The sequence below is a fragment of the Stegodyphus dumicola genome, chromosome X1 (genome assembly GCF_044657685.1).
Source record: "Stegodyphus dumicola isolate Sdum_Otavi_A_Nest chromosome X1, ASM4465768v1".
Taxonomy (NCBI): Eukaryota; Metazoa; Arthropoda; class Arachnida; order Araneae; family Eresidae; genus Stegodyphus; species Stegodyphus dumicola.
This window is the reverse complement of record NC_140780.1, coordinates 60,742,581-60,865,048: the sequence shown is the minus strand read 5'-3', so window position 1 is coordinate 60,865,048 and position 122,468 is coordinate 60,742,581. Positions and strand designations below refer to the sequence as shown.

General features: G+C 33.6%; 1 protein-coding gene across 4 annotated transcripts; it reads left to right on the top strand.

Annotated features, from left to right (window-relative positions):
* The first annotated feature begins 33,009 nt into the window (after positions 1 to 33,009).
* On the top strand, positions 33,010 to 111,614 carry mRpS18C (mitochondrial ribosomal protein S18C). Of its 4 annotated transcripts, XM_085807321.1 has the most exons (5): positions 33,010 to 33,167; positions 63,167 to 63,252; positions 86,971 to 87,181; positions 108,168 to 108,263; positions 111,428 to 111,614. In XM_085807321.1, the coding sequence occupies exons 1-4, from the start codon at positions 33,095 to 33,097 to the stop codon at positions 108,233 to 108,235; spliced, it is 438 nt and encodes a 145-aa protein (XP_085663447.1). In that variant the 5' UTR covers positions 33,010 to 33,094; the 3' UTR covers positions 108,236 to 108,263; positions 111,428 to 111,614. The 4 variants fall into 4 exon arrangements, with proteins under 4 accessions (XP_085663447.1, XP_085663449.1, XP_085663446.1 ...); XM_085807323.1 differs by lacking the exon at positions 108,168 to 108,263 and having other exon boundaries at positions 86,971 to 87,176; XM_085807320.1 differs by lacking the exon at positions 108,168 to 108,263.
* The last annotated feature ends 10,854 nt before the right edge of the window (positions 111,615 to 122,468 follow it).

Sequence of the window (122,468 nt, the reverse complement as noted above, 5' to 3'; positions counted from 1 at the left end):
ACGATGGGCTAGAAAATAGCATAAAATTTCAATTTGTGCTGTCCTGTTGGCATTGTGGTGGAAAAGCAGGCTGCGTTAGCCTGGAAATTGGATTCGAATTCCAGATAAGGTATAGGGGATTGTAAGTGTATTGTGTCTTTGTGGCATGAGTATTGCAGAGCCAAAAGTCCTTTCGAGAAGTTTCTCAAAGGGAACAAGAGGTAAGAAACCTTCATATTCGTCTCCCGGGGCGCTCTCCATCAAACATGGGAAGTATCTAGGCAAAAAGCAACAGTCACCTATAACTCGCCTAAGGCCTAGACCAGTGGTGGCCAAATTCTAGACTCATAACAGCCAAAGATTAGCAATACAAAGGTTAAGATTTCTTTTGAGAGCCAAATTCCTTTTCAAAAACCTTATTTTCAAGAGTCAGTTTAAACTAGCTACTAATATTAAATAAAAACAGATATAATAATAATAATAATAATCGTATTTGTTGATAAAAATACTTTTACATTAAAATAAAAATATGGTAAAACCCGTATTTAACGGGAACAATGGTCTTACATTTCTTTATAAAGTTTGCATGAGTCCGATTTTTATGTCGTTGTTTTTGATTTTCAAGCGGGTTTCAAGGTTCTTCGATTTCTCAGTTTACTTTTGATAAGGGTTATGCTTAGAAAAGATTTCTCGCATTAATACGGAGAACCAAAGAGTGAGAGAACAGCAAATGCTAGTTTTTTTTAACTGATCATTGTGAGTCAGAAATAGTATTCCAGGGTTTGCATAATATCATATCTTCCTCTCCAGATCTTTTAAAACCGACAACTTTTGCTGTGAACTACGACCACATTAACTTTTCTCCAATTTTCCCATATCAGCGTTATAGCATTCGGGGCGCTATGCTTCTTTGTTTTCTAACTCCAGTAATTGCATTTCGAAAATGCCAGTGTCACTATAAAAGAAAAAAATTCAGTTCTATTACGCCAGAACTGAGAGGTTTTTTTTTTAATAAACGGTAATGTGGCTATGCTACTTCTGGATTCCTGAAGCCTCCGCAGAAAAGCTTTCCTCATATTTAAAACTGTTCCTTTGAAATAGTAAATGTCATTTGTAGAATTTTTTTCTTGGCGATATTTCAGCAGGCTTGGAAAATGAATTAATGATTCTCCTTCAAAATCTTGAGCAAAAATAGATAATTTGTTTTCGAATGAAATTATTTCTTTAAACATCGAACAAATTGTTTTTTCTTTACCCTGTAGTTTACGGTTAAAATTATCTTTCGAAAATAATATTATCGAATATTTCGAAATAAAATTTTTCAAAACGTTTCCTTTTGAAAGTCAACGTACCTTATAATGCAGCAGAAGTTCTGAGTATTCACTCTGTGTTTCAACATAAAATTCTTTAAACTGGCAAAAATAAACAGCTTTATCTACAGTTGTGTTGACAATCTTGATCACCAAATTCCATAACACTGCAAATGTCTTCTGGAAATGTCTCCGCACAAAGCGCTTTTGATGAATGATGCAGTGATAAACAAATATCTCGTGATTAATTTTTTCCTTCATAACAGAAAAAGCCTTTTCTCATTCCGGTCATACTTTTTGTCTCATCTGGTTTTGAAACTGAAGCAGTTTATCGAGTGGAATATGATGTTTCTCCATGCATTCAGTGACAGCATTTGCAATATCCTCGCCACTTGTTTGACCTTTCAGTAGCAATATTCCTAAAAGTTCTTCTTTAGGAACCGTGAAGAAATAAACTGCACAAAATGTGAAACTTGCATTGTGTCATTTATATCAAAAAAAATTCTCCATCAAGTATTGATAAAGCTGAAACCAACTGAAGATCTTCAACTTGCTTATTGGTTACATTCGAAGATATTTTGACTGTTCTGTCTGTTACTGTTTTAGAAAACAGGGGAAACCCTTTTAATTATTTTTAAAAATTCTGCTTCGTTCTTACAGTCCCGGAATAGCTCTTCGGATGCATTTCTAAAACAACTTTTAATGTGTTCACCGTCTGTGTATGATTTGCCTCTTAGCAGTCTCTTGAATAACAATAAAACTTGCAATATTAACATTGTTAGAAAACTGAACAACTGAATACAGAACATATATTTAGTCTAATTTATAACTAGCAATTATTTTGTACTATATTTAATAATTATTGGGTCATAGCTTCCTTGTGCATATTGTGTCTATGTAATCAGTAACATATTTGTTGTATTTTAAGGAATATATAGTAATATATTTTCCTTTTTTTTTTTTTTTTTTTTCTTCGTTTGTTTTGCTTTAAAGAAAGTAGAAAGTAGATGTTATCCTCTACAAGTCTTGCAGGTAAATTTATTATTCTCTGTTCAACAATTATATAACTTCTAATGTTATGTAGCTATAGTTTTATAATAAGTGCATTTACTTTGGTTATTTGAATATGCTGATTTTAACCCATTCTGTTGTAACTATTAGTTTATATAAAAGTGTGAATCTGATATTTAATTCATAACAGGATCTATTAACCTTTTGCAACTGTAAATTTTGTATTTAATTAATAATGTGCTCTGTTAACCCTTCTGCGGGATAACGGGATTTATTAACCCTGTGCAACTGTAAATTTTGTATTTAATTAATAATGTGCTCTGTTAACCCTTTTGCAAAGTAACCTCTAGAAACTGTTTAGTAAAATGAATCTTTAGCAATTTCCAACAAACAGGAAATTTAACTGCTAAGTAAGTCATAACAAATAGCTGTAACATCCTAGCATCGAAAATGTATAGTATAATGTGTAAAAGTGACTGTGTAAAACTCTAAGTATATGTGGCACTGTAACCGTTTGGAGAATTGTTAAAAATACCATCCTGCCTGCTAGCTATAACCACGGATAGCAGATATTAGATGGCATCTGCCAATATGATAATTACACCGAGAAACTCGTTAAGTCCTAGAGTCGGTGGTTATATTGGTAGTGTTTCTGGGGTTCTCCTCATCAAAATTGAAGGCGGAACTGAGGAAAAGCGTACCGTCACGTGTATGGTGCTCAAGGCTCTTGCCAACGACAGGTGCTACCTTGTACTCCTTGCCACGATGAATTTCGTGAGCTTGCTCTGGATGCGACTTTCAGACAAGTGAGATAAGTCACAACAACATAAAAACAGGAACACAAAGTTATAACTTATTTAGCTGATGCCAAAAATAGCTTTCTTTCTTTCCACCGACAGCGAGGCAGCCGGTCCACTGGGTAGTTAGCATATCGGCCAGGTAGCCCCGCTAACGGAAATAACTTGATCAAAACAATACACTTATATATCAAGACGACTGCTGGGGGCAGTGCAAACAAATGCTGGACGAAAACGATAGTGCAGTGATGGAAGAAGGGTGTATTGCGGGTGAGAAGAACAATTTTTGTTACATATTTTCAGAGTTATAGATAGGTGGTTACAAAAGACATCCACAACATGAACAATAAATGAGTATAGTGCAATATATGAGCCATTACAAAGTGACTGATAAAACAGTAAAAATAATATCTAAAAAAGAGCTAAATACTAAATAGCAGTACTAAAAGTAGTAAGAAGTAAAATACTAAAAAGTGAAATAATACATAAAATAAAAAAAGGCAAAACAGTGAACACAATACATAAAATAAGGCAAAATACATAATTCAAGGTTTACAGTTCAAGGAGATAAATATATACAGATAAATATAAATTTTGTATTTATCTGCATACAGGGAATAAGAAAAGCCGAATAAGCTAACTTCAGATAAAATTAGTTCATTACAGGTACAGAGCATACAGGAGCTGTGCTGGTGACGAGGATGGTAGCTGAGAATTACTCCAGCCTGTCTGAGATTTTGCGTGCAATATTTATGCAATCGCATATGCGTTTCAATGCATTGAGATTTTTCGAAGTAGCTTCGGCCCATGCATGGATGTGGTTTGCTACTGGTTGCCTAAGATGATATTTGGCGGTCTCTTTGCAAGAGAACAGATAGTGGTCCGGATCTCCTACCATCCCGCATGAGCAATGCTCGTTTTCGCGTCGTCTGAAGCGATGCAGGTAAGTCATGAAGGGACCATGTCTTGTTAGATACTGAGTGAAGTGAGACGAGCCACTTTTTAGAAGCCGGCAGACTTTTGGAAAAAATCTGTAAACTCTTCTGCCGGTGGTCTCTGTCTCCCATTGTCCACTATAAACACTGAAGTATAAGCTGTGACTAGCTTGAACTTGTTCAACTCGCGCATTAAACCCAGTTCACACCAATGGGGTCCCGCGTTCGGGCAGAAAGCAATGACCAATAAGAAGCGAGCTTAGAAGCGGCATTTTCCTGACTATAAGAGAACGCGTGAGTTGACTTAACTTCAACTTTTCGACGCTTGACGCGTGAGTTTCAGACATCTCGTTTCAAACGTCCAGTTTTTACCACGGTTTTTAAATGACTACACTTTCAAAAATTCTTCTTGATGGTTGGAAAAAAGTCAAATGGACTAATCTTAATAAAAATTTCATATAGTAATAAAAAATGTATATTTTAATAGAATAAATATCCTTATAAATTAAAGGGAAATTCTTAAGTTTAATAACAGTAATAAAACTTAATAATCAACCATAAATTATATATGGTTGATAATTTTTACAGAATAATCTAAAGCAATAGATTATTGCGAGAAAATAGTGATGAATTTCGAAATCCCAGCTTTTGAATTTTTCTTAAAATCCATCTACATCAATTTAAGGTTGCTCTTATTGCCTTAGTGGATAAAATGTTGGCTTCTTGAGTTAAAGATTTTGGATTCAAGCGTCACCGTAATGGAGTTGGTATTTAAAAAAAAAAAAAAATATTTACAGAAAATATTATCGCTAGTTTCAGAGTAGCTCAGACGCTTCTTCAGTTTCCTGAAGGTGAAGTGTGAAAATCATACTTACCGCAAGATGCCTTAGGGCGGTGGTAACACGCTCAAATAGAAAAGTCAGCTGGTACTAGGGCTTGCTTTTTCCTACCTTTGATTGATGGTACCGAATACACCAATTTTTTTTTTTTTTTTTTTTTTTTTTTTTTTTTTTTTTTTTTAATCTACCGTGACTTTTTGGGGGGATGGGCACAAGAAGCTTGCATTTATTTTTCATTTCATATCATTCATATAAACCTAATTTCCGCTCGGCATTGTGTGCATTATCCTTCTTTTGACAAAGAGGCTTTATTATAATTCATAAGATGGTCTGACTACTATTATCTGATTCTATTTCGGCTGACACGAGACTAGCAAAAGTGAGACTGGTATTAGTATAAAGTTGCTGTTTCATCTAATTAAAAAATTTAGTGAGTTCTGAATTTTAAACTAGTGGCGACGAGTAAACCATTTGTTTAAAAATATTAAGGAAACTGTTATTTACACAGAAAAGAAGCTCATTTAGTATGTAGCTGATTTTATGGAATACTTCTATGCATTTTAATGGTTTCATGTTTGTTTTTCTTAACATGCATGACCACTTTTCGAACAATTTATATAGGAACGTAACCAGAGGTTTAATTTTGATGATAATTTTTCATTAATTTAAAGAACCTTTGCATGAGCATGAGCAAATTTACTAATTGTGGAATTCAATTTTTAACGTAGAAAAAAAAAAGTATTATATAAAATGAAGTTACTTCAATGAGTTTTAGATGACTATAACCTTATAAAATAAACCTTTAGAGAGTGGCTGTTCATTAATATATGAATGACTGATTGAAGTCTTTATACCTCCTTGAGTCTGCATTTTTTTAAATGTTTAATTTAATTTTAATTTATTAAATTAGTAAATTTATTTTCATGGATTGATTTTGCACTTGATTTGCTTATGCTTCTGAATTTAAATGATATTGTAGATTAGTTCGAGTATTAAATCTTTTATATGTTTGCACATTTTTTAAAAATTATTTTGGCTTTTTTCCTTTTTTTAGGATTTAAATTTGCTTTTTTACTTTTATACGTATTTGTTAAAAATTAGGTTTAAATTTGTTTAAATATATATATTTTTTATTAATACTACACATTCAGCTTTTGTGATAACAGTTATGCATACATTATTCCAGGAAGTGAAGAAATCAAGAAAAGTATCTTATTTACATTTCATACATTCAGTTTTTTTCATTTAATTAAATTTATAATATTGTAATTAGATTTATATTATTTGTTTAAGTTTCTGAAAGTACTATGAACTCAGAAAAGAATTACATTTATATTTTATTAGTATATTTATTGAAGTGCATATATGAAACTAAGCAGTGCAAAGGTTAACTTTTGGAATAATTTATTAATATTTCGTAAATGATTAAAATGTCTTTACAGATGATAATATATACAAAGCGGCAACGCGTTCTGAAGAAAAACGGTGTACAGACTTATTCTTTATTAACCACGGGTCGAAGCAGCATCAATAAAAAGTAATTGAAAAGAAATCCCTAAATTTATCAATAAGCAGCAGTTAACACTTTTAAAATCATAAATGCAATGAGGAAGTTCATTTATCCAGACTTTATTTATAAATAATGAGGAAGTTTATTTATGGTTCACACGTGAACGCACTATCATTTTGAATGAAACGTTTTCAGATAATCTTGAAATACTACTGGAAGATTTCCCAGACAGTCTGTTTTCAAATTCCATATTCATTTCATTTAGATGAATAACAGCCGATTTATAATTTCTAGCTTTGCAAACGCAAAATACGGTTTACTTGCACGTAATTTGTCATATCAATCACGCTTCGCATCACAACGTAATACGAAACTGGCGGGAAAATGAGACTCTTTTGGGAAAAGTTGTAATACCAGTTTGGCGAAATTTCGTACAAGGGGAAAGCAAGGATCAAGTCTGTATTTTATGTGACCGTACCTTTGGCGCGGGGAGAAATATTGGCGACTAAGCAACCCCAAAGAATCTCTAAGGAGAAGAAGCACGGAGTTTAAACAAGGAGGGGAAACTGGTATTACAACTTTTCCCAAAAATGGTCCACTTTTGTCGCATTATTTATAGAGGGCGCTGCAATCGTTAGCTTTCCTACTTTTCGTAGGATTTGACATAGGCAGCAATACAGAAAATATTGATTTGATATCAATTTCCATTATGAGTAATTCTTGTAATGCAACCTGCTTCGTCCCTGGATGCAACAGTGGATGCGTCCCTGGATACATCTGTTAGGCAGAAGAATAAAAGCTTGGGAATCAAGAATCCAAGTATATTTAGAGCTCCAAAGGTGAGCAACATTTATATCATGCCTGATCACAGTCAGACGAATTTATAGAACTTTACAGAACGTCTTGATTTATAATAAATGGAAATGAACACTGTGCTGCTTAAAATTAATTTCACTTGCATGGTTGAGTGAAAACATAACAGCAGATAAGTGTAATGAAAAATTGATTTTCCATGAGATAAATTCTGCATATTAAATAAGTTATGAATATCATAAAATCATGCCACCTAATCACATAATTGAATGGCTGTTAAAAATTAAGATTTAAATCTTGATACACTGCACAGTGAGAACCATTATGCACAAGGATTTTAAATTTGAATGTGTAAAACTATTCAAGCGTTAGTGCTGCAATTAAATTTTAATTTGCCATTACTATTTTCAAATTAAATTTTAATAATTAAATATTAAATTTGTATCAAAGTCACGTTAAAAAAAATTGCATACAACAAGAGTATTTTAATTTTGTATGTAACTGAATTCTGATATTTATACATACTTGTTGAAATATAATTTACAGTATCCTGTGCTGCTAGACAAATGGAGACATGCAATTCCTCGGGCCGACCGAATACTTTTAGAGAAGGATGTTGTATGCGAGCATCATTTTTCAGAAAGTGATATAAAACGATTTTACGAGATGAAGTTGTCCGATGGGACAATATTCAAGTTGGAAATGGGCCTCCCTAGACTCCAAAGAAGGAGCAATACCCTCAATCTTTCCAAATCTGCCTTCATATTTATCCAAACCGTCACGTAAAAGAAAAGCACCTGCTGCGAGAAATGTGCCTGTGAATAAAAAGAATGCTCCATTGGTTGCAGATAATGTTGCCGCTACTAAAAAGGATTTTACATTTCCACTGTTGACTGAAAGTCTGCAGAAGATTGTTTGTGGACTGTAAATTCTGTAGTTGAATTCATTGTATGTCCTCGATGGGCAACTAATTAAATGTGTGAAAAAAGGGTTATAATTGATAAAGATATGACTGTAAAGGTTAGTTTTGTTTTGACATTTTTATAATTTCAGTATTGCGCGTCAAACTGCACTTGGTACTATTGTGCTACACATTCATTGCTTTTTCTTCATGTGTAATTTATTCTTCACTTATTTATTGTTATTTTTTCAGATTTCTACGTTATCTTTTCTGAATTTTTGAGCTATGAATAGATGGATTTTTTTTTTTAATTAAAGAAATTGTCAGAGATGATACTTGTCTGTAGTGTCTTAGAAGGATTATTTTTCAATCAAAAACATGTTCTGAGAGACAAAACATGAAATTATGTCTCAATAGAAATGGATTACGCATATTTCATTGTCATTGGTTTCATGCCTTAGGAAAGAAACCAACAAGTGTCTGTTTAAGAAGCCCATGGCAGAGGAACCAACTATTATGACTGACGAATGGCAGGCATGGGTATTATGTGCATAAGATTGTTAATTATCTTGCAAATTTTGTTAAGTTGCAACTGATGCACTTAGTCTATAAAATCCTGCTGCCTCTGAAATTATGAGTACAAATTGTGGTCTTGAAAAGTAGAATTAGCTAATCACCTACTGAATACCTTTTTCGACATGAAGTTAAGTGTAATGGCCAAGATCCATTGATTAAATCGCTATTAAAAATTTTAAAAATTTTCTCCTCGTAGGGTAATATGCATCTGGCAATTTCCTCATAGGGTAATATGCAGTGTGATCCAATAAAATATTGATCTTGCATTTCTAATTCATTGGTCAGTGTGTGTAATACCTTATAAGCAATGATATTAATTGTATATTATTTTATAGATAATATTTCTTGCTTTCTCATTGTTTTGATTTAATAATGGTATTTTGTTCCCATGTCTAAATAATTGGGTGCTAACTGGTCCAATTTTAATTTTTCAGCCAGTGTATATTGTTTGTCTTGCTGTTGTGTTTGTTTTTATCCAAACATGATGTGTTAATATGTACTAAAGATGCAATAGCTGAATTTAATAATTTTTATGTACCTTTAATTAATGTAGCTAATGTTATGCAAGTGCTAATTGTTACACTATATCATTAGATTGCAATGCTTGTTTGAAACACAAATTCACTTTAGATCCAGGTGAATCAGCAATCTTGCTCAGCAAATTTCTGATCCATGTACTTCAGAAATTACCAACATTTTGAAAAATCCTGCCTTGCTTAATTCAGCAAAAGTACATAATTTCTTCATAAATGATTCAATAAGCTTCTTATGTTTGTTTTGAATAAATGAAATAATGCTGAATTAGTTGTTGTCCCACTAGCTCTGAAATCCTGTGAAAATGAGAAATTTCTCATATATCCCATCTTGGAGTTCAGAAAACGTACAAAATCTTATTAAAAGATTCTTTTGGAAGGGTATGTATAATGACACAAAGAATTTTGTTCTCCCGTATCATTTACGTAACAAATTCAAATCTTTCACTCCTGAACAGGCTCCATTTAAAGCTATCAGAATACCTAAATATTCAAATGACTTTTTTCCGTGTATATTGGTTGTCCTGTACGAAATTGTGGACATGATATCATTATTCTAGCTCATTTTTTTAAACATCTTGTTTTATGACTTCTCAAAAATCTCACTGCTGAAACTATTACAGCACATTTATTACAATATATGTACCTGGAAGACCAGAAATGATCTTGATTTAGGCACACAATACCCTTCACTGGTGTTTGAATCGATTACCAAATGCTTGGATATTAAATTATCTGACTGTATTGCTCAGAGACCTTAGTATATTGAACAAAATGAACATGTTAATACCTGCATCAAGAGCTCTTTGCTTATACTTCATGAAAAAGGTATTCCATTTGAAAATGCATTGCTTATCCATCAAAATATTTACAATGGTACTGTTCAGCCTTCAACTTGTTATTCTCCTAATATTCTGCATCTTGGAAGAAAATTATCATTACCTTTTAATATGTTTAATCCTGATCCAAGGCCATTCAGGTGCAAAAATCACATTATTTGTGTGATCTTTTAACACAACTAAAACTAAGTTATGAGCATGCCTATGAGATATTGAATAAAGCAAATAGAACTGAATACTCGAAAAATGCCATATTAAGATCATTCAATGTTAATGATATAGTGTATGTCAAATCTAAGGTTACATTCCAGCATAGGTTTTCGAAAACTTTTTCTTCTAAAGTAAATGATGTAAATTACGTTATTTGTGCACTTGACAATGATTTTTTCTCAGCCATTTATAGAATTCACATCAGTTGCCTTCGTTTGGCTCCTAAAAGATTCTCCCACACTTCAGTACACTTAATTCTTTTTTTTTTTCACTCATTTCTTGTACTATCATAGAACATTATTACAAGTTATGCAATATATTAAATTGTTCGAAATTTATTGTTATGTGTCTTTTGTTGATTTCTTGATTGTGTGAGCATAATTATTCGAGTTTAAGGCTTGATCACCCTTAAATATCATTTCGAGATTCAACGACATTGTGCCTAATATATAAGTGCATAAGTTTTTGATTTCAAAATTTCCTGGTATGATGTGATTATAATGGTTTGTATTATTTCTTCATCCTGCATGTGATTTATCTAGTTAAGTGTAACTGGGGATGTACAAAAATTGCATTTTGCTTTATCATAGAAATACTTCATTTACAATTCTATACTGTGTACTTGCAATACGGTATATTCGAAAATTTTATGTACCATATTTATATCATGCACTTATATGTATTTTGCATAAAAAGTTGCTTGTATTGAATTATGGAATATTTAAATAAGTGGTTCTATGTTTTAATGTTAAAAATTTCGTTTTTGTGTAGATGGCATGGTTTTGGTGATACCTAAATGAAAAAATCTTCCCATTTAAAATGTAATCTATGTAATATGTATTTCAGACTGTTAGCTCCATAGCGATTGTCATGATTTTATATGAGGCTGGCACCATGATACCGGAATTTTTATTATGCACATAATTAATTTTTCCTCCTTCCCTCAAAAAGGGGTGAATATCTGGTGAGGTCACATTAAATTTATGTCCTTGGAATTATTACAGCCATCTAGAACCAGATAAGGGATTTCATCTGGCGACAATATTTTTGCCAACAGGTTTGTTATAACATGACCAAGCTATGTCATCAGACAACTTATTTCAGTTCAGTTTGTCTGCAAAGTGAAAGAAATATTACGATTGGTTGTTCTCGCTGTGGAATATTTTCATTTTGTTTCTTATCTTCTGCATTGTCTGTACTTTTAATTTTATCAAGAATCGAGGAATTCCTCTTTTTTTATTTCGCTATTCTAAATTATGATATGAGTGCCCTTTCTAAATTCATTCTGGTCCTTAATGTATTGATGCAAAATTTAATTAAAAAGTCCTTCTTAAGTGTTTTCATCTTTTTTCTCATGTGAAGACTTTATTCGTTTAAAGCTTTTTGTTTTGGCTTTCCAAGTTTTTATCCTATTAGCTGAACCCCTCTTTTGATGATGATAAATTTTTAATCTTTGATGATGTGGAGGTAAAGGCTTCGTGCTAAGTGCTCCATAAATTAAAATTTCTTGATCCTTGATATTTTCATTGGTTGAAATGTGTAACTTTGTCAGCTTATAAATAGTGGGAATTAGTGAATATCTTAGTCTATTCATTATACTCCGTGAGAAGAAGTAAATGTTTCCCGAGGCAAATGTGGCTCCGTCAGACTGAAGAGACACTGTGTATGTCCCTGAAGCTTATTTTAAAGGGGCAATCCATCCACCCTCCGTACCTTTCTGCGCATGTGCGAAATAGCAGGCAAGAAACCGGCATCAAAGAATAATGCTTAACAGACGGAAAACGAATAGGGGGAAGAAATGTTTTTGGAGGCCAAACCATTTTGAGACACCCTGAGTCTTGGGGTCGCCGCTTTTTCAGATGGCCCAAACTTTCCTTTTCCCATCGATGACGAATAGCTGATAGCTTTGCACTTTGTAATCGATTACGAAGTCTCGATACTTTGTTTACGTTTTATGCGGAATTGTGATAAGGTTGTATGTGGAAAATCTTGCGGAATTTATAAGGGCCGCTCTTCATATTTATTTTTTTTCCCTTCCTGTATACGAATAAATCTCTATGCTACAGTCAATTATTTCCATTATTCGAATTAATTCATTGAGAACTTTAAAAGTCTTAATAAACAGAAACTTACTCATATTGCTGATACAAACGTATTGATATGCTTTGTTCAGTTCTCTTGTTAATAAAAAACAGCAATTGTGCATGTAATGACAGTAAAAAATAGTGAAAATTTATATATGTCTGTATTGTTGTCTAAGTAGTAATAATGCATGATTATAAAATAAATATTAGAATCTACTGAAGTAATAACCATAACTACATATGTTAGAACACAAGAAAAGAATCCAAATTTTTATTTATTTTAGTGATCTGTATTTTTTTAAATTATGTTCACAGAGTTCTATTTTAAGTTTCCTCCAAACAGCAGAGATGCGTGTCCTAAATTTTGTACTGAAAAACACAAAATTATATTCAAAGAAAAGAAATTCATAAATTCTGCATTGCCTACGATTGCTAGTTATCATGTTTTCCATTTCTCGACATCGAAAAATTACACTGGGGGGGGGGAGACACCACTTCATTTGGCATTTGATGTTTTATATCAATAAAAATCCCATGGTTTTAACCATTGAGTCTAATTTTAATCCCTCTTCATTGTTAGCTTTTAAGGAAATTTGCTTCTTATTTGCATTTTGGTCTCTCTCTGTCAATAGTGGTATTAAGGATTTGATTTTTATCATTTAACCAAACTCTGTTAACTGGGTATGACGAAATTTTTCGTCATGCCCATTGAAATAGTCTTCCCAGCATGACGAAAAATTTCGTCAAAATTTCGTTTCGAAATTTTTCGTCATGCTGGGAAGACTATTTCAATGGGCATGACGAAATTTTTCTTACATTTTTTTGCAATCTATCACCTGACCGTTGTTCAAGAAAAATCGATCAATGGAAACACTTGTCTTCTCATAAATTGTGATAACACTCCTAATTTGCACAACTTAATTTCATTTTAGTCTGCATTTCAGTATTTTACATATTAGTAATAACTTGCTGATTTGAGTAATTGTTAGTTTTTTATAAATATGGCTAAAAATTATTGTGAAGCAGAAAATATTTTTGAATTGTCTGAAAGTGACGATGAAATATTGCCCGGGAGGTTTGGTAAACGACGTCGAATTCTAAGAATAAGTACCAGTTCGGAAGAAAGCGATAACGACTTCTTTGCTGATGGTCCGCACATTGAATCAAAGGATGATGATGTTATAGGCCAAAATACTCAACCGACATCAACTGAATGGAAATGTGAAAGAATATTTCGATCGCCTTTCCCGTTTTTATCTCAATCTAGACTTACATTTGAAGGACCTGAAGAAAAGGATTGCCTTTTTTATTTCGAGAAATTTATCGATGAGAATTTTGTAGAACTTATTGTGGAACAATCAACAAATATGCCGGACAGTTTGTAGAGTTGCGCGCCTCCAACTTGCACGCAACCAAGAGATGACTGTTGAAACTGGAAAAATGACAGAGTCTTGCTAAGGGTTTAAGTCCCTTTTTATTCAACTTAAGAAGTTACAATTGCGTGCTCTTGACGCTCACAAACTACGCCGACTCGGCGGTAAAATAAAAATAAGAACCTGAAAAGAAAATAATAACAATACTCTAACTACGAGGCTCTCTAAAAGTAACTAACCTCACCGCGTTTTACAATACCGCTGCTAATTCAGCAAACTTTGAATATCACGTTGAACGATTAACAATTCTCCAAGGCAAGCACACAGGCCGAAACGCGGGGTTCTTCAATTTCTGGCTACCTCCGCGCTCGTGAAGTAAGACCAGCACACCTCGAACTCGTTTCCTTTCTATTTAACTCAGAATACTTCCGCTGATAATTTGAATAATTGCGCGTTCTACTAAAATTTACATACTCTGGCATTGGCAGTTCCAGGGGAAAGTAAGGCTTGACAGGAAAGATAGTTTAAACTTAAAATAAATGTTAGTTAAAATAAATATAAACCCTACATTTGCCGCTGCCAGAATTTGGAAAACTTGGAAGCAGGTCCTACAAACGACCTGTTGTAAGTTTCTATAATTCTGAACTAACTCCCAGGAGCCTCGTTCACACAAAAAAAATCTTCTGTAACAACTTGTATACTAAATTTCTGTTGATACTTATAAATCTCTCTTCTTACAGCAACTTTTCCTGGGCTTCATCAATCAATCTTGTTCTTTTCCTTCCAGCATCTGGAAGGAATAAGTATCAGTATCTTTCTAAATACATTATAATTTACACTTTCTTGACACTGAATAAATTTTTGTTTTTAAACGATTCGTTTTCCTTGGTTATTGCTTAATTCACATTCATTCAATTTTTCAAGCATTAATTTAACTTTACCCTGGCTCTCCACCATGTGTGGTGTCAAACGGGAATGTTCGTGTTTTAGTCTTACAACACTTCCCCTAACCACCATGATTTGTTAGAATTCAACGACCAAATAGACACACCTTACTCGACATTCTACAACTCGATGAGCTACTTTAACATTCTTAAAAATTCAAGTGTAGGTGGAGAACCCTACAAAACACATTCATTCTAACTTCCCCCTCATTCATCTTTAAACATGCAGGCTTTCGCTCTAAAGCATGACTTTATCTACAGTTTAATACTTAAATTTGAATTCATTGCTTTTGAGCATTTACTTTTAGCATCTAAAATTTTATGCTTCTAGACTAAATTCTACTTTTACATAACTTTGAAGTATTTACGTATATTTACAAAATTCTAATACATATGATTTTTACAATTTACCATAAAATGAATAAGAGAAAAATAAATTTTTACTTTACTCATTCTTCGCCAAGCTGGCGGCCCTGAAACTAAAATTCTTATTAATACAAGAATACGAAGTTATTTTTATCTTCGGCCAAATTTTGGCTTTAACATAACAGAATTAGTCTTTCGACCAACAGAAAATGCTTGTTCTTAGCTTTTATACTTAAAGAATATAATACTTTTGCCTTAGCTAAATAAAACAAAACTAAGTCTCAACCGAGACATATTGACTTTCGTCAAAACATAGAACTTCGTACTTATGCATAACATTTCGGAACAAATGAGAAAAAAATTTTTATAGAAGATTTTAACTTATCTTTGAGTTTTCGATGATTGAAACTCCGTCATTCTTTTGTGGCAAAATTGTTCCCATGTTATAGGTTTCATGGACGTCAATCTTCTCCTTACTGACCTCCGAGTGTCGTCCACATTAGTTTTTCTTTTGCGTCCTCTGCATGCTGGCCTCTTGGCGGAGTAATCGTCGGGTTGTTGTCGTTTCCGTTTTTCCATTGGACGGCTGGTCTTGACGTCCTCCGGTCTGGAGTCCTTCTTGAATTTCTTCTGTTGTTCCTGGTATTTTCGTTCCTCCTGCTGCCGTTTCAGTTTCCGGAACGGCGGCCTTGCTTGCACCTGACTCTCTGGCCCTGGGAGCGTTCTCCTTGATGTATAATTTCTCCTGCGATACGTTGTAGGTGGTGTTTTCCTCTTTACCACGGTTTCTTTACGCGGTGCATCTGCATTCTTGTTTTTCTTAAATGCTGGAGTTTGAAAGTTTTTCTTTTTTCTTTTTGGTACCGTCGTTCGGGTTGTAAAAGGGCTAGGTCTCTCTTCAGTTCTCTGCTTCTTGGGTGGTGGAACAGTTGTTGTTATTTCTGGACCTTCTACTTCGTTTAGACTTGAGTCCTGCAAGAAACTTTTAAGGATTTCAAAATCATTTGGATTATAGTATTTTTTCACCTGGTCGGGACTTGCTTTACAGATCTCCCCTCTCTCGTTCTTAAGGTATAATACGACTCCTTTGATTTCCTGAATTACATAGGGGCCTTCAAATTTTGGAGATAGCTTTGTCGTAAAATTGTCTGGGGCACTTGATAAAGAAAATTTCCGCTTCAATACTTTATCCCCAACTTTAAAATCTGCTTCACGGCGTTTTCTATCATAATACGCTTTTTGCTTATTTCTTGCCGTATGCGAGCTTTTAAGCGCCTGATCAATCAGTTTTTGCACATCTTTCTGTTTAAACTCTTGCTCTCTTTGTTGCACAAAGAATAATTTATCTAAAGGCGTAATTAACTTTCGGCCTAAAAATAATTCTGCTGAGGTTTTTCCCGTAGTATCGTGATTTGCCGTTCTTAAAGCATAAGCTAATTCATTTATGTAGCCATCCCAGCGCTTGTGATGTGTGCTAACGTAACTGCGAATTATTTTTACTATATTTTTATTCACTCTTTCTGCTATGTTTGCCTGTGGTCTATACGGAACCATTTTGATATGGCGTATGCCAAGTCCAGTGCATATGTTTTCAAATATTTGACTAATGAATTGTTTTCCGTTATCGCTAATGACTTTTATCGGTGCACCGTATTTTAAAATGTATCTGTGTAAGAATGCATCTGCGACTGTTTTGGCTGACGCGCGTTTAAGTGGAACAATTTCTGTCCATTTTGAAAAATGATCTACTATTACTAAAAGAAAACGATTTTTATTTAACTCGCTCTGGGGGAAGGGACCAAGAAGATCTTTGCCTAAAATTTCATTCGGAAATGTAGCTATTGATCTACTATTAATGATCTACTAAAAATGATCTACTATTACAACTAAAAATGATCTACTAAAAATGATCTACTGTTACTAAAAGAAAACTATTTTTATTTAACTCGCTCTGGGAAAAGGGACCAAGAAGATCTATGCCTAAAATTTCATTCGGAAATGTAGCGCGAATGCTATTTAAGTACCCGGCCGGGCTGTAATTAATATCATTTATTAACTGACATTGATTGCAGGACCTGACATACGCAGTTACTATTTTGTATAATTGCGGGAAATTTACCGCCTCGCGTACCCTTTTTAAAGTCTTTCTGACCCCTAAATGACCCGCTGTTTTCGCGTCGTGTAATTCCTTCAAAATGCTTAATCGAAGCGAGGCTGGGATGACTGGTTTGTACTCAAGATTTCCGTTTGTTGTTTTCGTATAAAATAATAAATTATCTATTATTTCATTGTTTTCTGGTCTATTTCTTATCGCATCGATATCTGTGTGCTCAAAGCTTTCGGGGTCTTTCAAATATGCATAGATATTTCCAAATTCAAGATCAGCTTTCAGTTCAGTGATAATCGTATCTCTAGAATCTAAAATTTTTGAAGTCAACACAGCGCATTTAAGTTCATTTCCTTCATCGTCCAGTTTTATACGAGAAAGTGCGTCAGCTACATTGTTTTCCTTAACCGGTTTATATTTTATTCTGAGATTATATTCTTGGAGTTTTAAAGCCCATCTTATTAACCTGGGCGTTAGGTTTTTCCCCGAGTAAAGTCTACCAACAGCCGCATGATCCGAAAAGACTGTTACTGGCGCTTTGCCGAAATAAACTCGAAATTTGTGTACAGCCATTAATACGGCTAATGTTTCTCTCTCTGTAGCTGTATAATTCCTTTGTGTCTGATTCAACGTTTTACTAAAAAATGCCAGAGGATGGCCATTTTGCATAAGAACCGCACCCACCGCATAGTCTGACGCATCTGCTGCAATTTCCAGGTTTTCGTCCCCCTCCGGGAATTTTAAAACAGGGGCATTGATGAGCGCTTCTTTTAATCTTTCAAATGCTGTATTTTCTTCCGCTGTCCACGTAAATTTACCTCTCTTTCTTTTGATTACAAAGAGTGGTTCAACAATATTAGCGAAATCTTTTATGAAAGATAGTAAGAACATAACCCAAGGAAAGAAGAAAGTTTCTTGGCGGTGTTGGGCGGTGGGAAATTCTTGATGGCTTTTATTTTTGAATCTTGCGTTTCTATACCCTTTTGCGAAATTTTATAACCGAGATATTTAAGTTCTTTAGTTGCGAACTTGCATTTTGAGGCGTTAATTGTAAGACCGGCCTCTTTTAATAATTTAAAAACTTCTTCTAGATCATTAATGTGTTGTTCCAACGTACTACTCGTTATAATTATATCATCTAGATAGATTAAAGTTGATTTTCCTAGGACAGGCTTTAGAACAATGTCCATAGCTCTCTGGAATGTTGATGGGGCCCCCCACAACCCAAAGGGCATGCGTTAAAATGTATAAGTGCCCGATTTTGTTATAAACGCGGTTTTATGTATGTCTTCGGGTCTCATAGCTATTTGATAGTAGCCAGACGTTAAGTCCAAAGTAGACATGTATCTTGTCGATTTGATCTGTCTAATAATTTGCTCTATAACCGGCAAAGGGTAAACTGGGAATTTAGTAATACTATTTAGTTTTCTGTAATCGATAGCAAACCTCCAAGCCCTTTTATCCGAAGGAGGAAACTCGTTCTTTTTCCTACATAGTACGACTGGACTCGCGTACTCACTATTTATGGGCGTTATTATTTTATTCTTTAACATCTCCTGAATATGTTCTTCGATGATTACGTCTTTTTGTTTGTCATAGCGGTAAGGTTTAGTCCTACAAGGTTTTTCGGCATTCAATTGTATCTGATGCGTAACTATTTGGCAACTACCAGGCTTTTCTGAAAACAAGTTATAAAATTTACACACCACTTGCGGGATGGCTTGACTTTCATGGTCATTCAGATGGCTAAGGTCCACTTGCGGTTTCTCCACAGGTTCCACCACCCTCTGGTCCATCTCCAGCACCACGGAACTGTCTTGAAAATTCAGCTTGGCCCTCGCGGCCCTTAAAAAGTCCATACCTAAAATAAGAGGATTTTGCAATTCTTCACTACAAAAATTAATACTTTGAGGCTTTCCTCTTTTACCTGTATGTTTAATGATAATTTCCCGATGCAGTGACATGTTTTTCCTTGCGCCGCTATAATTTCCGTATTTTTGGTTTTAAATAATCGTACCTTATAAAAATTCTTTTTGAAGAATGTTTCGCTCATAAAATTTCCTTCTGCTCCTGTATCGATGAGGGCTTCTACTGGTACATCGCCAACCAGGACTTGTATAATTGGTAGATGTGAGTTTTTTACGATGACCGTATTTAAATGTCTTTTTGAGGTTTTTTTTAAAACTTCCGGGGTCTGTACCCTCCCTTTCACAGGCCCCTCTACTCGTTTAAAGCTTTCCTTTCAATTTGTGCCTTCTGGGTACGCGGATGTTTATTTTCGAATTTTCTTTTTGGGCCTTGACCTTCGAGGTTCGATGAGTTAGCTTGATAGCTCTTTCCCCCATAAGAGCGATTTGCATTTCTGGTTTCCTCATTTGAAGATTTCCTTCGGGTACTTTGAGAATACGTTGACCCTCTAGCTTTTTCCGCTATTCTGCGATTTTGAAACTTCACCGCCAATTCGAAGAGCTCCTGCAATGTGCTTGGGTTTCTAATTTCGAAGTAGTCTTGAACAGCGGGTAACAATCTTGGTAAGATTATTTCAATAATCTCCGCGTCGGGTTTCTTCCCATACAGCATATCCGTCAGCTTAATTTTTCGTAGAATAAAGTCCGTCAACTCTTCTATATCCCGTTGATAGAAACTATATAGTTCGGCTTCCAGCCTTGCTCGATCTTTCACTATGGGGAAGGCCTTTACTAACGATTTTTTGAAATTTTCAAATGTATATATCTGGCTTCCAAATTCCCCTAATAAAAATTTGCCTATATTCTTCCACCATAGCGCGGCCTGTCCTTTTAGTGCAGATGTGGCGATGGCAACTTTTTGTCTTTCAGGCACACGGTAGAGCTGAAAGTGATTTTCTAGGCCTTCTAGAAATATCGCCACCGAATTTTTTCCGTCGAAATTGACGTTTGGCTTGATTGACGCTCTCAAAGTCTGAACCAGGTATCCAAATCCTTCCAATTGGCTTGCCATTTCTTGGTGTTGTCCAGCGACTTCCATCCGATTTTCGGCCATTTCAGTTCGATAAGTGTTTGGGCGCCAATGTAGAGTTGCGCGCCTCCAACTTGCACGCAACCTAGAGGTGACTGTTGAAACTGGAAAAATGACAGAGTCTTGCTAAGGGTTTAAGTCCCTTTTTATTCAACTTAAGAAGTTACAATTGCGTGCTCTTGACGCTCACAAACTACGCCGACTCGGCGGTAAAATAAAAATAAGAACCTGAAAAGAAAATAATAACAATACTCTAACTACGAGGCTCTCTAAAAGTAACCAACCTCACCGCGTTTTACAATACCGCTGCTAATTCAGCAAACTTTGAATATCACGTTGAACGATTAACAATTCTCCAAGGCAAGCACACAGGCCGAAACGCGGGGTTCTTCAATTTCTGGCTACCTCCGCGCTCGTGAAGTAAGACCAGCACACCTCGAACTCGTTTCCTTTCTATTTAACTCAGAATACTTCCGCTGATAATTTGAATAATTGCGCGTTCTACTAAAATGTACATACTCTGGCATTGGCAGTTCCAGGGGAAAGTAAGGCTTGAGAGGAAAGATAGTTTAAACTTAAAATAAATGTTAGTTAAAATAAATATAAACCCTACAAGTTTTTTGAAAAAAATACTTCCATGAAACCCCGTTCAAGATGTCTCTCGTGGGTTGACGCAGATGACCGAGAGATGAGAGTATTTATTTTTTTACTAATTTTGCGAGGAATAATAGGAAAACCTTCTTATCAGCTTTATTTCACAAAGCGAGAAAGTCTGGAGAGTCCATTTTTTTATAAAACTATGTAAGAAAAAAGATTCCAACTGTTAGTAAAATTTTTACATTTTAGTGATAACAATGTTTTCGATCTAAAAGTGTGCAACAAAAAAAAAAAAAAACAAAAAAAAACCTACAAAATCGATTCCATTTTGAACTATTTGAGAAACAAATTCAAGGTGTTATACGTACCAGATAAGGAAATATCTGTAGATGAGTCTGTTTTGCTATGGAAAGGAAGACTGTCTTGGAAACAGTACATTCCATCGAAAAGAAGTCGATTTGGTGTTAAATTGTATAAGATATGTGAAAGTAAATCCGGATACATAAGTGATTTCATTATATATACAGGTAAAGACACGCAGTATGGTTCGAACTATCCAGAAGAACAGGGACCAAATCGTATTGTTCTTGAATTGTGCCACGATTTGTTGGATAAGGGATATACGCTATTATCTCGATAATTGGTATACTAGTACTGATCTAGCTGAGAAGATGTGCAGAAGAAAATCCGATGTTGTAGGAACAATACGATAAAATAGAAAGAGAATACCATCTGATATCAAAAATTGTGTTTTGAAAAAGATGAACATATTGCTAGTACAGAGACAAAATAATGATTATGAAGTGGAAAGACAAAAAGGATGTAATTATATTGAGTACTGTCCACGACAATAAATTTGTAAAAATAGAAAAACGAAGGAAAACGATATCGAAACCGGAAGTTATCGCTGACTACAACAAAAATATGGGAGGAGTTGATCTTGCTGACGGACAAATGAACACTTATGAAATCGCTAGAAACCAAGTAAAAAAGTATTACTATAAGATATTTTTACATGCACTAGACATGGTGTGTTTGAATGCATATCTTTTATACAAGAAAGATGGCGGTCACCTAGATAGGCTTCATTTCCTTATCGAAACTGTAGGAAAAGGTGTTGAAAAATATAGAGACGGATCGCAGTTGCCATCTACTAGTACAGGACGATCATCTTTGACACCAAAACCCTCTCGACTCTTTGAAAGACATTTTGCAGACTATATACCATCCGACTCTTCAAGAGTAAATGTAACGAGGAGATGCAATTATGCTATTCCAAAGGTCTTAGGAAAGAATCGAGATTTTGGTGTCTCGACTGCAGTGCTGCTTTGTGTATGCCGCATTGCTTTAGGGAATATCATACGAAATAATTGTTTAAATTCGTTCAATTAATTTGTTCTTCCGGATTAAAAATGTTTAATTTAATATTTAATATCATTAAATATTTTAAAACGATTTTCTTTTATTTATTCCTTGCGATGTGCTGAAATTACAGCAAAAGAAAAAGTCCCCATTGTGAAACGATTTTACTGAAAGATTTTTCCCCAGTTAACAGGTTAAGGATTTGATTTTTATCATTTAACCAAACTCTCCAGTTTCTTTTGTTGCTTATTTTTCCTTACACCCAGTGTGCATGCCGTGCTGAATGCCTTATTTCAAATTCAAAATGTATAGACAGAGAACAGTACCAGGACGACAAAAGCGGTAATTTAACAACATAAATAACATTGGCATCAATTATCCTCTCTCTAAGACAACCACTTCCGTAGAAAACATTTTATAGTAGCTGTGCCTGCCTGTCACTGTATTTTATGATTTAAAATTAATTAGCTCCTTTTAATACTGATGCAATTTAAAGTTTTTTTCTTAGTTCAAACAACCCATTTTACTGATCAAAAAGTAGTATCTTATGATTATTAGTCATATTATTAAAAATTTCAAAATGGCTTTTGGAAATTTACTTCCTTACACAATGATTTTCAGTTTGGCAAAAAAATCTTGCACAAGTTGGTCTTACTATGGGCAAGTATTGAATTTTGTTTCCGAAATGATAACCAGTAATTTTGTTCAGAATTAAAAATCATTTCTATGGCATATGTACATCTTTTTCGTTCTTAATGTACTTCAGAAGTTCCTTTTCTTATGCCATAAGGCATGTGTAAAATAAGCTTATTTCCTTGTATTATTATTAAGCCATCTAGAAAAAGCCTTTCTGACAATTGATCACTGAAACTTAAGACGTACCTTTCTGTTAATTCGAAAATAATTTTGGATAATAAAATAAATCTATTAGAAAAGTATTATATTATTAAAATATTTTTTAAATATATTAAATTAATATATTAGAAATCTCTGTAATTTAAAGCAAGCTTTCATTCTTCAACTACATGTCTATTTCCGATACCCAAAGGCTAATTCCATCATAATAACTTATCTTTTACCCGGTCATTATTCAGTGAAACCTTTCTATTTGAAAATTATGTGATCATCCTTTGTAATAAAGGCCCAAGATACAACCTCCACCACCTGCGAAATGCATAGCTCTCTTTGTACAGGATCTCTGTGGCTGTTACTAGAAGACACTAAATAGGCTTCCTTATTATCTGTTTGTTATTAAGTGTGTGATATATTTTTGTGTATGTGTACTTGATAATGTTTACACACACACACATATATATATATATATATATATATATTTGTTTACCATTGGAAATAAAAATATGTGCATTACAAATCTAAGTTATTAGGCACATAAGGCTGTTTACACCTTTCGTTCCAAAACAGATATTCAAATTAAATACATTAGGCAATATGTGTTTATTTACATTTGTTTCAATAATAATGTTTTTGTTGGCATTAATTTCTCTATTGGTTGTTTAAGGCCATTTTTTATCCATTATTGAAATATTTACATTTATTACTTTTTTTTCCATTAGATAATCCAAGAATTTTATATATGGTACAATTTATGGTATAGGCTTGTATATATGCAATATGAATATTTTTTTTTAATTTTCCAGAAGAAAAAAATTCTTATCTTCTATTTGTGATCTTATTATCGGATTGTGTTATAAGGTATTTCTCTTGCCTTCGTAGAATGTCTACGTGAGGTCCATGGTTCGAGTCGTGGGGAGGGCATTGCTCGTTTTTCACGTCTTTCAACTTCAAAAAAAAAAAAAAAAATCCTAATGTTTCTACAGTGTCTTTTTCAAAATAAAAAATCTGATGGAATGAAAATATTTTGGTTATTAAAACTTTTTAATCACTGCTGTTTACATCTACATTTCTTTTTTTCACATAATTTGAAGTTTGCAAGTAGTTTGAAGGTTTTCAAACTATGTTTCAGAGAAATTTTAGATCTCATGCAGCTCCTCTGGGGCATCTGCAAGTCAAAATCAAAATTTAAAACTATTTTTAATATCACTGGACATACTTAAAGAAATATTTATTATTCTATTGTTATTGTCACAAAAAATAATTTTATGCAGATCTGTTTTTATGATTAAAATTATAATGAAATAATGATTTTCTTTTCACTTTCTGCATAAAATCCACAAATTTTGTATTTAATTTTTTTTTTTAACATTTATTTTTCTGAGGATAGAAATGCTTCTCTGGAAAAAATAACAATTTTAGATTTTTTTCTGATTTCACATATTTGAAGACAGTTGGATAGAAAAGCCACAATTTTTGAAATGGATGAATAAATACAGCGCTGGCTTTTGTTGTGTTTTATGCATTTAATAAATTTCCGCCCGACAGTTTATTCTTTAATTCTACCTAACACAATCAATCGATACTTGTTTCTAATATAGAATTTTAGCATCAATTCTACATAATAACATTGAGAATTTTTTCCTTGACTTTTATCTTTCAATACTTTAGGAACTGGTCATTGATTTACATCTATAATAAAAGAAATAAATGCTTGTATGAGTTTTAACATATTGTTAAAAGTGCAATAAAGCTGAGCTCCTTTGTTCCATGAATAATGTTAAACTCCCTATTAAGTATTTTTTTAGCGTCTTCTATGTAACAGTATAGACTCCATGATTATTCCTTAAAATTGGAAGTATCAGAAATAGATGTAAATATGTATTGTCTTCTGCATTAACTTACAAAAATAAAAGTGTGAATATCTGATTGGAATTATAGAAAGAGCTACAGGACGCTACGTTTTCATGATGGTCATTCCACTATACTGGAAATATTAAATCAAACAATAAGTGCAGGAAAAGATTCAGTAAGAGGATATACTCTCTTCTGAAACAATACACTTGACTGTAGTTGTTCCATATGATATTTCTATACAACATCCCAAAATCTTGGTAAATAACTTTGTAAATTAAGTTTACAGTGTAAAAAAAGTACTGGAAAAATGTTGTAGTCATGTAACTGGGCTACCATACATAAAAATTAAGCAGTGTTAAAAGTGTTTTTATCTTAATTGCCTGTTACAACCAAATAACTAGATATGAGAAAGAACATGCAGTGTCAGTACAGCTAGATGATCCCTTTTACAGAGTTGCTAATTTGAAAACAAGTTAACCTGTCGAACTACCCTTCATACTGGTTTGCTTTAGATTCATTTGGTAAGAAATATGCCATTAAAGTTTGTACCAATCAATCAATAAATCTTGTTACAAGCAAGTTTTTGTTGTCAGGATGCTGTTCATAATTGGTTTTCTTTTGGTGGTATAGCAACAGCGAAGGGAGAAAGATTCTGGGTAATTTAAATTCAACTAACATAGCAAATTCCATTCTTCTGTAACTTTATAATTTGATATAGCTTTATTTTTTCAGAATTTTATTCATACTACTATTTCATCCATTGCAGACAAATTCCAAAAGTGCATATTTTAAAATTAATTTCACATTTAAAAAAGTATGATTTGTTTATAAATGATTTGTTATTAAAATAAAAATGAGTTATAAAAAATCATTGTAATTTGGACAAATACTCACAAAAAAAGGGGAAAAAACATACAAAAATGGTGATGCTGCTTATTAAAAACGGAAGAATTGTTATATGCACATACACATGGTTGACACAGTTTGGTGCATACTGCGAAATTTGTTGTGGTAATATGGTAGCAAAAAAAATTTTTTTTTTGTCATTTTGTATTAAAATTATTAAGGTGTTGATGGCTATGCTAAGTTACACAAAGCAAGGTAACGTACAGTAAGAGCTATGTACCTTAGGTAAAGGGATGCCTTTGAGAAGGTATTTCTATGAGAAATTGACTTGTGTTCACATAATACATGAGGAGAAACAGGAAAATTCCCATGCAGCTATCCCATTCGCCAGTATTTGTACCTGGATCAAACATCCAGTGTTCAGCTATCTTATCTGCTAGTCTACTGGTGCCAGTCAAAATAGACAGTAATGTAATATTATACAAGCTAAGTAGCATTGACTTATACATCACTAAAGAAATAAATACACTTCAGAAAACTTTCCTGTTTTCCGAAACTGTCAATATCGTCATTATTATAACTTCCTGATATTTCAACTCATGTAATTTTATGGTAAACTATTAACTTAAAATAGAATACTTTTTTGAATTGGTTGTGTTTAATTATAAGATTATTTTGAAAAAAATTGTTCGTGATAAATCTAAAGAATGAATTTTCTTTACACACTGACTGTTAAATTATTATATTTCAAATCAACAGATTGCAATTATACAATAAGACAGGATGAAAAATACAGTAGTCATTGAGGCAATTGTTGAGTTTCTGAAGAAACAATAAAAATTTTCAAATCTAACGCAGTATACCCTGTTTAATATAGTATGGAAGGTTTTGTAAAGCATCAGCTATTTAAAAAAAAAAAAAAAAGCATCCAATAGCTGACAATGAAACCAAATAAAAATCAAACAGATCTCTATTACAGGTTATGCAACAAAATTAATGAATATGAACGTCTATAAACATTTTTTTTTCTTACTTGGACCGGATCTCGAAACATCAACTAGATCTTAGGCAATAAAATTAATAAAAATTTATGTTGATAAGTACTTAAAAACAAATAGAACAAAATGGCCAAACTTTCAACTAGATAACCAAATAAGGCATTTGCATTCTAGAGGATTTTATTTACTTCACATACATACATACATTATCTTTACATTTACTTTCATAACTCGCATCATACATAACATACTTCATAACATACTCTTATCATAGAATGATTATGATTTTCTATAGTAGTAAGCAAATTTTTTTAACAGTTTTTACTTCGTGTCTGCAAAGTATTCCTTTAAATTGCAAGGTTTCGCAATATTCATTTTCCTTCTTACCAAGGCCTTGTTCTGACGTTCATATACGAATCCAAAACATCAAAACCTTTGCAATCCATAAACAACGGCCATTTCATTATCGATGAGAAAGGTCTGCCTATCGCTAGTAAAAGGAATGTCTGGACCATCTGAAAAGCGGCGACCGAGTCTTGGAGGCAAGCCCGTTTTGAGTTGTGAGACATTTTGGTCTGCTTTCGCCATCAAAGTGAAAACCGGCAATGGGAGAATATTTTACGTCAGTGCAAACGTTAAAGTTTTGACAATTGTAGTTTGTCTTGCAAATGAAAATATGCGCAAAAATCATGTCAACATTAAATTTAAAAAAAATTTTATGGAATTTTATAAAATTTGTTTTACCATATTGTATTATCATCCGCAGCAATATGTTTACAAAATTTGAACTCAATAGCTTATCAGTAAGTAGTATAAAATCTTCTGTTCATAGCCCCAAATCGGCCTTCTGTTCATAAAGACGACCTTATGTTCATAAAAGCGCCTTATGTTCATAAAGACGACATCTGTTCATAGCCCCAAATACCATGAGTGAACTAAATATGTGCTACTTCTTTGCAGAAATATTATGCTGTTTGAAAGAGGTCATCAGAAGAAATTTCGCATATTTTTAATTGTTTATATAACTACTTATACTTCGTGCATTTTGCAGCAATTATTTCATTTAAAACATTTTTTTGCCTCTCCCACACTTAATGATCTTATCACCATTCTGATGAATCTCGAAGGCTCTGAAAAACCAAACTTTGAGTAGGTTCTCATAAATTTAACTTGATAAATACTATAAAAATACAACTGTTCTTATATGAGTAGAATTTATCGCCCGATGGAAAGGTTTTGCTAGATTGCTTTAGTAATCGGTACTGATTTTAGGTTCTTTTTTCTTAATTTTTAGTTGTTGTTGCCCTACCACAACCTCTCGAGAGGACTTTCGGCTCGCTGCATATTTAGAGTGCCCCCATGCAGCACAGACACTATACTTTACAAACATTCATCCTTCTCCGGGATTCGAGCCGGGCCCTTCGATACGGCAGTCAGCGACGCTAACCACTCTACCAGCTGGGCTGCAATTTTCAGTTGTTCATGAGTCCACTAAAAAGCTCTGCTGCTTAAAATGTCAATTGCTTAAAAATGTTTGCAGTCTAAAACAAATTTGATATTTACATGTTTTTACCTTAATATTTCTTTACAAAGATAGAATGATAGCTGTCAATACAGACGGGTTTAATGTATTTGAATTATGGCTAAGCACGCAATTGTTTATCTTCCCAAGAGGAAGGAAACTTTCTAAGAGGATCTGACTTACATTCTCGTTCCACTTGTAAAAAAAGCCCAGAAAACTTCCATGCAACCAGCTCGTTGGCCAGGATTTGAACCCGTGTCGAGCTAGCTGTGCTCAGCGATTTTAGATGCTCTGCCAGTGGAGATCCGGAATCTTATTTAAAATCTTGTTTCGAAATCTTCTACCCTAATTTAGTGTGATAGTTGTCGTAGTATGAGGGTTAGGGTTATTTAAATATAAAAAAGCTTACGAGAGCTATGGACCTTCGTGGAGCCCTTTCAGTGGGAAACTGAGTTACACATGTAAAAAACCACGAAAAACAAACAGGTAGAAATCCCGTCTCTGAGAAACAGAACTGATTATTTTCCTTTAATCTGAAATTTAAAACAAATAAGATAGAAAACAGCGCTTTTCGGAGGAGCTGTATTCAGTATACGAAATTTATTTAAAATAAGCTGTAAGCTTTAAGTACAGTTTTTGTACAAGCAAATAGTAGTTTGCTTATGCTAACTGCCCCAATGGATTGGCTGCCTGACTGTCGGTGGGAAAAAAGAAAGTAGTTTAGCTTTCGTATGTAACTAACATGCTGACCAGCAGCTCACCCTGTATCATTCTCTATTAATTCATTAAATGAAGATTGGATCATCAGATCAATTTTGCTTCTTCCAGTGCCAGTTGCAAATCGTACAGCTGTTCAATAACATTTAAACTATATCATTAACGTGGCATATTACTAAAATGTACTTGTTCTTTAAAGTCCTTGATCTGTTCTAAAAATAGTACCGCAGAAGTTTCAGAAATGAAGTACAATTTAAAGCTACTTAACATTTCTATGCATATAAAAAAAGTAAAACTGTTTAAAATGCATATCGTTTAACGCTTCCTGTTTTATTTGGAATAATATTTCAAAAATAAAACTCGTGTTGGTTGCGACCCAAGCAATACTTAACGGGATAAAGAGCCGTAGTTTGATAATACTAGGATCATGCATTCAATTTTCGTTGTTTTAATAAAATCCATTATGATACTTATGCTGGTAATTATAAACTGCATTTACGTATACAGAAGTATCATTAATACACTAATATCACAGAATATACGCTTTTTATTCTCTGACAAGTTTTGTCAAGATACCAATTTTTAGTTCATATGCAAGTCGTAAATTCCCTAGCCAGATTCCATTTTTATATAAAGAGATGCATAAAGGACAAAATGGAACAGTTAATTATATTTTTTATTCTTTTACAAAATTTAATTCTTTTAGATATAATTTTTAACGGTGAACGATATTCTGCTAAGTTATAATATAAAAATTATTACTAATAATAATTTATATCCTAATTTAATAATATTTATATCCTAATTTAATAATATTTATATCCTAATTTATATCACTCAAAACAGAATTGGAAAACGCATTCAAATCATATTTAATCAAACTATTTTACGCAGTTTTGGGAAGAAGGAATTTCGGGGTTTGTTTGATTTTTAACGGTGAATTCAATCATTAAAACATTTTTACCGTGTTTCCTCATTCATATAAAATTAGCAAAATAACTTACTAAATAATTCTTAGATGTAATAGTATTCTTGTTTATCTGTTATTATATGACTAAAAATAAATGGAAAAGCGGCTGGTATTCAATATTTATTTTTATTTAATTACAAATATTTCGCTATTGGTACTTAGGACATAGTCTTTCCCTATTATCACTTTTCTATTAGGCCTTGAAATTATGTTAAAGACCTAATAGAATTCGGAAAATCCTATGATTGCATAAAACTGCGGGAGGTGCTAATAATGACAAATTTTAAATGAAAATAGAAATTTATTTAAATAGACTATTCAATAGATTTCTATTCAATAGAATAGAAATTTATTTAAATTGCCTATAATTATTCTTATATTCTATGTCATTTCAGTACTATAATTTCAGTCATTAGCTTAAACACTGCAATTTAGTCATATAATTTGTAAGTGGAAGTCCCACGATTTTAAATTTATGCATAAACGAGCAAATACATTTTGAAAGTTAAAATATATATATACTTTACAATTCATTTAACTGAAACCGTAAAAATCAAAAGGGATTTTTGTGCGTGTCTGCTTTATGCAATTAATGTATAAAATGCGGAAAAGTGAGAAAATCCATCCAACACAGAAAAATAATTCTTTCTAGTCTGTGGTAAGATTGTATCAAATTCATTTAAACTTCCCTTTAAATTCGAAATGGGATCTCTCAAATCAACGAAGGAATACATTTTTGGTTTTAAATTCCACATTAGTAGCAACTGTATAATAGCTAAACTTACCAAAATATTTGTAGAAAACCACCAAACTTCTAGAAATTGCTATAAAATCCCGAAAAACATTAGGAAGATTATTGCTTGCCAATTCCATGCTGAAACGATCAAGCGTTTACGAGGATGAGCTCGACTGTTAACGAACAGCTTGTGGAAAAATTCAACGCTAAAATATAAATACGTATGCCAAATTTTCCAAAAATTCCTGATAAATACTGTACTCTCATCGTAAATATATATGGACTTATAATATGATGAAAACTTAGTCGGTAAAAGAATGGATTTAAATTTAATTTCCCAAAATAAATTGACCTGCTAAAACTAAATAAAATAGATAAGAAAATAGTAAAAAATTTGTGTAACAAAATAAATAATGATCTTTCTTAAAATACTGCGCAATAAAACATGTCGAATAATTGAAATTTTGCAAGCTTGAAAGCTAAAATTCTAAAAAGATTTCCGAAAATTCGGACGTCGCATATTAAAAGAAACAAGTCTACAAGCAACGAGTACAAAGAAAGAGGAAAAAGGAAACTAAACGCAACAAGTACTTCTTGCCATTCAATAGAGGGGAGGCAATTTTATGGCTTATCCATCACACTAAGGGGAAACAAACATATTGCCCTAGGCTGGGCCATCTTAGAGAGATTTCAGAAAACGAAAGCGATCTTTTTTGGAGGTGTTTATTGACTGACAACATGGCCATTTTCAAAGCATTTCGTTCCGAGGGGCGAGCTCGTTAATGGGTTAATTTAACCTCATTTACAAATTTGTTTTTTATTTCATATTTACAGTTATCATAAAAGTTCATCTTTTAACAGGCATTCAGCAAAATAACAAACTTTGGTCCTTTCTTTTCTTATTCTTGATTACATTATCTTACTTTAGTGGTAATCCAAAATACAAACATACAAAATTACCTTTCATACTAATCACCCTAAATATAAGAAATCAGTAACAGCTTAAATACTTCAACGCTTCAAGCTTTTTATTCAGGCTTAACTTCTGCAACGTGACAAAATTTAGTGGAACAACAGCATGTCTTTAATTGCAAATCTCGTGATACATCGCCAATTCTCTATAACGGACGCCAGCCAATTACGCCAAGGAAGCTTGTCATTCCGCATGCATGAAGCATAAACCATGCTAGGGCTAGACGCTACTTCACTGCTAAGACTACTAACAACATATAGTGAATTTGAGTTTCAGAAAGCAGCGCCTCCTTATACTCTGTATCAGGTGAAGGACATCGGTAAAACAAAGATACGAAAATAAAAGTGGCTGCCATCAGTCGACGAATAAAGTGAGTATCTGGTCTAAGGTCCAAATCAGTGAACTGAAGAACCTGAGTAAAAAATGTTAAGGGTGGAGAATGCCAGATGGATATTTTTGCTTTTCTCTGGGAAATGGAGAACATCTAAGAGAGTTGATGCAGTTGTTAGGATGAGTGAAAACTGAATAGAAGAAATTACTGGCAAGTTTTTGAATACAATCCAGAATTGTATCTACTTTGAGATCACAGTGGATATAGGAATTTGGAATAAACCATGGCGTGTTGATAATCTCTCTGAGTGCTTTGTTTTGAAGAACTTGGATGTGTTGAAGGTGAGTTTTGGCAGTGTGGCTTCAGACAGGACTAGCAAAGAGTAATGCTAGTCGAAGTATAGATTTATATAAGAGGAGTTTGTTAGTACTTCACTATATCTTATCTCGTTCATTTGCGCTTTGGCAGTTGAGTTTGATGGTTCAGTAAAACCATCGAAACTAGTCCTGTGAAAATTTGCAAATACAACGCTGATTTTTGTTGTTTGACTTCTAAATTAATACTTACTCGGCGAGTTATTTTATCTTAAAGTGAGGAATTGTTTTTTTACTACTTTTATGAAATGTAAAAGTGTTAAATATTATAGTAATTTTTCTCTTATGAATTATTTATTATGCATTTTTATGTATTGTGAACTGTTATGAATGCAATTTGCTCATTTTTGAAGATAAACTGTTCTGTTGTTATAAATTGTTTACATAAAATGTTCTTATGCTTAAAACTTATAAATTTCCGCTCAATATAACGCCAAAAGTAAGTAAATATTTACCATGATTGAAGATTTGGCAAAATATATAAAAGAATTTATATACTTAATTTCTTTAATTGAATGTAAATTTAATTTTTAATCGAAATTCATAAATATGAAACAAGTATAAAATAAAATCATTAAATGTGCGTATATCTATTTTATTTTGTTTTAATATTTATAACTTACTGATGCTATGTTACTTATATGAATTAAAAAATATGTGAATTTCGGCTTTAGCACGCAATCAGAACATCATGTAATACCTAAACTTGATTTTTCTCCCTGTGGGCAGAAAGTGTTAATGATTGCAAAACAAGACATATGTTTATTTTGTCTGTTTGTCCACCATTTTTACGGTGTTAACTGTGAATTGTGTTTGTGAGTGTTTGGTGGTAAGAATGACAGTTTTCCTTTCTTTGTTACGTACTTCGCTGTTTAGTGCGGCTCGAGGAGAACCGAGGCACCTTAGAGGTAATACTTTCATGTTTAAAAATTAGCAAAAGTATTAAATCAGTTGCTTTTTATGGTTGTATTTGCAAAAAGGCTGATGACATCTCAGAAATTTAAGCGTCCAGAGTTACGATTATTGTGTAATCTCTCTCTCTCGCCCGCCAGCCGCCGACCGGTAAAATCTCTGAACAGTGGTAGTTCGATGTGGGGTTTTGAATCCCGGTGAACGGGCAAGTTTCCTTTAGAAAGTCCGCCCACCAGCGGCCGAGCGGTAAAGTCGTTGAACTCTGGTAGTTCGATCCGAGGTTCGAATCCCGCGAACAGGTTGGCTGCATGGGTGTTTTCGCGGTTTTCCCCATGTGTAACGTGTATACGAGCCAGTTTCCCTTAGAAAGTCCTCCACGAAGGCATAACTCCCCTTAGGCATATACAATCCAGAATTGTACCTACTTTGAGACTCGAGGCTTTGCCGTAATTAAATAACCTAACCTTTAGAAAGTCCAACTGCTTGGCTAAAGTGCAGAATCGCCCACCTATTTGTTTGGTGCTTTTTACAAGAGTAAGAAGAGTTGGATTTTTGTCAATTATCAATGACTTTTTAAGTGAAAATAGGTTGATGTGTACATGGATAAAGTTAAGGGAGTGCACAATGCCATTATTCAATTCTGGGATGTTTTTTGAAGTGCAGAATCCCCCCTGCTTGGCGCATTTTTAAGAATTGCACATACTCGGCATCCATGTACACGTCGACCTATTTTCACATGAAAAAAATCCCAGAATTGCACAAAAATGGCATTGCACACTCCCTTGATTTTATCCATGTATACATCGACCTATTTTTACTTTAAAAGTCAAAGAAAATTGACAAAAATCCAATTCTTCCTCTTGTAAAAAGCGGCAAACAAATAGGTGGGCGATTCTGCACTTTAGCGTTTTTTTTGTAAGAGAAAATAGGTCGATGTGTACATGGATACCGAGTATGTGCAATTCTTAAAAATGTGCCAAGCAGTGGGCGATTCTGCAATTTCCCCCAAGTGCTTTGCCATAATCAAAAACCGAACCAAACCACACTCATTCTTTTTAACTTATTTGCTATAGGAAATGGGTTAAGACACAAATAAAAATAAAGGCTGATCTTTGGAATATGGTAACTGGTAGTTTGGCGACATTTTGGAGGCGATAAAGGTTACTACCCAGGACTTTGGTAATAATGTGAGAAGTACTTAGTTCCGATTACGCATTACTTTGTGTGAGGGAAATGAGAGATCATGAGATATGTCATGTGACATTAATGGATGAATTACAGTTCTTTAATGGGAAAAGGGGGGGGGAATTTGGAAAACTGTAGTACTATATTATTTTGTATTAAGCTTCATTGTGTGTTGTGTGAAATAGTGGAAGTGTGCGTGCCACGTAATGAAGATTCTGAAGATTAGGTAAGTTAGTATTTTTAATCATTTGAGGATATTATTTTTACGCATTGTTCTAAATGTAAGGAGTAAATAAATTAATATGATATTATTGGAAAATTGTTATTAGCACTGATTTAGTTTAAAGTAATCAGGATTGTAATCTAATTTTTATTAATTTAATGTATGTGCTTATTTATATTTTAAGTAGTGTTTTTTAATTTAATTATATTTTAATTTAATGATCGTGATTTTGTGAGTTATATGTTTGTAGTATTTTGGAATACGTTTGAGTAGAATACGTTGAGTGTTTTCATGCATTTTCGTGAAATTTTTCTAATTTATGAGAAAAAAGCAGTGTACATAGATATAGTGAAGAGTGTGTGCAATGCCATTTTTGTGCAATTCTGGGATGTTTTTTTAAGTAAAAATAAGTCGACGTGTACATGGTTTAGTGATATTTTAATTAAATGATAGCTATTTTGTGAATTTTATGTTTGTAGGAATTTGGTATACGTTTCAGTTGAAGTAAACATGTATGGAAATAATTTAAATATTTGACACTAAGTATTTGTAACCATTTGTAATGTTTGCAGTATGAATTCGTTGGTGACGTTTACAATATAATAGATAATTTAGAGGTAAAAGTTTGTGGATATTTTATTTATTTTATACGTGCAAATGTTCATCCTTGGAAAGGGTAACTTTTTCGCGATCAGGTAATTTCATATATGTGCTTTTTACCGAGTTTAAAGATTCACAAAATTTTTTCGCATTTTCGTGCAAATTTTTGTAATTTATGAGAAAATAGCAGTGTAGATGGATAAAGTTAAGAGTGTGTGCAATGCCGTTTTTGTGCAATTCTGGGATGATTTTTTTAAAGTAAAATAAGTCGATGTGTAAATGGTTTATGTGTATGTGCTATTTTGAAAAATGCGCAAGGAGTTTGCGATTGTGCACTTTTTCCCAATTTTGCAGTTAATATTTGTCATGATTAAGCAGTTTTGTTACATAAAATTTCTAGCATAAGTGTAATTCGACTAGTAGATTCTTGGAAAATGTGTTCAGTAAATAAAAAGAAAAGAAACATTACTTTACTTCATGAAGATAAAATGGTGGGGGAAAAAAAATAGAGGGTTGCTGTAGCAGAATTGGTCGCCAAATTTTCGCCAAAAAATCGCCAAGTTACCATAATCCAAAGATTAACCAAAATAAGGCATAGTAACAAAATGTTTAAAACTTTGCAATCATGTAAATCTTATTCTTCATGGCATTTCCTTCATTTATGAGTAAAATAAAAATTGGGTAAAAGTTTAGAATTGGGTGCCCTTTGTTTTTTGGCGATTCGTTTTTAACATCAAGATCCGCGCCAGGAAGGCACAATTTCAAGATGGCCGCTACACAAAACCAAAATAAGAAGTCAAAGAATTGCAAACTCTGTGTCCATGTACACATCGATCTGTTTTCACTTAAAAAAAATCCTAGAATTGTACAAACTAGACATTGCGCACTGCCTTAAATTTTCCATGTACACATCAATCTATTTTCATTTAAAGAAAATCAAGAAGCTAAAACAAAGTTAAAACTGTCATGGTAACCAGAAGTGAGGTTTCATCGCCAAAACTAAAAAAAAAAAAAATTTCACTAATCGAAGGGGCACCCAATTCTACACTAGAGCCAAAATTCGCATTATTAGTTGCTTTTTCTTTACACCCAACAAAAATTTGTCATAAACTGGAAAGTAGATAATTATAAAGACATCACTGGATTAAGACAGTCTGGAGCCCTAAGCACATTAGGCAGTGGTTCAGGATACTGAATCTCTACTTTTTGAGGGTTTGTTTGTTTATAGCAAAGCATGTGAGAGCCATATGCATACCGGGAGAGAGGATTTTAGAGAAACTATCTGCTATTCACATTATCCTTAGGGGAAGCCAAGAAAATCCTTATGCAGTTTGTCTTCTCATCAGGATTTTAATCCAACTACCAATGCTCAGCAGTCTGATCTTGTCAGTCTTTAGTCAGTGCTTTTAAGAGGAATTTGGGATCCAGGCTATAATCATATCACATGTAAATAAAGGCATAAATAGTTTTTAATGCAGAAAAGCCTTTCTTTACATATTGTCAGAATGATATAAAGTAGTGATTGTTAACCTGTTTAGTATCCCACATCCCTAAGAAGTGTTTTATTTGTGCTCGTATCCTCTTCCATAGAAGAAGTATTACTTATAATCACTGTATCCATCATATAGGTTCACGCATTTTCTCTATCCCATTTTAGAAATCTTTGATCTAAAATGTTCACTTTCTTCAAAAGAAACAGTTCTTTCTGGGTAATGGAAGAAAATGGGAACAATTTGAAAGAATTAACATTGATACAGCTCTTGAGCTGCTAAAAGGAATAAGTTTATTAATAACAATTTAATTTATTTGAAAATAAATGTTTTATTATTTTGGCTACAAAATGCAAAATAATTAAATCATGTAATACAACTTTTTAAATTGAATAGAGATCTATAGTCATGTTGTATATGAATAAAATGGGTAAAAGTACAGTACAAAGTCTTTAATCCGGACGTCCATAATCTGGAATGATCTATAATCCAGACCTCAAAGCTACAAACTTTCTGCGCATGCGTAAACGCATAATGTCTTTACACATGCGCATAATACGTTTACGCATGCGCATTTAATGTATAACAGACGGTATAAGCTAGGCTTGGGTAGAGTAGACTTTAAGGTACCCCTTGTATTATGGTGAAGTTGTTGTTTGATTTATCGCCAAGTTGTTGTTTCATTTATGGTAGCCTGAGTAGTTGAATTTTATGGAAACCCTATTGTGGCGTAATTGGGTGCATGATTCTGGGAAATTTTGAATCATGGGATGTTTTGTAAGCATTTTTGTGGTGTGTTGGTTTGATTCTTTAGACGGTAGAATGGCCGAATGTAGTAAGATTAATTTGAAGTTTCTGTACTATCTGGAGCGAAAGGGGAAAAGAGCTTTAATTGACTGGTGTATAAATGAAGGTTTACTTAGTAGCCATTATAAGTGTCCTGTATTAGGAAGGATATGCGTCTAGTCGAACGTAAAAACTGTTTAGATGGAGTTGAATGGGTTTTTAGGAAGAAAGGTTCAGATGGTCACTGTGTGAAGCGTTCGATCAGAAAGAGTACCTGGTTTGAAAAAGTCATTTGAGTATGATTGATATTTTGATTTTTACGTGGCTCTGGGTGTACGAAGCGAACTCGAAAATCATGGTAAGTGAATATTTACTTTTGGTAGTGCTTAAATGTATAACATGTTTTTGTTTGGTTTAAAATGTATTTTATTTAGATTATGTATTTTTTGTTTGCCTTTATTGTAGAATTTGGTGCTCCTTTAACTTTTTAAGTGAAAATATATCGATGTGTACATGGACAAAGTAAAGGGAGTGTGCAATGCAAGTTTGTGCAATTCGGGGATTTTTTTTTAAGTGAAAATAGGTCAACGTGTACATGGATACCAAGTTTGTGCAATTGTTCGTCTGGTTAATCTTTGGATTATGGTAACTTGGTGATTTTTGGCGAAAATTTGGCAACCAACCCTGCTACAGCAACCTTCCACTTTTTTTTCTGCGCCATTTTGTCTTCACGAAGTAAAGACAGGTTTCTTTTTTTGTTATTTACTCAACATTTTTTCCAACAATCTGCTAGCCGAATTACGCTTATGCTAGAAATTTTATGGAACAAAAGTGCTTAATCATGACGAATATTAACTGCAAAATTGGGAGAAAGTGCAGAATCGCAAACTCCTTGCCGCGTTTTTTCGAATGGCACATACATGGTAACCATGTACACGTTGACCTACTTTTACTTAAAAAAAATCTGAGAATTGCACAAAAATGGCATTGCGCACACTCTTGACTTTATCCATGTACACTGCTTTTTTTCTCATAAATTAGAAAAATTTGCACGAAAATGCAGGAAAATTTTGTGAATCTTTAAAGTCGGTAAAAAGGACATATATGAAATTACCTGATCGCGAAAAAGTATGTACGCTTTCCAAGGATGAACATTTTGTAAGTATAAAATAAATAAAATATCCAAAAACTTTTCCCTCTAAATTATCTATTATAAACGTCACCTGTGAAATTATAATGCAAACATTAAAAATGGTTGCAAATACTTAGTGTCAAATATTTAAATTATTTCCTTGCATGTTTACTTGTACTGAAACGTATTCCAAAATGCTACAAACATATAGTTCACAAAATAACTATCATTTAATTAAAATATAACTAAATTAAAAAACACTGCTTAAAATACAAATAAACACATACATTAAATTAATAAAAATTAACTTAAAATCTTAATTACTTTAAACTAATTCATTGCTAATAAAAATTTTCGGTACTTTTCCGTTTTGAGGGCCGTAAAAAAATTACAGTGAAAATGTATGCACAAACACGCACATTTAACAGCGCGAAATCTAGCGTTCGCGTTGATTTCAGATTGCGTAAGTTTATATAGTTCTATATTTCTTAAGATGCCATTGAAATACTAATTTTATTTTTAAATCCTTTTTTGATATCCTATGGATTTAACAATTTGGGAATTGCCCATGATGAAACGTCGACAATAGAATTTTGGGTAAAGTGCTGAATCACCCACTACTTGACATGTTGCACATACTCGGTATCCATGTGCACATCGACCTATTTTCACTTAAAAAAAAATCCTAGAATTGCACAAAAATGGCACTGCGCACACCCTTGACCTTATCTATGTACACTTTGACCTATTTTCACTTAAAAAGTAAAAGAAAATTGATAATAATCCAGTTGTTTTTACCCTTGTCAAAAAGCGGCAAACAAATAAGTGAGCGATTCTGCACTTTACCGAGAATATTTTCAAAGAAAGGGCATCATTCATTATAGAAAATTACGTTTGAACAACCAACGAGATGAAAATATGCTTTAGCAATAAGTCGGTAGCGAAATAGCGATGCAGGCATCCATTCAGTTATGTTTAGCAATTTTTATATAAATTATAATAATGATCTGAAATAGTTATTTACTCTTATGCTTCCATTCAGTCATGTTTAGCCTTTTTCATATAAATTATAATAATGAAAAAATATTATATGAAATTAACCTTTCATCTAAATTAAAACATCAATCTTAGATAGTTATTTACTATTATACTTCCTTTCTTGCCGCATTTATTAGGGTTGCCGCAATTATTTTTAGCAGCATTGGCATCAACAATAGTTTGGCGATTTTTTACGGCCCTCGAAACCAAATAGTACCAAATTTTCCAATAATAACATATTAATTTATTTATTCCTTATATTTAGAAGAATGCATAAAATAACATCCTCAAATGATTAAAAATACTAACTTACCTAATCTTCTACAGAATTTTGAGTGCATGGCGGATCACAAAATGTCCATTTTCACCAGATTTCTTGCACCGCCATTCAAACTTATCTGTAATATCCTTCCTTTCACACAATCTCATTTCATTCCCACATGTTGGACATTCATACTTATCCACAATTAATCCTACACTCGTACACCATTCAAGCGATTCTTTTGGATTATCAGATAAACGCAATAAAAATTTCGAATTAACTTTAGATAGGGCCATGGGATCCAAAAATTAAGCAACACTGTTTCACACAACACACAATGAAGCTAAATACAAAATGCTATAAAGTACTGCAGATATTTTTCCAAATTTCCCCCCTTTTCTGATTAAAGAACTGTGATTCGTCCATAAATGTCACATGACATATCTCATGATCTCTCATTTCTCTCACACAAAATAATGCGTAATTGGAACTGGGTACTTCTCACATTATTGCCAAAGTCCTAGGTAGTAACCTTTATCGCCTACCAAAATGTCGCCAAACTGCCTGTTACCATATTCCAGAGATTAGCCGTTCGTCTTGTTATTTTGGCTTTGTGTAGCGGTGATTTTTGGGGCAAAAATCGCTGCTTCGCAAGCCAAAATAACGCGTCAAAGAATTGCACAAAATTGGTATCCATGTACTGCCAAAAATCGCCAAGTTTCGCCAAGGGGTACCCTAAAATATTCTAATAATCTATTTCAGTTAATGTTGCAGATTACCTTGTTCCTTAATCTTCTAATTGGATCCGGCTTATTATTTTTTGCAGACTGTTAGAGCAATTTTATAAAAAGTAAGCTTGAACTTTCGATTATGTCAAAAAGAGTTTCCGATTCTGGAGTTGTGTAAGGATGTACAAAGCAAAAGCATGTTTTGATGTACCGCTTCCGTTAGTGAAGAAAGTGACAGAGAGGTTATTGAAAACGAAAACATTTCGATTAACGAGTTAGTCGGTATTCTCGACAGCAATTACAGGACAGTGGAACTGAACAAGAAATTGTCTGTTTATAGAATTAAAGAGAAAGTATTAGCACAAAAAACGAAGCAACTTAAACAACTTACATTAAAAGAAATGTTTAATAAAGTAAAAAAAGAAATATTAAGCTTTTTTTTTGGAAATTTTGATACCCTTTAGATCATAATTGCTCTTTATTTCATAAATTATGGTTTCATATTTGTTATTTTATAATTTCTGCATGCAATCTTACCAGATTTAAATTGATGATCTATAATCAGGAAAAACCCCTAATCCGGAATAGCCGAAGTCTGGATTAAAGACTTTGTACTGTATGTTTTAGAGTACCCTTTGGCGATTTTTGGCGGCACGTGGATACCGACTTTGTGCAGTTCTTAATATTTAGCTATTTTGGCTTGCATAACGGCGATTTTTTTCGCCGCTACACGAAGCCAAAATAAAAAGACAAAGAATTGCACAAACTCTGTATCCATGTACACATCGACCTATTTTCACTTTAAAAAAAAAATCCCCGAATTGTGCAAAAAGGGCATTGCGCACTTCCTTGACTTTATCCATGTACCCGTCGACCTATTTTCACTTAAAGTCCAAGAATTGCACAAACTTGCATTGCACACTCCCTTCACTTTGTCCATGTACACATGGATATATTTTGACTTAAAAAGTCGAAGGCCAATTCTAGAGGCAAACAAAAAAAAAAAAAAAAAAAAAAAAAAAAACATAATCTCAATAAACTACATTTTAAACCAAACAATAAAATAACATAAAAAAGGAAAAAGAAACCTGTTATGCATTTAAGCATTACACAAAGCATATGATATGATATGAGGGATGCAGCCCAACCCTCCTGGCAGACTTTACGTTACCCTATGGCTTTTTTGCTTGCTGCGCCAGAACAAGCTAGAAACAACACTTTTAAAAAACAGATATAAAGAACATAACTAAAAAAACAAAATTAAAATTAAAATCCCTACTGCAAGCTTATCATGATTAATCTTCTCCATCGTTTTCCTGGCAAATGTTTTCAGTTTTACAATCATTTAAAATATCATATATAAATAAACATCAGTTATAATAACATAAAAACATCAGTTTTCTTAAAAGTGTTCCTGATATCAGTAAAATATTTACATGTTTCCACATAGTGCTCCACAGTGCCCGGTTCTTTACAGATATCACAGAGGTCAGACTCTTATAATTTGAACCTCTTAAAATAGAAAGGAAAACAGCCATGACCTGTAATGATTTGGTTAACGTCATTGTCTGAATAACGTAAACCTTTTTTAAGTTTAACAAATTTCACATAACCTTTATTTCGATCAGACCTTTCCCACTCCTCCCTCCATTTATCATAAATATAATTTTTTTAATACAGTCAAAAGTCTTTAATCCGGACCTCAAAGCTACAAACTTTCTGCGCATGCGTAAATGCATAATGCGTTTACGCATGCACATAATACCTTTACGCATGCGCATATACATTTATGCATGCGCATAATACTTATTTCGATCAGACCTTTCCCACTACTCCCCCCATTTATCATAAATATAATTTTTCATAATACAGTCAAAAATCTTTAATCTGAACGTCTATAATCCAGAATGATCTATAATCCGGACCTCAAAGCTACAAACTTTCTGCGCATGCGTAAACGCATAATGCATTTACGCATGTGCATAATACCTTTACGCGTGTGCATATGCATTTACGCATGCGCATAATACGTTTACGCATGCACATTTAATGTATAACGGATGGTATAAGCTAAGCTAAAATTATCTTCTTATTTATTTCAGCTAATGTTGCAGATTGCGTTGTTCCTTAATCTTCTAACTGGATGCGGCGTATTATTTTTTGCAGACTGTTAGAGCGATTTTATAAAAGTAAGCTTGAACTTTCGATTATGTCAAAAAGAATTTCCGATTCTGGAGCTGCCAAAGGATCTAGAAAGCGAAAGCATGTTTTGATGTTCATCAAACAAAAAGTGGAATTGCTACAAAATATGGATAAATGCACATCCTTTGTTTCTCTAACCATTCCGAAATCTGTTTATCAATTTAACGCTGCTTTGCACTGGGGGGGGGGGATGTCGCGGCACGCAATGAACTGAAAGATGATCTGTCAGCACTATCCTTATCTTCAGGGCTGATGATTTTATTTTATTCAGCTTATAATTCTTTACTAAATGTAGTATTTCATCTCGATGTACTCCATCTTTGATATGATTTAAATCAAATTCCTCGTCATTATAAATATCACAAATACACATCAAATAGTTTTCTGGTTGCAATTTTCTAATTTCGACTATGCATAATGTATGCTTTACGCATGCACGCGTTGAAAGAAATGTTTAATAAAGTAAACAAATAAATATTAAGCTTTTTTTTGTAAATTTTGATACCCTTTAGATTATAATTGCTCTTTATTTCATAAATTATGGCTTCATATTTTTAATTTTATAATTTCTGCATGCCATCTTACCAGATTTAAACTGATGATCTATAATCCGGAAAAACCGATAATCTTGAATCGGCGAAGTCCCGACGAGTCCGGATTAAAGACTTTTGACTGTAGTTGCAGCTTTCTTTGTTGATCCCTGTACATCAATATTACGAGCATTAAGATCGGTAATTGCTTCCTTGGCCAGTGCGTCCGCCCTCTCATTTCCAAAATGTCCAACGTGTGCTTTCACCCAATTAAACACGATAATTTGATCTTCTCCTAAGTCTATATAATTCTCTAATATCTACCATTAAAGGTTTGTCTTGATCAGGTCGTGAGAGAGCTCAAGAACTGTCAGAATAAATATGTATATCATATTTCCCTTTAAGAGTCTTCTTAATCCATTTCAGTGAATAAAAAATAGCCATAGCTTCTGCTTGATAAACTGAGTTATAAATATTGAGTTTAAATTTATTATTCTCAATCTCTGTTCCATAATAATATATAACATGTGAAAGGAATGGCGTCTCTCAGACCTGACCCGTCTGTGTATATGTCAATTTCTCCTATTTTTGGAGCATCCAAATAATACGGAATAAAAATTTTTTTCAGCAATAAATCAGGGTGGCAGGGTGAATCAAATTTAAATCAAATTTTTCAAAAGCACACTGCGTTGCAATAGAATCTCCATATAATTTAAAATCAATATTTCTTGTTCTTAAACGAAATTTATCGTAATAAAAAGCAAGTAGTTTGGCAAGTAGTAGGCACACTGGCTAGCATACAAACAACCTTAATCCACTTACCTTTGTGGCACACAAAACTACTTAGCAGCATCCAAAAATTTCCTAAAATTATCTGAACTAGACTCCGTATATTGGCGTCACCACATAAATTCACAAAAATAAGAGTAAAAAATATCTTACATATTCCGGACTGTCCGGAAAATGGCTATTAAGTAAACCTTCATTTATGCACCACTCATTGGGTAGAGTTGACTTTAAGGTACCCCTTGTATTATTGTGATGTTGTTGTTTCATTTATCGCCAAGTTGTTGTATCATTTATGGTAACCTGAGTAGTTGAACGTTATGGAAACCCTATTATGACGTAATTGTTTGCATTATTCTGGGAAATTTTGAATCATGGGATGTTTTGCAAAGGCTTTTGTGGTGTGTGTTACTTAGGAAGTACATTGCTTGTTTCATTGTTTAGATGGTACAATGGCTGAATGTAGTATAATTAATTTGAAGTTTCTGTACGATTTGGAACGAAAGGGGAAAAGTGCATTAATTGAGTGAATTAATTGTGTAAATGAAGGTTTACTTAGTAGCCATAGTCCGGAACTACGTAGTATATTTTTGACTCTTATTTTTGTGAATTTCTGTGGCGATGCGGATATACAGATTGTAGTTCAGATAATTTTAAGAAGTTTTTGGATGCTGTTAAGGAATTTTGTGTGCCACAGACTGAAGACGAACGAATTTCTAAATAAGGTAAGGGGAATTTTGCTTTGTGTAGTGCTAAAATACATAACAGGTTTTTCCTTGTGTTATTTTATTGTTTGATTTAAAATGTAGCTTACTGAGATTATGTATTTTTTGTTTACCTCTACTGTAGAACTGGGTGCTCCTTTGACTTTTTAAGTGAGAATATATCGATGTGTACATGGACAAACTCATACTAAACCTAGAAAAATAAAAATAAATCAAATTATTACAAAGTATTCAAACAAGTACAAAACATTTCACAGACGTATCACTGGTTTCAGTTCTACCACTGCTGGTAGTCATAGGAATATTTTCAGTCATATCCTTTTGGACTGGGTTATCCAGCTCAAGTCTGTACAGTCTTTGCACTGGTCTCAGAAACTCAGAAGTCTCTGTTTTTATGACAGCAAGTCTTATTTGTCCATCACGACCAGGTAGCAGCTTTATGACACGCGCCAGGTTCCAAAAAGCACGTTTTTTGTTGTTATCTTCAAGTAGAACAATTTCACCCACCTGGAGAGGTTTATCTATAGAGTTTTTAATGGACTGCTGACGTAACTGTCCTAGATATTCCACACGGGATCTTGCTCTAAGTTGTTCTCTCACCTTTTGTAGATACTTAGCTCGTTTACTCAGTTTTTCCTTATCCACTGTATCGATATCAGGTACTCCTGATTTGGAAATCTCCCGTGGGAACATTTCTGGAGTTAATTTGGATGAATCTTCAACGTCTTCCGACACGTAGGTAAGTGGCCTAGTATTGATAACTCTCTCACAGTCGCATAGTACTGTAAGCAACTCCTCGTAATCCAGGGCAGCGCGATCTAGAACTTTTCTCAGAATCTGTTTCACCATTTGAACTAAACGTTCCCACCAACCGCCCCACCAAGGTGCAGAAGGAGGAATAAATTTCCACTGAATTCTTTGCTCAGCGGCCTTTGATCGCAGACTCTCCCAATCAATTGTATGCAGAAGGCTCTCCGCTCCTTTAAAATTACTGCCATTGTCTGAGTATATTATAGATGGTCTTCCGCGACGAGAAATGAAACGTTTCAATGACTGGAAAAAAGCTTCAGTTGTCAAGGATGTTACTGACTCCAGATGAATGGCTCTATAGACCGCACATGTGTAAAGAACAATATAAGCTTTTCGACCATCTTTAAGGTAGAGGGGTCCTGCCAGATCGACACCCACTATCTCAAAAACATTTGCATCACGTACTCTATCTTTCGGCAAAATTCCTGGCGTTACATCATAACTTTTGGATTTAAATCTTTGACATTTAACACATTTTCTAATGCAGTTTCGTACTGTCTTACGAGTTTTGAGGATCCAATACTTTTCCCGCAAATGAGACATCACCATAGAAGTACCAGCATGCAGCAGCTCATTATGTGCATTCATTATTAGTAATTTTACTACTGCATGATCAGATGGCAAAATGACAGGAAACTTAAAGTCATCAAGATCGTCGCGATAAGAAATATTGGTTTTAGCTCTGATCAAACCATCACGATCAACTATAGGTCTGAGGTCTTTAATTTTATCATCGTTCACTCTCTTAAATGATTCTCTTTGAACCAATAACATAAGAGTTATCTCAGCTCTTTCAATTTCCGAAACTGACAAAATTTTGGAGGTTTCGTTTGTAATTCTTCGTAATTTAAAGTAAAACCTAAGAATCCAACCTAACGCGTACAATTTTCTTTATGGATGAAAAGTACCTGTAATACCAATTGTCAGGTTTAGAATCTTTGTTAAGAGTTATCGATACTGATTTACGCCTTTCTGAATTTATGATCTCTTCGTCCGGCAAATCGGTGCCTCTTGACCATGACGATTCTGGTTCTAACAGCCATGATGGGTCCTCCCACCATTTCGACAGCAAAAACTGTTTAACTGAACAGCCTCTAGAAGGGAGATCGGCGGCATTCAGCTCCGAAGGGATGTAATGCCAATCTTCTATTTTTGTAAGTGTTCTGATTTCTTGGACACGATTCCAAACGAAAGTTCCCCACCATACGTCTCGCTGGATCCAGCACAAAGCGGTTGTTGAGTCAGTCCAGAAGAATGTTCTTAAATTTGGCATGTTCAAATCTGAAAAGACCATACGTCCCAAGCATGCTCCGATTAAGCAGGATAATAATTCCAAACAAGGAATGGATATACTCTTTAAAGGCGCAACTCTAGTGCGTGCTTGCACAAAATTTAAATAAACCTTATTTTCGGTCTTCACTCTTAAGAAAATACAGGTAGCATAGGCATGCTTGCTGGCATCGCTGAAAACATGAAGACTTACATCTTCGTTAACCGATCTGTCAATATTAAGCCATCTAGGAATTTTGACATCAGACAGCAGTTTCAGTTCTTTTACCCATTGCATGGACTTCTTTTCTAAATGTTCTGGCAATTTTTTATCCCAATTTAATCGTAATTTCCAACACTCTTGCAATATCAACTTTGGGAACAGGGTAACGGGAGAAAGGAAGCCTACTGGGTCAAATAACTTATGCGCGCAAGAAAGGAGTGTTCGTTTACTCGCGACAATCTCCTCTTTCTTTAGTGACTCAATTTTACAGGAAAGAGTATCATCCTTCAAATCCCAGTTTAACCCTAAAACGCAAACGAATGTATCTAATTTAGAGTTGGGAATTATTTCGGTTTCACAATTCGACTGCCATCCTCTAAGATTAAACTTTCCCAGTGACAATAACATTCTCGATTCTAGTACAAATCTATTCAATTCTTCAACATTCTTAAAACTAGTCAGGCAATTATCAACATAGAAGGACTCCTTCAAAATGTTGGCTGTAACTGCAAACTGATCTGGGGCACGATTTAAATGATAGTTCAACGTAGCGGCTAACAAAAATGGACTACAGTTAAGCCCCAAAACCCCGCGACAGTGTCTGTAAATTTTAGTATTCTCTTCTTTTGCACCTTTCCAAAAGAAACGCAAATAATCTCTATCCTTCTCTCTTATACCAATCTGCAAGAAGGCTTTCTCAATGTCTGAAATTACTGCAACAGGATATTTCCGAAAACGATTCAACAATGTTGGAATTATTTCTATTAGGTTGGGACCTTTCTCAAGACAATCATTTAAGGAAAGTTCTCCTTTGGCGTGTGCCGAAGCATCAAAAACTGGCCTTACTCGCGTAGTTTGGCTAGATTCTTTAAAAACCGGCCTATGAGGCAAATAGCGCTCTCTATCTACTTCGCCTTCATTTACCTCTTCAATAATTCGTTCCTTCAACCAAGTATCAAATACTTCCTGATAAACTTTAATTTGATTCGAATCTAATAATTTCCTTCGCGTATTAGTCAGGCGTTTTTCTGCCAACGTTTTATTATTAGACAAGCGAGAGGGGTCCAGTACCCAAGGTAATGCAGTTTCATATCTCCCGTCTGAATCCAAATTTAAATTTTCCTCAAAATACTGCATGGTCTCCTCATGAATTTCAGCTTTCTTTTTAGACTAAAGTGGGTCATTTATACCAATAACGTCTAACTTCCACAAGTTTTCTGCTGATCTTTCGTTTAGCAATAAAGAAACACATGCAAGAGAATCATTTATACCCGAAGATTCCTTCGCTGGAATTTTACCCATTAAAATCCATCCCAAACTTGTTTCCATCGCGACCGGACCACTTTGTAAACATTTAATATTTCCGGTGAATAATTTTCCAGCAATATCAGAACCTATCAACAATTTAATGTCACTTTCGTTTTCGGGAGCATTACCCTCTACATCTGACACTCGAATATTTAATTTACGAAGTTCTTTCAACCAAGGACCTTTAGGTATTTTCTTAACATCAGAACAGATAACAGATTCACTTAAACAATGCACACTACATACATATTTATTATCAAGGCTACTCAAATGAACTATATATTTAGAATGCAATTTTTCTTTTGTTTCTACACCTCCGAATAATTTATGAACTAATTTCACTTCACCAACACTGTTACATTTCAAAGAATCTGTAATATCTTTTGTTAAATAACTTCTCTCGCAACCCGTATCTATAATCCCTCTGACTATCCTTTCCCTGTTGCCATTTTTTACCCTTAAGATTAATGTTTGTAGTAATACATCGGAGCTCGCGGATCTGCTAGCCAAAACATTGACCTCATTTTTCGCCACAGGCTCTACTTGTTTAGTCTCTTTCAATTGAGAAGGAACTTGTTGACACATTACTGCCAAATGCCTTTTCTGGCAAATTAAACACTTAACCTTGGACTTACAGTTACGAGAAATATGGTTTTTCTTCAAGCATAATAGACATAAACCCTTCTTAAATATTAAATCTTTTTTATCCTGATATGTAAGCGTACTAGCTTTAAAACATTTTTCTGTTAAATGTGGCTTATCACAAAATAAACACGATTCCTCAACTTTCTTAATAGGAGCATTTTCTTTAAATTTGTCTCCTGTATACAAATCATTACAAGTAGGAATATTAGACTCATCATTAATGTAACTTTTAGATTTTCTACTTTTATCAAAAGAAAAACGCGCTAATTTAATTCTCTCTTCAGATATCACTTCATTTTTCAAAAACAGAAGAATAGATTCAAGATCGCTCTTACCTTGTTGTGACGAGCTCTCCCGTTCCCTCTCCCACACGCGTAAGATGTCAGGGGGCAGGCAAGATTCAACTAAAGGAAAAATAACACTAGCGTATTTATCTTCAGTCACACCGAGAGATTCCAGAGCACGCAGTTTTGTTTCTAAACTGTCGTACAACGATGATAGCGCAAAGTCCTTTTTGGTTGCATTATTATTTATCAACACAAGATTCAATAAATCCCGAACGTACACTTGTATAAGAATATCTTCACGTCCAAAACGATTCTTTAAATGTTCGATGACTTTCGGATAATTTTCTTTAGTTGTCGGGGAAACTCTGCACTATTTCCGTGCTTTCGATTTGGCAGCAGTAGCCTGGATCAGATATACGAATTTCAAATGATCATCTAGCACTGGATCTTCGTGTATCTTACTAAAGGTATTCCAGAAGTTCAACCATTGTCGTGGATCACCTGTAAATTCAATCAAATTTATTTTCGGAAGCTTCAAATTCGTTGCCGTTGTTCTTGAATCAACAGTTCTAGTTTCATTTACCGATGCATGAGTCAGCAAATTTTTCTCTAGTTTCACAATGATTTGCTTCACTTTCATCCTGGCTGCTATTAATTTCTCCTTGTAAGTCTCACATGACTCAAATTCTTTAGTATATTCTTCTTGCGAGACTTCTTTCGATTTTGATAGGAGATCCAATATTTCTTCATCCAACTGTTGTAGTCGAATTCCTTTATCTTCCAGAATTTCCAGGGACGATAATAGAACATCACTGTTCAATTCTGACTCATTCAAATGTCCATGTAGGCTATTATATGCTTTCGTGAAGGCTGCACGCAGTGGTATTCTTCTTACTTTCAAGGCTTCCATTTCTGCTGTTAAACTATCAAAAGTGTCCTTTACCCAACTAATGCATCCTGTCGCGGACGCCACTTTTTATTGTGGTGATCCACGGTTTGAAAATGGTTTCTAAATCAGAAGAGATTCGTGCACTAACCTAGTGCTTCGCATTAGAGAGTAAAGAACATCTATGATATAAAAATATACTTTTATTTACACAGCGAAAACGCGCAGCAACATTATTAACGAAAGCTCATTCTCCTAATAACATACTTCTTTTTACACTCCGCTTGCGCATGCGCATTGACAATTACCAAAGGAGCTTGGCAGATACTGCTATCTGTTGGATAAACTATTCGCTACACTTGTATTATTTTATTGTTTGATTTAAAATGTAGCTTACTGAGATTATGTATTTTTTGTTTACCTCTACTGTAGAACTGGGTGCTCCTTTGACTTTTTAAGTGAGAATATATCGATGTGTACATGGACAAACTCAAGGGAGTGCGTAAAGCATAGTTTATGCACTTCGGAGATTTTTTTAAAGTGAAAATAGGCCGATGTGTACATGGATAAAGTCAAGGGAGTGCAAAATGTCATTTTTGTGCAATTCGAGGATTTTTTTTAAAGTGAAAATAGGTCGATGTGTGCATGGATACCGAGTTTGTGCAATTCTTTGACTTGTTATTTTGGCTTGTGTAGTGGCAATTTTTTCACCAAAAATCGCTGCTACAAGGCCAAAATAACAAGTCAAAGCATTGCACAAACTTATTATCCATGTACCACCAAAAATTGCCAAGGGGTACCTGTGAGAACAGTGTGACTACATCGATTCTTGTATCGTTATCACGTGCGTCGAAAGGTATAAATACTGGAAGGACTGGTTTGTCTCTCTTTTTCGTTTTTCCCCTCTTGCTGCCTGACGTCGAGTTTAGCGAGTGTGTGGCCCGAGGGCCACACACACTCAGCAGTCGCCATTTGTTCCTGTCTAATTTTGCCGAGAAAGAAGCAGAATGAAGAAATCCAGTACTTAAAGTAAAAGTTTGATTTGTGAATAATAAAATATACGCGCAAGTGTGTGGAATTTGTGAATAAAATAAACGCGCAAGCAGAATATAAGTAACTGTTCGACTTCAAGATGTGCTTGATCAGCAATGTGTCACCACGTGCGATGTGTGTAAAGATCATATGAATGTAAAAGGAAAAAAGAAGAGCCTATAAGTGTGTAACCAGACAGCGCGATAATACGAAGACAAAAATGGACCACGTTTCAACCGCAAAATTATTCGATGGAACAGGATTGCGCGAATAGTCACGCGTCGGCACTCCACGGACATTCCATTTGAGTTATCGCATTGCGAGTATCTAAGTTATGATATTTTAGTATGTATATGTGTGTGATAAATGTGTCTTATTTAATCCAGAAAGTATGTGTATTGAAATAAATGTGATTGGAAAAAGAAAATAATCGGCTCATGCATGCATCAGTGGGTAAGTCTTGTTAATCTATTTAGTAATGATTAAGCAATGTACTAAACACCAAATTTTAGTTTAAGTATTTACGCAAAATTAATTTGTACTTGATATTCTTAGTATCGACACTTTATACGATCAAGGCCAGCAACACCACAGTACCCTAAAATATACTTTTACCCCAGTCAATTAATGCACTTTTCCTGTTTCGTTCCAAATTGTACAGAAACTTCAAATTAGTCTTACTACATTCAGCCATTCTACCATCTAAACAATTAAACAAGCAATATACTTCCTAACCACACACACACACCACAAAAGCCCTTATAAAACATCCCATAATTCAAAAATTTCCCAGAATAATGCAAACGTTTACATCATCATAGGGTTTCCATAACATTCAACCTCTCAGGTTACCATAAATAAAACAACTTGGCAATAAAGGAAATAACAACTTGGTCATAGAGTAGAGAGAAGGATACCCCTTGTATTATTGCAAAGTTGTTGTTTCGTTTATGGTAGCCCGAGTAGTTTAATGTTATGGAAACCGCATTATGACATAATCAGTTGCACGATTGCGGTAAATTTGTAAGGGCTTGTGTGTATGTGTTGGTTAGGAAGTATATTGCTTGTTTTGTGGTTTAGACGGTAAAATGGCTGAATGTGGTAAGATTAATTTGAAGTTTCTGTACAATTTGGAAAGAAAGGGGAAAAGAGCATTACTTGACTGGTGTGTAAATGAAGGTTTACTTAGTAGCCATTATTAAGTGTCCTGTTTGTAGGAAGGAAATGCATATGGTCAAACGTCAGATGGTAAACAGCAATACGGAGGATGTTTTTTACTCTTATTTTGTGAATTTATGTGGCGACGCCAGTATACAGATTCTAGTTCAGATAATTTTAGGAAGTTTTTGGATGCTGTTAAGGAGTTTTGTTTGACTCAAGACATGTTAATTCCTAAATAAGGTAAGTGGATATTTCCTTTGTGTAGTGCAAAGATGAATTTCCTTTTTTATGTTATTTCATTGTTTGATTTAAAATGTAGTTTATTGAGAATATATTTTTTTGTTGGCTGCTCTGGTGTGACCACACTGAATAACAGTCCAGTGTTGACCATAATAATGGTTTAGATTATATAACTGTTAAATTTAATGAATGGTAAAAAAATACGAGCATTATCTGCCTATTTAAAGGTCTTATTACATCATAAATAATGTCATCACCATGTCACTAATTCAGTGCTGGGTGCATATTGATACTTAAATAATAACGTGAAGTGCCAAAAATAGCAAGCATTTATATATTTGTATATTATAAATAGCTAGGCTACTTGTTTGTTGTCTAGTAGATAGCAATTCATTAATTACCAAAAATATGTGTTTATAACTATCTGTTTTTTATAAGCATGTTTTTAATTATTAGCCTGGTTTTCAACTGCACGTCCCATTGTTGAGTTTGGCTAGAGTTGACTTTAGGGTACCCCTTGTATTATCGCGAAGTTGTTGTTTCATTTATCGCCAAGTTGTTTTTTCGCTTATTGCCAAGTTGTTATAACATTTATGGTAACCTGAGTAGTAGAATGTTATAGAAACCCTATTATGACGTAATCGTTCGCATTATTCCGTGAAATTTCCAATCGTGGGATGTTTTGCAAGGGCTTTTGTGGTGTGTGTTGCTTAGGAAGTACATTGCTTATTTCATTGTTTAGACGGTACAATGGCTGAATGTAGTAAGATTAATTTGAAGTTTCTGTACGATTTGCAACGAAAGGGAAAAAGTGCATTAATTGACTGGTGTGTAAATGAAGGTTTACTTAGTAGCCATTTTCCGGACAGTCTGAAACCACGTAGTATATTTTTTACTCTTATTTTTGTGAATTTATGTGGCGAAGCCGATATACCGATTTTTGTTCAGATAATTTTAGGAAGTTTTTGGATGCTGTTAAGGAATTTTATGTATCACAGACTGAAGAGGAACAAATTTCTAAATAAGGTAAGTGGATATTTGCTTTGTGTAGTGCTTAAATTCATAACAGGTTTTTTCCTTTTTTATGTTATTTTATTTTTTGGTTTAAAATGTAATTTATTGAGATTATGTATTTTTTGTTTGAGTCTACTGTAGAATTGGGTGCTCTTTTTTACTGTAAGTGAAAATATATTGATGTGTACATGGACAAACTCAAGGGTGTGCGTAAGGCATAGTTTGAGCAATTCTCTGATTTTTTTTAAAGTGAAAATAGGCTGATGTGTACATGGGTAAAGTCAAGAGAGTGCACAATGCCATTGTGCAATTCTGGTTGATGTGTACGTGGATACCGAGTTTGTGCAATTCTTTGTGTTGTGTTCTTAGTGTAGCGACGATTTAGCCTAATTTGCGCAATTCTCTGATATTTTTTTTAAAAATGAAAATAGGTTGATGTGTACATGGATAAAGTCAAGGGAGTGCACAATGCCATTTTTGTGCAATTCTGGGATTTTTTTTTAAGTGAAAATAGGTCGATGTGTACGTGGAGACTGAGTTTGTGCAATTCTTTGTCTCGTTATTTTGGCTTTGTGTAGCGGTGATTTTTGGTGCAAAAATTGCTGCTATGCAAGCCAAAATAACAAGTCAAGGAATTGCACAAACTCGGTATCCATGTGCTGCCAAAAATTGCCAAGTTTCGCCAAGGGGTATCCTAAGATATACTTTTATCGCCGAGTTTTGCCACTCAGTCCCGAGGATTCTTTATGGATTTAATTGGTTACTTGCTACATGAAGTTTTTTTTTAATCCCTTAAATTCTCAAGGCTGAATTTCTGCAGAAGCAGATAAGACATGCTGCAAACTTCCACTTTCAAGGGGATCCTTAAATACTTCTACAGTATTTAAAATATACAAAATTTATATAAATTTCCAATTCTAGGTTTCAAAAATAATGATTTTTTTAAGTCTACATTTTATTCATATGTTTAATTATTGATTAGATAAGCAGTTAAACTAAGTTAGTTTGGTCATATCCATGTACCTTAATTAATATTTGAAATAAAATCAATAAAATATCTAACTTTTTCTTTTTTAGTGGCAGCAAAAAAAAAAAAAAAAAAAAAAAATTCTGATTCAAAACGTGCGAGTTTGTATTTTAGCAGGACTTACCGAACTGAAATCATAAAAACAAAATGTACAGAAGGATGAAATGTACATTTTATATAAATAACTTAAGATTGAAAAAATATAAAATTATTTGTCAAAATACTTTATGCAAAATATAATTTGCAAAAGTGACAGTGGCAGCCACTGCATTTGCAAAATAAGGGGACAGGCCTTCCATAACAGGTTTCAGGCCTATGATAGTATTAATAAAGTTGCAATGTGCTAGAAATAAAATTAAGCGCATATTTTATTCCATTTGATTCTATTCAGGCTGTGCAAGGAAAGAACTTCTTCAAAGCAGTGTACTAAGTGATCAAGCTTACTCTTGACTATTTGCCACCCTCTGCAAACTTCGTGACTCCAAAATTCCACTGTGTAGTTCCTTTATTAATTCTAAAATATTTGCCCCTCGGTTCATCCACACCAGTGACACACGGCCTGGGGCTGGCCCCGTAGGTGATATATAGGCAATATTTGCTAGAAATTTTTAAAAAAAGCAAGTGATAAAGAGGCCAGCATTGTTATTTCTGAAGAAGGAGAGTGCCTGTTTCTCAAATCATTGCTAAAGTTACTATCTGGTAGACCGCAAACAAGTACTGAAGGTAGCAATTTATTAAGAGGCAAAGCATTCAAAGTCTTTTTTCCTATTTTAAGGACTTTTTGGAGAAACTGGATCATAATTTTGTTATGTAGGAAAAAACAAGAAAGATCCCATTCAGCTTCTAATAAACTTGACACGGACTCATTTTCTTAGAGCTCATGAATTCAATGGTCTATTTTCCAAAGTACAGTACACTCCCGATTATCCGCGGAATTGGGTGGCGCAGCCGCCGCAGATAACAAAAACACGGATAATCTGAAAAAGCTAAAAATTGGTATAGCAAAAGAGAAAACAGTCATTCAACTTTGAAAAATCGTTTTATGTACAATAAAACGTGATATAAACAGCAGGACGTGTTTAACTAACGCTTAATATTTTAGTATATCACTCAAAACTAACCTAAAATGCATTTTGTTAATAAAAACAGAAAAGTGCTTTGTACTTACGAGAGGGCGTCAAGGATACACAGAAAAATTAATACATATGTACTGTTTTAATACTGTAATGTATTATGTAATTACAAAAGCCTAACTGTAAAACTACACCTTTTTGAAGAAATCAGTCATTTGTGTTTGCTTCTTGCTTTGGAAGCATTTTCTCATGATCCGAGATTGCATTTTTCGTAACATAAGTTTCTCGGCCAATTCCGCGTCGTCTTGTTCTCCCAAATAGCTCTCAGCAGTCTGTCGACTTGTTGCGAAGATGCTTCGTAAGTCTTCCGCATCTGCACAGTGGGCTCTTCTTCGCCTACACTTCACTCTCCTTCATTCTCGGTCTCACCCCTTGCTTTCTTCACGATTTCATCATCTGTCAAGCGTTCGAAGCAAGGTTCGTTGACGTGACACTCCAATCACTCGTTAATGTTTTCAGCATCGACGTTCTCACCACCCGGAACTGTTTTCACCGTATCGGCAAGAGTTGGCGTAGGCGTGTCTACATCTTCATTCTCTTCCTCACAACTGAAAGGGGTTAGGTTGTTGCTGGCTTCATTAGGCATGAGTTTTCTCCATTATTTTATGAGGGTTGACGGTTTCACTGAGTCCCATGCAGATGCAATATCGTAGATGCTGTCCAAGATTGTGTAGAGTTTCCAAAACTCTTTCAGATCATAACCTTCTTCAACTTTGGTCATTAGCAGCTTGGTTCGGTATGTTCTTTTCATTGTTGTAATGACTCCTTGGTCCATGGGTTGGATTAGCGCAGTAACGTTTGGGGGGAGAAACTTTGCAAACATTTGTCCATCAGAAGACTTTAGCACACTTGTTGCTGGGTGAGAAGGTGCGTTGTCGATCAATAGCACGGCTTTTTCAGGCAGGTTTTTCGATTTAAGATGTTTACGCACTTGAAGAACAAAGATTTTTTCGAACCCTTCTTGAAAAATGTTTTGGTTCATCCATCCCTTTTTTTTTTTTTTTTTCTGGTTAAAGTAATCAACGGGCAAATTTTCTATCCTTGTGCCTTTGAAAGATCTCGGGTTTTTTTACTTTCCAATGACAACAAGTCTAAGTTTATGTCTACTGGTAGCGTTACTGCAAGACATGATAGTGGTCCTTTCCTTGCTGTTTTTATGACCTGCCGCTTTACTTTCATTTTCAAATGCTAAAATGCGAGTGGGAAGACATTTCCACAAAAGTCCCAATTCATCGGCATTGTAAATTTGTTCAAAAGATAGCGCTTCTTTTAAAACAAATTCTTCAAATCCATGGTGGAAATTGTTGGCTGCTTGTTGGTCACCACTAAGTTTCTCCCCATGAAGTCGAATTTCTCAAATTACATGTCGCTGCTTAAAACGAGTCAACCAGCCAAAACACGCATCAAAATTTCCTTTCAGGCCTAACAACTCAAAAAAGGTTTTTGCCTTCGCCGCAATGATAGGACCATTTACAGGAGTACCCTCTTTCCGAACTTCAGGTAACCACTCTGTCAATGCCGTGTCTAGCTCATCAAAGGTAGAACCCTTCATAGTATTTCGCGTTTTCATTGCGGAAGCACTGTCCGACATTGATGCAAAGTTCACCAGTTTGTCTTTTTGCTTTAGAATCTCACGCATTGTTGTGTCCGCGATTTGGTAATCCAATTCCATCTGCTGCCTTGTAGCGCTGTTTGCTACTTTGGAAATTAATTCTAGTTTTTGAGCAATCGTCAATACAACCTTCTTTCGTTTTCCTGACATTTTAAATCGGTAGCGAAAAACAAAAAGCACAAGCACTGAACACAATAATTAACTCCGACCGGTTCGCAAACACTATCAGGCTTAAACTAACAATGGCGAGTGGGAGGAAGTGGACATGTCAGTAAGATTAAGAGGAGAGAGGGGGGTGGAGCGGGCAAGGTGAGTAAGAAATCACTTACTCATGAGAGGGGAAGGTTCCGAGAAGGCCCGGGATATTTTTGCCATTAATAAGCACGATGTTAGCAAATTTAACGTTTCGCTCATTTTTTTTCTTTGAAAACATTTTTATTTCGTGGACATTTTTATTTTCTTTGCTTTACGCATGTAAAAAAAAAAAAAAAAAAAAACTTTGTGCGGCAGGCGTGGGTAATCGGGAGTCTACTGTATGATGAATAGAGGTTAGATGAATTAATATCATTGTTCAGTTCAATATTCTGCTAATTTAAAAACTATTCTGCATCCTTTAAATCCTTTCATTAATAAATTGGTAACATTTCAATATAAGTTAGCAGTTAGTTGTAAGTTAGCATTTCAGTATAAGTTATTCAGTATGTCAAAGGATGCAACAGATTGGCCTGGAAGACTGAAATTTTAGATTGCAATTCTATAAAATGTTTTATTTTATCATTGTAAAAGTTCTTATTGAGAAAAGTAAGCACTGATACTTTTCTGTTAATGGGGCACTAGGTGTGGTAGTCTATTTGTGTTGCCTTCTTGAACATGTGTAATGATAATATGTACAATGTTTAATGTGCACAATGCCAAAGCTGCATGCCGTGCTGAATTTATGCTAGTCTCTGTTTTTTTTTTAAAGCAAAAACAGATTGTAGTGTATATGGGTTTGTGTGTGTACAAGAGTTTTGTTCTTTCTATGCTTATGGTGATCTGTTTCTGTTTAAAAAAATTCAGAGAATTGCACAGATTCATCATCTTGTGTAACCTTGGCATTTCACGCACTAACATTATACACTGTTTCAGAAGTCAAACAACAAAAATCAGCGTTAATTCACAAAATTTTCACAGGACTAGCATTTGCGGTTTTGCAGCTGAAGATGATGGTTCGGTAAAACCATCGAAACTAGTATTTCCTATCTTTTTCGTTTGCGGTTTTGCAGCTGAAGATGATGGTTCGGTAAAACCATCGAAACTAGTCCTGTGAAAATTTTGTGAATTAACGCTGATTTTTGTTGTTTGACTTCTGAATCAGTATTTATTCGGCGTGTTATTGTGTCTTAATTATTATACACTGTGTTGTAAAAAGCTCTTACCTGGTATTTATTTTTGCAGCTATTGGTTGTAAACAATGCAGTTACAACATCTTCCAGTTACAAAAAATTTTTAATTGATGCAAGTATTCATATTTTGGCATATTTACATTTTAAGAAATCAGTTTTTTGAAAATTACAAAATCTAACTTTTTATATGTTCATGTGTAGGAAACTTTTGTAGTCATTAAAAAAAAATGAATCCTTTAAGAGAAAAATTGACCGAAATATTTAATTTCAAAATTTTTGATTTTTTGTACCACTTTTGATTTCCACTGAGGGGTCTAATAAATAAATTTAAATATTTAGAGTTTCATTACCCTGCTTTAAAAGCCATTTAATGGTATTCTTTTATGATTTACTAGTATTTTTAATTTATAATTTTCTTACATTTGGTATGCTGAAAATCATTTTGCACAAGTAGTTTATTAGTTTTCAGTTTGGAAATAGGTTATTAATATTCTTATGAAGTTTTATCATTTTGGAATCATAATCTTGTAATCATACAAGAATTCATTAACATAGATTTTTTTCATTTTTTTAAATGTAAATATAAAGAGTTGACTACATGCCTACATTGAAGTCTCCCAGTGTTTTCTAGAACACAAATCCTGTAAGATTCTGTGGTTGTGATCTGCATTTAAAAAAGAAATTGTATTAATTGATATTTTCCACAATAATCTGCATAGCAATGCTTATCACTTAATCTCTTAACATTAAAAGCCTTTTTCTGAACTTGTATTTTTAGTTGCATACAAATGCAAGCATTTCACTTTTCAGTTGTGTATAATTTTTGATTTTAATATTAAATATATGTGTCTGTCAGTTTTTATTAGATGGGCGTAAAACTTCTCTCTCTCTCTCTCTCTTTTTTTTAGAAGTACAAAATTTTTAATGTATAAAAAGTTAGGTATATAATATTTACAAAACTGATTTTACTAAATTAAAAAATGCCAAAACATGATTATTTGCATCATTTAAAATGTTTTTGTAACTGGCAGCCTGTGGCCAGTGATTGCAAAAACAAAGGCTGGGTAAGACTTTGTGGACACTGTTAATATATTATATTCATTTATATATAAAATAGTTATTCCTTTCTTGAAGGCTTATAGTTAGGGTTGACACCATCCTAGTTAGATTTTGCAGCAATGTTTATCTTTGGCACTGAGTGGTGCTCCTTTATTAGAAAATTACCTAATCAATAATGTAAAATTTTTAGCATTAAATTTTGATTAAAGTCAAAGCTATTCAGAGTGAAATAATTGAAAATACTGTGTTAGTTACCAGTTATCTGACCCATTTTCAAATTTAGCTTACATATGCTGTTCCAGAAGAAAGAAAGAAAATTCAAGATAAATTAATATTTATAGTTTAATTTGAGCAATGCATTGCATAAAATGACTACAGTCAAAAGTCGTTAATCCGGACTCGTCGGGACTTCGGCGATTCCGGATTATCGATTTTTCCGGATTATAGATCATCAGTTTAAATCTGTAAGATGGCATGCAGAAATTATAAAATTAAAAATATGAAACCGTAATTTATGAAATAAAGAACAATTATGATCTAAAGGGTATCAAAATTTACAAAAAAAAGCTTAATATTTGTTTGTTTACTTTATTAAACATTTCTTTCAATGTAAGTTGTTTCGTTTTTTATGTGATAATACATTCTCTTTAATTCGATAACAGACATAATTTCTTGTTCAGTTACAAAGTTCCGCTGTTCAAGTCCTATAGTTGCTGTGTCTACCGACTAATTTGTCAATCGAAATTTTTTCGTTTTCAATAACCTCTGTCAATTTCTTCGCTATCGAAAGCGAATTATAATGACGAGGAATTTGATTTAAATCATATCAAAGACGGAGTACATCGAGATGAAATACTACATTTAGTAAGGAATTATAAGCCCAATAAAATAAAAACATCTGCCGTGAAGATAAGGATAGTGCTGACAGATCAACTTCCAATTCATTGCACGCTGCGGCGTTAAAGATAAACAAAGTTTAGATAAGCAAACTTTAAAGTTTAGATAAACAAAGGATATGCCATTATCCATTTTTTGCAGCAATTCCACTTTTTGTTTAATGGACTCCGAAAGATACTTTTGCTTTGTAGATCCTTTACATATTAGTAAATATATATCGGAAATTCTATTTGAAATAATCGAAAGTTCAAGCTTACTTTTATAAAATTGCTCTAACAGTCTGCAAAAAATAATAAGCCGGATCCAATTCGAAGATTAAGGAACAACGCAATTTGCAACATTAACTGAAATAGATAATTAGATAATTTTAGCTTAGCTTATACCGTCCGTTATACATTAAAGGCGCACTCGTAAATGTATTTTGCGCACACGCACAAGCATATTTGCAGCCATAAATATCTTACGCGCATGCATCAACGCGACGCATGCGCAGAAAGATTGTACCTTTGAGGTCCGGATTATAGATCATTCCGGATTATGGGTGTCCGAATTAACGACTTTTGACTGTATAAATATATTTCTACAATTTCAAATAAAAAAATCAACTGAACATTTTAGCAAATTAATAAAAATAATTTGTCTTCCACTTCATGTCAAGTCCTTTAACTTTAGATTATTTTACCCCAATTAGTTTGTAAATCTGCCTGTAGGGGGCAGTACTTATTCAAAGTAGTCAAACTTAGCTTGACTAGTTTTTACCTATGTCACTGAATATGTACTGCCCCTTTTAGGTAGATTTACAAAGTAATTTTGAGTAAAATAATCTCGAGGTGACTTGACATGAAGTGGAAGACAAATTATTTTTCTATTGATTTGTTAAGGAAAAAAACTTCTGTAATTAATTTTTATCATGAATACAATACAGTAAGTTCATATTTAAAACAATTAAACTTCTTTTTTTTTAAAAAATTAGGTTACAAAACAAAGAGGTTGAATAACATAAAACTTGAAAAGGACAGACATTTTTTTCTGTGATCACATTTTTTTAAAGATTTATATCTAAAAAATTTCGATTCTTTTAATATTTTAAATTGTAGAAATATATTTATTGTCATCTTTATGCAATGAATTGCTCAAATTAAATTTTAAGTATAATTTATCCTGAATTTTCTTCCTTTTCTTCTCGGACAGCATATGTAAGCAAAATTTGAAAATGGGCCATCTGCATTGCCTGTAATTAGTATACCCATGTGGGCAGAATAGGCAACCTGTGATATACCAAAATGTATTTATGTGGTAACTGAGGTATGTGTATGCACAGGAGACAAGCTGCAGAACCAAGGGCCATGTTTCCACCTTCATATTTGACATTCTGTAGAATTTAAAAGTGATATTGTTACACTGAGTGCATTTATTTATTTATTTATTTATTTTTAATTTTTCTTGTAAGGAAGTGTAAGATTGTGGAGTTTGCCACCTGATGAAAGAGAAAGCACTGTATTTCTTCCAAAATATGGCATTTTGCGTGTTATGCAAAAATTTGCATTCCATTAAGTTGTTCTTTGTAAATGATTAAATTTTGTGCTGCTACCAGTTTTTTCCAGTACTCAGATGTTTTTTAAGTGAAAACATTTCACTGTATACATAAGGAGAACTGACACTGAGCACAGTGCCGAATTTCTGCAATTCTTTGAAGCTTAAACAAATTTCCATGTACATGGGGAATAATGTGAAAAAAGGTATTTTATGATGGATGTTCCTTGCATTTTTGTGTTAATTGATTTGATATTGTTCCACCATTTTTTCAAAATGGTTTATGTCTTTCATGTCTTAGCTTAGCAAAAACTCATTTGCCAACAGGTAATGCTTTTCAGGAGGGGGTTTAAGATTATCAGAAAGTGCTAACTAAAGGTAAACATTGATGCCATATGTAGGTAAAAATATGTAATTTCAGTACTACAAGGCATTTGAATTCTGAGAAAGACTGGAATGTTTATAATTGTATAGCATCTTAGCAGAATGGGGGCACTTATGAAGGTAATCTAGTGTGCAAGTAAAATAAAGGAAAGGAAACAAGGCTTTGTAATTATCCCTTTGATGTAGCTCAGGCAGGTAGTCCTGGCACCTTTTTTTTCTTAATTAAATCCAGTGTAGAAGGTATTCTCATATTTTTCTACAAACATTTCTAACTCTCTTCGTGCAAAAATATTTTTGTTAAAATGTATTAGTAAATGCATTCTGTAATTTCTGTTTGCATCTTTATTTCTAATAAATATTTCAGCCAAACATCTTCTTTCATAAGATTTTTAATTATATTTAGCAACATGCTTCCTGATGATGCAAAGTTCTAAAGGCTATACTACCTCACCAGTGCATTTTTGTGAAGATAAAGTGGATCCAGATATGGTAAATATCTAAAAACAGTGTTTATTGCATATATAACACTATAATTAAAATATACTAGATAGTCTGTAAAGCGTCAGTAGATAATAACTTAGTTCCCATTAGCCATTTTTGACAAATAAATGCTATAGTAAGCAGTGTGAGTGACATGAGTAATGAATAAGTGTGGTGTCAAATAGACTCTTGAGTTCCCAGTTTTATGTAACCCCTATTAATTCTTACTAAGCCAGTTTAGTCTTATGAAAGAAAGGTATAAGTTAATTTCTAATTCTCTGGTTTTTCTCTGCATTTTGTTTGGCATATACCTTTCACAGAACAGCATGTAAAGTATTTTCAAATTTATGAGATCCTAGCATCAAAAAATGTGTGCATAAATGGCCATGATATGGGACTAGTTGAAAATAGATAGCTATTAATTCTCGATAAACCAGATTAATTTTATGAAGAAAAGTGTAAGTTAACTGCTGTTCTGTGGTTTTCCTCTGCATTTTGGAAAAATTTAATGTTTGGCATATACCTTTCATTGAATAGCATGTAGAGTATTTTCAGAGTTATATTATCCTAGCATTAAAAAAAGTGTGTTAACAGGCATGATGTGGGGCTTCATGTGGAAAATGGATAAACAGTATTCAGTGGAGTATGGAAGAGGTATGACAAACAGCCATTCAAAAAGAAATGTGGTTCAAGAGCTTCACAATTATTTAATATAATTAGCTTTTATCTGTTAATTTTCTAGTTCCTTTGTACTTTTGCCAGATGATTGCCCAAGTTTGGCAAGGCACAAACCCAAGTCAGCTTTCACATTTGATGGAAAAATGGGTAAATAAATACCAATATTTTATTTAGTTCTTACCTGAAAATATATTTTCATAGTATAATTAAAAAGCAAATGGAGCATGGTATGATATTATACACTGTTGGCCTTTAAAATATTACAAGATGAAGGAAGCATGCAGCAAACATCAAATTTGCATCAAAGAACATAGTTTAAAATGGGAAGACTTCACAGTGGATTTCTCATTTTGAAATTGTATTTTAACTTTGTTTCTGTAAAGGTTGTGATATGCGTTGTGTACAAAGGAGAAGCTTGTACCAGCGTGTGTCGAAATTCAACCTCAGGAGCATCATAGCCTATCGAGACTAGTTTATTTATCATAACAGGCCTATTAGGACTGCTGTTTATCATTGCTGCTCGTGTTGGTTGGAATCCCATCACTATCAGGCAAATAATAAATCAATGGGTACAGGAAAGCCATATTAAATGTCATTAAGAATTTGAGTGAACCTCAGCTCCTAGGCCCTAGAGGACAGACTTATTGTCTTCATGGGCTTATGTGATCCATTACCATACCACAGCGTTGTGATAACAATAACAGCAGACATAGTGTTACCACATTTTTTTTTTTTTTTTTTTTTTTTCAGATGAGTCCTGCTTCTGCGCACAATGTCATAATGAATGTATCCATCTGGGGAGGCACCAAGGATAACAAATGTTACCAGCTTGCATTTGCCATTATCATATGGGCGCAGCACTTGTGGTGCCATGGTGACCTCTTGTTTGCAAAGGCAAAATTGGGGTAGAACTGCACAGTTAGTCTATACCTGTATAACCGATGGTGAAATTATATTGTCCCACCAACTTTTATCTGCAGGACCATGTAGAAAGTTTGTTGCTGTTGAACCTGTCTGCATAGCTAGCAAAATGGACAACCACCATTACATTTCTGATGTGTTAAAACTCATAGCTGTGCCCTATCTTTGAGGCTTGCGTGATGTTATTCTTATATATGTTGACTCGTCAAACATAGATAAATTACTGTTTATTTATAAGATTAAATTAGATTACTTTATACATAAGAGAGACATTGATGCTACATGGTTGGCGGCAAGTGACGAGAGTGTGACGCAGCACAAATACCGTGCACTTGCCTAGCTAGTCAGGTTAGAGGCACTGCCATCTATCGGCAAGCAAAGTAATTAATATGTAACATGCCCTTTTTATTTATAGAACAAGACTAGTGCATGTTACTAACTTAGTACAGTAATTATTTAACATCATTACTTACTTAGCAGTTAACTTAAGAAAACATTTTGACATTAAATTTTTACTTAACAGTTGACTTTAGAGAACATAGCAAAATTACATACCTGGATGACTCACTTAAATCTTTAAAATTGTGACTTAACTAATTAAACTGATATTTTAGAGTTCTGAACAGTTCATTAAATTCCATAATTAATCTATAAATAAAGTATAAGTTTTTGGCATCAATAAGTTCTTCCTAATTGTCTCTATATCGAAGAGGTTTTATTCTATTTCTACTTGATCGTCTTAACATTGGTTCAGTTGACACATTTCCTGGAATTTGAGAATGTTTAGTAGAATCACTTTTCTGTTCCTTAGGAGGATTCTGCCTATCATTATCTACAAGAACAGGTTGATCTAGTGTTGATTAATCAAGTCCAAACAAATCTTCTGTTGTTCTGTTCCACTCTGTCATTTCACACGTAGACTTGTCTTTACAAATATGATGTCAGTTTCTCCTATACACAGTTCCATCATTTGCTTTTATGACATAAGATCTTGGTTGAGGACCTGTCTTCATTATCATGCCCTGTTTCCAAGGCTCTTTAATTTTCCATTTGAACCACACTTTATCATTTTCATGAAGTTTTGGAAGCTGGGTTGCGTGTTTATTGGCATATTTCTTTTGCGCCATCTGCCTTTTTTTAATGCTCTACTTGCAGCTTTTATTTGAAATTTTGGTTGCAATGCTTTAGGATGTGGTGGCAGAGATCTCAGTCTTCTTCCCATTAATAATTCAGCCGGGGATGGCAAATTTTTTACAGGTTGAGTTCTATAATCTAGCAAAACAATATACAAGACTTTTCCTTCTTCCACAGCTTTGCTCAGAGACTTCTTGAGAGTTCGGACAGATCTTTCAATTTGCCCATTTGCTCTAGGAAAATGTGGTGATGTGATGTTATGCATAACACCCCATTCAAGAAATTTCCACAATGCTTTCGAGTTGTATGGTGGTCCCCCCATCAGTGATGAGCTTCTCTGGTATTCCATGTGTTGCAAAAATAGACTTCATAACAGTCATTACAGCTTGAGCAGTTATACTTTTAAGTGGTTTCAGCTCTACACATTTTGAAAAGTAGTCTATCATTAACAGATATTGTTGTCCCTTCAGGTAAAAGAAATCACAGGCAACTTTTTGCCAGGGTCTCTCTGCTAGATCACAGTCTAAAAGAAGAACTTTCTGATTAGCTTGTTGATATTTCTGACATATCGCACATTTAGAAACACATTCTTCCACATCTTTGTTGATGTTCGTCCAGTAAAAATATTCTCTAGCTTTACTAGAAACTATACCTTTGTGAGACACATGCAGTTTTTTCATAATTTCTTTCCTAAGAGATGCTGGCACTAGTCATTGTCCTCGCAAATTATTCCATCTTTTGTTGTATAAAGCTCTATGCCAGTAAGGTTGTGCTGCTGGCCTTGTTTTGCTTCTTTCTGGCCATCCATTTTTGATATGAAATAGCACATCTTGCAATTCAGGGTCCTTTTCTGTCATATTTACGATTTCCTGCCATTTTGTTGGAAAGGCTTGTGTTAATAGACTTACATTAACACTAGGTTCTTGACTAAAGGTGTCAACACTTGACTGTGCTCTGGACAGGGCATCAGCTATTAGCAGTTGTTTTCCTGGGACATATTCCAATTTCAAATCATACCTGTTCAGTTTGAGGAGCATGCGCTGAAGACGAGGGGAGATTGTATCATAAGGTTTCTTACTAAGGCCTAGTAATGGTTTGTGATCAGTCTGCACTGTTACATGTCTTCTGTACGTATAGTAGTTGAAATATTCTAACCCATATACAACTGCTAAGAGTTCTTTTTCAACCTGCGTGTACCTTTGCTGTGTTTCTGTCAATGATGCTGATCCAAAAGCCACAAGTTTATTATTTTGTAGGAGAACCAGTCCAATTCCATATTTACTGACATCTACTGACACAGTTACAGGTTTGCTTTCATCAAAATACTGTAAACATGGGGCTTGCACAATCATCTGTTTTAGGTGCTCATAGTCTCTTTGGATGTTTTCATCCCATAACCATTCGCTATCTTTTCTCAAAAATTGCCTTAATGAATGAGTTAAGACTTGACAACTGAGGTGTGAATTTTGCTAAGTATGTCACCATTCCTAGAAATCGCTGCAAGTCTTCCCAGCCTTTTGGTTCTGCAAACTTTTCAATCGCTTGGACCTTCTTTGGATCAGGTGCAATGCCTTTATCAGACAGTACATGTCCTAAATAAGTTACAGAGGTCCGAGATAGCTGTGTCTTCTCGATGTTAAATTTTAGATTAGCACTTCTGGCTATCGTAAGCGTCTTCCGCAACAACTTGCAATGTTCTTCGACAGACGATGATCAAAATATGGATTTATCTTGTTCTCATTGCTAAAAATCTCCACCATGGCCCTTTGAAATTCCTCAGGTGCATTGTTCAGACCGAAAGGAAGGACCAAAAATCTGAATCTTCCCCAGGGCGTTGTAAATGTTGTCAAGTATGACGACTCTTCATCAAGCGGTAGTTGCCAAAATCCATTCTTGGCATCCAAAATGGTAAATATTTTACATCCTTGGAGTTTTGTCATAAGGGCTTCTGCTGTAGGGATTGGATAATGAGGTCTTTGAATAGCCTCATTAAGCTGCCTTGGATCTAAACAAATTCTCAATTTCTTTGGCGTATTTATCACAACCATGTTGCTCACCCATTCTGTAGGCTCATCAACTTTTGCTCTGATGCCAGTTTCAACCATTTTGTTTAGCTCCTGCTTTACTTTGTGATGCAAAGCAAGTGGCACTTTACGTGGTGCTGCAACATGAGGTGCGACATTTTCTTTTATTTTTATCTTTACTGCTCGATTTAGTTTTCCCACACCAGTAAAACATCTGCAAATTCCTGTATCACTTTCTCTGGTGTCTCTTCATTTTGTTTCTTTCCCTGCTTGACATGATACACTCTTTCAATCAGACCCAAATCTTGGCAAGCCTGAAGACCCAAAATAGGAGATGATTCCAGAATGGTTATCAGAAATTTGAGAGTTTTTGTAAATTTTTAGTTTTACATGTAAGGTAGCACTCACCTAGTATTGGTACTTGGTTGTCACTATAATCCAGTACTGGTTGTTTATTTTTCTTAATTATTGGTTTCTCACACCACTTTAACAATTCACTCTGGGTATAATGTTAACTTGAACTCCAGTATCTAATTTGTAGTTCACTTCGTTCTTATTAACAGTGATCTTTAGGTATCAGACTGATGCTTTATTTGAATCCACCGCGTTAACAGTTTTTACTTTCCCTAGGTAAATAAACTCCGAGTCGCGAGCACTCTCTGTTTTGGTTTGGTGCGATACATTTTCGCCCAGTGATTTCTCCCACCGCACTTTCGGCAGACTGTTCCGAGCGCAGCGCACTTCTTTGGCTCATGTTTTCTTCCACATCGCTTGCACTCTTTTACTTGCGTTATCTGCGCGGGATTTGATCGATGTTTGTTTTTCTGAGAGCGTCTATAGAGATTTTGTTCTCGTTCATTTCAGTGGCTTGTGCTTTGCTATGTTCTGCTGCCGTGCAATTCACTGATGATATTTTGCAGCGTCTTTTTCACTGTATTTGTCTCTCGTATTAGCCGTTTTTGTAATGCTTTATCTGAGATGCCTTGTACTATTTTATCACGGAGCATTCTAACTTGCACTTGCCCATAGTTGATATCTACTATTGCACATCGTAGCCTTGAGTAAAAGTCTGTGAATTTCTCTCCTTTCTCTTGCTTTATTTCAAGAAACTTGAATGATGCATAAATCTCATTCTGATAATCTGCAAAATATTTGTCGAATTCTTGTAGCACTTGTTTCAAGAACACTTCACTGCTGCCTGCTTCTGGCTTCAAATCAAACGATCGATATTGCTTTTTTAATTCATCACCACAAACATGTCGAAAAAGCACAGTTTTTGTGCTTTCCGACTCTTGGCTATATCTTAATGCCTTTATAGTTCTCGAAGTCTTCCTTCCAGTGTCTCCAAGATTCAGAAGGGTTCGATCCAGCGTCAAACGGTGACAACGTGGGCAGGTTATGCACCATTTTTGATTCCAAGTTTTTCAAATGCACGTAATCCTTAAAATATCAATTTATGCATTAAATTCATAAGCATGGTTTACTCTGACACCATGTTATATATGTTGACTCGTCAAACATAGATAAATTGCTGTTTATTTATAAGATTAAATTAGATTACTTTATACATAAGAGAGACATTGATGCTACATGGTTGGCGGCAAGTGACGAGAGTGTGACACAGCACAAATACCGTGCACTTGCCTAGCTAGTCAGGTTAGAGGCACTGCCATCTATCGGCAAGCAAAGTAATTAATATCTAACAGTTATCTTTCATTAAGATAAGATAATGCATGATTACATGTTCCCATACTCTCCTGACCTTCCTTAATACTGATGGTGTTCAACTGTTGCCTTGGCTGGCACAGTTTCCAGATCTCTTATTGAAAAATATCTTTTCATGGGTTGCTGAGATATAGCATGTTGCCCTCTTGGCATTGTGATTGATGAACTGTGGTGTAGAGTTGAATCTGTATGAAATGAAGTACCCATATCTGTCATCCACTCAGTTCGATGTGATGTTCAGCCAGATCACAGCTGTTGTTACTGTCAGAGGTAGCAGCTGTGCATACTGAATTCGATATGTTATGTACCTCAAATCACCTGCAAAGTTAATCTTGTCTTCTTCCATTATAATGTATATATACAGGGTGGTTATAATTAAAGTGACCCTATTTAGACTACTGTAGAACCCATTGTGCCTATCACATTTTGATGAAACTTGGTATGTACGTTATATGGACTATGGGGAAAAGATTTATGCAATGAAAAAATAGTTCAAATTTTGACCACCACATGGCAATTTTCAAAAATTCCTTATGTGATTCAGTCAAACTTATAAAGAGACTTGCAGTCCGATCCAGAAATTCATTCTGTATCCCTTTGTCATCATTAATCATGCCCTTACAGAAGAAAGTTTGAGCTTTGCTGGTAAAACTGTTTTATCAGAACGGCAGCAATATCTTAGCTGCATTGTGTGAAAATCATCGTTTAAAGGGATTGCGAAAAGGGCCCATGTCAAAGAATGATTTGAAGAAGATGATTATGAAATTGAAAAGACTGGAGACTTGGGTGTGCTGCCAGGAAGAGGACAGAAACCAGTTGCAAATGAAACCGTCAAAGAAGTTGTTACTGCTGTGGTTGAAAGAGCCTCCAGTTGCTGCTATTCTTCAGCAAGTGCTCGATCAATGTCATGTGAGTTGGCGATTCCTTGGTCGACAGTATGAAAAATTCTGCGATCCATTTTAAAATGGTATCCTTATAACAGGGTTCATACGGTCCTTAAGAGTCCTTAAAGGTCCTTAAATTTTTTGGAATCGATTTTTGGTCCTTAAAAGTCCTTAATTTTGACCAAAATCAGTAGAAGGTCCTTAATTTTAATCATCTGAAATTTCTGTCTGTTTTTAGGACTGCCATTTTTAGTGTGAATTAGCATTTTGGAGGAATATTTTTGGCGTTTCACTGATGCATATGGTAATCTTTTGAAAGGTTTCATGGGTTATATTTGTTTCTATTTCTAATATAAATGATGGGATACTCGAGTTTCTAAGCAAGAAATGAAACATAAGCATTTCGAAATTCATATTTTGTAATAAAGAGCTCTTAAACAATTTTTGCTTTTGGGGATGTGAATTCTTTTATTAAACAGTTCTAAATTTGGCGATTTACAGATCAGTTTCTATAGAAAATTTTTAATTCCAAAATCTGAGAATTTTTCGACGTTTTTTTAAAACATCATAACATTGATAAATTTCATTAAAATAATGGTAATATATTAGAATTATATTTAAAAAATAACATTAAAATAAAAAATTTTTAATTTTCGATCTCATATTATAAAGTTTCATTTTGGCAACTTATTATACAACATTTCGAATCTGAAAAATAAACAAGGCGCATAATGCTATAAAGCATAATTTATGACACAGCTCTTAGCAAAAGCAAAATTAGCTATGTAATTAATTAAAAATGTCTTCTTAAATTTTTCATAGTAAGCGTTTTTCCCATGCAATTGTCTTGCAATATTTGAATGTTTTACTCCTAGAATCTTTTTCTTAACATGTTTATCTTCCCTTTATTTTCTCTACTTTTCACTAGACACAAGCATGGAAAATATCAAAAATGCTTCTAATCTTATCACTTGGGCAGGCATTATAGAAAAGAACTTTTTTATTAATAAAAGAATTGAAAACTTGAAATTTAAAAGATCCATCTAATATGTCTTAATGCATCATACACAGAGCTGGCACTAGGCATTTTCTCATCTGATGCAATCTCTGTGGATCCTAAATTCGACTGCACTTGTAAGAATTATGTTAATTTTATTAACAGTTAAATTTTGACTTAAACTTCCTTTTCTATCGCTTCTTAATTTCAACTTACCACTTCCGGCCAGAACATAGTTTTAGAATCGCATCTGAATGCTAATGAGGAAGAGCGGTATTTAACCACAAAGTTCTACTGTCTTAGTGAGAGAGATACCAGGTATTCTGGCTAGCACACGTCCGCCTTTTTAGGGTACTCTCTCGTAAGCTATTATTACGCTCGGCCGTACTTTAGGCCCTTGATAGCTTCGCAGTCAATTAGCTTTGAGGGACCATCTCTGTTAGAATTTTGAAAGCTTCGGCTATATCTTTTTAGTTAAGATTAGTTTAATTCTTAGTTTCTTAACTTCAAGCCCGAGTGTCAGCTTTATTGTACAACTCCAAGACGGAGTTCTATTAAATTTTGTTTGAATAATAAAGGGTTTTTTAACCCTTTCCAAGTTTATGCACTGTCTCACGAACTCAAGCGATTATTCACTTACTAGTTCTTAAGATTCTTCACTTTACACTGTAACTTAGAATTACACAGTGGAGAATCCTACAGCCTTTCTAAATTCTGCTTTCAATGCCTGCTATAAATTCTAAAAGTTTTGCCGTTTCTTGATTTTGTTGTTTGGTGTGTCATTAAATTCTAAAAATTCTGCCACACCAGCTGTGTAACCGGCCTTTACCATATATATTTCAGATTTCATCTGAATTTCATATTACTAAAGAAATTAAATTAGTCACTTTTTCTATATATTCTAAATGCATTTAGTGTTTTTTAGAAAAATATAAATCCTTAATTAAATCCAAAAATTCTAAAATGAAAAGGAAACATGCTGAAGAAAGAAACTGAATACATAAAGAAAATGATTCTTCAAAGATATGTGCAGCTATTATTATGTAAATTACTCAATTGTTCATGATTTCAGCCTTTACTATAATTTTCCATTTCTATTTCTTCATATGATAGAGTTACTGAGCTAGATTAAATTTAAATTCAATTGTATAATCTTTGACCACTAGTCCATATTTTTAGTTTGAATTTTACTGTTCTTGTTTAATTACATCACCGTGAGATGTAATTGACTTTGTTAGCATCAGAACATGCCTTTATGTTTGTTTTAAGTTCTTTTTAAATAAGAGGCTTATTTAAACCTTTGTCTGATATTGTAGTTACTTTCAGACATAGTGATAATTTGCTTCACGTCTATCGGGGGTTTTGGACTATTTAACCTCATCAAGTAAACCCTCATAGGTACATTGTGGAGAGGTTGACAAGTTAGGAGACGCTCGCAGAAACTAGCGAGAGCATTGGTTTGCATTTTGAGACAAATCTCTAATTATTGTTAGAAAAGATGCTTAAGGAAAAGGAAATCAATATAAACTAGCCAAAATGTTTGGGAAAGCTTCAAATCAAAATGACGGATAAATATTTTGTTGAGTGTTGTTGTTACAAAACATAAATGTTTTGTAGCTTTTACCATGTAATTATTCTAACATCCTTTAAGAATCTGTCATAAATTACATGTATTTTAAACTACAAAATTTTATTAGATTTTGATTTTAATAGAGCCTTTTTTTAACAAATATTGTTAAAAAATAAAATTTAATAGTGGCCATGTAAATCCATAATGACTAAGGTTACCTATTTACCTAATTTAATTATTTATAACTAAACCCTTAAAAATTATCTCTACATATTAAAGCGAGTTATTGCTTTTTATTAATACTCACTGTGGTCACAAGATAAAACACAAAAATGTAGAAATTCAAGTAAAACTTATTCTTTGCATCTAGTGAGACTTAAGATAATACAAAACAACTTATCACATGCGGTGCTTTAATGGCTTATTGGAACCTGAAAGTATATTAACTGTGTTACAACCCCTGGAACTCTACAAAAAGCTATGACACTAACTACATCAAACAGAGCCTGACTAACTTTCAACACTTGCCAACCGTGCCTACATCAGGCCTTTCAGGTTTGTTCTAATCAGCAGATCTCTCTCTAGACAAGCAGCAGCAGTGATAACATTGTCTTTTGTTATGAATCATGCTGATTATGATCTTACTTCTCATTTTAACCTATGATGTTTGACGTAAAATCTACCTGCTATTTACTAAATCTCTAGATCAGTGGTTCTCAACCTTTTGACTAACGTGTACCATCTAAACAAAAATTGAAAACCTTTAGTACCACCACTACTCTTGAACAAAGCTCATATTGCGTAAATTTACGAGTGTTAGAGAAAAAAACTCAATCATAACGTTGGTGTTTTAATTTTTGAAATACAGTCAAAAGTCCTTAATTCGGACACCCATAATCCGGAATGATCTATAATCCAGACCTCAAAGCTAAAAACGTTCTGCACATGTGCCGCGTTGACACATGGGCATAGGCATTTACACGTGCGCATAAGACCTGTACGACTGCGCATATGCGTGTGTGCAAGCGCAGAATACGTTTTTTTGTGCGTATTTTATGTATAACAGATAGTATAAGCTAAAATTATCTATTTCAGTTAATGTTGATGATTGCGTTGTTCCTTAATCTTCGAGTTGGATCCGGCTTATTATTTTTTGCAGACTGTAAGAGCAATTTTATAAAAGTAAACTTGAACTTTCGATTATGTCAAATAGAATTTCCGATGCTGGTGCTCCCAAAGGATCTACAAAACCAAAGTATGTTTCGATGTCCATCAAACAAAAAGTGGAATTGCTGCAAAAAAATGGATAAAAACAGGCAGAAGGTGACAGAGAGGTTAGTGAAAACGAAAAAATTTCGATTGACAAGTTAGTCGGTATTATCAGCACAGTAATTACGGAACTTGAACAGCAGAACTTTGTAACTGAACAAGAAATTATGTCTGTTTATAGAATTAAAGAGAAAGTATTATCACATAAAACGAAGCAACTTACATTGAAAGAAATGTTTCATAAAGTAAACAAATAAATATTAAGCTTTTTTTTTTTTTTTTTTTTTTTTTTTTTGTAAATTTTGATACCCTTTAGATCATAATTGTTCTTTATTTCATAAATTACGGTTTCATATTTTTAATTTTAGAATTTCTGCATGCCATCTTACTAGATTTAAACTGATGATCTATAATCCGGAAAAATTGATAAACCGGAATCGCCGAAGTCCCGACGAGTCCAGATTAACGACTTTTGACTGTAAATAGTTAAAAATACTTTGCTTCTTTGTGTACCACCAATTTTTTTCTTGCGTACCACCAATTGAGAAGCTCTGCTCTAGACTGACCAACTATGTGAAAATGAGAGATTAAAAAAATCAACATAAAGCTAACTATTAGTAAAACGTAAATGTCACTTATCTTCATTCAAATATGTCCAACCTATTATAAGTGCAAAATATTTAATGCTACTTGATAAACTGCATGAATTTTATTTTATTCTCAAACTTATTGATAATTATGTTAATTAATTCATGTTTAGTAATAATGCATACTACTTAGGGATCTATTTTATTTTTAGGATGGTATTACATAACATAGAATAATATTTTTAATTGAATTTATTCAGTTCTCATTTGCTCATAGGTCCTTAATTTTTTTCATTAATGGTCCTTAAAAGTCCTTTAAAGCACTTAATTTCCATGTGCAGAAATGTGCACGAACCCTGTATAAGATCCATTTGTGCAAATGCTGCAACCTTTAGACCACCAAACATGCTCTGAATCTGCTTGCTGATTTTTGGTGAGAATGGATGTTGATGACATGTAGCCTTGGAAAATTCTATAGTCGGATGAGGCGCACTTTGCTTTAGATGGAGCTATGAATAAACAAAATTGGTGCATATAGAGTGCTTCACCTCCTATGTCCTGCACTAGCAACCATTGCATTCTGATTATGTGACTGCGTGTTGTGGATTTACTGCTGATTTTATACTCGGACCGTTTTTCTTTGAAACTGTCACTCCTCAAGGTCCTAAAATGTGCTCTGTCACAAGTGCACGGTACAGTGAACTCCTTCGACAGCAAGTCATTCCTGCTTTACAGAAACGGCAATGTTTGCAGACCGCTGCCTTCAAGCAAGATGGAGCAGCTCCCAACATTTGGGCGCCAAGTCAAAGAACTGCTTCGTGCTAACTTTGGGAAGAATAGTGTAATGTCCAGAGCTTTTCTGGATGCCTGGGCTCCTTGTTCACCTGACTTAAATCCCTGTGATTTCTGGTTGTGGGGATTCCTAAAAGACCGTGTTTTTGGAGTAGGAATCAGGACTTTACCTGAGTTGAAAGCCAGCATTACATGCCATTCTGCTGAAATCTTTCAAGAGTTACTTCTAGCTACCACTGAGTGTGCTATGATGTGCTTTCAACATGTAATTGATGTCAATGGAACATGCTTTGAGCGCATTCTGTAATTGAATAAATTTTAATGATTCTGACAGATTTTTTGTCCCTGTGTAGGCTCTACAATTCCCCCCCCATGGTGGTCAAAATTTGAACTATTTTTATTGCAGAAATAACTTCCCCATGGTCCATATAACATATATATCAAATTTCATCAAAATTCAATAAGTAGAACAGGTTCTAGAGGGGTCTGAATAGGGTCACTTTAATTATAACCATCCTGTACAATAAATAAGTTTCTGCTATTTGCTTTCCTTTCTGCTATAGCATTTTTAATGGCCAGCAGTGTAATAATACAGTAAAGTCCAAAATCCGGATGTCCATTATCCGAAATGATCTAAAATCCGGACCTCAAAAACCACCACCAACGTTTTCTCGTAGGCTTTACGCATGTGCATTTGATTTCCCCCTCCCTGCATAATAAAACATCTGAAGAGTCCCGATTCTTATTTTCACTTCAACACTAAATAAAATGCCTTGTTATTGAAGAAGCAATCATTTTAGCATAAATTTGTACAATCAGTAATTTGGCTCCATTGCTGCATATCTGCTTGACATACATCTCAAATTGAAACATTCCACATAGATACATCGTTGATCTGATGATAACCTGGCAAATCATTATTTGTTATACTTTCCTTTCATCACCGCATGTTTATCAAAACATGACAACTTGAGTAATGACTCATGTAGCAATGCCTAAACATTCTTTTTATGTTAGTAATTGAAGAATAAAGGAGTGTGGTAACCTTTTATGTTGCCATTACTCTTGGCGATGATTACAGATTTAACTTAAATGTGCTAAAAAAGTTTTGACAGGGAAAAATTTACCAAAAATTTCTTTCCATATGCTAAAAATAGATTTTGTTGATGATACTCATAGACCCAAAGATTACATTTAGGACTATTTAAATTAAGAATAACTGGTTTGTTATTCACATACACCCAGAACCAGTGCCGGGGCTCGTATGGCCGCATCGAGTCACAGAATTTAGGACCCACAGAGACTGCATCAGGCAGTAAGATATGTAGTGCCAACCCTCAATAAGGCTTAAGTATATGGTGGGAATTAATTTATTCAGAACAGATAAGCCTTAAGCATGTGCGAGAATTAGACATAAAGATAATAAATAACTAAACTAATACAATTCAGGCTTAATTGTCTCAGTGTGCGATAGAAGCAAGATAAAATTTAACGGAACATTATGTCTTTAGTCGCCAAGCTCATGATGCATAGCCAAATATGTATGATATTTTGGCAGACGTGATGAATCTCGGCATCAGAGTTCAGGCATGGCTTTATGCAGATTGGTAAGGAGGATATACAAAGATGACACAAATTGATTTAGTTTTCAATCGCACATTTTTATTCACTCCAATTAGCAGATCGTTTTCCTTTTAGATAACACTCTTTAAATTGCATATCCATAGTAGTTTTAACTAAGTATGATTGAATTTAAACTTTATGCGTCACAACTAATTCTAACAAAGGAAGAAAAGATGGACAGGGCAGCACAGAGTCTTCTAGCAGCGGGATTAGGAAGCAATCTGACTGAAAAATGCCATGTACTCAGTATTTATAGTAGAGGTTACGTAATAGGCTAGCAAATTCTAGAAGGTACTAGTCTAGGGGGAAGATCCTAAATTGCAGAAAATTAATAAAGGGTTACATGTTTGCGTAAAGCAAATCCATCGTATTTTTTATATTTTACATCCCCCCCCTCAAAAACAAAAGGCCGGGTGAGCAAAGCAGATTAGCGAAGCAGGAAGTATGAGGAAAGACATGAAGTAACTTCATATAAAACTTAGAAGATATACTCGTACAATTTATGAATAATATATTATGTGGACATACAAGCTTTAAATATGCCCTATCATAAATCGTTATCTTTTCTCATATAATTGTAAAATTTTTGAATTATACAATTTTACAATGATTATAAGTAAACATCTAACTAAATTTTATATGGAAGAATAATATTAAATAAATTAGAATCATAAAAGTCCTGAGTTTTTCTCAAAATATCCATTAAACAGTCCTTTCATAAAAATAATTGAAGTCGAATGAAATGCTTTATAATTGTCTCTTGATGCCAGTAAGTCCAGCTTATTTTCATCTTGTGGACTAACAAGTTTGAAAATATTATGCAGTTTTTCTAATAAATATGAGTCAATAATAATTTTTGAATAGAAGATATTTAAAATTTTCTTTTCATATAAAACTTAGAAGATATACTTGTACAATTTATGAATAATATATTATGTACATTCATTCTTCTTATGGTAGGTAATTAACAATGCACTGACATATTTGAAAATAGTTTAAAAATTCAATACAAAACATTATGATACAATTCAATATAAATAATCATATGATACAATAAGACAATAACACTTTTAATCAAAAGTTTTGGCATGTCGTCACCAACAGATCAGCATGACTAGCTTGCTGATGGTTGGGGGGTGCTCAGTACGAAATATCAAAAAACCTCCGTTGCCTAATAAAAGGTAACTGGTTTTTGGCATTGTACATTTTGTCAAAGTGTTTTTATAAAAATACGAAATCCTACAAATTAAAATACAAAATCTTACAAAATTAAAATTTAGGACAAATAACTTGTCACTAAACCTTCCAATAACACAGACACATTGAAACCTACCATGTCAAATGTTTCTAAAACCATCACAAAATCCGGACATGTCAAATTCCCTCAACAACTGTCTACCACCTACTATACAACTTATATATATTTTTATTTATTCAGTCTTTTTTAGAATTTTTGGAAACTGGAAATAAGTATTACCTTATAACAAAAAGATTTTTTTTTTTTTGTTATTTTTTTTATTTTTATTAATTATTTATTTTATTTATTTATTTTGTTTTTTGTTGCCAAATAAACTAAAATTATGTGAAAATGTGTGTTGTATGTGGTAGCACATCTGTGCTAAACTATGGTCAGAGGATCATGGCTGGTATGAAAAAGTATACAAAAAGCCAAGCCAGTTTCATGACCATAACTGACTCAAAATTATGTGAAGTATACAAAAGGTCAAAATCGGAAAAATAATTTGTCATAGTTAGGGTTTAAGTCCAGATCAGGTATTAAAAGTCATAATCAGGAAAGAAATTTGAAAAATTAGAGAATTTTGCAAAATTAGAATTAATTTTGAACAGAGATAGGAATTCTACTATTTCTAACAGTTAATTTAAATTCACTTGCTGGATTAAAAGGTCTTAGTCTAGTTGAATGAACAATTTCTGATTTCTTTTTAGTTAGAGTATTAGGTTTATCAATTTCATAAGTAACTTCAGAATATTGTTTTAGAATTTTGAAAGGTCCTAAAAATGGAGGAGAAAGTTTACGTGTATATTAGGATATTGAAATTCTTCATACATTACTAAATCACCTATTTTAAAATTACTAGGTTTATAATGAGTATCGTATATTTCTTTATTAACATTATGATAATCATCAGATCTTTTTTGAGCTATTTTTCTAGCCTCTTCTATTGGTGGGTATAGTTCTTGAATTTGAATTAAGGAATCATAAGGTAATTTTCCATACATTAAGTATGATGGTGGGGATTTTGTTACAGAATGAGGGGTATTATTAATTATATTCTTCAGTTACTTGGGGTAATAATTTTGTCCACAGAACATTACCTTGATAAGAATTTAGTTTACATTTTAATCTAGTTATAATTTTTTGATTAACACGTTCAATTTTACTTTTAGTTTGGGATCTATTTGCAGTAGTTAATAATTGTTTTATGTTATGATTCCTTAAAAAGTGTTTAAATTTTGAAGATGTAAAAGCAGCATTCCTATTCCTTAAAATTTTCTTAGGTACCTGAATTTGAAAAATTTGTTTTAAGCAATTTAATGTAAGTATCAGTTACACTTTTAGAAGGAAAAGTCCAAATATATCTTGTGGCATGATCAATAATTATGTGAATATACTTTTTGGTAGAATTATAATAATTTAAACCTCTGACAGTATCAATAGATAATATTTGAAAAGGTTCACTGACCGATGGTAAGTTTTGCATTAAACCAAATTTCTTTTGTTTACTTTTCTTATTAAACTGGCGTACTTCACAATGCGTACAATAATTTCTAACATCTTGAACAATTCCTGGCCAATAATATTGAGGAGATAATAAATTTAGCATAGAGGACACGCCAATATGACCAAATTCTAGATGTGCTTTTTCACGTAATTTAGTACGAAGAGACATTGGAATTACAATTTTATACCGTCTTTGTTTTTCAACAGTTAACACATCATTCATTTTCTTATATTTAGGATTACAAACATTGTCTAAATTTTGATATTCTTTTATTTCTTCTAATGATAATAAATTAACTTGCAATCTTAAATGCTGACAAATGGGATTTTTAGAAAGCATGTCAGCTTTAACATTAGTGGATCCTTTGTTATACTTTATATCAAAATCATACATAGATAATTTTAAAGACCATTCTAAGTAGACAACCTGTAGGATGTTTTATATTTTTAAGCCAAACTAGAGCAGCATGGCCAGTATGTACAGTAAAATGATTACCATGTAAAAAATAATAAAATTTATCAATTGCATCAGTGATAGATAAAAATTCCAGCTCAGTAATTGCATAATTTTGTTCATAAGATCTTAATTTTCTAGAATGAAAAACAATCAGATGTAAACTACCTGATGTAAACTACCATCAGGATATTCTTGTTTTAAAACAGCACCAACAGCTTCTTTAGATGCATCAACAAATACATGACAAGGATATTTAGGATTAAACAAAGTTAAAATAGGTCTAGAAATTAATGCATCTTTTTAATTTTTGAAAAGCTATTTAACATTCATTAGTCAATTTATAGGGGGTATCCTTCTTAAGTAAATTTGTTAAAGGAGCTCTAGTTTTAGCATAATTTTGAATAAATTTATGATATACATTAATACTTCCTAAAAATCTTTGCAACTCTTTGACATGTTTATGGGGTTGCAATTTCTTAATAACTTCTACATTTGTATTACTGGGCTGGTATTTACCTGTTATTTCATATCCAAGAAAATTTATTTTTTCTTTAGCAAAATTACTTTTAGATTGTTTTAATTTTATATTTTCTTTCTCACATATATCAAATATTATTTTAAGATAGTTTAAATGTTCATCAAAATTTGGAGAAAATACTATAATATCATCAAAATAATTTAATGCAAATTGAATCTGATATTTGTTTAAAATTTGTCTAAGAGTTCTTTGGAAAATAGTGGGGGAATTTTTCTAACCAAAAGTTAATCTAGTAAACTCATAAAGTCCAACATTTGTAGTAAATGCTAATTTTTCAGTATCTTTTTCATTTAATTTTATATGCCAATAGCCTGATGCTAAATCCAATGTAGAGAAATTTTTTGCATTTGTTAATTGATCTAATACAGCATCAATTCTAGGAATAGGCTCAGAATCAGTTTTTGTAATTTGATTAAGCTTTCTATAATCAATACACAATCTAGTTTTTGCTTGTTCATCACGCTTATAAGCTAAAGTTACAGGAGCAGCATAAGGACTATAAGAAGGTTTAATAATTCTAGCATTTTACTACTATTTGTTTTTTTAATTTCACTGTTATCCTTAGGAGATGCTCTATATGGTCTATAGGCTATTGGTAATTCAGAAGTTAATACAACTCTGGGGGGGGGGGGTCAATCTTTATACAACCAACATCATATTTACTTTTAGCAAATATATGATTATAACTATTCAACAATTTTTGTAACTTACTGTCAGAATTTTCACTATTTTCAAAATACCTGAATTTTTAGTACTAATATCACTTTTACATACAAAATTATTTTGAAACAACTTATCTAATTTAACATTTTTACTTACCTGTTTTCCAAACTGATAAACTTGATAATTATAAAAATTCAATTGTAATTTAAACAATGAAACACAGGGTGACGAAAGCAATAAATGGTTCATATTGGAATTTACCATATAAAATATTACCACATAAAATATTACATCATTTGTGACTTTACCTATTTTCTATGATATCTTAATAATTGTTTATATATGAATCTGATTAGATAGAGAAAATAATTTTCTTTAGATTTATCTTCAATTTCTTGAAAATTTTTATCAATACCATTAAAAATATTGAGAGAAAGAACATTTACTTAAGAACCAGTATCAATGATACTGGGTATATTTTGTTGTCCAATTTGGACATTAACTTTAAAATAAGATCATTTTTTGTCTTCACTTTTAGGTACTGTATAATAATTTAAAGCCAGATTTTGTTGACAACTAAGCGGCTTGTAGGGATATCGAAAAGACGTGAATGTGCTTATTGATAACTAAAAGGCCTGTACGGAAATTGAGAAGGTCGAGACCTCACATTTCTAAAATTTTGATATACTGGGTGATCAAAAAGTCAGTATAAATTTGAAAACTTAATAAATCGCGGAATAATGTAGATAGGTAAAAATTGACACACATACTTAGAATGACATGGGGTTTTATTAGAAAAGCTATAATTAGCATAACAAATTAAGACAAAGCAAAGATGATGTTCTTTACAGGAAATGCTCAATATGTTCATCATCATTCCTCAACAATAGTTGTAGTCGAGGAATAATGTTGTGAACAGCACTGTAAAGCATGTCCGGAGTTATGGTGAGGCATTGGCGTCGGATGTTGTCCTTCAGCATCCCTAGAGATGTTGGTCGATCACGATACACTTGCGACTTCAGGTAACCCCAAAGCCAATAATCACACGGACTGAGGTCTGGGGACCTGGGAGGCCAAGCATGACGAAAGTGGCGGCTGGCACACAATCATCACCAAACGACGCACGCAGGAGATCTTTCACATGTCTAGCAATATGGGGTGGAGCGCCATCCTGCATGAAAATCATATGTTCCAGCAGGTGTTTATCAGCCAGGCTGGGGACAATGCGATTCTGTAACATATCGGCGTACCTCTCACACGTCACGGTAGCAGTTACAAAACCAGAATCACGCATTTCCTCGAAGAAAAAAGGCCTGATAAACTTTTTTTTTTTTTTTTTTGGTTCTAATAAAACCCCATGTCATTCTAAGTATGTGTGTCAATTTTTACCTCTCTATATACATTATTCCGTGATTTATTAAGTTTTCTAATTTATACTGACTTTTTGATCACCTGGTAGATTTGGTTGAAATTGATTAGTTTGCCACGGATTAATAAATCGGTAGTCACTGCTTGAATTTTCTAATCCATCCAGCGGCACTGACACTGGGAACAATTTTCTCGCAATGTCTATCCACTGTTTTGGTGTATTTATTTTCCGGACGGTGAGCAGCATCTTTTGAGCTTCCGGTAATACTTCGTTAAGTGCCCCAACCATTGTGGAATCATTTAGTTTCAAAGTAGATCCAAATTTTAATTTGTTACGAAAATACAAGTCAATATTGTCAAATTTATCATAAGTAATAGGCACAAAATCGTTAAAAGACACTCTCTGTACTGGAAAAGTACGTCTGGAAATTGTCTTTCACTACTTCCCAGTCTATTTCTAAGCTTCCCAGTCTATCTCTTAAGTAAAATGCTAGGGCTTCTCCTCTTAAGCATTCGGAAAATATAAGAGGTCTATCATTATCTGGAATATTTTTTGCATTACACTTTTGTTCAAACAGCAGAATGTATTTATCAATTGGAAAATCATTTTCATCCATCAAAAATAAGAAATTGAAATTTTGCAGCGTCTATACAGGTTGTTGATTCTTGCGTATTTGTTGCCATCATCTTGGATCTAGTATTCATAATTTTTGAAGCAGGAAATAATCAATTTACACAAAATCTTGAAGCGCCAATAATTTTTTCACCAATCACTTGAAAAGCACTTTATTTTCGCAGCTGACGAAAAGCTAAACAAGCAGCAGACGATTTGACGCTCTAATCAATGTCCTTGACCCACTGTAGACAATGAAAAGTAAAACGCACATTAAAATAATCCATAGAAGCTTTTTTCCCACACAGAAAATCCAGTCGGCTAAATAAATAACTGTGATATTTTGGCAGGCGTGACGAATCTCGGCATCAAAGTTCAGGCATGGCTTTATGCAGGGTGGTAAGGAGGATATCCAAAGACAACACAAATAGATTTAGTTTTCAATCGTACATTTTTATTCACTCCAATTAGCAGATCGTTTTCCTTTTAGATAACACTCTTTAAATTGCATATCCATAGTAGTTTTAACTAAGTATGATTGAATTTAAACTTTATGCGTCATAACTAATTCTAACAAAGGAAGAAAAGATGGACAGGGCAGCGCAGAGTCTTCTAGCAGCGGGATTAGGAAGCAATCTGACTGAAAAATGCCATGTACTCAGTATTTATAGTAGAGGTTACGTAATAGGCTAGCAAACTCTAGAAGGTACTGGTCTAGGGGGAAGATCCTAAATTGCAAAAAATTGATTAAAGGTTGTGTGTATGCATAGAGCAAAGGACATCATATTTTTTTTATATTTTACATGTATAGTGAAGGAAATTTGATGATGATAGCCGCTAATTCTAAAGGTTTTTGGATATCTCAAAACAAAGGGGAAATTTTCTAATTAACGGATTTTGTAAAGAAATGTGGATTAGCAGTAATAAATGAGGATGATGCAAAAGAAGTTTTTCATTGCGATGACAATGCTTCTCAATCATGAGTCAATTAATGAATGGAAATATCTGTAGTATGATTCTAGATCCAGAAAATACCGCTACTGGATACTGAAGAAAGTGACAGAAAAGTTACTGAAAACAAGAAAATTTCGATTGACAAGTTAATTGGAATTCTCGAAACAGCAGTTACAGGACTTCAACAATGTAACTAAACAAGAGATTATGTCTCTCTACAGAATTAAAGAGAAAGTATTAGTACAAAAAATGAAGCAACTTAAACAAGTTACATTGACAGAAATGTTTAATAAGGGAAACAAATAAATGTTAAGCTTTTTTTTTTTTTTTTTTTTTTTTTTTTTTTGTAAATTTTGATACCCTTTACATCATAAATACTTCATTATTTTATCAATCACGATTTTGTATTTTTAATTTTAGAATTTCTACATGCCATCGTACTAGATTTAAACTGATGATCTAATATCTGGAAAAATCCCAAATCCGGAATCGTCGAAGTCCTGACAAATCCGGATTTCGGATTTTGTACTGTATCATTACTACATGCTTTGCAAAGCTAAGTATTAGTTCATTTCTGATGGCAGTATAAATTTTGTAATTTTGGTGTTTAACCTTTCCAGACTGGTATCACATATATGCATTTCCTAGGAAAGTCTCTCATAGCCGGGCGTCCCAACCCATGCATCACTGGAAAATGAGGGTGAGGGGTAGGTGATGCATATATGCATTTAAGCTGAAACATTTTTAAAGACCATTAGATGCCATCCTATGGCCATTACTTTTGAAGTGAACATAGTTGTAGGTTCCTGATCTTCAGTTTGATCACATTTTGCCTAATTATGGTGTCTGCTGTTATGAGGGAGGAGGGAAGGTGTAATTTAAACAGAGTCTGCCTCTTTAACCTGTTCACAATATAAACATTCCAGTTCTGATTATCCCTTCGAATCCTTTTCTCCCTACTATGTGGAATTCTGTTATGCTTTACGTTGCTTTTATCTCTTACATTTCTCGTACTTCCTTTTTTATTTTGGAAAGCCTTGACTTCAGTTTATTATGGCAAGCAAGTATTATTTATCAGAAGGATTATATTCACATGGTAAATGAGCCAATTAGTGCCATGAATGAGAATGATGATTCATTTTCTAAGGAGTTAGAGAGCAATATTTCTAGAGATTTTGATAACGGACATTTTCTCAAAGACTGAACTCACTGAGTATCTGCCTTCCACTTCCCGATAAAGACTGTTTTCTTGTAAGTAGTCTTTCTTGTATTTTTTACTAATTTTAAAGTTTATTAACATGTTTTGTCAGTTAAAACTTTGGAATAATTTGAATATTGCTTCTGAAAGTTATTTTTCAAAGTAAGCAATTTTTTCATATATTTTCATGTAAAGTAAAGAAAAGATTATTTAATGCTTATTTTAATGTATATGATAGCTTAAGTAAGAATCTAAAGTGTTACCGAAAATTATCTGAAACTTTTTTTGTGTGTGTGACATTTTTGTCAAGTTAAGCTTAGCAATGCACAATCCCAGTTCCGTGGGACAATTCCTTTTAGTTCCCGTCTGTTCCGAGGGAACATCTTAATCATGTATACCAGCATATATGAAGGCATACAGTCTCAAAGAGGTTAAACACTAGCATGAGTATATGGGATGCAGGATAATATGCAATATTGTTACATATTAATTTCAGTGTATTTTGCATTTAATCTTCAGCTTTTGATTTAAACGTTGATATTTATTAATATTAACATAAAAGTCAATTATAAATATACATTATGTCTAATTAAATATGAGATTTAGATATATCTGCTATTTGATTTGATAATATTTTCTTTCTGCTAATATGGCAGCACTTTAAGCCCTGGTTTAAACTGATATATCTTAAAGTCTGCTGAATATTATTTAAGGCTAATATTGTCCTCATTAGCTTCAGAAGTCTCACTGAGAAAACTTTGATTTTTTTGGATGCTTCAGTAAAAGGATATTTGTTTCCAATGTTAAATGTTCTATTAATAAAAAATAATGAGAGTATTCTTAAAATGCTCTTCTATACTTTCTTGAAATCTTAAATAAGTATTTAAGTGTACCATATATAGTAATAGATATTAAACTTAAAGAGCAACTTTGACTTATGTATATGTTACAAAATTTTAGTATTCTTTTTTTTTTTTTTTTTTTTCCAGTTTATTCCAGACATGGAGAACCCGTATAAACCTCACTACAAAATTTGCATTTTGTGTAAATATAAAATAAATCTTGATTACAAGAATATAAGATTATTAAGTCAGTTTGTGTCACCATATACTGGATTCCTCTATGACAGACATATTACAGGCCTTTGCAAAGAACAACAGAGGCGATTAACGAATACAGTTAAAAGATCCAGAGAGTTGGGTAATTTTTATTTAGTTTCCTTTTTTAAAAGATACATGTGTTGTTCACTAAGCAGAGCTGCCAACTATTGCAAAATGTTACGAATTGTATTTTAGATGAATTGTTGCATAGCAGATATCTTGCAAATTACGAGAAGATAGAAAAAGTTTTATATTGCATTTGTAATGGCACTGTATATATCTATATATGTATGTATATAAAATAAAAAATACAATTAAAATTTATCATGTAATTATTAATGATAATGATGTTAACAATGTACCTATAGGGTTTTTTTTTTTTTTTGGAGGGTGTGTTATGGCAATACTTAATAAAATTATATTCCATAACGAATAGGAACATGTTGCAGATGCTAGTTGAACAGTTGGTTCCCATAGGAATACTGTTAATTTGTAGAAAGATTTTATTTTGATTTTTAATTAAATTGTGTTTGTGTATTGAGAATACGACAAAGGACACTAGGGCTATCTGCCTAAGGGGAGGGATGCCTTCGTGGAGAACTTTCTAAGGAAAACTAGCTCATATACACGTTACACATGGGGAAAACCACGAAAACAACCATGCTGCCAACCCGTTCGCGGGATTTGAACCTCGGACCGAACTACCAGTGTTCAGTGATTTTATCGCTCGGCCGCTGGTGGGTTTAATTAAATTGTGAAAAAGATTTACAATTAAGATAGTCCCATTTATCAAAATTAGTTAAGTTTTTAATACTGGGAATTAGGTGATAGAGCTCATTTAAACTATTATAAATTTCAATAAGTGACAAGGTGGTGTACAAATTCTCATTATAGCAGTTAATATTTTGAATTTGTTGTTTGTTAATAGCTTTAATGACTCTTTGATTATTCTTGTGAATCCATTTGAAATGTGTTTCAATATCAGTTTACTTCTGGACCTCAGTACTTGCTTTTCGGAGAATTTTGGTAAAATTAATATCAATTCCTTTTTTTTTTTTGTAATTATTTACACCATTAGCAATAAACTGGGAACAGGCTACTTAATTTATTTATTTTGTTACACCTACCCTTTGATGGTGATGCAACGAAAGATGTAAATTTCGTTTTAGGTTTTGGCATATTTTGCCCCCTATTTCTTGCAGTTCGCTACTGTGCCTCTGTTTTTTTTTTTTTTTTTTTTTTTTTTTTTTTTTTTTTTTTTTGTTTTTTTGTTTTTCCGTGCCATTAACTCTGAAATGAATATGTGATGAATTTTTAATATATTTTTTACTTTTTATTTTGCGTTATTACCACTAACTGCTATCAGCATGCAGTTAGATTAGGTTTTAAACTTAATATTTTTATATTAATTCATTTATGTATGTGTGTACATATATACACACATATTACACAGCACATACAGGTTGTCCCATAAGTGTTGGTACAAACTTTCTTTAAGGGCATATAGAGCACATCAAAAGAATTGTGAGTTGCATTAGCAGCCCATGACTGCAGACATCGTATGCTGCTAGGTGGTGCTGTTTCTGAAGGCGCTAGAGGGGAATATTTAATACTTCATCTCTCAATAGTCGCCTTAAAAACAGCATGCAACATTATAGGAACAGGGAGCTGGCAGATATGCATTTAATTTATGATTAGATGATGACAGTGCATGAGCAGCTCAACAGCTGCATCGAGAATAGTTTAACAGGGAGTTTATGAACTCTATGGAATGAGACCACATGCTGCCTAAAATTGCATTTCAGTAATTGTGTTGGGCTGCTTTTTGACAGTGACTGCATAATCAGGCCTTACATGTTGCCATCACCTATAAAATGCAACATGTGGTTTCAACATGATGGGGCACCTCTCTGTCGCAGAAGATGTGGTTGGAGACATTTGACTGTGTCATTTGGTGAATGATGGATTGGGCAAGGTGGACCAGTCGCCTGACCCCATGCTGTCTGGCTTTGAGCAGCCTGGTTTTCTTTCTTTGGGGAGCACTTAAAGCTCCCCAAAGGTACATCAAACAGCTTATCAGGTTCTGTGTTCCTCCTTACTTGCTTTGGGAACATTAACTGTCCTGACTCGGAACAGGGAGCTTACTAAAGCTATGTTCAATAAATTTGGGAAGTAGACAATACGCCCAGGAAGGGTATATGAAACCCTTTATTTTTCTCTCTTTACGATGATTTCCGGAACTTCGGAATACAGAGACCAACCACTTGTGGTCTGAACATAAGAATATAAAAAATTTTAACTAAAAATCTAACTAAACTAACTTTGGATTAATAAACAAGTGCCTAACTCCAAGATTGGCCGTATATTAACAAAAAGCCGTATGTAGTACAGAGAACTGCTAACACTATGATATGTTTAAAATTATCAAGAGGATTAAACCTCTGGCCTTGAAGGCAACCAGCAACCGAGTAAAACTACTATGGCAAGCGGCCTGCTTCTAATAGCTCCTTCCTCTCTCTTGCTTGGCAAAAAGCCACAACTTAAGTACTTGGCGTTAGCAAGACAAATTTGCATAAATAAGTTAAAGCTTTTAATTCTGGCCGGAAGTAGAAAATAAGAAGTGATAGTAAAGATTTAAAATAAAATAAACGTTAGTAAAACTTAGGATCCTTACATACTTCCCGCCAGAGTTAATTAGTTTGAAACTGAGGTCTAAAACGACCTTGTTGAAAACTTTTAGCTCTAGAATCTTAACGCGAGGCCAATCTTTTACAAACATTTCTCACTAGAAACTAGAAATTTAAAAAAAAAAAAAAGTCGTTTTTACATTATCAACTCCATGGACAATTACTTTTCATCTGTACTGCATCTAAACGGAAGTTCTTAGTTGAAATCTGGTTCCTTCCAGAGATCTGGAAGGAAAACTAGTTTAATGAAATGTTACACAATTAAATGGCAAGTAACATGAATACTTATATTTCTCTTAACATTCTTATTTCATTCATGGCGTTATTTAATTATCTCCCCATGCTCTCTGACATGTGTTGTAAAGGAAAACACCAAACACGAACGTGTCTATGTACAGGTGTTCAACACTACTGCCTACAATCAAAACACTAACGTGTTAAAATTCAACATAACAAGACCTCAGAACACACCTTATATTCATCTCTAAACCCTGAGGTACTATTCTGAAAAGTGTCTAACTCTGAAGTGTAGCGTCAGAGAGCCTAACTATATTAATTCAACCTTTAACAGTTATTCACAATAATTTGCTCTTCTTACAATCACACGAATGAGTTAAAATTTTTGGCATTACTTTCGCTTTTAACATATCACAGTATTTCTTAACGTTTAAAATAACAGTTCACATTGTATATAAGGACATATTAACATGCCGTTAATTTTACGCATTTTAAAACATACGTTAGTAGTACATTGTTAACTTCTATTCTTTTCCAAGCAAGTGCCAATTCTTCTACATTGAAATACTACATTTCAAAAGTCTTTCAGACTAAAACTTCTTTCTTGCCAGAATCTTTTAAATAAAATTTTATACATGACTTTTACAATTTTCTTAAGGTACCTTTCTCAAAGATTGTCAATGCTTTTACAATATTCAAGTATTTACACATTCCTATTATACATTAATTTTAGTTTTACTCGCGAGTAATTGAAAAACAATATCAAAATCGGTAACAACTCATTTCTCGCCTTTTCGGCGATAAAGGTAGACCTCACATGAGGTAAAACATCTTGAATTCTGCCACTTGCAGTAAGAATGAAAAATTAACTTAAGGTTTCAAAGTAACTTAAAGTTTTACTTATCTTTGTGATATTCGGACATCCTTTTTTCTGCCCAGTCCTGGAAGGTAGCGAAGACTACAGTTTGGTTTATCTTCCTTCTTGTGCGGGTTCGCCCTTCGATTCCTTCCTCGATGAGCTTTCTTTTTCTTCCAGTGCGGTCACCCTTGAAGACCTTCTTTTTAGCCTCTGCCTGTGGTCTCGGCCGTTTGATGACAGTTGGTCTTCGCGGAACCGGGACAACTCTCTCTCGTTCCTGCTTGGATCTCGTTGCTGGCTGTTCAAATTTTTCTTGCTTCTTTGCATCTGCAGCTGGTCTTCCTTTATCCATTCATCGACATTTGCTGTGTAGACTCCTATCCGATGGGTAGATCTTCCGTTTTGGAGCCGGGTTATAGTTGCCATCATTTCTCGTGGCTCTCTTTGCATTCGTCGTACTTCTCCCTTCTTCATTCTGGGGATGGTCGTGCTCTCTCTTTTCTGGTCGGTGGAACGGCTTCTTTTTCTTGTTACCTTCAATTTTCCAATGGGGAAACTTTCTTTTCAATTGCTCCTGCCTCCTAATGGCTTGCCCTTGTGATTGTCGTTGTTCCACCTCTGGAGCTTGTGCCTGCAGTGCCTGCCGTGCCGGATCCTGCAAAAGATCTTTAAATATTGGCATTTTATTATCATTATAGAATGGTTTTATCTGGTTAGTGTTTGCGGAGCATGTTTCACCATTCCTGGCTTTTAGCACCATTACAGCCTGAGTTATTTTTTCTATGACATATGGTCCTTCAAATCGTGGAAAAAACTTGGCAGTTTTATCTTCTGGTGCTGAAGAAAGTGAATGCTTAATTTTTAACACTTCATCTCCTACTTTATACGTTACTTCCCGTCGTTTCATATCATAATAAAGTTTCTGTTTTCTCTGTGCTACTTCAGTGTTCTTTTTTGCTTCTTTAATTAATTTTTCTATATCGCCCATTTTAAATTCTGGGGCTCTTTGTTGAACATAAAATAATTTATCTAACGGCGTTTTAATCTTTCTGCCTAAAAATAACTCAGCAGGAGTTTTGCCCATCGTATCATGTTTTGCAGTCCTAAGGGCGAAAGCTAATTCATTGACATAGTTATCCCAGCTTTTATGAAAATTTTTAACATAACTACGGATAATTTTCACTATATTTCTATTGACCCGTTCTGCTATATTTGATTGCGGCCAATACGGGACCATTTTTAAATGACGTATGCCCAGTTTTTGGCACATATCTTCAAATATATTACTTACAAATTGAGGACCATTATCCGATATAACTTTTAGGGGCGCCCCGTATTTTAAAATATATTTATTTAAAATAGAATCGGTAACTAATTTCACAGAGGCTCGTTTTAAGGGAACAATTTCGGTCCACTTACTAAAATGATCGACCATAACAAGGAGATACCGACTTTTATTTAACTGACTTTTTGGGAAAAGGCCCAATAAATCGATGGCAATTATTTCATTTGGAAATTCGGATTTAATGCTATTTAGAAACCCGGCCGGGCGGAAATTAATATAATTAACTGCTTGACATGTTGGGCAGGACTGGACATACGCCCTTGTTAACTTTTGCAGCTCAGGATAATAAACTGCTTCGCGTACGCGTTGGATGGTTTTTCGAATACCAGCATGAGAAGCTAATGGGCAGTCATGTAACTCCTGCAGTATATTTAATCTAAGACTAGCTGGGATAACAGGTCGAAATTCGTTGTTGGAATTCGTAGTTTTTGTATAAAATAATAGACCATCTATTAGTTCGTAATGGGCCGTCCTATTTCTTATCACCACAATATCTTGGTGGCTAAAATTTTCAGGATTCTTTAAATACTCATAAATGTTTCTAAATTCAGGATCCTTACCCAGTTCGGTTATTACAGTTTCTCGGAATGTATCGTACATGCTGTGAGCATTGCCACCTTTACAGTATTACCTTCTTCATCTATTTTTATTCTGGATAGGGCATCTGCTACGATATTTTCCTTTCCGGGGGTGTGCTTGATTACCAGATTATACTCTTGTAACTTGAGTGCCCATCTTATTAATCTTGGGGATAAGTTTTTCCCTGAGTACAATCTAGTTACCGCCGCATGATCAGAATACACTGTTATTGGCACCCTTCCAAAATAGACTCGGAACTTTTGCACTGCTAACAAAACTGCAAATGCCTCTCTCTCAGTCGCGGAATAATTTCTTTGTGTTTGATTTAAAATTCGACTAAAAAATGCCACGGGCTGCTGATTTTGCGAAGCATCCGCTGAAATTTCTAAATTCTCATCATTTTCAGGAAATTTCAACACAGGGGCTTGCTTTAATTTTTCGAAAGCACTATTGGCTTCGGCTGTCCACGAGAATCTTGCCTTTTTCCTTTTTAATTTTAACAATGGTTCAGCAATAGCTGCAAAATCTTTTATAAAGGACCTATAATATGAACAAAGTCCTAGAAAAGAAGAGAGCTTCTTCGCCGTATTTGGCGGCGGATACTTTTGCACAGCGATTATTTTTTATTCGTCTGTCTCAATTTCTTTCTGAGATATTTTGTAACCTAAGTATTTTAATTCAGGGGCTGCAAATTTGCACTTTTCGACCGGCCTCATTTAATAATGAAAACACCTGTCTTAAATCCTGTACATGTTGGTCCAGATTATCACTAGTAATAATGATATCATCTAAATAGATAAATGTGGACTTTCCAAGAACAGGCCTTAGCACAATGTCCATACATCGCTGAAATGTTGCCGATGCCCCTGAAAGGCCAAACGGCATACACAGGAATGCATAAGTGCCAGACTTGGTTATAAAAGCAGTCTTAGACACATCTTCCGGTCTAACCCCTATTTGAAAATAACCAGTCGTTAAGTCTAAAGTAGTCATATATTTGGTAGAAGTTATGTTCCTTAGGATTTCTTCGATTATAGGTAACGAATATACCGGATATTTAGTCATGGAGTTTAATTTACGATAGTCAATTGCAAAATGCCACCTTTTCGGGTGTGTTACCGGATAGTCATTATTTTTCTTACATAACACAACCGGGCTAGCATAACTACTTGAGATGGGCATTATGATCTTTTTACGTAACATATCTCGAATGTGCCACTCTATAATTTTTTCTTTATTCTTATCATATCGGTATGGTTTGTGGCGAACTGGCAGTGAATCTCCGGTGTCGATACTATGGTTAGTAACTTGAGTAAATCCAGGAATATCACTAAATAACGAAGCAAATTCACTTACCACTTATCGAATTTTTTGTTGCTCTTCCTTAGGCAGGTGGTCGAGGTTTAATGTCGGTGGTTCTGTTTTTTCTTCTCGAACTGGTTTCATCGTCAGCTTAAGGGACGCTTCGTTAAAATCCAGCGTTGCTTCTGCCTCTGAAAGAAAATCTATCCCTAAAATGACATGTGCTTGCAATTTCTTTACGATAAAAAACACAATCTTTACTTGCTCGTCCTTGATACGAATGTATAACGGTAATTTACCTATGCACTTGCATCTTTCTCCCTGCGCAGCTAACACTGTCGTATTATCTGAATTATATATGCGGTATTTACGGAAATACTTCTAAAAAAATCTTCTGCCACATAGGAACACAGCACGCCTGTATCCAGGAGTGCAGTGGCTGGGATATTATTCACCAACACTTCAATCTTTGGAAGAGTCAAATTTTTCACCATCATTGTATTTAACTTGAAGGAAGAGGGGTTTTCTTGGCCTTCGGATTTCCGCACCCTCCCATTAGCAGAAATTCGTTTTAGTTTAAATCTTGTTTCTTCCTTTCCATGCCTTCCTTCTTTTTCCGCTGGCCTTCAGACTTTTTTTCTGGATTACTATTGAACTGTCGACGTTCGCCGGTTGTTTTTGGATACTCGGGTTTCCTTGCCCACTGATTTGCTTTGCTTCCATAGCCGTGTTCTCGACTTTGCTGTGGTCTTGGCGCAACAAATTGGCTTCGTTGCTCATACTGGCGTCTTCTTTCAATGTCTGCCGTTCTTCTACTTTCAAACTGGATTGCTAGCTCAATTAACTTTTCCAGTGTAGTCGGATTCCTTAATTCAATAAAGTCTTGTACTTGGGGAAGTAACCTCGGCAAGATCACTTGAATTATCTCAGGATCCGGATGGTTTCCATACAAGAGTTTGAAGACGTGAATTTTTCTTAAAATAAAGCTTGAGACATTTTCAATTCGTTTCTGGTATATGCTGAAGAGTTCAGTTTCTAATCTTGCACGATCTCTTACGACAGGGAAGGCTTTTACTAAGGCAGTCTTAAAATTTTCGTAAGTATAGGTGGGACTTCCCGCTTGACCCAAGAAGCTTCTGCCTATACATTTGAACCAATTAAGCGCTTGGCCCCTCAAAGCGCTGGTAGCTAAGGTGACTTTCTGGAACTCATGTACTGGATACAGCATAAAGTGGTCATCCAATTTTCCCAAAAAACTGGTTACCGGTGAGTTTCCATTAAATGTTGCTTCTGGTTTCATCAATGCGCGCATGGTCTGGACGATGTAACCAAATCCTTCCAGGGCGGCAGCTGGCATTTCTGGATTCTGAGCCGCTTCTGCAGGCAGCACAGGTTCTTCTTGAAACTCGCCATGGTTCTTCTTCGTTGGGTGCCACTATCAGGTTCTGTGTTCCTCATTACTTGCTTTGGGAACATTAACTGTCCTGACTCGGAACAGGGAGCTTACTAAAGATATGTTCAATAAATTTGGGAAGTAGACAATACACCCAGGAAGGGTATACGAAACCCTTTATTTTTCTCTCTTAACAATGATTTCCGGAACTTTGGAATACAGAGACCAACCACTTGTGGTCTGAACATAAGAATATAAAAAATATTAACTAAAAATCTAACTAAACTAACTTTGGATTAATAAACAAGTGCCTAACTCCAAGATTGGCCGTATATTAACAAAAAGCCGTATGTAGTACAGAGAACTGCTAACACTACGATACGTTTAAAATTATCAAGAGGATTAAACCTCTGGCCTTGAATGCAACCAGCAACCGAGTAAAACTACTATGGCAAGCGGCCTGCTTCTAATAGCTCCTTCCTCTCTCTTGCTTGGCAAAAAGCCACAACTTAAGTACTTGGCATTAGCAAGACAAATTTGCATAAATAAGTTAAAGCTTTTAATTCTGGCCAGAAGTAGAAAATAAGAAGTGATAGTAAAGATTTAAAATAAACGCTAGTAAAACTTAGGATCCTTACAAGCTGATGAGTATGAAATGTATCTGATTGCAAGAATCATCTGGCTGCTGCAGGTATCCAAACAAATCCAAATGCTTTTGACCATGTTCACCAATCCATGGTCCATTGATATAATGCATGGAATGGTGGAAACTTTGAATTTCTTTTGTAACATTTTTAAATGGTATCATCTACTACAGCATATGTAATATTTATGAGTAAGCAATACTCTGGTAATCTGTCTTGTGTCCCTTCATTTCTTGTACAGTGGGTAAAAAAAGTATTAGCAATTGCCTATAACTGATCATATTAGCTAACAAAGAAAATGCTTGACAATTTTAGCTGGACATAATGAACACTGGAGGCAATAAATACACAAATCCTAATGAAACTTTCATTTTCATATGGCTTTTACACAAAATATTTAACAAAAACGTAAATTTGCATATCAAAAAAGTCTTGGCAAGATCATACAAAAAATGTGGGAACAAAATTAAATATTTTGTATTCATACCTTTTGCACCTATAAGAGCTTGTAATCTATTTCTCATAGCGAAAACCAAAGTCCTGTTGGAAAAAACCAGTCCTTTTGGGAATTTTGTGCCATTCTTGCAGGAGTATAAACATAAGTTCATATTTACACGAAATTTTGTTTCCTGACTTCTAGGTCCAATTTAAGCCATAAATTTTCACTTGAATTTATGTCAGGCTAATGAAGCGGTGTCTTAAATTTCAATTCGTCGAACAAATTAATAGAGTTCCAAAATTCTTCTGATAAATTAAAGTGAGATTTTGCAAAATCTAATCCCTTTCTCCTGTTTATTTCTGAAATGAAAGGTTTATTTCTAGCTGTTCTTCCATAATAACTTCCTCCATGTCAGACATTCTGTAGAGTTTGTACATTAAAAGTTTTATGCGAAGTATTAGCAACATCTAAAAGTTTCATTAGATTTGTGTGTTTATTACCTCCTATGTTCGTTATATCCAGCTAAAATCGTCAGGCATTTCCTTTGTTAGGTAATATAATCAATTATAGACAATTGCCAATACTTTTTTTACCCACCATATCTCTCATGCCACTTCCCTATGATGTTTGTGGTCATAAATAGCTATGCAATGCACAGTCATTTTGATGTGTCCTTCCCTCTTTAAAGCCTGTACTAATATTTATGGGGCACTCTGTATATATATATACACATTGTGTCCTCAAACGTTCTTACCCAGCCTTTATTTTCACTTAAAAAAATTGTTTTAAATGACACAAAGATTCATGTTTTGGTGTTCTTAATTTAAAGAAATCAATTTTATAGAAATTAAGAAATCTAATTTTTTTTTCACATTCCTACGGCCCCTAAACTCATGCTTAGGAAAATTTTGTACCCATTATAAAAAACAAAACAAAAAGTTTGAATCATGTAGGACAAAAATTGACCTAGATATTTCATGTTAATATTGGGAATCATTCAATCAATAATCATGCACAAATTGAAGAGCGAAATGTTTGCATTTATATTTAACTGAAAATAAAATAACAGTTTAAAAAATGGTTCCTGATGTTAAGAGAGTAAGTGATGAGCATTTCTGTGCAGATTATTGTGAAAAATATTGATCAGTATTTCCCCCCCCCAAAATGGAGATTCAAATTCATAGAATCTTATAGAATTCATGCGCTATGTTCTCTGGCAAGTTTCAACATAGGCACATAGTCCATTTGTAATGTTATTTGCATTAATTAAAAATGAAAATTATTTTTACTTTAATGAATTTTTCACTATTACCAGATTATGATTCTAAAGTTATAAAACTTCATGGTTGTACAACTTTAGAATCATAATCTGGTATAAATAATGTGCTTTTAGACTTCAAAAACTTCAAAATTGTTTGTGTGAAAATTCATTTGGTATACTAAATATAACAAAATTACTAATAAAGGCACTAATATATCACAAAAGACTATGATTAGCGGGCATTTAAGGGGGGGGGGAATCAACCTTGAATTAGTCTAATTTATTGATTGACTGACCCTTCAATGCAAATTGAAAATGAAGTCAAATATTACAACTTTTGAAATGAAACATCTTGTTCAATTTTCATGTAATTTTAAAGTATGAAAACAATAATCTGTGTGTCTTTATGTATATAAATTTATATCATCTAAATTTATTATTAAACTGGAATAAAAGCAAGGTAATTCCTCTATGATATAATAATTGCAACCCTGTATAAGAGGTTTAACACAACATCCAAACAAATCCGTTTAAAGAAAGAATTGATAGTACAGTACAAAGTCCAAAATCCGGATGTCCATTATCCAGAATAATCTAAATCCAGACCTCAAGGCCACAATTTTTTTTTTTTTTTTTTTTTTTTTTTTTTGTATGGTTTACGCATGCACGTTTGATTTTTCCTTCCATAATAAAACATGTTGAGATTTTCACCTAAAAGTTCTGATTCTTAATTTCACTTAGGCACTAAATAAAATACCTCATTATGGAAAAGCAATCATGTCAGCATAAATTTGTGAGATTAATAATTTGGCTCTGTATCTGCTTGGCATACATCTCGAACGTTCCGTTCACCGCTGTTCGCCGCGCTTACTGAAACATTCATCTATTTTTATATCCCTGACGCCGACCTGGTGAGTTATTATTTATTACATTTTGCTTTCATAACCGCATATTTATCAATATATGACAGCTTCAGTAATAACTCATGCAGTGATAACGTTTTTTTTATATTAGTAATTGAATAACGAGTATGGCAACCTTTTATGCTAACGTTATTCTTAGCGATGATTACAGATTTTTAAATGCTCTAAGAAATGTTGACGAGGGAAAATTCAACAAAAATTTCGTTTCATATGCTAAAAATAGATTTTGTTAATAAAACTCATAGGCCAAAAGAGTACATTTAGGGCTATTATAATTAATAACAACTGATATGTTATTCACCATAAACCCAGAAGCGGCGGCAGAATGTGATGGCAGAATTTAGAGAAGACGAAATTTTTGGAATTTGGGGAAGCATCAAGTGGCAAAATTAAGGGATAAGTTTTTTATGATTATGGGGAAGCACTGGGATACTTTAGGTGTGGTCAAAATTTAGAACTTAGGAAGATGCTTTGTAGCAGAATTTAGGACCCATAGAGACTGCATCATGCGGTATTTAGCACCGGCCCTAGATAAAGAGTTAAGTATATAAGAAATAAATGTTGGTATAGTAAATAACTAAACTAATACAATTCAGGCTTAATTCAGTACGCAATAGAAGCAAGACAAAATTTAGCGAAACAAGCTTTCGTCGCCAGTCTTGTGATACACAGCCAATAATGTATAACGGACACTATTAAGCTAGGCTAAAATTATCTTTACAGATTCTAATGTATTTCAGTTAATGTAGCAGACTGAGCTGCTCCCTAATCTTTTAGTTTGATCCAGCTTATTATTTTTTGCAGACTGTTATTATTATGGCAATTTTATAAAAACTAAGCTTGAACTTTCGATTATGTCGAAAAGAGTTTCGAATTCTGGAGCTGTCAAAGAATCTACAAAGCAAAACCATATTTCGATGTCCATTAAACAAAAGTGAAATTGCTGCAAAAAATGTATAAAGGCATATCCATCTCAAAATTATGCGAGGAGTATGATATTGGAAAGTCAACTGTATATGAACATTAAAAAAAAAAAAAAAAAAAAAAAGGAATTTTTTGTGGAAGCAACCTAAACAACTTACATTGAAAAAAATGTTTAATAAAGTAAACAAGTAAATATCAAGCTTTTTTTGTAAATTTTTATATCCTTTAGATTATAATTTTTCTTTATTTCATAAATTATGATTTCATATTTTTAAATGCATAATTTCTGCACGCCATCTTACCAGATTTAAATTGATGATCTAATATCCGAAAAAATCCAAAATCCGGAATCGCCGAAGTCCCGACGAGTCCGGATTTCAGATTTTGTACTGTAGAACAAACTCGAGAAATATAATTGCGAAAAGGAATATATATAAATTTATACAAATAAAAATTAATCTCCTTTTCATTGATACTTCAATTCAGAACTCATCAGGGGAAAATGAATTTGTAAGGTTTATGTTAATCTTTAGTTAAAAGATACTTTCCTATATTCCTGAATTTAACTTACAACTTCCAGCCAGAATGTATTTTCATAATCGCGTTTAAATGTAAATGAGAAGTATTTAACAGTGAAGTTCTACTGACTTCGGGAGAGAGCCAGTGATTCTAATTAACACATGTTCGGCTTTTTAGGCTATTCTCTCTCTTAAGCTATTATTACACTCGGCCGTACTTTAGGCCCTTGATAGCTTCTCCATTATTTAGCATTAAGGGACCAACTCTGTTAGAATCTTGATAGCTTTGGCTATATCTTTTTAGTTAGATTAGTTAAGTTTTAGTTCTTAGTTTCTTGAGTTCAAGCCCGAGTAGAGGCTTTATTGTAAGAAAGGAGTCATCTGTAAAACTTTATTTGGAATAATAAAGGGTAATTTATTTAACCCTTCTCACATTTTGTTCTCTGTCTCACGAACTCGAGCGATTATTTGCTTATCAGTTCTTAAGGTTCCTCAACTTTAATTATAGATTAAAACACTGAGGAATCTTACAAGTTAAAGCTTCATAAACATATTAATCGACATATTATAAATTTTCGAAACATATTAATTGATTGTTATGAAGCTTTAATTCATTTTCCCCTAATGAGTTCTGAATTGGAGTATCAATGAAAGGAGATTAATTTTTATTTGTATATTTTCCCTTTTACATTTTTATTTTTGGAGTTTGTTCTACTATGAATTCTTTCTTTAACTGGATTTGTTTGGATATTGTATTAAACCTGTTATATGTGGTTGCAGTTATTATATTATAAAGGAATTGCCTTGCTTTTATACCAATTTAATAATAAATTTAGATACTTTAAGTTTATTCTACTTCAATCCTGCAGCTATAGTGCAGGACGGGTTTATAATTTTTTTAATTCTAATTTTTAGCCTATTTTTATTTTTCTTTATATATATATATATATATATATATATATATATATATATATACATACATACATACAGTACAAAGTCTTTAATCCGGACATCCATAATCTGGAATGATCTATAATCCAGACCTCAAAGCTTTTACGCATGCGCATAATACGTTTACGCACGCACGTTTAATGTATAATCGACGGCTAATTATCTTCTAATTGCCGGCTTATTATTTTTTTCAGACTGTTAGGGCAATTTTATAAAAAGTAAGCTTGAACTTTCGATTATGACAAAAAGAGTTTCTAATTCTGGAGCTGCCAAAGGATCTACAAAGCGAAAGCATGTTTTAATGCCCATCAACAAAAAGTGGAATTGCTGCAAAAAAATGGACAAAGGCGTGAAGAAAGTGACAAAGAGGTTAGTGAATAGGAAAAAATTTCAATTGACAAGTTAGTTGGTATTCTCGGCACAGCAATTACAGGACTTGAACAGCGGAACTTTGTAACTGAACAAGAAATTATGTCTCTTTATAGAATTAAAGAGAAAGTATTAGCACATAAAACGAAGCAACTTACATTGAAAGAAATGTTTAATAAAGTAAACAAATAAATATTAAGTTTTTTTTTGTAAATTTTGATACCCTTTAGATCATAATTGCTCTTTATTTCATAAATTACGGTTTCATATTTTTGATTGTATTATTTCCGCATGTCAACTTGGCAGATTTAAATTGATGATCTATAATCCGGAAAAAAAAAAATCCCTAATCTGGAATCGCCAAAGTCCCGATGAGTCCGTATTAAAGACTTTTAAATACATATATATGTAAAATATAAAAAATACGATGGCTTTGCTTTACGCAAACAGGCAACCTCTAATTAACTTTCCGCAATTTCAGGATCTTCCCCTTAGACCAGTATTTTTGAGAACATTCGAGCATGTTACGTAGCCGCTGCTATAAATGAAGAGTTCGCGCCATTTTTCATCAAATTGTTTTTCTTAATTCTTTCTTGAAAAGGCCGGACAAATTCGGCATTAAATTTTGGGCTTTGTACTGATGTGCAGTCAAAATGTTTGCTGAATGGATTTCCCTGTATGGAAAAAGACAAAACTTATCTTTCAAAAATATGAGGAATGAGCTTTATTTTTGTAAGATTGCTTATACCTTATCAAGGGAAAAAAGAAAAAAAAAAAAAAAAAGAACATTCCACTCCTGAGCACCAAGCACCCAACATTGGAAATAGCATCTGTTGAAAAAAAATATACTGAAAGTTGTGAATTTTTACAATTCGACCAAATTTGGAATTGATGTTTTCTACCCGATGGCCAGAAAATATTCAGTAAAGTCCTCGTCCAGCCGTTGGCCAGTTGAATTTTTTTTTTTTTTTTTTAAATCTTGATTTTGAAGTGATAAATGTATGGATAATTGACAAGGAAACAACTGAATGTAAGAATATGGGCTGTTGTGATTTTATTTTAAATATGGCTGAGGAGCTTCGAAAGATGTACATTTCATCCCTAATTCGCAAGTTTGTATTGGTACTTGCGTCAACCCTTCCCGTAAGGGTAAACAATGGCAAATAAATGCATGCAGAGGCAATAAAACTGTGAATACTGTAAAAAATATGTTTGTGGAACCTATACAGGTAAAATTAAATTAGTAATCTATGCACTGCAAAACCAAGCAATTTAATTACTAATATGTGTAATTCTTAATATATTTATTTCATAGTGAAAACTTTTTATGAGGTAATTTATTAATTGATAAGAAGTTTAAAAATATCTAGAGTGATTTTTTTTTTTTTTTTTTTTTTTTTTTTTTGTCTTTTAGCTCTTTGCTATATTAAATTCTCCTTCGATTAATATATTTACTCACTTTGCATTATTTTGCTCTTTGATACATTAAATTATCTTTTGGTTGCATATATTTGCTCAATTTACTTAATTTACTTATTAAACAAGCAAAATGCATCATTATAAGCATTATTTTTACATTACATTAGCAAAAAGCTAGCCATTTCTGCTATTCGGAACAAGCAATCAAAGTGACTGCTGTTTGTAGTTATAGGTGTAAGGAAAATGCTGTAATATTAGTGTTAAATATATATATGTGTGTGCATATTTTAGATCAAAATTATATAACAGTTAGTAATGAACTTTTGTGAGATGCTCATTTCGTACTATTTAATTCTAAAATTGTTAGCATCAGTCAAGGTTATGGAATATTGAGAGATACTGTAAAATAGACTGGTTAGGTCTTCTGAAAACTAAAAATAAAATAATATTTTATTGATAAGGGGAATAAAATAGTCAAAGAAATTATTTACAGTGTGTAATAAGATCTTTAATTTTTGTTATGAATAAATTTATTCTTATTTGCAATACTAATAAAATATAATTTTTGACCGGAATGAAAACAAAAAGCTACAGAAGGTGTCTTCCAATAGTTTACAATTTTGATTTACCATGAATAAATGTTTTTAAATTTATCCGTCATTTTTCAAGCATCAAGCTTTATTACATTACATCAAAAAGTGGTATTTGGAGATTTTTGTGTATTGGGTTTTAAATTGGCTCAAAATATCCAAGTACTTGTCTGACTGATCATAAAATTTAAGTATACATAGCTTTGATAATTTTAACAGTTTTTATTTTTTGTAACACTTTTATCCAAGCATGAAATATTATTATTACTAGAATTATCATTTTTGCTGTTTCTGAAATGCTGATTTGTTTTGTTGTCAATGAAAATTATTCTGTCATTATAATCTGAGCATTATCTAATCATAAGTAAAAGCACTTCATTTTTTAAGAGGGGTAATAATTTCCTATCAAATTCCTTTAAAATAATGAACTTGATTTGTTATCCTTCTATCATAAATATTTAAAGATAAATACAGATGGTTCAAAATAATCCCGGATTTTGTCACCATTAAATATGTCTGTCCTTTCAACTTCTACGAGGGCTATTTTTTTTCAACCTCCGATGGGCTATAAAGAAAAGACGGGTGAATATACAAAAAAGATTTTATTACCAAAAGTAATGTACAATACAGGTTATTTCTCTACATAATCACTTTGACGATTGAGACATTTGTCATATCTGTGAACAAGCTTTGCAATACCCTCTTCATAAAATGTCCCCGCCAACGATTGGAAGTGAGTTGTGACGGTTTCTTTCAGCTCCATGTCATTTTGGAAGCGCTTCCCGCCAATACACTGCTTCAGTTCAGGAAACAGATGAAAGTCACTCGGTGCTAGGTCGGGACTATATGGTGGATGTTCGAAAATGTCCCATTGAAATTGCTGAAGGAGCCGTTGGGTTACACGAGCGCTGTGAGGACAGGCATTGTCGCGGATCAGAAAAACTCCAGAAATGCCTCTTCGTTTGTTTTGAATAGCTCTCCGTAAGCGTCGCAAAGTTTCACAACATGAATCTGCATCAATTTTTGTTCCAGGCTGCATAAACTCCACAAGCAACACCTTTTTGGTCTCAAAAAACAGTTGCCATAACCTTACGGTTGTTAAAGGTTCGTTTGAATTTTGTGGGTCTCTTTGGAGAATTTGTGTGCATCCATAGTTGTGATTGTCGTTTCGTTTTGGGCGTGTCATATTGAACCCATGTCTCATCACCTGTCACAATGGATTTCAAAACGTCTTCTCCGCCAGTATTGTAATGGTCAAGAAACTCAACCGCTGCAGCCATTCGGTGAGTTTTGGGGTCGTCAGTCAACATCTGTGGGACCCAGTGAGCGCAGAGTTTTCTGTAGTGCAACTGTTCAGTAACGATAGAGTACAGGGAAGATCTTGAAATTTCCGGAAATTTCATCGATAATTCACTTATGGTGAACCTTCGATTTTGCTTAACCGCTTGGTCTAGCGACAGACTTGCGTCCTTGACCCCCTTCATCATGCACATCAGTTCGGCCATCTTTAAACTTTCGACACCATTCATGAACAACGCCATCACTCATACACTCGACTCATTCTTCGATGAATTTCCGCTGCACTGTTCCCTTCTGCCTTGCAAGAAACGAATAACAGCTTGCAATTCACACTTGGCGGGAGAATCAATAGCGACAGCCATGTTTACGTGACTGCAACTTAACAGAAAACGGCGTGTTGAATACGCCAATGACAGAGCGTGTGGGGCCAATGACAGAGGGGGGGGATGTGCAGCCACCTACTACGCACACCAACCACCTGCCGCATACCTGGCCATCATACTGTGCGATCGGAGGTTGAAAAAAAAACAACCTACGTAATAGTCAAAATCAAGGTTTTCTTGATGGCATAAAATATATATTACACAAATTTGACAACTTCTGTATTCAATATTGTTTTCATTTAAAAATTTGAAATTTAGGAATTTTACTTAAAATTCAGAGAGAAGCAGAACCTATTCATCCATTTTCAGTAAAACCTTTTAATGTGAATGCATATAACTAACTACCCTATTGCCAGTTGGTAGCAGGAAACTTTGCTCTTGAAATGTCTGTTACTTGTAGCATATTCACAACTATTTTTAATTATTATTATATATCGTATAAAGATTTGATCACATTTGTTGATATCAGTAGCAGAATCAATAGTAATTGACTGAAATGATACTGTTGAGAAAATTTTTTTTGTCTTTTTCTAAGATGAATTCATTTTGGATGGATTTAAATAACTTTGACTGTTTTTAGATTATTTTCTGTCAAGCAGTTCTCTGAAAAGTGGGTGATAAATTTTTAGCAAATAAAAAATGCTTGTAAAATTTTCTGAACTTTTGCTTAATGTAAAATTTTCTCAGTGAACTTCGAAAGTTAAATTTGATCTGGTTTATGTAGATGGGGTACCCTTGGTTCCATTTCCATCTATCAAAATTCTGATGGAGCTTCCCTGTCTTCTGAGTGTAAAACCTGTCACCCTATGGTGCACCCTCAGCAGCATCCCAAATGCTGAGATGGCCGTGACCAATGGGTTTGACTTTTATCAACTAATGTTTAACTAGCAAAATGTTTGGCCATTGGGGAAAAATATGGTTGATGTAGCAATAATGATGAAAATTGTTACATTTAATTGTTTGACTCGGCTTTTCCCCAAGGCAGTAGATATCCACAAGTAGGAAAGTTTATATTTATTGTAAAGAGACAGATAGTTTAGCATTATGGGGAAAGTAGAAGTCTTTTGGTTCTGTATTGAGAATACAGAGATTGCATTGTGCTATAACATAAAAGATGATTTTCGCCAACTATCATGTATGCCTATTTTGGATCATTAGGAGGCAGAGGGCTAAGTAGGCCTCTTTGTGTCTATTTATTTATTGCTTTTATTTTTTGAGTAGTAGAAAATTTTGACATTTAGTGTACATGTGATCCTTTTCACAATTGAAGTACTTTTTGTTTCAAACCTAAGGGCACACAGCTCCATGACAGGTAGTTTGGAGTTGTTTGTCCCCAACAAAAATTCTCTGGAGTAATTTTTTCCAATAATTGGATTGTAATTTGATATGCTTATCTCAATGAATATCAAAGAAGATTTTTAATTTCCATTGTGTGTTTTTAAGCTTTATTAATCTTACTTGCACAGTTTGTTTCATGCCATTGCATATGCAGGTATCTGTTGATCTTAGGTACCGTCTATTGAATTATCACTGCATTTTGTAAATTAAAATGCACTTGTTTGAAATGTTTTTAGTAAAAATTTATATGGCTAAATAATGTTAGAGATACTCAAAATCGAATTTTTTCAGCGTGAAAAGTAAAGGAAAGTATGAGTTATCCCTTTAACTGAGCATGCTCTTATTGTGCGACTGATAACATGTCTAACTAGCATTCAGAACACCCATGCTTCATAGCCCTGTAGCTGATTTTTCGTGTTTCCTTCTCTAAAGAATCTAATAATTGTATGAAATTCATCAAAGTAGTTTTTAATGCGTGTACATGTATGTCTTTAGAATGTTCTAGACTGGTCCAATATTATTATAAAATATTATCTGTATGTTTTCTTATTTTTTAAGTGTGACACATAGCATCATTGATGTGAACCTTTAGCTTTTTGCTTATCTACGAATTTTACTTGGTAGGCATTCATTATTTGAGCAGAGTTTAGTTTGTATTCTTATTAGATTCTAGCTGATAATTTTTTTATGAAGCTAGTGAATTTCTCACTTTTATTTTTTCTTTTTACATTAATGCAAAAGTAAGTTTGTTTACACCTGTGGTGAAACAGGTATGAATTCTTAAAAACTGCACATGCAGAAATTTTCTTAGCATGATAAAAATAAGAACATGGTACTGTACAAAGTCCGGACTCGACGGGACTTCGGTGATTCCAGATTATAGATCATCAATTTAAATCTGGTAAGATGGCATGCAGAAATTATATAATTAAAAATATGAAACTGTAATTTATGAAATAAAGAGCAATTATGATCTAAAGGGTATCAAAATTTACAAAAAAAAAAGCTTAATATTTATTTGTTTACTTTATTAAACATTTCTTTCAATGTAAGTTGTTTTGTTTTTTGTGCTAATACTTTCTCTTTAATTCTATAAACAGACATAATTTCTTGTTCAGTTACAAAGTTCCACTATTCAAGTTCTGTAATTGCTGTGTTGAGAATACCGACTAACTTGTCAATCGAAATTTTTTCGTTTTCGATAACCTCTCTGTCACTTTCTTCACTATCAGAAGTGGTACATCGAAACATGCTCTCACTTTGTAGATCCTTTGGCAACTCCAGAATTGGAAACTCTTTTTGACATAATCGAAAGTTCAAACTTTTTATAAAATTGCTCTAACAGTCTGCAAAAAATAATAAGCCGGATCTAATTAGAAGCAACATTAACTGAAATGACTTAGAATCAGTAAAGATAATTTTAGCCTAGCTTATACCGTCCATTATACATTAAACGCACGTGCGTAAAGCATACAAAAAAAGGTTTGTGGCTTTGAGGTCTGGATTATAGATCATTCCGGATAATGGATGTCCGGATTACGAACTTTGTACTGTATAGGAAAAGGTGGCTAAAAGAGAAAATCTTTTTTGTAAATCCAAAATTTCAATTTTAACATTTTCTCTTAGTTGCTGATAGTGCTATAAATCTTATTATGCATGCACAGAATGTAATGGAAATTGTAGCATTATGTTAGGAGAAAAGTACTGCCTGGATGTTTACAAGTAGGCATTAATTTATTACTTTTATTCTCATTTAAAAAGAAAAATTATTCTGAGAATAGTTTTGTTCATGGCTGTAAAATTGTTTTACATAAAATATCCTAAAACATTTTACAAAAAAATTTTTTTTCCCTCTCAATAAATTTCATCATCAGTTATTCTATTCCGTCTACTGTATTTCCCATTGTACTAATTTAATTTTCATTGTATATTTTATTTTTAAAAATATGTGTTTTATATTAAATAGCTCTTAATGTAGGTGCATGTTTTAATTATGTACATGCATGTAATCCAAAATTCATTGTGAAAGTTAGAAAGGTATAAGTAAAACTGCAAAAGCCATAATCTATGATCTGCTCAAATATTGGTCTCAAAGTATACGAATTATCGGAATGCGGCTATAGTGCTTTTGACTGATTTGGCCGCATAAAAAATTTTACCTTTGATGCTGTTATTTAGATTACAAGGTCAATTTGTAAACATATGCTATGTTTGTATTCACCAAAGTGAAACTTCCAATCAGTATTTTGCTGGTTTGCTTGAAATATATTATCTGAAAGCAGTTTCATATTGATTGCTAAAATTTGTTTATTGACCTTGTTGTTCATCACTTGTAAAAAAATATCTTAGTAAGTTCTTAATGAAAAGGTGCAGTACTTTCCTGCCCTTTTCTTTCTGAGAATCCATATAATAAACATTGTTAAATTTCAGACATCTAAAAAGAAATCTAAAGCACTTCTTATGCATAGAGATATAGCATAATTTGTCAAGTTCAATATCTTTTTAATTTAAGTTTAGGTAATTCTACCACAAAAGATTTGATTAAATGAAACAAATTATTGAATTCTATATGTTATGCTTAGCATCATATTCAAAGAAATTGCTTTGAATTTTATCTAAATATGTTAAATGTACAATAGTATTGCAAGATCTTCTGACATTCACAGGAAATCTACTTTTTCCTACGTAGTTAAACTAATCATCCCAGCTTTTGGTAGACAAAAATTGCGCTTTCTAAACTGTTTGATATCTCGTTTCTTGATATTCCCTGCTCAGTATTTAAGTAATATTCAATTTCTTGGAGTAGATCTTCTTTACCAGTATCAGTTTTAACATAGGGAAAATCTTCATTTAATTTAGAAAGCTTCTTAAACTTCTTGTTCAGATATGTATATTCTGTTCTTGGATCTTTTCAGAATGACAAGGTATCCTAAGCAAAACATTGCTTTTTCTTGCTAAAATGAGAAAATTAAAAACTGTTTGAAAACTAATGAAAGAAGAGAGTAAATTTAAAAAAATTATGACAAAGACAGAAACCATATTCTCTTCATATTATTAAATATGTAGCTTGCACAGAGAATAAATGTTGCACACCTTCAAGTGTGTTTCATAAACTGGAAAACAAGCTGTGTAAGAAATAAATAATAATCTGCTAGAACAATGTGTACATGTTGTCAGAATGTTTTTAGGACATTTTCCAATCAGAAGCCCCCCCCCTAAGAAAGTGTAAGCATAGAAGACAGGTGTGATTAGTGCAGAGTTAAATATATATAATCATTAAAATCATCCACCGAAATATATTTGTCTTACCCATGTATCTTTTGTCTTTTGAATCGGTTATAGTCAACAAGGTTTATACTATACTTTTTTAATATTTTCAGATGACCATACCATGATCATACTGTTTAGATATTTTGTTAACAGTTTTTTAAAAAATGTGCAGCAGTCTGCATTTTGCATGAATAAAATGTTTAATTTCTACTGCAAGTTCATTATAATTGCCTTTGTCTATAGTACCTTCTATTTTTAAATATAAGTCTTTTATTACTTTTATTGTGTGTTTAGAAACAGCGTTGGTAGCATTTCTGTTTTAAAATTAGTTTTCAAATTTACTTTTTGGTATTAGTTTATTCATACTTACAACAGATCAGTAGAATCTACATTAGCTTCTGTTGTTTAAAAAAAAAAATGTTTGGTTTGATAATATTTTTGATTTGTATCCTTTCTTTCATGCATATCCACTTTACCTTCTCAGCAATATTTTCAGTATTAAGTTTTTTTTTATTACAGCCCAATATTTTTAGAATTAAAACAAAACAAAATTTTAAAGCATGCTTAAATTTTACAATGCTCACACCAGCCAACAAGTAGGAAAAGAAACTACTAATTAAAGTGTAATATGTTTTCTGAAGAATGATTACTCATAAGCTGATGAATAAAATAAAGGTATATATATATATATATATTAGTGGTCTGTATAGACTACATCTAAACATAAATACATCTGCCTACACAAATTTTTATGCAATAAACATAAATCATTGCCATAAATTGAAAATTCTGCTGCCATAAGAACTACATTATACAAATAAACAATCTGATTATGAAATTGTGGAGGTATGAATTCATATGCCAGTCATTTTCATGCCACTATTTATGATAATGTGACAGTAAATACTTGTTTGTTGCAGTTGTGTAACCAAACAAGTCTTGCAATTAAGTAATTTGTTTGGTAGCTATGCAGTCTTATTTCTTTCAAACTAATCTCCTTTTATTTTTATAGTTTATTTGTACTTGCTTATCAATAATTAAGTCCATAATGTGCATGGGAGGATTTTATGAAACTGTCACTGAATGGGAAATTAGCTCAATATTATCTAAAAAAGCAGATAACTTTTGTTTTCATAATTTAATAAATGCTAGTGTGACAATGATGAAACAAGGGAAAAAGAGGCTGAATAAAAAGGAATACATCAACAGCAAATTTGTGTTCAAAAAGTGTTTATGTTCATATGTGCTGTTGCCACTTGCACACTTTTGATACAAATACTTACATCACTTAGTATACTTCGGAATTTCATCTACTTTCACGTTTTTCCTCAATGGATGTTTGACCTTCTGTATCTCATTTTACCTACATTTATAGCTTCTTCCCAAATGATGTGTAATGTGGTCCAGTGAAATTTAAAGTACTTGGATTTTTTTTTTTTTTAATGTATTTAGAAAGTTAATACTAAATGAGTGAATAACTGTTATAAAATTAATTTAGATGAATACATCAGGGGAAAGAAATGTTAAAAATATCTATTGTGATTGAAGTAATGAAAATGTTTTTGTTAAAAAAGAAATTTTATATATTTGTTTAGAATGACAATTTTTCTTTTCAGGATATATGCCATACCGGGTTAAGAATCCAAAATATTTAAGAGATCCAAAGTTATTTGATCCCTTTAATCCTTCAAGACCAAACCCACATTAAAATTATACTGGTTTGTCACTTAGAAGTATGTGAATATTGCCTTATGAATTTTTGCTTTCTTGATTGTGATAATAAAGTTTGCTGCATTTGTTGAATATGTCTTTCATACTGGAGCATCTGTGTTCAGAAGATTCTTTGCTAGAATAGAACAAAATGTATATTATTAAATTTCATTTTCAAAACAATTTAGTAATTTTATAAATAAAAAATTACCCTTTTTTAGTATGGAGTTGTATTAAATATTTTCTGGATTGGAGTTGTATTTAAATAAAGTTACTCGCTGCAAACATAATGTGTTGTTGCGTGTAGCTACATAATGCATTGAATGCATATAGAACCAATAACAGCTGTATAAAGTTTATTTTTACCAAAAGAAATACTTTACAATTATGGGACTTTCCACAAAAGTGCTTGTACAACTCTTCTCAATATCACAGAATACAATTAGTAGTTACACTTCAAGCTACTAAGAAAGTAAACACAGCCTAATGCAAAGTGCATCTAAAAGGCAAAGCTCACATGGAGATATCTAAATACTCTGAACTCGATGCTCAACTAATATATATAGTTTTCTTCCAGTCACCGAGAAATCCCTAGTATCTTCCATTTCTTGAAATTACTGGAAGGCATATAAAGTTACATATAAGGGCCAGATACAGTTACAGTCACATAAAGGGATCAATTATAGTTGTGCATGGATTGACCTCATTTGGCAACAAAAATTAGTTTACAAAACCATCTCCAGCTTGATGACATCTCACCAATTTATCGAGATGGCCATTTACATCATTGTTAAATAGACTTGCCCCTGTAACGTTATCTACTGGCTGAGCTTCCCTTTTTCAAGCATTTTGTGTTACATTATACATAAGATACAATTTCATATATAATTTCACTAAAATTATATACCTATATGCAAAATTCGTAACTTTGCCCTTTCCAAGAACTACACGTCCCAGGCAGTATAATCCCTGGACAGGAAGCCTTAATTACAATAAGGCAAAACAATACAATACTAAAATAACAATTTTAACATATAACAAATCAAATACTTAATCAATAATTAAATGCATGAATTTACAAATTTTTATACAAGTAGGACCATAATTTATGTACAAATAGGATATACCAGCAATTCTCAACAGGTGCTACACGTACCATTGGTGGTATAGAAAGAAACAAAGTATTTTTAACTCTTAAATTCAAAATTTAATTAATCCTTTTTAAGTTCTTTTATCTAACACTTGCAAATTTATACGATCTGAGCTTTGTTCAAGGTCAACAGCCTTTCATAGACTTTAGCAACATAGATCATTTTTATTTTCACAAAATATTCTCTTAGCCATATATAAATTGTCATAATGATGTTTTTAAAAGGAGTAATAGAAGTTGATGTTGTATGTAATAGGAAACAAGTTCCTCTAAAAAGATAAAACTATCTCGTCAATTTTTTCAGAGTTGATAGGTTTATTAGCATGTCTACACTTTGTTGCCACCATTTCCGAACTCGTATTGCTCTATTTTCAATTAGAATATTTTTACGTAGATTTTCTGTTTGTAATAGCAGGTATTTTGGCTTCTTGTTGCTTTGTATTCCTTACAAAATTCTATGCAATTTGAGAATATCGTCGTTTGTGTTTGAAGAACTTGTAATATATTGTGCTTTTAAATATTTGTGAAAAAATAATAAAACAGACCTAGATTTTCAAAATGGAAAAATGGCTAAGATTTACTAAGTGGAAAAGTGATGGATTCAGGACAATCTACTAGCATTGTAAAGAAAAATTGTTTATAGTAAATATAATGAAAGTTATTTATCATTTGGGCTTACTTGGAATGGAGTTGAGATGGATCTTCAATCTCAATGAGTTTGCGGTGAACTATTATCCAAAGTATGAAACCATCATTCCTTAAAACACATCTTAAATCTAAGCATGCCAGTTTAAATGGATAAATCTGAAGAATAATTTAAGAGGAAATTATAGGAGTTCAAATATAGTAAACAAGTAATGAATGGTTTTGTTACCTCAAGTGAAAAAACTTTCGAAGCTAGTTACCTAGTAAGCGTAAGAATTGCCAAGACTGGGCAGGCTCACAGTATTGGAGAAAACCTTATTACCAGCAGCTAAAGCTATGGTTTTAACATTACTCAATGAAAAAGTGGCTAATGAGCTTAATATTATCCTGTTAGCAAATGATACAGTAAGTCAACAAATCCATGAAATGGCAGATTCCACAAAAGACACTAATTCAAAAAATAAAACACTGTATTTTGCATTGCAATTGGATGAAAGTACTGAGAGCTTTGTTCAAATATTAGTTAACATGCATTTCAAAGAAGATAAACGAATTTCCGAAGAGTATTTATTTTGTGAATCTCTTCATGATAGAGCAGCTGCAAATGAAGTTTTCAAAGTAATTGACAATTTTATGTCTGAGAATGATATTCCTTGGAATAAGTGCATTGCCATATGCAGTGACGGAGTTCGGGCTTCAACAGGAAAACATTCCAGTGTTATTTCTGAAATAAAGTCACACCAGAAACTAAATTTACTCACTGCTTAATCCATCATGAAGCTTTAGTAGCCAAAACAATCCCCGAAAACCTGAAAAATCATTTTGAGTCCTGTGAAAATTGTTATTTTTATTAGAAGCCGAGCTTTAAATTTAAGAATATTTACGATTTTCTCCCAAGAGATGGGCAGTGAACATTAAATGCTTTTGTTATATTCCAAAGTAAAGTGGTTATCCCGAGGCAAAGTTTTAATCCATCTTTTTGAACTTCGATCAGAAATTCAGTTTTTCCTCTGTGATTCAAAATTTGAATTGCAAAAATGTTTTAGATGATCATTGACGCTTTTAGCATATTTAGCTGATATTTTTGGAAAGTTAAATGAATTAAGTTTAGGATTACAAGGATAGAGTGTTAATTTGTTTTACCTAAGAGATAAAACAAATGCAGTGATAAAAAACTCAAGCTAATAATGAAAGAATTGGATAATAATATTTTAAGCTTTTTACCACTTTCAGAAAGTTTTCTAAGCAAAAATAATTTGAAAATAAAAGAATTAGCGTTATACATTAAAAATCATCTTTTTTTTTCATTGATAATTAATTTCAACAGGCATTTCCCCAAGGATTGTGAAAAAGAAAATCTGATTAAAAACCCATTTTGTTAAAAATCTATCTGAAATTCTATCTCGTGAAGGAGAAAAAAAAAATTGATAGAAGTTTCCTGTGATCGAACTCAAACTGAAGATTTAAAAAATAACACATTTCTTAATTTTTGGCTGAACTGAAAAACAGAATTTTAAAGCATCTCAAATAAAACTATTAAATTTTTTATTACCTTTTCACACAGCCTATTTGTTTGAACAAGGATTTTCTTCCTTGTGATATTCCTAGATACTAAAATTTAGAATTGGACTATGATAACTTAAATTTCGGTAATTAAAATGGTAACCAATTTTTGATCTAACAGTTTTTATGTGTGCATATTTAATACAAATAACCAATAGGTTGTGAAAATGGCACAACCTATTGGTTATTTGTATTAAATTATGCACACAATAAAACACAACCAAACCTAAATATTTTTTTTTTTTTTAGTATTTCTATTGAGGAAGTGAAAAATAATCATTGTAAAATGTAGTGGTGGTACCAAAGTTTTCAATTTTGTTTAGATGGTATATGTTAGTCAAAAGGCTGAGAACCGCTTCGATATATTATTTACATTATATACACTGGGACTTAGTACTGTGGTCATAGTAAGATGCTAGCCTGCCGTAATTAACGATTTTATGCTTAAACTCGTGCATCCGAATCACGCCGTTGTTCAGCCTGTTTAAGAACTATTCCAGGGTAATATTTTTGTTTCTAAATGGCGAGCATTAACCATTAAATGCTTTCGCCACTACTAAGACCTGAAGAGGTAATCACTTTATTGTAGAGGCAGGTAATAGGTGGGCCACCATTCACAACCTAACCTAAATACGAGGCGTATTCGGAAACTAAGTACCGTTTTGAAAAAAAAAAAAAAAAAAATAGTAAAACAATTTTTTCGAATCCAATTTTATTTTTACATGAAAATACATGTCTTAAACTATTTTTTAACATAGTTTCCGCCAATGATCAAACACTTGTCATAGCGGGTGACCAGTTTTTGTATACCATCGTCAAAGAAACTTCCCGCCAGTTTCGATAACACAGTTTACGATAATTCAAGCGGTCAGACACATTTTCGAACAAAACAGTACGTGAAATTTGTGGAAATGCCTCTGAAAGAGTTGTCATTGTGAAGCGTCTGTTCTCATGAATTGCTTCATCAACTTTCCTTACCAAATCATCGGTGACAACAGAAGGCCGAGCCTCGGAGTGGACATTTGTTCGACCTGCATTAAACATTCTTACCCACTTTCTCACCATTCCATCACTTATCGCGTATTCACCGTAAACTTCTGTCACTTGACGATAAATTTCGGCCGGTTTAACATTCCTCGCGTTCAAAAATTTAATCACGGCACGAATCTCACAGTCAGCGGGAGAACTAAATGTCTTAAGCATTTTGAATGTGCACATCAAACTGAAAACACAACATAGAGCAACCAAAATGGCGACAATTGAAAGTCAGTGAACAAGAAAGCCTAGTGCGCATGCGCGGGACGCCTACCACAGCGCTGAGACGGCGCTAGAATGAAACGGTACTTAGTTTCCGAATACGCTACGTATTTTTGTGACTTTTGCAGTATCTCCGATGTTAGGCTCTGTCAAGACACTGACTCTGAAGGACTGATGGTTTAGTTAACACAGGTTACTGGAGTACATGCTATAACCACTTCACCTTTCTTAATGATTTCTGTTTATCACTTACGTTGGCAACTGTCACCGTTATGGTGGTCCTCGATAGGTTGACGAGTGCCGAAGCTATTACTCCTTTGGAACTTGTTAGAGTTCCTGGGATACTCCATTATGCTGTACCGACATCAGCTATGCATCCAGAAAGTAAAATTTTCGTTCTTGCCTGGTACTGTGATATCATTTTAAGTTATTATGTGGTAGAGTAATTTCACTCCTTTCTCTTTAATCCAGAGCAGGATCTCAATTCTCACAGGCAGAATGCAATTCATTTTTATAAAAGCGAAAGGAAAATTGTATTTTCTTAAAAAAATCTAATTCGAATATGCAAAGATCTGTAATATCTGTCACATATGCCGTGTGATGGTAGGCGGCACTTGAATGATGGTGCCAAACTTGATGTTAACCTTTCATTTTTCCATCGATGTAGATTTTTTTCCCTGTACACAGTCTGGAGGATAACGCAGGGCGGTTGCTCGATGAATTTACCTTCCATTGAGCCAAATCTTTTCGGATGATGATAACAACTGGCTTCGGTATCGACGATTACATTTCAAAGAACTCTATATGTCCCATGATCGACATTGCAGGTATCTGAAGTGCTTTAAAATGGGGCTTCTCAATGTCTGGCAACTTCCGCGCTGTGAGATGGTCACTAATTTGTTTCCTACCTCCTTGCTGGGAGCGGTCCGAAATTCTGTGCCCTGGGTGTTCTGCAGTTTCTTCGCACGTGGCCTTCACCACCGCAGTTGCAGCACGTTAGGATCGATTTGTTGTCAGTCTTGTTATCCTTCAAAGTATTGGTTTGCTTGGTTAAATCTATACAAGCACTTAGTTGATCCACTGATTTCTTAGCAGCAACAGCGTCGGTCGCTATGTGTTGCTTGCTGAACTGCCTGGAATTTCGTGGCGTATACTAAAGCGCTTTGATATTTACCATTCGCAGGGCTTTCTGTATCAGGAAAACCGAATGCCATCGGTGAAGTACTACAGGAACATGATTTCCTTTGTTTCTGATGGGCAGTCCGAAAAAGCGAGATGAGACAGCCTTTCAACATCCATGGATAGCTCCTGGAGTGTTTCTGCGGGCTTCGTTTGGCAAGATTTTAACTGAAGCTTGCTATAGTCTTCTTGCCGAAGCGCAACTCCAACGCTCTAGAACATCGAAGTCATCCTCTGGAATAGAACATAGAAGTCAAGCCTCTGGTTTTCGGCCAGATTTTGAAGGAAATTCGCTGCGTCCGCTTTCAGAGAAGCGACGAGGTCGCAGGCAGTAGCTTGGGCATCCTATCCATTTGCGTCCGCCACAGTAGAAAACTGAGTCTTGTATACACTTGCCAGGAGGTCTTTCCATCATATGTGGATAGCATTAGAGAAGACATGGCTATGAATATAAAAGCGTTAGAATTTTTTCCTGCTGTTAATTATGGATTTCTTTAAGCTGTTAACTTCCTTGGTGACTACACCAGAAACTTTTCTCCAATTGTTGTGTGACAGCAGATAATCTTTCTCCAATTTATTGTTCGGCAGCAGAAACTCTTTCTTCAAAGTTTCTCCAACTTTGTTTCTATTATAACTTTAAATTTGTTTTCTATAATGGCAGTAATTTCTCTTTTTCCTTTCATCTTGACTTCCTTCAGTCTTCAACTGACGTGATGACCTCTTTCATATTTTCTTGACCCGCATTCGTCTCTTTGGTGCAACTCTGATAAACGCCCTAATTTCACCAAATGTGGCGATATGTGTTTTGCGCTGGTTTTTGGTGCGATTGCGTGTTGTATGGCAACCATGTCGACGTTGAAAATTCTTTTGGTGAAGTAGTTTAATAATTGCTAGTTGGTTCGTGTCGCGTGTGTTTTTGAAATGGCCTATGTTGCGATGAAAGACGTGGTGGGAAGGTTTCAGCCGCGTATTTTAGATTGTGTGCAGAGTAAATTTAGTATGAAAAGGTACGATGTTGGAGTTGTTAACGAGTCTTTTGTTCACGGATGTATTTATGGGGATCGTAGTGTATTTTTTGGAATTTCTGTGGGAGTCGGGACTTTTAAAACGGAGTTTGATGTGTCCGAAATGCGGAGCTGATATGGGAACTCTGACTAAAAATGGTGTTTCTGATAGACTTGTGTAGGTTTGCAGTAAAATTGTTGCTAATAAAGTATGTGGGTGTCAGCGGGGTTTAAGGTTTGGATCTTGGCTTTCGTGTAGCAAATTAACGTTGGAGGAAGTTTTTATTGTTACTTTCGAAATTTTGAATCGTAGGAAGGCATGTGATATAGCAAAATCGTGGAAGTTTTCTTCACAGACGTTGTGTGACTGGCGAATTTTATTAACGAATGCATTTTGGACTTTGTATGCTCTGTATCTGAGAAGATAGGGGGGGAAAGATATTTCTGCTTTTAAAAGAAACTTTCATTATGGTAAGTGCATTTTATTTTATTGTTTTTATTTTGTAGAATGTTATATTCATTGTTTTTTGTATGAATTTCCGTTTTTGTTGTTTTTTGAATTGTCTGAAATTTATTTTAGTTTATTTTCTTGATTTGTTTTTAGTGTAGATTGTGCAATTCGTAGATGTTTTTTAAAGTTGAAACAGAACGCTGTGTACATGGTATTCTTTGAAATTTATTGTTGTTATGTTAATTTATTAAGCGAGGTGTTCGTAGATTCGTTCGTTGCCTACAGTGTGCCATTCGTAGATTTTTTTTTAAGTTAAAACATGTCGCTGTGTACATGGATTCTTGTCAAATATTTTTGGTTAGAAACTTTACGTTTTTGCTATCTAAGTTTTTTGTTTTTGTTTCGGATTTTTAGCTTAAATCGTGTGTTCAAAACGTAGTTTTTGCATGTGCGAAAGTGTTTTTGGAGACATTTTAGGCTTAAAGTTCGAAATGTAGACAAAAAATTTAGATAGTAATATGGCAGCGTAAAGTTTCTCGCCAAAAATATTTGGCGAGAAATTTTGCGACTTGAGGGCGCATATCAGAGTAGTTCCGTCTCTTTTTTTTAACGGATTTCACTTCCCCTCCCATGTGTCCTTGGCCCATTTTTATCTCTTCTTTAACCGATGCTTGACTCGCTTTCATTTCTTTTTTTAAATGCAACAGAGGCCGCCAACAGTTGTCTTAGTTGCTCATCTATCGTTCTTGTCACCCTCATTCAACCCCACTCCGGACACAAAAAATTGTTGCGTATGTATTATGGGCTCGTAATAGATTGAATGTATACAGAACCAATGATAGATTTATAAAATTTATTTTTACCAAAAGAAACACTTTAGAATTCTGAAATTTCCACAAAAGCTGTGTAATTATCAGAATCACAGAGTACAGTTAGTTGTTACATTCGAAAGTACTAAGAAAGTTAACACATCGCATCTAGAAGGCGAAATCACACGGAGATCTCTCTCTATGCTGAACTAAACAACTGACAGCTGATGTTTTGTCTGGTCTTACATAGTTTTCCCCCACCCCGTGAGAAATCTCTAGCACATTCCATTTCTCAAAATTATATTGTTAAGTTATATATACGAACCGGATGCAGTTACAATTACTTATAGGGATCAATTACAGATGTAACATGGATCAGATCAAATAGTTTGCCGATTTCGCACTTAGTTAGTGAGGTAGCCGTTTACCTCTAAATAGACTTGTCCCTATAACGTTATTTTTTTGGCAGAGCTTCTGTTATACAAGCATTTCATATTTTAGCATACCAAAGATACTGCAATTTACAAAAATTATTTACATTTATGTACCGCCAGGTGGCGAAGTGGCTATCGCGTCATGCAGCTGCACCACAGGTCCGCAGTTCGACCCCCGGGCTGGGCAAGGCTGAGTCAACCCTTTATTCCTTGAGTGGGTCGATAAAATGAGTACCAAGTTCTCTTAGAGACTAAACATCGGGGGGCATAGATAGCAAAAACGTAAAGTTTCTAACCAAAATTATTTGACAAGAGTCCGTGTACACAGGTATATGTTTTAACTTAAAAAAACATCTACGAATGGCACCATCTAGACAACGAACGAATTTACGAACTACGCACACCTCGCTTTAATAAATGAACATGACAACATTAAATTTCAAAGAATACCATGTACGCAGCGTTCTGTTTCAACTTTAAAAAACATCTACGAATTTCACAATTTAGCCGGTACGCACTAATGAACAAAATAACTAAAATAAATTTCAAACAATTAAAAAAATCAATAACGACAGAAATTCATACTAAAAAACAATGAACATAACATTCTACAAAATAAGAACAAGAATAAAATAAAATGCACTTACCATTAATGCTTTTTCGAACAACAGAAATACCAATTTCATACCGCCTTTAACGTACCGCCACGTAATCACTATCTTATTTATATGACAGCCAGACACACTATCCAAAAAATTCATACTATGGTTCACAAATAAATAAAATAACAAATAATCACAAATCCCTACTTCTATCACGCACAGCCACTAAAAATAATCTCCCATACCTTCTTTCCACACCTCCAAATACCCATTGCCCCTCAACAGGAAGGCTACGACGATATTTCCTTATGCCGAACTTCAATTCAACAATTTTCACCATTAAATCTTTCCCCCCTAGCTTCTCAGACACAAAGCATGACGGGAACCAACGAACTCCAGCGAAAGATTTTTCAACGTCAACAGGGTTCCCATACAACACGCAACCGCGCCAAAAACCAGCGCAGAACACATATCGCCACATTTGGTGAAATTAGGGCGTATATCAGAGTTGTACCGTAATTTTTTAGATGCACCATAGAAAAAGTATACCAGAAAAATATTAGAGACTAGTTTATCGACTATAATTTTATGAAACTTTTGAGAAATGTTGAGGAGATGTAAATGACTCCCGTTTGTGATTGTCTTGAAATAAAGGTTTGTGAATGAAATGTTTCTTCGTATTAGACGTCTTACATCTGACACCGGACATCTGGCGTCCGTGGCAGAACTCGTGTGCATTTTCTAAGCTGATTAAGTGAACATTTTCTTTCACTCTGAATTCGTTATATATTGCGTTAGTTTTGTGTTGATTATGGAAGCTCACAGAAATGTTTTAATCAGTTTTAAAAAAGCTGGAAGCAGCATCAAAGGTTATTTACAAATACATATAACGAATTTAATAATGAGGAAGATGTAGTGTATCTCTCTGCTAACATAGCAAAATTAAAATTAATTGAAAAAAGGCTTTAATTATGGTTGACTGCCAAGAAAAAATTAAGCAAATGCTTCGTTCTGAAGATATTGATGAAAGATCGCTCGAGTTAGAAAAGATAAACTGAAATGTACATAGATCGATGGCTTTCATTACAACTAAAATTGAAATCTCTAGAAGTACCTTTATCAAGTAACGTAGATTATTTCGCTATTGCTTTACCCCAAAATGCAACTTCCTTTATTTTATGGAAAATTTTAATGGAAGTGTGAGGAATTGGGTACAGTTTTGAAGATAGTTCCAAAAATTGATAAGGATCCGAATTTGGATTTGATGACAAATTTGCCTATTTATCTCAGTCTATAGAAAACGGTAGCGTTGCAGAGGATTTGATAAAAAGTTTTCCGCCAACTGGTGAAAGTAATGAAAGAGCGTTAAAACATTTACAAATCCGTTTTGGGAAAGAAGAAATACTAATTCAAGTATATGTGTTAGAGAATTATTAGTGCTGGTTTTACAGAAACGAAATCTGACAGGGAGACCTTTAAGAAAATCATATGACTAAATTCCATGCTCTTGAAGTTCTTGGGGTAACACGAGAATAATAGGCTGCAATGTTATTTTCACTTGTAGAATCAACATTACCAGATGAAACTTTAAAAGCCTAGGAGCGTTTTTGACAGTTTGCTGTAGAACTAGAAATCTAGATGAAATTGGAACTAGATCATTGCTGAGAAGAGTGTCTTAGATTCATTACTAGAATTTCATTAAGATGTGGTTGATGGAGAAGAAAGGATATATCTTGCTTCGCAGAGTTTTGAACAAATAAACCAAATCAAGTAAAACGTGATAATAGAAATAATTTCCAAAGCAAAATTCCTAATATTAAATCAAAATTTATTAATAATTCCAATCGAGTATC

Bases quoted from the DNA above. Each gene is read 5' to 3' on its own strand.
- mRpS18C (XM_085807320.1), top strand. From the start codon at position 33,095: ATGACAGTTTTCCTTTCTTTGTTACGTACTTCGCTGTTTAGTGCGGCT. The intron at 33,168-63,166 runs GTAATACTTTCA...AATTATATTTAG, and splicing joins AGAACCGAGGCACCTTAGAG to CAACATGCTTCCTGATGATG. The intron at 87,182-111,427 runs GTAATTTTTATT...TTTTCTTTTCAG, and splicing joins TAAAAGATCCAGAGAGTTGG to GATATATGCCATACCGGGTT.